Raw genomic sequence first — 130,308 nt, forward strand, 5'->3', positions numbered from 1 at the left:
CAATAATGAACTCACAGAAAGGGAGACTAAGAAAACAATCTCCTTTATAATTGTATCAAAAATACCAGAAATAAATTGAATCAAGGGGTAAAAGACCTGTACTCAGAAAATTCTAAGGCATTGTGAAGAGGAAGAAGACATGGACCAGGTTCCTTACCGTACACATAATACCTGGCTGTGCTGCTGCCACTTCTCTTTTAGGGGGAGAAGAGGGGAGCCAGGGAGAGCCATGGGGGCCTGTGAAGTTCAGGAATTTCTTTTGCAATTAGGTTTCTTCTTGCCTCTGCTGGCAGTTTGGCCAGAGACCGCAGTCATGTCTCCAGTAACCAAGGAAAATGGATAAAGATATGCCAAGATTTACATAGAGGGATTATCATCTTAGCTTTCTTTTTAAAACTGATAAATTGAAATCAAAACAAATGCACCCAAATAGGAAATCTTAGAAAGATAGAGATTAACAGCTGAAGGAGATGGCCACAGACAATAGATTCCTGGAATTCTCCAGAAGACTGCCTAAGGTCACAATAGATCAACATCTGACATCATCATAAACAGATCCAGAAAGAAAAATAGCTGTCTCCTAACATAGAGGTTCACATCACAAAGTCAGGAAATCAAGACAGATCAATTTAAGAAGCAGAAGCAAAAAACAAGAGACTCACAAATAATGGGAAGACAGAGAAACACCCCTCACAAGAAGGGAAAGGAGGAATCTCCAGAAAGAGAACTAAATGAAATAGAGGCAAGTAAACTGTCAGATATTGAGTTCAAAACAATGACTCTAAGGAAGCTCAATGAGCTCAGTGAGCTCGGAGAGGATTACCAAAAACTACAGGGAAACTACAAGGAACTTACTGTAAACTCTATCAGGATGAAAAAGGACATAAAAACTATCAATAAGAGACAAGAGGAAATGAAGACAAGAGGAAAATACAATTTCTGAATTGAAGAACACAGTAGAAGGAGTCAAAAGCAGGCTAGATGAAGCAGAGGAATGAATCAGCGAGCTGGAGGACAAGGTAGAAAGAAGCTCCCAGAAAGAGCAAGAAAATGAAAAAAACACTCAAAAAGAATGAAGAGGCATTTAGGGAAATGCAGGACAACCTAAAACATAATAATACCAATCTAATAGGGATACCAGAAGGGGAAGAGGAGGAGGAAGAGATAGAGAACCTGTTTGAAAAAGTAATGATGGAAAACTTCCCTAACTGGAGGAGAGAAAAAGTCACACAAGTCCAGGAAGCACAGAGGGTCCCACTCAAGAGGAACCCAATGAGGCCCACTCCAAGACACATCATCATTAAAATGGCAAATATCAAAGACAAACTGAGAATCCTAAAGGCAGCAAAGGAGCATACATTTGAATATTTTATACATAGAAGAGAGAGTGTACCATGCATGTTAAGTTTGACAGTAGCACAGGAATCTAGTTTTCTACTTTATTTTTGTGTTGCTTTCTGAGCTATATGACTACATCATTCATTTTAACTGAATTGGTTTTAACGGAACTAGTTTTAACTCAACTAATGGGTCAGAGCCACTTGGGTAAATAAACTGTTTCTTTAAAAATCTGTAATCTCACTCACACCTAATTTCATTACCAACTGATGTCATGTGATAGAAAAAATGTTTTGTTTTTTTTTTTTCTCATGTATCACTTACACTTCTCAGAAGGACAAGAAGCATTTGTTGCAGAATTTGAGCCCCTGGGACCACTCCCAAGTGGGACTATAAAACCTGCCTGAGCCTTCCATGCAAAGAATGATTCAAATCTCTGAGTTCCTGGCTTTGATTCAACACAACACAATTAATCCAGGGCATCAACAACTCATCTGCGTCTACTTACGCCAAAGAAGCCAGAGGCAATGACAGGGAGACTGTGGCACACTGGTGTGAGGAAGAGCTGACTAGAGATGAGGAATAAATATTAAAGTACTGTGGATTCTTCAGACTTGGCTGTGCTGCAAACAGACTGAAAACAGGCAGCAGAAGATGGCAATATGGTCCCTCTGAACATAAACTGGAGGCTCCTAGGACTTCCTCATGCAGACAGGTAAATCAGTGTAGCCTTGCCACATGGAACAAACCACTTGTAAGTTTAGATCAGGATGCTCTTCAGGTTTTCATTAACCATCGTTTAGAATTTTTAGTGTACTGTCAATTGGTACCACTTTGGAAAAGGAAGTATATGCAGGTATGCCCTCTGAAGTTAAGAATAATTCATTTAGAAATAAAATACTTAGGACTTGATATCAACTGAGATGTTAAAATAGAAAGAGTTCAGGATTATTTTATGGATTTGCTATAGATTGTGTTAATCTGGAAAACCACATTTATAAAACAGTAAATAAGAACATATGTCCTTATCACTCGTAAGTGACCTATGAGAATCATTCATGACAAGATATGTGAAAAACATTGACATTTGTTTTCTCCTTACTTTGATTACATATTGTATAGGAACAAAAATGAAGTTTTGGAGTGAACCAGGGTGTTACTTTCTTCTGGCACATGCTGATAGTGTGACTTCGGAGGAGTATTTAGCTTAAGAAAAGTGTAAGTTTCTTCGTTTATAAATTAAGAATAATAATGTTATATACAAATGAGCACCTGGGTACTTGCTAATGACTCAACTTTTTATGTGGTACATATTATGACACAAAAAGTAGCAACTGCTACTAATTTCAAATATTTATGATTATTTGATTGACTTAGAGCTCACCAGTCTTATTTTTAATAAAGTTCAACTATTTATTTATTTGTTTGTTTATTTTTAGAGAGGGAAAGAGAGGGATAAAGAAAGGGAGGAAGAGAAATATCAGCGTGTGGTGGCATCTCGCACACCCCTTGCTGGGAACCTGACTCACAACCCAGGCATGTGCCCTACACTGGGAATCAAACCAGTGAACCTTTGGTTCTCAGGCTGGCGCTCAATCCACTGAACCACACCAGCTAGGGCCTTCTTTCACCAAGTATATAATATATCTAAATTCTTAGTTATGGCTCCTGTACCCTAATTAATATCTCAATATATATTTGGTAGAAAGAAATATTTAACAATTATACTTTTGAGGATCTATATATTCAGAATATATCTAAATCTACATATCTATATATATAATCTGCAATATTATATATATAATATATATATTCTCTGACACATTCATCTAGAATATATATATCTCTCTCCATCCCCAAAGGAGTAAACATTAAAATAAATAAAAAAATATATATATAGCGAATTACTATGAAGACATGGACATCTTTCCAAGTCACATTTTTCCAAGGATACTAAAAAATCCAGGGAGCATAACTTTTGGGTGTGTCAGTAGTTTTGCTGCTATCTTAGAGCTATTATGTGATTAGATACTGTTTCTTTTATGACCAAAAATTCAACAAGGCACACTTCAAAAAGTTTTGTAATTAAAAGTAGTGTAAATATTGAAAGCTTATTATTCCTTCATATGTTGCTTTTACCAGAAAGCATATTGCTGTGTTAGTCGTTATCATTTCTTACTTGACTATTAAGGGAAAAGAGGTCAGTTCCCCTCACTAAATAGTCAGGTATTGCATGTTTTAAAAATTCTTTCAGCACATTGTTTGAAAATCATTTATTTAGAATATACCTCATGAAAAAAGGCCCAAGTTAATAATTATTTTGGAGGGTGATAGTAGAGGGTTTTTTTTCCCATTGCCTTATTAGGATGTGAGGAACCTGTGTTATTTTTCAGGACTTTCTCTTAGCCTAGCTTTCACAGACAAAAAGAGAACATCCAGTATCAGGCTGACTACTCTGAAGGTTCTGAACCTAAGGCAGAGCAGTAAGCAGTTAGAGAAGATAGTCTCTTCTCCAAATAGTTCTTAATGAGATGAACATCTGGCAATGAAGGATGAAATGCTTCTAATTTCAGAGAAGGTCCCCAAGGGGCAATTAAAATTGAATAGACTTGCTTGATTGTATTTTACACTGCATAATTTTATATTTTTCAGAGTATATGCACTTTGATCACTCCAGGGACAGAGGAAAGAGAGCAAACATATGTCTTCATGCAGTCAGAATCACCATGCTTGATTTTAACTCCACTGCTTTCACCAATCCCAGCACCTTCATCCTGGCAGGCATACCTGGCCTAGAAGACATGCATATTTGGATATCTATCCCTTTTTGCTCAATGTATGTTGTTGCCCTCATGGGAAATATGTTCATCCTCTCTATCATCAAAACCGAGAGTGCCCTTCATGAACCCATGTTTTATTTTCTTTCCATGTTGGCCATCACAGACCTCATCTTGTCAACCTCCACTCTCCCCAAAATGTTGGGTGTATTCTGGTTCAATGATCATGAAATCAACTTCCATGCCTGCCTCACTCAGATGTTTTTCATCCACGCTTTCTCTGGGGTGGAGTCAGGGCTTCTTGTGGCTATGGCACTTGATCGGTATGTGGCAATCTGCAATCCTCTGAGACACTCATCCATTCTAACAAATTCTGTGGTGGCTCAGGTTGGCATAGTGGCACTTCTGCGGGGGTTAGTGCTAATGACACCACATCCCTTTCTGGTAAGAAGATGGCCATATTGCCGGACCAATATTGTCCCCCATACCTATTGTGAGCATATGGCTGTGGTGAAATTGGCTTGTGCTGACATTTCCATCAATAGTCTTTATAGTTTGGCAGTCATTATCTTAATTGTTGGGACTGATGTGGCATGCATCTCTTTGTCCTATGTACAGATCCTCCGTACTGTATTCAATCTCCCTTCTAAAGATGCCCGGTTGAAGACTCTCAGCACTTGTGGGTCTCACGTTTGTGTCATCCTCACTTTCTACATCCCCGCTCTTTTCTCCTTCCTCACCCACCGTTTCAGTAAGCATATACCACGCCACACCCACATCCTACTGGCCAACATGTACTTGTTGGTACCCCCTATGCTGAACCCTATTATCTATGGAGTAAGGACCAAACAGATTAGAGAGTGTGTTCTACAACTGTTCATGACTAAAATCAACTGAGAATTCTGGGCCCTACTTTTCTACTTATCCCTATCCTCCAATAACTCTTTGATATAAATTTCTTGGATTCTAGGATGAGCAAGTCTAGGAATTAGAATCTTAATTCTCAGCTTACTACCTTTGTAAATTAAAATTATGTACAATTTAACCTATTTGAACATCTATGAAAGAAAAAATTAGTACCTATAAATTAGTAATCACAACGTTCTAGTGTATTTAAGCATGTAATAAAGGGAAGATTATTTCAATATCATTCTTTCCCTGAATATATATTTGTTCAGTGTCTTCAAAGAATACTTATTAGTTTACTTTCTAAGATTAATCAAATAATTCTTCTGACTGTAGTTGTTTGTTTTTTAACTGAAGGAAATTAAAAGTATATAATCCAGATAGCAATCAAGGTTTGGTTAGTTTGTACTCTCCCTCTAACCGTGAGGAAAAGCTGGTGAGAGGTGGGCAAAGGAGAAGAATTTGTGGTAAAACATATCATTCTCACCTTGCAACTGCTGAGATGGGTGTATTTTAGGAACTCTCTCAAGAATGAATATTGATTGTAATGTGAGTTATTCACATTGCTGGTGTAAACATTAGGTATCTTTCAAACTTGTTGATCTTTGAAAGAATCAGAACTGTTTTTCCTGGGATATGTAAAATAAGATGATGGCATTGATTTTTGCACTTGTGTATTCAAGTGCAATAAATATTTAGTAAGAATCTGTTATATAACAGGCACTTACCTGGTCATAAAAGATGTGATTATAAACTAAAGAAGAAAGATTAGTTCTCTTAGTAGAGTTTGTAAATGACAAAAAAAAAAAAAAAAGGATGGTCAATAAAATAAATAGTATGGTATTTAATGCTGTAAACTTTAATTCATGTTTTAGTTGCATCCTATACCTTTTGATTGTTAATTTTCTCTGTACTTATCTAATTGGATACTGAAGAAAGAATCTTGAATTCTCCAAATATGTCTGTGGATTTGGCTGTACTTTCTTTCCGTTCCATCAGTTTTCCTTCATGTAATTTGGAGCTCTGCAGTTATGTGCATGGGAAATTTAGTATAGTTATGTCCTCTCAAAGAATTGATTCTTTCATCATTGTATAATATCCCTCTTTGTTTTTGACAATGTTCTTTATTCTGAATTCTACTATGTCTTATAGTAAAATCACTTCAGTTTCTTTTAAATACTGTTTGCATGACTAATATTTTAACTTATCTATGAATTTCTATTTAAGGTGAGTTTTTGTACACAACCTATAATTGAATATTACTCTTTTATCTGATCTCACTGTCTCCATCATGAATCAATGTGTTCACACCATTTTCATTTGATGTAGTTAGTGATATGGAAGGGAAGGAGGGAAAAATAGATATTTCAAACATAATCCTGAGATCCAGTCCTTTCTTGGTCCCTTTTTCCTTCCTCCTTCTGTCCCTCCCTCCCTTCCTTTCATTTATTGCCTGTATAACCTGCTATATCCCTGCTGTGTGCTTGCCCTCTAATCAATGGAAGGAAAGAACATAGGGGGAAATTTTTTTGAGACTCTACATGATATAAGTCATTTCTTTAAATTTTGACTCTTTGTTTCAAGTTGCCTGACTTTCTAACTTGATACGTAACTGTCTTTGCATTTTGTCCAGATTTTATTTTTAATGTGTGGGAGAGATTAGTTGTATAGACTCACTGCATTTTAGCCACAATGGACTACCTTATAAATACAAAGTTTTAAGCATAAATATAGTATAACAGTTAGAGATAAGTGCTATGGGGAAAAAAAAAAAGGAAGGGGAATGAGGCAGCTGCTCTGTATGTTGTAGGAGGCATATTTACCAGTATTGTTAAGGTTGCAGATGATGTGTGAGTGAATGTTTGAAGACATCAAAGTGTTTAACAAGGCAGTCTCTGATAAAAGAGTATTGTAGGGTGAGGAAATAAGAAGGCAAAAGCACTGAAGTTCTTACTGTTATTAAAATCTGAACAAAATGAGGAAGCCAGTATAGTTTGAGAATAATATGCAAAGGAGAAAATAGTAAGACAAAAAGTTCAAGGATATTTCAGGTATCCAACATACAGAATACCCAGGTAACACTAATAGCTTTGACTTTTATTATGAGTAAGAATGGCAGTCATTAGGGATTTTTTTATAAAAATATATGTTTTTACAACTTCATTAATGTCTGACATACAACAAAGTCAACACATTTAAATTGCACAGTTTAATATGTTTTGCCATATGTATTCAATGGTAAAACAATTGTCATAATAAAAATAATAAACATGTTTTTTATTTTCTCAAATTTCCTCATGTGCCTATGAAATACATACTTATTGTCCTTCCCTGAAACACATCCTGTTTTTCCCTAGCAATGACTGTGTTTGTTAGGTTAATTATTTTACAATTTTATATAGATGTAATCAGAACATATGTTTCTTTTCTTCTGGCATATGCTTCTTTCACCAAGCATAATTATGTAAGATCCATCCATATATGTTGTATATCATCAATTTATTTCTTTAAAGTGCTGAATTTATTATATTATGTGGATATGCCTAAATTTTTCTATAGTCATTGCTGATATATATTTGAGCTGGTTTCTGTTTTCAGATGTTATGAATAAGGCAGCTGTTAATTTTTGCATAAAAGACTTGGTGTGAACATAAAACTACCTTTATCATAAGTAAAACCTAGAAGTAATGAATAATTTTAGCAATATTACCGGATACAAGGTTAACATACAAAAGTCAATCTTTTTCTTGTACAGCAACAGCAAAAAAGTGGAATTTGAAATTAAGTGCATAATATAGTTAACAGTAGCAACTAAAAAAATAAATATCTGGGTATAAATCTTTAAAAATATGTACAGTATCAATATGGGAAAAACTACAAAAGTCTGAGAAAATATATTAAAGTAATAAGCCAATGGAGAATTATCATATGTTCATAGGTAGGAAGATAATATTGTATTGATAATATTGTATCTTTCCCAAACTAATCTATAAATTTAATACAGTCCCAATCAAAATACCAGCAAATTATTTTTGAATATTACAAACAGATTTTCAGTTTATGAGGGGAACTAAAAGATAACAAACACAATATTTAAGGAAAAGAATAAAGTTGGAGAACTGACATTGGACTTCAAGACTTGCCATAAACCTACAGTGATTCAGAGAGCATGGTATTGGTAAAAGAATCAACAAATAGATAACTGAAACAAAACAGAGAGCCCTGAAATAGACCCTTGTAATACAGTCGATAATCTTTGACAAAGGAACAAAGGCAATGCAATGAAACAAATTCTTTTCAACAAGTACTTCTGCAGCAATTGGACATCTGCATGCAAAAACCCTAAAGAACTGTGAGCCATTGAAATCTTACTTCTGCCCTGGCTGATGTGGTTCAGTGGATTGAGCGCTGACCCACAAACCAAAGAGTCACCAGTTTGATTCCCAGTCAGGGCACATGGCTGGGTTGTGGGCCAGGTCCCCAGTAGAGGGCGCTCGAGAGGCAACCATACATTGATATTTCTCTCTCTCTTTCTCCCGCCCTGCCCCTTTCTCTAAATGATAAATAAATAAAAATCTTTTTAAAAACAGAAATCTTACTTTCTATCAAACCTTACATAAGTTTTACTGCTGGCATAGAAAACATCATTGTCCCACACACATTTGATACCATCGTTACATCTTTTACTTAACCCTGCAACCTTTGATCACCTTCAATGAGAAAAAACAGTATGATCAATTGCAAGTCAAATTATCTAAAGGAGCCACTGAGTCTGAGTTTAGGAGATGCTAATAAAGGCTGAAGTAATGCCTGAGTGTTCTTTACATAGTCTCAGTTTTGCGCACCCCGAGAGATGTACAAGCTAAAGATTGGTCTGAAAGAATCTATCAGTTTTCAAATACATCTGGGTCACATATTCTTTACAAATATTCTTACAAGTCTGTCCTGATTTTGCTTAGTCCTAACCCCATAAATGACTGGATTTAAATAAGGAGGAACAACATACAGATTGGCCGGGAGTGTGTGAATGTAGCGAAGAACACTTCTACCAAACCTATGAGCCATGAAAGAGAAAAATGCCAGTGTGTAAAAAGCTAAGATGATGTAGACATGTGAACCACATGTACTAAGGGCTTTGAGTCAGGCATCCCTGAAAGGAAGACGGAAAACAGCTCATAGGATCTAAACATAGGGGAAGACAATAAAGATTAAGTCAAAGGTGAGGGCAGCAATGGTAAATAAGCCATAGGTGATGTTGACTTCCTAGATTTATCAATAAATTTAAAACAGCTTCAATCAACATTAAGAAATTTAAGCTTATCTTAAAATAACTATAGAAATACCCTAAATTTACTGGGAAAAAAAAAGAATAACAAAACTGTAGGACTTACAATAAAAGACTTCAAACTTATAAAACTATAATAATCAAGGGAGTGTGGCACTTGCACAATGATAGATAAATAGAGTATAATAGAAAAACAGAAATATACACATTTCATGTCTTCAGTTTATAAAGTGACCAATGTAGCAATCTAATGAAGATAGAAGAGTCATATATTTTTACCAATGATAGTGGGTGTAACTGAATATCATTGTGAGAAATATACTTGATTCCAACAGCACAACATATGTAAATATTAATTACATTTCTAAAAAAGAACTGAATATTTTCTTTGAAGCTCAAATTTGAACATCTACAAAATAAAGAAAGACATCTTTGCATCCCAGTGGAAAGGAATGGTTTCTTAGAACACAAAAAGCAATAACCATAAAAATGGTTTGTTATATGTTATTAATTTTTAAATTTACTGTTAAGAAGGTGAATTTAGAAGGCAAAGACTGGGAGAAAATATTCACGATCCCTTATATATAAAAAAAATTTGTTGAGAACATATAAAAAGGTTTACAACTAAAAAATAACTAAAACAACAATGGAAAAAGGAAAGAGGTCTAAACTGGTATTTTGCATGGGAAAATATGCAAATGACATTAAAGTTTTCAAAGTCATTAAGTATCAGAAATTGTACATTAAAACTATAATGACATATAACTATACCTCCCCTAGAATGACCAAAATTAAAAAGCATAAAAACACCACAGTTTGGTAAGGATATCGAACTACAGATTCTCCTAAATTATTCCCAACAATTGAACTCCTAGGTGCTTATTCAAAACTATGAAACCATAAGTCCAAACAAAGACTTGGTCAAAAAAATGTTCATAGCAGCTTTATTTGTAATTTCCCCAGTGGAAACAGCACAAATATGTTTTGGAATGTTTACATAATGAAAATCTACTCAGCAATAAAGATGGATTGACTACTTATATAGATGAATCTAAGTCATTAGACTGAGCTACTGGTTACTACTACCCAGTAAAGAGAACAAAGTACATAATTTCATTTATATAAAGTTCTAGAGCATACAAAGAAAATACATGTTGAAAATATCTACTCAGGGGGTTGAGAGAGGTCAGGAACAGACTGAGAAGGAACACATGAGAATTTTTTGAGGTGATAGAAAAATTCCACGTCTTTATAGGAATGTAAGATATAGCTAAATACATTTGTCAATGTACAGATAAGATTAGTGCATTTGAGTATATGTAAATTTTATCTTAAAAAGTCAAATTTGAGCTTTTAGAATTGAATCTTTACGGTTAAAATGAAATGGTAAGAGCATTATACATTTAGTTTGCTTATGTTTGAAATGCTCCAAAATGAAATAATATATAATATATATCTAGTCAAAATAAATGTCATCTTTGATATTTTATGATTAAAAGTATTATATCATTTGTTTTAGTAAAATATTCAATTTTGGAGTTTAAAGATAGAATAATTTTATGCAATTAATACAGAAACCTAAAAATTCTAAACTCTAACCACCATATTTCATAATCACATGCAAAGAGCATAAAATAAAATAACCAATCTATGTTAAGTTTTAAAATTTTTGTAATGATTTATGTTTTGAATGGGACTTAGATTTTATTCCTGATATTTTCTTTCTTGAAAATGATGATTAAGAGTAGTCATACACATCCACGGGCAGTAATTTGGAGGCAGAAATATCTAACAGGTTTTCAGAGACCATAACTCAGTATTAAGTAGCCCCAACTGACTTTGGGATATCTGATAATGGCAAACATCCAGAATCTGAAACTAAAAAAATATTGTTTGAATAATAGTTCTGTTTCTTTCAAACTGTCCAGCAATATTCTATAGACCTTATATTGTTAAAAAAAGAAACACATTCTCCAAATATAATATTAAAATAACAATACATATCTGAAAGTTTAGTTCAGGAATTATGAACAAATATAGAGAGCATATTAGGAAGCCAAAATAAATTAGGACATTATAATAACTGCTAAATTATTTAAATATTTTGCTGGTCAGCGTTACGTTGCTATTACAGTCTTTGTATTAACTTCTAATTACAAAAACAAAGCGTTTTATAGACATTAAATTGAGACAGATTATTGCTAAAAGATCCTGGGTATATATGGATGTTTTGAAAAGTACGGAATTGGTGTTATAAATGATAAGTCAAACCTTTAAAATATATTTTTGACAATGGCTTTGGAGATCTAAGGATTCTTAAACTGACATTTGTCGCCACACCGTTACAAGAAATTATTAAATGTGAAATATTTACCTTGGGAGCTGAAATGAGGACAGAGGGATACATAAAGTTAGATAAAATTCTACAAGATATATAATCATGACAGCTAAAAGAAGGCAAGTATGACAAGATTGAGTATTAAGACACAACCACAATAGACAAAAAAAAAAAAAAAAAAATTGAGTTGAATGACAGAGATTTAGAGAAAGCACAGAAAGTTAAAATGGTATCTACATATGCAATCCATACATCATGTATCTGAATATTTAAGGACAAGATTTAATAAAGTCTTTGTTGGAATACATACTTGGGTCTATGTAAATTATTATCTTCTTACCCTCTGGGCTCACTGATAATCTTCCATCTTCAGTTAGTTTTCTTGACATTCTTGTCACTACTTTATCTCTTATTCTTAAATCTCAATAAAATGGCTACAGCGAAATGGCTCTGGGCTCAGTGGATCCTTTCTGGCCCCAAGGCCAGGCTCATTAGCAAAGCTTTTTGAATGAGCTAGATCTGGCCCAGAATGTTTCCATTTTTTACCCATTTTTGGACTGAAAAGGAAGAATTATACAAACGTTGGTGTTCTCTTGAGAATAAAGGTGTCCAGAGGCACAGAGCTAGATGTTTCATAAAAAGCATAATATCACTGGTGATGTTTAAAAAACAAACTAAAAAGAAGCCCTGGTTTGGATGCTGATTCCCAGGCTTGGGCTGCTGAGTCATGATGAACTGGCTTATCCCCAGGCAGGAGAGGCTATGAAGAGGGTCTGCCTTCCGCTCTTTCTCCTCCCAATCATTTTCTTTCTAGATTTCCTCTCATAGGTTCCCATACACACGCGTCAAAAACAACCTGGCTCTATTTGTTTTTTATTACCGTCTTGTTTATCTTGCTCTTATCTGGTCCATTTCTCCAAAACTTACTTCCTTTCTCTCACTTCAGTCCTAAACACAATGTAACCTTACATACTACCATGGAAAATTGAAGCTGGTATCCATCCTTTCATGGAGTAGAATATTCACTAGAATTTAGATGGGAAGTTAATATAAGAAGACAAATACCAGTTGTTTCAAATACAAATCCCCTCTTCTTCCTGGTACTTATTAATAGTAAACTAAGACAGGGCTTAACTGACTGGGAAAAAGACAGATATAGGAAAAGGCACATGAAATATAGGAAATGGACTAAGTGGGTGAACTTAGAGACGGACTGAATAGGTTTCGAATCCTATCTCTGCTACTTAATGAACATACCAATTTGGGCAATAAATTTAAACTCTGTGCTTCCATTTCCTCCTCTACAACAAGCAGAATAATATCCAGTGCAAGGAACTGTTGTGAAGCTTAAGGAAACTAGTGCTTTATACACTTAAAACATTTTCCAATACAGTAAGAAATTTGTAACTCTTTGTTGATAATCCGAGCTACTTTAACAATATTCCCAAACTAGGATAGTCAACGTAAGGTCATACTGATTGGAGTTTGCCATGAAGATGTCTCCTAGAATTCACTCTTGGAGGGTTGGGGAAGTGAATAAATTACATCATCTCCTTGCCTAGATTTATTGCCAAAAGTGAACAAAATATGTGAGTCAAACAAATGAATTTCAGAACATCCGCATTATGACTAAGTAAAAGCGGAGCAGTGCTTTCTGGCTCAGCTACGCATCCGAACAGGTAAACTGGACTTTTTAACAATCGTTGCCCCTTCCACTCCCATAATTTTAACTTTGCTCAAAACGTCAGGGTTTTGCTTGCAGGAGCAGAGACCAGAAAGTGAAGGAATCCATGCATTTAGGAGCGTAGCACTGGGATCAACAATGTTAGGGTGGTTCCTCTGTGAAACCTCCGTGTTTCTTGATTCTCTATTTAGTGTGGTCAGCGTTTTAATTTATTCCTTTGGCAATTGTCTTCTTTCATATTTTCAACAGTATAGTAAAATTCTTGACGTCTCATAGAACATGTCCTGTTTCTTTTATGTTTATAAGCTCATTTCTGGTGAATTGTTTTTCTGTATACTTTTTTTTTAAGTTTTATAAAACTTTGAAATCTATGTAACCTTATTAACCAATGTCGCTGCAATCGGTTTAATTTAAAAAAATTTAGAACACTAGTAGATTACAGGAAAATGTTAATATAATACGGAGTGTCCTCACATGGCCCATGCATAATTTCCCTCATCATTAACATTTTACTTAGTATGATCATTTGTTACACTTAATGAACCAATATTAACTGAAGTGTGTGCATTACTGAAGTTTATGTCTTATTCAGATTTTCTTAGATTAACCTAATGCTCTTTATCTCCTATGAGATCTCATCCAGGGTACAAAATTACATTTACTGGTTATGTCTAATTAAGTCTCTTAGATATCTCTTGGCGCTGATAGTTCTTCAGGCTTTTTTTTTGGTTTTGTGCACTCGATGGTTTTTAGGAGTACTAGACAGATTGTTGTAAAATGTTCCTCACCTGAAATTAGTCTGCTAATTTTCCCTATGATTAGGCCAGATCTATGCTGATTTGGGGAGTTAAAATGCTATTTATATCCATTACCACATGAATTATTCTAGCAACCTCTCATGATTATCTGTAAACTTCCTCTCCAACATTAAGGAATCTCAGGAATGGTCATGTGATCCAGTTAAGTCCAATGAGATGTAATGTTAAGTTAGGGGCAATTGCTCCTTTATATTTGCTGTGAACTTTGAAGAGTGTGCCCCACTTTAGCAAGAGTATTAATTTGAAAAAAAAAATTAGGAGCCTCCTTGACTGGAACAGAAGTGAATCTCTGAGTTTTCTACAGCAATGTAGTTTCCTGGATCAATGCTGACCATTCTAAGGGGATGCTTCAAATTTCTTAATTTACAAGAGCTGCAGAGATGGGAGCTAAGTCACCGAAATATATCCTCCAGTTTCAGATTTAGTTAAAATTAGAGAAAATTTCTCAGTTATAACAGAGAAGTATTTCAGTATCAACTGGGCCTAACCAAATTTTGCACAAAATATATGAAATACAGTTTAATTGCATTTCAAATTAACTACTTAAATTCATATTCTGTATTTTGACCCATATGGAGATTTCTCATTAATTCTAGGTGGCAGTCATTGGAAAAATCTCTAACAGGCTGTAAAAATCAATCTCTTTAATCATTTTGCAGTTGTATAAAAATTTAATTTTGCCCCCCTAAAAAAGAAATCTAGCCTCCACCATGTGTAATACATTTACATAACTGTTCAATAACCGTATGCACATGTAGCTGTATTAGAATTGTTAACCTATAACCCCCATGGGAAAATTTTATCCACTAGAGTTCAGTGTTTATGTATAGTTATATTTCACCTTTAGTCCCACAGACTTGGCTCATTTCCAAAGTTACTTACATTAACACATTCTCCCCCATCCACTTTAGTGGTTTTTTTAATCCTACATTAATAATACACTGAACTTGTCACATTCTGCATTTCATTCTGGGATCCTGAACTCCTAAATGATGTTTTTAATTTGTACGCATTAAGGTCAATGTTGTAAAATTCTATGGGTTTTGTCAAATGTACAGTATCATGCAGCTGCCATTACGGTATCATACAGAATAGTTTCACCAACTTAAAAATCACCATGGGCCTCACTTATTCAACATCTCCCACTCCTCTTCCCTCTGGCAAACCTAGACATGTTTGCTGTCTCTATAGTTTTGCTTTTTCCAGCATATAATAGAATCACACAACCTGAAGCTTCTTCCGATTGGCTTTTTCTAAGCGAAATCACTGAGCAATATGCATTAAGATTCATTTACCTCTGTTCATAGCTTGATTTCTTTTATATTGTTAATGCAGAATAATAACAATTGTTTTATGTGAAATGGCTGTAGCACAACTTCAATATCCCTTTATCTGTTGAAGGACATCTTCATTGCTTCTAGTTCTTGGCAATTATGGAAAAAAAATTGTTATATATGTCACTGAATAAGTTTTTGTGTGCATGCGGTCTTCAAGCCAATTGGGTAAATTCCTTGGAGTACAATTGTTGAATCCTGTAGTAGGATTATTTTTGGCTGTGCAGGAAACTTTCACACTTGCTTCCCACCCAAAATGAATAAAAGGTTCTATTGCTTTGCATCCTCACCTATTCTTGGTGTTGTTTTGTTGGTTTATTTTTTTTAGCCATTTTTAGTGGTGGGTAGTGAAATCCTCCTGTACTTTTAAAATTTGTAGTTTCTTGTGAAATATATGTTGAGCATTTTTTCATCTGTTTGTTTTCCATCTGCATATTTTCTTTGTGAGGTGTCCAGACAAATCTCTTGCTCAAATTTTAATTGAGTTATTTTTAATATATATGTACTTAATTTTAGATTTTTATTATTTTTAAGCCAAGTTGAAGAAGTTCTCTATTTCTAGTTTGTACGTGTTTTTATTATAAACATGTGTTGTGTTTTCTTTAAAGATTTTTCTTTAACCATTCATATGGTGAATATCATTTTTCTCCTTTAGGCTGATGTTCTAGGTTATTTTTGTTGTGTGCTTTCTTAGTTTTTTAAATTTTATTTTATTTTTTGATTTAATCTTTATTGTATTTTTTTTTCCTATTACCATTTGGTCCCCTTATACCTCTTCTCTTCCCAGCAATCACCACAAGTTGCTTCTTCTTCGAATGATTTGCAAAATTTGCCTGTGAAACCGTCTGGTCCAAGACTTTTGTTAGTTAGTTTTTTGTTTTCGTTTTATTGTTGTTCAGTTACAGTTGTCCCCATTCTTCCCCCTGTTGCTCTCCCCTGTGCCATACAGTCCCCATTCCCAAAGACAATCCCCACCCCGCTGTCCCTCTCCATGAGTCCTTTGTGCATGCTCTTTGATGACTGACACTTCCCCTTCTTTTCCCATTGTCTCCCTCTCCCCTCCCATCTGGTCACTGTCAGTTTGTTCTTTATTTCCATGTCTCTAGTTCTATTTGGCTCATTTGTTTGCTTTGTTCATTAGGTTTCACTTATAGGTGAGATTATATGGTATTTGTCTTTCACTGTTTTCTTTTTTTTAACTGTTGAACTTGGCATACCAGGAATAAGCACTTGGTTGTGGTTTATAGATACTTTTATAAATTATTAACCTCACTTTGCTAATATTTTATTGAGGATTTTTGCATTCATTCATGAGAGATAATTTTGAGACATGGTCTGCTTTTCTTTTGAAGGGGGGTAATATCTTTAACTGGTTTTGGTGTTAGGCTATTTCCAGCTATATAAAATGAGGTGATTTTTTTACAGGTATTTTAGGTCCTTGTTATAAATTTTTCCTTTCAGGTTTGGTAGGATTTACCAGTTAAACCATCAAAACCTGATTTTGGAGCGAAGGTTATTAGTGATGTGATTTACTTAATAAATATAGAGACATTTAGGTATTAGGACTGTATTTTCCTTGTGTTGATTTTGTATTGTATATATACATGTATATTTATGGTCTTTATATTATAAATATATCTGAGGGGAAACTGGAATGAAAGATATTTTTGGTGCTTTTGTCACTGACATTCTTTTAGGGCATGGAAATATAAAAAAAAGTGGATGCTTAGAGACATAAAAATTATGACTATGAGTGTTACAAAATGAATATTAGGGAGACTCAGAATTTTAATAGAAAACATCATTACTTATGGATTAACAAATCTGAATCGTATCAATCAGACCAACTCAAAATATGTGTGAACTTCTCTCTAAACGAGGAACACTGAATTTAGTTTCTTGAAGATTGCTGTTGTAATCTTGTGTGGTATGGAAGGTGAAGTTCACGTTTTGGGTAGAGATTTAAAATCATTATTAATGTGAAAAATCAATCTTTACTTTATGTGTTTTATTCTTAAATATTATTAAATTTGAGACATTTATCTGCTTTTGCAGCACATCAAGTCTCAAATATTAATGGATTGTACAAAGAAGGAGGCCTTTGGAGAGGGAGAAGTGGCCCATGTAACTTAGTGTATTTAACACACACATGCACACACAGAGATACATATGAGGAAAAAAACGTATTAAACATGACCTGAAATCCCACTGGTAGAATTCTGTAGATTCAAGCCTCCTCTTATAAATGAAATTTCATTCTTTAACACATGTATTGTTTTTAGGTATTTTCACTTCTTGCTTCTCCCAAAAAGAAGGTGGTGGCACAGTGAGGGCATATAGTGCGTACAAGTCTTTCTGAAGAATAATGAAAAAGGTGCTGGCATGAAAGAGAGGAACTGAGGACATTGATTAAAACGTCTATTGATTAAAACTAAATATCCTAGTGATATTTAGATCCTTAGAGAAATTAGAGACATTTAAGTTTATAACTGAGAAACCTACCAAAACCTTCTCATTTCCCATTCAATTTTAGATCTTTTTTCAGAGGAAAAAAGGCAGTTGACATAAACTAATTATGCTCATTTGGAATACTATTCTATTTCCAAATACATAGACACAGAGCATCTTTAAAACTCCAGGGTTAAAAATGAGAAGGTTTCCAGTGTGATGTTTTCTCCTACTGTAATAGAATACTACATTAGAGGGATAAACACTCAACACCAATAAGGAGGAACCATTGGGATTTAAGACCAGAAAGCATCCTGCAAAGTTTGTTCCTTTAGGATCTGCAAGTTATTTAAATATGAGGAACATTTAAAAATGTAATCAACCTAGGGTCAAACTTAACTTCTTTCAGCTATAGTCGTACCCTCAAGATCTACATAGATAAGAGACCCTACTTTGAGGCAAAAACTCAAATCACACGCTCATGAACCTGCTGTGTCCTCACACCATAGATAATAGGGGTGAGAGCAGGTGGGATAACCACATAGAGATTGGCAATAAAGATTTGAAAATAATGGGGAATTTTTTTGCTAAATCAGTGAGAAAGGAAGGAGAAGAGAGAGGGTGTATCAAAGACACACACGACCCCAACATGTGACCCACATGTACTCAGGGATTTGTGACGAGCATCTAAGATGAAAGGTAGAAAACTGCATGGAAGATACAGGTATAAGAGATTCCAATCAATGCCACAACCAAAATAAGAAAAAAAAATCCACAAAAAGCCCATAAATGGTCTTAAGTCGAATGCTGGCGCAGGCCAATTTGGCAATATCCATGTGCTCACAGTAGGAGTGGGCAGTCACTTGAGCCTCACAGATGGACAGGCAATGAGTTAGGTAAAGAATGGGCAACATGAGCAGGATTGGACACATTCAAATGCTCACACCAATGCCCACTAGCATTGTGTACTGTCAGGATGCTTGTGTAGTGGAGCGGTGCACAGATGGCCACATAGCAGTCAAAAACCATGTGGAACAGCGGACTCCATTCCTGTGAAGGTGTGGATCAGAAACATCTGGACCACACAGGTTCCAAAGCCAATCTCATGTGCATCCAACTAAAAGATACCCAGGATTTGGGGCACTGAGGATGTGGAGGGGTCCATATCTATAGCTGATAGGATGGTTTTCTATAGATATGTTATCCTTCTCTTCTGTGCTATATTTCAGGAAAAGTGAACATTAGAGGCTTTGTTTCCCAGGATCACAGATCATCGTTTTTTAGGCAGTGCTTGTCCAATGAGGACACTAGGACAATTCTCCCTATTTCTAAATTTCCTTTACTACATCTATTCCATTGCTCCAGATTTTGCCAGAGGGCACTTCCACAGTTTCAGCTTCTAGTGGGAGACTCATTCCTGACACAGGATTAAACCACTGGTAGCTTCTATGTTTCACTGGCTAGAGTTGTTGTGGATTTTTGTAGCCTCTAATTTCTGGGAGTCCTCACTGTCAAATGCTTGCTGTTTTAGAAGTTCTATAATTTGTGTAAATAATTACCTGTATTAAAGATGCTCAGTAATAAAGACACAAGTGCTATTTCCTGGTTTAATTCTTACTAATACAGATGCTTTTCATAATAATAGAGGGCTAGTGATTTCAGTAATTTGTTCAGTTGAAGAAATGATAGAGTATTGACTTCCTAGTTATCTCTTTTCAATGATTAAAAAGGAGATAATCAAAAGACACCAGCAATCTCAACATAATAAATGTTATATACAAAAAACCCACAACTACTTAGCACTAAATGGTGAATACTGAAGGCTTTTCCTCTATGATCAGGAGTAAGACAAGAATTCCCACTTTCACTTTTTGTATTCAACAAAACACTGAAAGTTTTTGCTGAAAAAATTAGGCAAGAAATAAAAAAAGGCATTCAAATTGGAAAAGAAAATTAAAATTATCTCTGCAAGTCAAGTATAATAATCTTATTATAAATAGAAAACTATAAAGATCTCTCTCTCCCACCACTCTTTCTCTCTCTTTCTTTCTCTCTCTCTCTCTCTCTCACACACACACACACACACACACTCTACACCTAATAAACAGAGAAAAATTGCAGGATTCAAAATTAATATGCAAGAATTAGTTGTTTTCTATATACTAACCATGAGCAATCTGAAGAAATTACACAAGCAATTCTACAGACAATACTATTAAAAAGAATAAAATAGGTATAAACTTAAGTACTAAAACTGCAAAAAATCACTGAAAGAAATCAATAAAAACACAAATAATGTAAATGTATCCTGTAGGGGTTATAAGGTAAGGGTTACAAGATTTAATGTTAATATGCCAATACTACTCAAACTGATCTATAGATTTAATGCAATTTCTATGAAAGTTCCAATGACATTTTTTGCAGAAATATAAAAATCTATATGAATTCTCAAGAAACCCTCAATTATACAAAAATATATTGAAAATAAAACTAAATCAAGTGTTTTGCACTTCATGATTTCAAAGCTGTGGTAACAAAACCAGTATTGTACTAGGAAAAAGGCAGACATATAGACAAATGGAATAGAATAAAAAGTCCAAAAGTAAACTCTCACAAATATGTTCAAGTAATTTCTATTTCAAATGCTCCATGACCATTCAATGGGGAAAAGATAGTCTTTTCAAGATATGGTGTTAAAAAACCCAGATATCCACATGCAAAAGAAAAAAGTTGGACTCCTATCTTATATCATTAAAAAATACTAAAAAATGGATCAAAGACCTAAATGAAAGAAGTAAAACTATAAAATTATTAGAAAATAAAAGAAAATTTTATGACATTACGTTCAATAATGATTTCTTGGATATGACAAAAGCAACAAAAATAAAATAAGCAAGAAAAATAAAATAAATAAGCTGTACTTCAAGGCACATTAATACAGTGAAAAGGCAACCCAGAGAATCAGAGAAAATATTTGCAAGCCATAAATCTGATAATATCCACAATATATTTCCAGAAAACTCTTAAAACTTAATAATGACAAAAATGACTGGGGTGAAAAATGGGCAAAGGACTTAGACATTTGTTCAAAAAATGTTCAAATGGCCAATAGGCACATTATAAGATGCTCAATATCACTGATTATTAGGGAAATGCCCATTAAGACCACAATAGATACCACTTAATACCCATAAAGATGGCTATTACTTAAAAAATAAAAGAAAGAAAGGAAAGAACAATTATTGATGTGGATTAGAAAAAATGGAAGGAGCATTTGCCCATTTCTAGGAGGAATATAAAGTGGAACATCTGCTACAGAAAAAAGGCATGGCATTTACTCAAAAATTTAAACATAGATTTACCATTTGATCCACCAATTGCACTTCTAGATATATACACCCCAAATAGTTTTAAAAAAAAGATTCAAACAGATTATTTATATACTTATGTTCATAGCAGCATCATTCAAAATAGCTTAAAGGTGAAAACATCCTATGTCATGTAGAGATGGATGAATGGAAGAACAAAAATGAATTCACATAACTTTAGAAAAGAGAGGATTTCTAACACATGTTAAACCATGAGTGAATCTTGAAGATACTATGTTAATTGAGATAGCCAGCCACAAAAGGATAAACATTGTTATGATTCCACTTAAGTGAAGTACCTAGGGTGCCTAAATTCATAGAGACGGCAGTAGAATGGTACTGGTCAGAAGATGTAAAGAAGTGGGAATGGGAAATTAGTGTTTTATGAATATGGGGTTTCAACTGGGGAAGATTAAAAAAAGTCCTGATGTAGATGGTGATGCTGGTTGCATGAGTATATGACTATTCATTGCACTGAGGTATACAATTAAAATAAAGTGATAAATTTTGTTATGTATATTTCAACACAATTAAACACTATTGAGGTGCTCTTTATTTATATTCCATACCAATGATAAAAACATGAATGGTCATATTAGACGGATACAGATAGATAGAGAAAACAGTTATTTTCCTTCCATTATCTCTTTTACTTGCATTTATTCTTGAATCAACTCTTTCATTGATCCAACTAAAATCAAGCAACTGTGACCATTAGTATCCTAAGAACATGTTCCCGTATTTTCTTGGTTCTTACTCCATACACAATAGGGTTGAGAAAAGGGGGCACCAAAAGGTACATATTTGCAATAAAAATATGGGTATGTGCAGGCACATTTTTCCCAAAACGGTGAGTAAAAATGGAAAAACCAGCTGTGGAGTAGAAGACAAGAATAACACAGACGTGGGATCCACACGTGCCTAAAGCCTTAAGGCTAGCTTCTCGGGTTGGCAGGCGGAATACAGAGCGCAGAATGAAGGCATAGGATACAGCAATAAGAATGGCATCGCACGAGCCAATGATTGTAGCCATACTGAGGCTGTAACGCTTGGTGGCGCCTGTGTCCACACAGGCGAGCTTCACCACAGCCATGAACTCACAGTAGGTGTGGGCAATTATTCGAGTCCTGCAGTAGGGCAGCCGTTTGAGCAGGATGGGATGTGGAGAAAAGAAAGCTATACCCCGAATCACCACAATGATTCCCATTATAGTGATGTGAGCATGGGTGAGAATGGTGGTGTGGCGCAGTGGGTGACAAATGGCCACATAACGGTCAGTGGCCATGGCCAAAAAGAAGCCTGATTCCATGGCAGTAAAGCTGTGGATGAAGAACATTTGGGCCAAGCAGGCATCAAAGGCGATGTCATGGGCTCCAAGCCAGAAGAGGCAGAGCATGCGGGGCAGCGTAGACGTGGAGAGGACGAGGTCGGTGACCGACAACATGCACAGAAAGAGGAACATGGGCTCGTGGAGGCTTCGCTCTGCCCTCACCACAGCCAGGATGGTCACGTTCCCCACCACAGCCACTATGTACAAGGAGCAGAAGGGAAGCCCAATCCAGACATGCAGGTGCTCTAGTCCTGGGATGCCCATCAGCAAGAAGGTGACAGGAGAGGGACGAGAAGTATTGAGGGGAGTCATGATGATTTTTCCTTTGATGTTTGCTAGTACTTCTGAAAACAGAGTCACTGTATCAAGATGATCACAACCAGATGCTAAAAAAATGTAGAGATTTTGTTCAGAAGGGCCATTACTGATGTGTTGTTAAAAACAATTCAAATTCATAATATGGAGTATTTAAAGTCACTAGAACCAGATTAATAACATTAGTAATAATATGCCAAATATTGTTTTTAGAAATATAGGAAGATAATTCTTATATCATTTCATATTATTTCAGTACCTAAAGGTCACTTTGTCCTTTCATTTACAGGAAAAGATTCTGTCTGTAGTAGTACTTAATTCAACACATACATATTGAACAGTTATGCTTCTCTTTTGAGTTCTCATAGAATATTCTTATATGAGTGAATTTTCTATAACTGGAAGTGACCAAAGCAGAGATCTTGTGAAAATATTAAGGAATTTTTTAAAAGAATTTTAAGTGGGAAATAGAAATAAATGGTCCCTGTTCCTCTCTGCCTAGACATGATATTGAAGGTTTTGGCATAGCTTTTGAAATAAGATTAAGTCAAGATATGTTTTCAGCCTTTTATTTGTCCCTCTGCATCTGTGACTAATTTGACAAATAGAATATTCTGGTTTCTTTTTTTCCTAGTATTTCCTTCTATCATATTCTCTTCAAGTAGGCATATGTTATTTTCTTTTTGACCAATCACTTTAAATTGTCAAGGAACATGTATCTCTTAATGTTAACCCTATCACTACTTTCTCATCCCTAGTTTTTTAGACTTTGATAATTTTACTATGCAGATGAATCCTAATTGTACTGTTTCACTTTTTGATCCAGAAACCCACATTCTATACGATGCACAACAATTTATTTATTGGGCTGGTAAATTGACCTAATGATATCTGAAAAATCAGTTAGTGACTAAAACAGATTTCTCCCATACTTCTTCCCATAGTTCCAATGAACAGTCAAATCTCCATGGCAAAGATTCCCTGGGATAAAGTATTACAGGAGCATTAAGCAGGGAGTTGAAGGGTTAAAAAGAGGGGGTCTCTTAAGTCATTGCAAATGCTTCAGGTGTAGAGAAAAACTTGGTTACTAATTTCCTGTTTTTCCTATCTCCCATGAAGGCAGCACTTGGTACTTAAGTAGTACTGCCAGTAACTCTTAAGAAAATCTACTTTCTGTGTCTCAAACTAATTATAATCATTATAAAAAGGATAGGTACTAATAAGAACTTACACAAAGTTACCTCTACATATGCTTTTCAGAACCATTCAACACACTTACTTTCTCCAAATACCATTAACTGAGGAAATATTTTCTAGGTTTTTACATTTATGTTTCTGAGCTTATCATAGTGAAAAACTCCAGAACAATGAAAAGATGGCTCTTTTATTTTTAGCTTTAAATAATTAATATACTTTACTCAAGTAATTTGTGAGGCAAAATTACTTACCCCAGATGGGAAGAAAGGATGAATTATGTAAAAATGTAAGCAATCAAAATAAGGTTAATCCAAGAAAGCATTCTTGAGTCAATAACACTTAGGTTGGAATGAGAAGAATATATGACTTCAGTCCATGGAATTTGAATATAGAAGAATAGCTATTGATATATAGATAAACCTTCTGTCTATCTATATATCTATCTATCTACCATCATCATCTATCTATCTATTTTCAACACCCACATGTATGCACGTAAACATCAGGAAAGATAATTGCGACATAATGAATTAAAATCTAATATAATTGGAATTCAAAGATGACAAAGAGATACAAGTAAGATGAAATTTGATACATAAAGAAAGGTTCCCCACAGATTCATGTGAAATCACATAACCAATAGAAAACTTTGTAACCTACTCTCCAGCTTAGAGGCTGTCACTCATTAGGTGCTCAGTGAGTACATGTTGGTGGTATAAACACCATACAGAGCACTGCGAGAACAGAACTGTAAAGTGAATATGCATACATATACTAATTTCCGAAACATGCATGATATAATCTCTGTGATACCATCTCCCTAGGAATGCCAACCTGTAGTTGAGTCCAAACATCATGAGGTATCCATATTTTTGTTCCTTAATAGATTCCTACAGATGAAATATGGTCAAAATGAGAGATAATCTTTACTTCTATAGTATCCTTAAATAAGACCTTTGTTTCCTAGAATCTAAATTTTTATACATTTAATCCATAAAGAATGAGAAATGTGCATTTTCTCTGTTTCAAAGGATTATATCTTCTCCCTTGAATATAGGTAATTTGTTTTAAAAAAAAGTGTTGTTTGAAGGAGTTTTGCATCCTTTAAAATTTTCCTTAGAATACACAGACTTTCTCTACCTCACCAGCTTCATAAAAACATTAATTAGCTCACAGAGAAACTGATTCAGAGCAAAGAAGCAACCTAAAAATGGAACTTCTATATGTGGCAACTTCCACGTAGCAATCTCAGAGGCTAAACAGGAATTACACCCAACACAGACAGGTTCTTATGGAATCATTAGGAGAAGGGGCTGTATTTGTATTGCTGGTAATTAACTATCTTCCTAATTTCAAGGATAGTAATTTACCTGTGCATTCCCTTAGGTTTATAGCTAAAGATATAGCCATCCCTCACTATTTTGATGTAATTATCAGTCAGTAAAGAGTACCAGCCCTAAAGGGAACTGAAAAGACACAGAAGGCATTTTTTCCCTTAAATACACCAACTGCATTCCAATATTGGCGTATTACGTCCCCCCAACTTGGGACATAAACCTTGCAGGTCAGAAAAGAATTAAATGATAAAGTGTTGGGGGGAAAGTAAAAAACTCTATATCTGGCAAAACTACCCTTCAAAAATAAGGAAAAATAAGATATTCTCAGCTAAACAAAAGCTAAAGGAGTTTTTCACCACTAGATCTGCTCTACAAGAAACGCTATAAGGAATTTTTTATGTTGATATTAAAGGGAGCTAGAGAGTAATTCAAACCTACACAAAATAATAAAGTTCTTCAGTAAAGAGAAATATATACACCTGTACAAAACCCAGCATCATCATAATTTTCATTCATGATGCCACTTCTAATTTTCCTACAGTCTTTGAAAGACCAAAGCGCAAGCATAATTATAACTCTATGTGAATTGGTATACAATATATAAAGGTATAATTTGTCACAGTAATGAAGTGTGGAGATGGGATTGAAATTAAGTTGTTATCAGTTTTTTAAAATTTATTGATTTTTTAGAGAGACAGGAAGGGAGAACAAGACAGAAAGAGAGAGAGAGATCAATTTATTGTTTCATTTTATTTATGCATTCATTGGTTGCTACTTGTATGTCCCCTGACTAGGGATCAAACCTATAAACTTGTCATTTTGGGAGGACACTCAGCCCAACTGAGCTACTTAAAACTGTCCAGGGCCAGTTTTAAATATATTGTTATAAAACTAGGATAGGAAATGCAACCCTTGTGCCAACCACAAAGGAAATATAAAATATGGCCAAAAGGAAATGACAAGAACTTAGAAAGTGTCATTACAAAAATCAGCTAAATACAAAGGAATGAAATATGGGAGAAAATGAAGAGCAAAAAAATTATAAGACATACAGAAAATAAATCACAAAAATAGCAAAAGCAAATCCTTCCCTATGAATAACTACTTTGAATGTAAATGTTTTTAAATTCTCTGGTCAAATCAATAGAGTTGTAGAATGAATAAAACACCAGGACGTTTTAGCCAAGTGAGAACCTGGGAGTTGACACTCTGCCCTAACAACAATAAAATGTCGAACCAACTAAAAATAAACAACTCTTCTTACGTCTGTAAGATAAGAGAGATCACAGGGCAATCTGCTACTCCCAATACTGAAGAAACCAATAAGTGAAGGCAGAAAATCACAATTTAGCAGAACAAAAATTTAAATGGGAAACAGTGTCAGGACAGCACAGTGAACTGTAATTAATTAACTGCTGGAGGGTTAGTTAAACAAGCCTGAGAGATAAACTCTAGGGGGATCCAGTCAATGTTGGGTTCTACAATTTTGTGAGTTTTGCCTCCAGGAGCTCACCATGTCCTCTGAGTGATATCACAGAAAAATCCCCTAATGTTTTTGGCCTGGTTAAGGAAAGACAAACCATGTTAGAAAACACCAGATCACTCTATTCATCTTAACAAGGTCTGCCCTCAGGAAAAAATATTTATCTGGATACTACCTGCCAGATTTCATGATGGTCTAACTGAAAAATAATTTTAGCTGAAAGGAAACAGAAGAAAGAAATAATACAAGTCAAAGCAGAACTCACAGAATTGAAATCAGGGAACTGATAGAGAAAAAAAAATTACTAAGACTGTATCATGAGGACAGACTATATAAATTAATCTATAACTTGTAAGAAATTGAATCAGTGATCAAAAACTTCCCAACAAAGAAAAGCCCAGGACCTGATGGCTTTGCTGGTGAATTCTATCAAATATTTAAAGAAAGATTAACACCAGTACTAATCAAACTCTTTCAAAAAATTGAGGAAGAGTGAAACTACCAAAATCATTCTTTGAGTTTCATTCTGATATGAAAATCAGAAAATCAGCATTATTCTGATATGAAAATTAGAAAAGACATTCTGAGAAAAGAACTATAGACCAATATGCCTTATATATTCTGATGCAAAAATACTCAACATAATACTAGAAAGCCAAATTCGTTGTCGCTAAAAGGATTGTACACCATGACCTAGTGAGATTTACTCCTGGAATGCAAGAATGATTCTTTTGTTTTCTCTTTTTAAATTTAATCTTTATTGTATTTTTTTCAATTACCATGTAGCCCCTTTATACACACCTCCTCCCCCAAATCACCACACTGTTGTCCATGTCCATGTGTTCTTTTCATTTGTTTTGCTCAATCTTTCTATCCCTTCACCTCCCCCACCCTGCTAGCTGCCATCCTGCTCGCCATCTGTGAGTCTGTCCCCATTTTCCTTGTTAGTTTGGTTTGTTCATTAGATTACATATATGAATGAAATTGTATGGTATTTGTCTTTCTCTGACTGGCTTATTCCACTTATAATGTTCTCTAAATCCATCTATACTGTCTAAAAGGGAACATTTTTTCTTTTTTATGGCCAAATAGTATTCCATTGCCTAAATCAGGGGTCCCCAACCTCTGGGCCACAGACCTGTATGAGTCTTTGGTCTATTAGAAACTGGGTCACACAACAAGCAGTGAGCAGCAGGCAAGCAAAGAGAGCTTCATCTGTGTTTACAGCTGCTCCCCATCACCACCTGAGCTCCATCTCTTGTCAGATCAGCAAAGGCATTAGATTCTCATAGGAGTTGGAACCCAACTGTAGACTGTGCATGTGAGGGATCTAGGTTGTATACTCCTTATGAGAATCTATGGAAGCAGCTCAAGATAAGAATCAAATTCTTATGAGAATCTGATGATCTGAGGAGGAGCAGAGGCCATTATACTAACATTGGGTAGTGGCTACAAATACAGATTATTATTATCAGAGAGGTTTGACTGTACAGGAACAATCCCAAAACCATCCACCCTCCCTGTCCATAGAAAAATTGCCTTACATGAATCTGGTCCCTAGTACCAAAAAGGTTGATGGCTGCTGGTGTAAATGGCCCATCATAGTTGTATCCACTCATCTACTGATGGACACTTGAGCTGATTCTATATCTTGGAGACTATAAATAACACTTCAACAAATATAGAGGTACTTATGTTTTGTCAAATTAGTGTTTTGGATTTTGTCGGATATTTACAGAAGTGGAATTGCTGGGTTCTCTCTTTTCAATACAGTGCTGGAAGTCCTAGCTTCAGCAATAGATAAAAGAAGAGATAGAAGACATCCAAATTGGAAAGGAAGAAGTAATACTGTCTTTATTTGCAGATGGCATGATACTGAACATAGAAAATCCCAAAGATTTCACCACAAAACTATTGGAGCTGATAAATGAATTCACCAAAGTAGTAGGATATAAAATTAATATCCAGAAATCAGTTGCATTTTTACATGCCAATAACAAACTAACAGAAGGGAAAATTAAGAAAACAATCCCATTCACAATTACTACAAAAAGTGTAAAATACCCAGGAATAAATTTAATTAAGACGTAAAAGACTTGTACTCAGAAAATTATGACACTAAAGAAAAAAATTAAAGAAAATACAAATAAGTGGAAGCACATACGGTGTTCATGGATAAGAAGAATTAACATCGGCCCTGGCCTGTGTGGCTCAGTGGACTGAGTGCCAGCCTGAGAACCAAAGGGTTGCTGGTTCAATTCCCAGTCAAGGCACATGCCTGGGTTGTTTTCCAGGCCCCCAGTAGGGGAACCACGAGAGGCAACCATACATTGATTTTCTCTCCCTTTCTTAAAAATCAATAAATAAAATATTAAGAAAAAAGAAAGAATTAACATCAGTAAGATATCCATACTACCCAAAGAAATCTATTGATCCAATAAAATTCTTATCAAGATTCCAATAATGTAGTTCACAGAACTAGAACAAATATTTCAAAAATTTATATGGAAACACAAAAGGCCCCACATAACAACAGCAATCCCAAGAACGAACAAAGTTGGACGACTCATGTTACCTAATATCAAACTATACTATAAGTCCATAATAATCAAAACAGCATGGTACAGGCACAAAAACAGACACATAGATCAATGGAACAGAATAGAGATTCCATAAATAAGCCTAAACATTTATAGTCAATTAATATTTGACAGAGGAAGCAAGTGCATGCAATAGGCTAAAGATAATTCATTCAGTAAATGGTGTTGGGAAAATTGGACAGATAGATGTAGGAAAAAATGAAATGAAACTAGACCACCTTCTTACACCACACGCAAGATAAATTCAAAATGGATCAAAGACTTAGATATTAGACCAAAACCACAAAAATTGTAGAAGAAAAAAAACATAGAAAACTCTCAGACATTGCTTATAGCAATATTTTATTGGATATCTCTCCCTAGGCAAGAGAAACAAAAGAAAAAAAATAAACAAATAGGACTATATCAAACTAAAAAGTTTTTGCACAGCAAAGCAAATCATCAATAAAATAAAAAGACAACCACAGAATGGGAGAACATATTAGCTGGTACATCTGATAACGGGTTAATATCTAAAATATGTGAAGAACTTATAAAACTTAACACCAAAAACACAAACAACACAATTAAAAAATGTAATCAAAACAGTCTGGTGCTGGCATAAAAACAGACACATAGATCAAAGGAGTAGAATAGAGAGCCCAGAAATAAACCCATGTCTTTATGGTCAATTAATATTTGACAAAACGGAGCAAGAGCATACAATGGAGTAAAAGTAGCCTCTTCAACAAATGATGTTGCAAGATCTGGACAGCTACATGCAAAAAAATGAATCTTGACCACCAACTTATAGTATACACAAAAAAACTCAAGATGGATAAAAGACTTTTATTGTAAGTCATGACACCATAAAAGTCCTAGAGGAGAACATAGGGAGGAAAATTTCAGATATTTCATTCAGCAATATTTTCACAGATATGTCCCCTAGAGCCAGGGATAGAAAGGAAAGCATAAACAAATGGGAATATATCAAATTAAAAAGTTTCTGTATGGCTAAAGAAAACATCAGCAAATTGAAAAGGGAACAAAACGTATGGGAAAATATATTTGCCAGGGATACCTTGGACAAGGGCATGATCTCCAAAACATATACAGAACTCACACAACTCCACTCCAGGAAGACAAACAACCTAATTAAAAAATGGGCAAAGGACCTGAACAGACACTTCTCCAAGGCAGGCATACAGAGGGCCCAGAGTCCTATGAAAGGATCCTTAGTGTCACTAGCCATCAGAGAGATGCAAGTTAAAACCACAGTGAGATACCACTTCACACCAGTCAGAATGGCCATCATTAACAAGTCAACAAACAACAAGTTCTGGAGAGATTGTGAAGAAAAGGGAACCCTAGTGCACTGATGATGGGAATGCAGATTGGTGTAGCCACTGTGGAAAACAGTATGGAATTTCCTCAAAAAACTAAAAATAGAACTGCATTTTGACCCAGCAATTCCGCTGCTGGGATTATACCCTAAGAATCCTTAAACACCAATTCAAAAGAACTTATGCACCCTAATGTTCATAGCAGCACAATTTACAATATCCAAGTGCTGGAAACAGCTTAAGTGCCCATCAGTAAATGAGTGGATCAAAAAACTGGTACATTTACACAATGGAATACTAAGCAGGAGAAAGAAAGAAGGAACTCCCACCCTTCATGACAGCATGGATGGAACTAGAGAGTATTATGCTAAGTGGAATAAGCCAGGGAGTGAAAGACAAATGCCATATGCTCTCACCTAAGCAACAAAACAAACAAGCTAGCAAAATAGAACTAGAGACATGAAAATAAAGAACAAATTGACCGTGACCAGAGAGGAGGGTTAAGAGATAAAGAAGGAAAGGAGGTGAAAGGTTATGCCAAGGAACATGTATAAAAAAAACCCATGGACAAAGACAATGGGGAAAATATTTGAATGTGGGCGGTGGGCAGTGGGTGGTGGGTAGGACTGGGGAGAGTAATAGGGGAAAAACTGGGACTACTGTAATGGAAAAACAATAAAAAAATCAGCAAAGAAACTGAATAGATACTTCTCCAAAGAGGACATACAGATTGCCAATAGGCATGTGAAAAGATGCTCAATGTTACTAGTCATCAGAGAAATGCAAATTAAAACCACAATGAGATACCATTTCATACCAATCAGAATGGCTATCATGAACAAATCAACAAACAATAAGTTCTGGCCAGGGAATGGAGAAAGGAGAACACTTTTGCACTGCTGGTGTAAATGCAGACTGTTGCATCCACTGTGGAAAGCAGTATGGAGATACCTCAAAAAATGAAAAAATGTTTCAATGTATGAAAATTGATCAATGCAATACACCACAATTAGAGACTAAAAGGATAAAATAAAAATGCAGACTTCTGGCCAAGATGGAGTTGTAAGTAGATATGCTTTGCTTCCTCACACAACCAAAAGAAGGGTAACAAACAATTTAAAAACAAAAAGCAAGCAGAATGACCAGAAAATCAAACTCTGTGGAAATCTGACATCCAGGGAGTTAAAGAAGAAACATTCATCCAGATTGGTAGGAAGGGCGGTGATGGGCAGATGGGGTGAAGAGGGCAGCAAGGCAGTGGACTGGTTGGGTGAGGTGGCAGCTGGCAGATGGGATATCCCACATTCACATGTGCATAAGCCAGAAGGAACAACTGGGGATAGAAACAGACCATGCAACCCAGGGTTCCAGCATGGTGAACTAAAGCTTCAAAACCTCTGATGGTAAAAACTCTGTGGGGGTTGCGGTGACAGAAAAAACTCCCAGCCTCACAGGAGAGTCCATTGGAGAGGACCACAGTGTCCTAGAATGTACCTGGGAATCAGCAACTGAAAGGGCATAGTCCACTTGAGGAAAGTGAGGAAAGTGACAGAAAGCAGGGCAAGAGCCGAGCAAGCCACATTGTTCCCTCTCTGACCCCGCCCCTACAGACAGCACCACTATGCTGCGAGGGGGGTTGTCCCACCCTGTTGAGTACCTAAGTCCCCTCCCCTTACAAAGTAACAGGTGTGCTGAGACAAAGAAATATGGCCCAAATGAAAGAACAGATAAAAACTCCAGAAGAAGAACTAAATGATGAAGGGACAACTAACTTATCAGATGCAGAGTTCAAAACACTGGTATTCAGGATGCTCACAGAATTGAGTTTGGTCACAAAATGAAAGAAGAAATGAAGCCTATAGAAAGTGAAATAAAGGAAAATATACACAGAACCAACAGTGACATTTCCACTGGGACTCAAATCAATGATTTGGAACAAAAGGAAGAAATAAACACCCAACCAGAACAGAATGAAAAAACAATTCAAGAAAATGAGGAGAAGCTTAGGATCGGATCTCTGGGCCTACATTAAATATTCCAATATCTGAATCATAGGGGTGCCAGAAGAAGAAGACAAGAGGAAATTGAAAACTTATTTGAAAAAAAGTTCCCCAGTCTGGCAAAGTAAATAGACTTCCAGGACGTCCAGGAAGATCAGAGAGTCCCAAAGAAGTTGGACCCAAGGAGGAGCACTCCAAGACATATCATAATTAAATTAACTAAAATTAAAGACAAGGGGAGAACCTTAAAAGCAGCAAGAGAAACGGAGACAGTTACTAACAAAGGAGTTCCCATAAGACTATCAGCTGGTTTCTCAAAAGAAACATTAACAGGCAAGAAGAGTCTGGAAAGAAGTATTCAAAGTCATGGAAGGCAAGGACCTAAATCCAATATTACTCTATCCAGCAAACCTATCATTTGGAATTGAAGAGTAGATAAAATGCTTCCCAGATAGGGTAAAGGTAAAGGAGTTCATCATCATCAAGCTCGTATTATATGAAATGTTAAAAGGACTTATCTAAGAAAAAGAAGATCAAAACTATGAACAGTAAAATGACAACAAACTCACAATTATCAACAACTGAACCTAAAAAAACAAAAACTAAGCAAACAACTTGAGCAGGAACAGAATCACAGAAATGGAGATCACATGGAGGTTTATCAGCTGGTAGGTGGAGTGGGGAAAGGTTTAGGGAACAAGAAGCATAGTTGGTAGGTACAAAAGAGACAGGGGTAGATTAAAAATAGTACAGGAAATGGAGAGGTCAAAGAACTTATATAAATGACCCATGGACATGAACTAAGAGGGGGAATGGTGGAGGGAGGGGGTGCAGGGTGGAAGGGAGATAAAGGGGAGAAAAACTGGGACAATTGTAATAGCATAATCAATAAATATATTTCTAAAAATAAAAAAAAAAGTTTATCTATTGAATAGGAACAACCCATAGAATTTGGCCACAAAATATTACTTAGAGCGTGATGAAATGTATCTATCTGTATACCACATACAAACAATAATATCTGTGTGGTTTTCCTGTAAATTTGCAATTTTCTCTATATAAATTCTTATCCACATCACTTTTTCTAGGGCTTCTGTTTTTCTAAATTATAGTCTAGTAGTTTTGTGAGTAATCTCAGGGATTAAATCCCAGGGCACCATTATAGTAGAAAACTGAGTTAACTCAGATTTTGCAGTATCATAAACAGCTGCAAGCTTAACATAAAACTACTTCCCTTGGACTGTATAAAAAAAGAAAAATAGAGATTTTCTGCTTGATAGTTTAGTCATGTCTTTATTCTTATTGAAAAATGAAGCATCAGAGGTGAATTTTCTTTTGATTTAGGTATGTAGTTTAGTCAAATGAGAGATGACCAAAAGCGGCTGAGAACAACTGGGTTTGATATGATATGCATCATGTAGTCCAATTTCTGAATCTAATAGGAGGAAAAACAACCTTGCAACTTTTAAATGAAGATTTGGTATTACTAAATATATCTAGAAGATCCAAGACATTTAAAACTTATGTACAAAATGATTATATAGTTGGCTGATAAAGTATAATTTCTGCTTCTGCTACGGGTTATAGGGGAAGAAGAGGACTTTGTAAACATGCTGAAAGTCTGAGGTGAGCAGTGGCATATTATTGAGAGTTTATTTACAGAGATGAACACAAGGTAGGTATCAGGGTGTCTAAAAGGGTTGTTATTGGCTAACATCCTGCTGCTGAGCAACAGTTATTACCTAGACATTTTAATTCTTAAAAAACACAAACAGGGGAGGGATTGCAAAATACAGCTGTACCGTCTCTCTCTCTGTCATCTAATCTGAGAATAAATATAATTTATGTTTCCATCTTGATATACTTCCCACAAAAATATTAATCTATAAAAAGGATAAAAATAAGAATCTCTTCTACTTTATCCTGACGTTAAATCACTCCGCCTCAAGTTGGAGACCCAGAGAAGGTGCCTTTATTTCATTATTTGAGTTTATGAGGTCTGTGTTGCTTCTCCTTTGTTTTCCATCTATTGCCAAGTGCCCTTCTCTATTTCCTTTAAATAATTACAGAATAATCTTTTCTCTAATTGGATTTTGTTATTCCAACTAATGCTGCTCAAAAATACTGTCTCTAGCTTCATAGTTACTTGGAGTCTTTTAGGTTGTCCTCTACCCACATTTCCAGTGACTTAATGAGGCAGAAGGTAGGAACCCAGTACATGCTAGTTCTGTAGCAGTGGTAACATATTTGCAGATTTTCTCAGAGGAACTGGTATGGAGTGAAGAATGAATGAAGAAGCTTTCAAATAAGACTAAAAACCATAGCTCCCTGTTACCTGTTATGAAATGGGATGGTCTTGGGGAAAATAGAGATGTCAATGAAAATATGCAGAAGGTATATTATTATCTTTCTTTCTGGGCTCTTTAAAGTATAGAGGTATGTGCCGTGGCCTGTTTGCTCTTAAGCAGGAATTCCTGGAGTGTCTGCACTTTGTTTGTGATAACGTGTATCTGATATTTTGTTTATCTTTTTGACAGGATATTAGGCTTGATCTTGGATTTCCTCTATGTAAATAGATGATACATGAATCATTAGAGAATTTCTGCATTTTTTTATTATGGAAGTATCTTGTATATCTGTGCCTATGATTTTAATTTCTTATATAACTATTTTCTTATCAATTATGCTTGCATTTCCATGTGTGTGTGTGTATTTGATTTTTCATCTGTCTCTCTTCAGACAAAGGCTTCTCAGAAGGTACGGGGCATAATAAACTATTTCATATTTCATATCAAGTTCTATGTCTTGTAAGCTTGCTGATCAGCCTTATATGTGAAAAAAATTAGGATTAATCTCTATAAGTGCTTTAAGAATGACCCATTGAAAAATAAACATGGGTTGATTTAAAATAAAATAGAAATGCGTGACTGGGCTCTTCCAAATATCAAATCTTTTCATTTTCACTATATACTGAAGCAACTAAGCTAATCATTTTCAAAAATATCATATTCTAACTTCTTTTTTTCCTCCTAGGAGTGAGCTCCTCCTATTCTGTCATTTCGAAAGATGTTTTATAACAACAGGAGCCTTTTTCACCCAGCCACATTTTTTCTTATTGGAATCCCGGGTCTGGAAGAGGCCCATGCCTGGATCTCCCTGCCTTTCTGCTTTGTTTACCTTGTGGCTTTACTGGGCAATGCCACAATTCTGCTAGTTATCAAGGCCGAACACACACTCTGGGAGCCCATGTTCTACTTTCTGACCGCCCTTTCAACAGTTGATTTGGCCCTTTCTACAACCTCTGTGCCCCAGATGCTGGGTATCTTCAGGTTTGATGCACATGAGATTAACTTTGGAGCCTGCGTGGCCCAGATGTTTCTGATCCATGCCTTCGCTGGCATGGAATCTGAGGTCCTGGTGGCCATGGCTTTTGACCATTATGAGGCTATCTGTGCTCCACTCCGATACACGACCATCTTGACATCCTGGGTGCTCATGGGTATCAGCTTGTGCATTATAATTCGTCCAGTTCTACTTACATTTCCCATGGTCTATCTCATCTATCGCCTACCCTTTTGTCAGGCTCAGATAATAGCTCATTCCTACTGTGAGCACATGGGCATTGCAAAGCTGTCTTGTGGAAACATCTGTATCAATGCTATCTATGGGCTCTTTGTAGTCTCTCTGTTTCTTATGAACCTGGTCCTTGTTGGCATTTCCTACGTTTACATTCTCTGTGCTGTCTTCTGCCTCCCATCACAGCATGCACAGCTAAAATCCTTAAGCACTTGTGGCTCTCATGTTGCAGTTCTCTGTGTTTTCTATATTCCCTCACTCCTTCCTCACTCACCGATTTGGACATAACATACCTCGCTACATCCACATTCTTGTTGCCAACCTCTATTTGGTTCTACCACCCTCACTCAACCCCATCATTTATGGTGTGAGGACCAAACAGATTCGAGAACGAGTGCTCCATGTCTTTACTAAAAGATAGGGGCTTCTCCGTCCTTTGTTTAGCAAGCAAAATTGATATGCTATTGCCAGAAAGCCATTTCTCTAAATTTAGTTCTACTAAATTACATCCTAGGGGATTTGATCTTAGCTCTTTATTGATTCGATGGTGCGAAAAGTCTTCACAATGTTTAAAGTTCAAGGACCAACTCCTATTGTGGAAGCAAGAACTCTTTGCATTAGTTCTCATTGAGTGAGAGTGAATAGTCCAAGTAATAACGGTCTCAAAATTACATTTGTTAACATTGATTTTTTCTTCCATAAAATTGTTGTTCTACATTTTCCCTCAGTTTAAAAAGACAAGGAAGCATATAACCAATACTTTTGTTCTCACAAAACAGATGTAAAAACATATTACTATAATTTATTTATATTAAATGTTACTTTTAATCAAACACATGAGATATTTAAATTGAAATGAGTTATCACTATTATCCCAATTCAGTTCCACTATTTTTCTTATCCTCAGAGACTGACGTGACTACCACAACTGTTTTTTTCTGCCTTTCTTAGAGTTTAAACTTAAAATTTGAAATGTCAAATTTGGAAAGGAGTGGGCTGGAATTGTTCATTTTAATTAATGTGGATGGCAATGCACTATGTATTGTTCCATAGCCAACTGTTTCTTGAAATAATACATTTAAAGTTCTATCTATGGTGATATATACGGGATCTACTTATTTTCTTTTAAAATGTAAGAGGATCTTTCATTTGTATTTTATTTATCCCTTCATCTTTTGATATGTACTAGTTCAGTGTTTTCAATTCTGGATAAATGTCATGACCTCTTTAGGAATAGTTTTTGTGTATATTTCAAAAATTTCTAAAGGTTTTAGAATTAGAATTGTTAAGTAGTAACTTACTTATTAAATAAGTCATGTTCTTGCTTTTTTGTATTCTGTTTCATACTTACTATAATTTCCTTTCTCTTCCTCAAATCTCAAGCCCAGCTTCCTACAAGTCTTATTGCATAGATTTTTTCAGTATACTTAATATATTAACATTTCCCTATACAATCTTTATATTTAATACTTTATATTCATATAGTAGATTAATTTCTTAATAAAACTAACACTGATTATATTACCTATTGCACAGCCTTCTATTTCTTTTGTATTTAGGGTCTCTGCATAGCTTTATTACATGTCAACAACCTAACATTTATTTTATTGTTGCTGTATGTTTGTGAACATGTGTGTATTAGTTTTTATATTTAATTCTAATTTAACTGCAATTTATTTGTGAATAAAATATAATAAAATTAAATACTTTTCTGTTTTTATTTTTATTGTATTTTGTAATATAATTGGCTTAATAATTAAGTACTTCAGAAATGATATTTTCATTCTTTCTTAATATTAAATTTTAATTTGTACAGGAGTCGCTTTTTGTTAATATGGTCAGCTTGCCTGTTTATTCCTTCATCAGTATCATCATGCTTTGATCTTAGAGTTAAAATATATCTTAATAACTTTTAGAGCTGATTATCCTCGTATAATTTTCTCACTCATTTTTGTGCTTTACAATAATTTGTAAAAAATGCTGTCATTTTATCATAGTTTAGAATATCTAGATTAAATTTTGAGTTAATGTATTTCTTAGTTCATTAACTTTCAATCAATTAAATAATTCATGTATTTCTTTTTTTAATAAAAAAAGCTTCTTAACATAATCACATATATCTATATACAAAACATACATAAATTCACTTTATTTAAACCATGAAGGAGCAAATTTCAAATCACACTAAACATAATAAATATAGAACTTGCTTTGTTAAAAATCTACAGTATACATTCAAGTAAAGGCTAAACTCTCAATGCCAACTATATACGGGACAAAATTAAAACATTTACAACAATCAGTTTTCTAAAAGTGCTATTTTTAATAACTATAAGAGGAAACTCATTCTAGTGCTTTTGTTTCCATCCAAACATCTATACATTCCTTTATTCACAGCACCAGATGCTTTTGTTACTAAAAATACATATCCAAGCCTTTATAACCTTTTAAATAGATTTAACATTTTAGTTTTTTGGGGGAGGAACAGGGAGTCCAAACAAACAACTCGGGCCACCTTAAATTATTAGAGATGATTAACTTTGTGACACACCCTGTTTCAATTTAGATGTGAAATGTGATGAACATGTTAATGAAAAAAATCCAGTCCGCATGTCTAAGGTAAGTCATCTTTTTCTACACAAGAATTTGTGTAGGTCAAGGAGCACCCACTACAGCAACCTTCCTGTGATCCAGGTCTTGATGCCACGCTCCACTTCTGATTTGCTCATTCTCTTCCTAACCAATTTGGTTTAGTCTCTTCAGGAGTTATATTCAGCACGTTGATTGAACTGTGTTCTGATACACAGGACTGTGCCTGGCAAAAGTCAGAAGTCGAAGGAGAAGCAGGAAGAGATTTGGTAAATTTAGAGGTACAAACTGGAGACCCATTAGACACACTGTGAGGCTTTTGTCGTGGCCTTGAGTGCACTGTAAAATTGTCCTGATCAGAATGTCCTGAGAAGGCACTGAAAAATCTCACATTTTCTGAATTCTGGTGGTCAAAAGTAGTCATATTTAAGAACTGTTGCTTTAACCAACTGGCTCTTTCTTCTTCAAATGCCTTTCTCTCCAATCCTGGGTGAATGGTGGCTTCTGTAAAGCTTCGTCTTTCTCAAAATTCTTTTTTTGCTCTTTAAATAGGGACCATTCTTCTTTGAGGCGTTCCTTTTCTTCCAACAAGTAACAGTCTTGTAGCAGTGAAGTGGTGTCATCATCACAGGCAGTAGAGAGCTGCTGTAAAAGCTGTTGTTGCATTTTAATCATTTCCTTACACTGCTGAATTTCTAACTCAAGTTTTTCAGTTTCTTCCTCATGATCTTGTCGTGAGATTACATCTTCACCTTTGAAACCTTCTAGGTGCACCTTTGAAACTTGGTTATCAAGTTTTTCTACGTGACTTTTCAAAATTCTCCACTGTTTCCTGTTGCTGTTTGTAAGCTGCTCTCTCACAGTTTCACAAGAAAGGTCCCACATACTCTCTCTACTCAGTTCCCCAGGATCTTCTTCAACATCAGAGATAACAGTTCCTGTGCTATCATTTGCTCTTTCTCTAGGTTTCTGCCTTTGGGGAGAAAGAAGAGAAATCATTTCCTTTTTCATTTGCTGAAGAACCTTCTTAAGTTCAGCATTTTCCATTAGGATTTGTTTCTGATGATATTCATAATAATTCAAGAGAATTTTATACATTTCATCTTCATTCCTTGCTTCACTTTTACCAGTCCTCCAGGAGCCTCTTTTTCCATCAGCTCTCCCTACATAATTTAAAACTTCCATAGCTATTTTTTTATCCTTCTTGTTCATAAAAAGTTGAAGTAGACTTTCCTTTAGTTTATTATATTCACGTTCTTTTCTCTTCATATCATGATTATATTGAGTAGCTTGACTTGCAATGATATTTTCTAATTTCTGTACCTCATCTTTCTCATTCTTCAGTAACTGATGCAACTTCCTGTTCTTGCACTGTAACTGTCCGTCTCTTTCCTGGAGCCCAATCATTTCTCTCCTGGAGGTTTCCAGTTGTTCCTTAAGTTTTGCATAGGAGTTCTGTAGATGGTCCATATCACTTCCCAGTTTCAGATTTTGTGTTTCCACATTTTCCTGAGCTAGAAGGTTCTTCTGCTAAAGTATAAGTAGCTCATTTATACAATTTAAAACAGCAACTATATTTAATTTTCTCTTTGTCTCTTTACCTTTGGATTCTTCACATAATGAAGGAAAACCAAAAGTAGTCAATTCCTGATCAAGATATGAAATACTTCGTTCAATATTCTCTTCTGTTCAGAGGACACTGAAAAACTGTGCACATTTTTTGACAAAGGTATTGAAGAACATAGCACTTGCTGTGAGTATAAACTTGACGGAGACTTCTTTGTTTCTGAGGTATATTGAGAGATATTTTTGTTTTCTGAAGACAGACCTGGATCTGTAACAGTCATCCAATCTCCCATAACAATTGCCAGAGCCAGGATACCTGAGGAACCAGTTCAGCAGTGAAACATTTAAGTCCAGCTGCTGTCACTCTTCTATGTAGGCATCTCCGTCAAGGTCCCCGGAAGCCGCGGGGAGACATTGCATGGCGTCGTACTCAGGATCGCGCAGCCCCAAGGGCCTGCACTGGCTCGCTGCACGCAGTGCCCCGGGCCGGAGGCCTGTATTTCTTTTTTTTAATTGTTGTTCAGTTACAGTTGTCTTCATTTTATCCCCTTTGTTCTCCCCAACCCTACCTACTCCCACCTCTCACATTCAATCCGCCTTCCTCAGTTGTCTTTGTCCGTAGGTTCTTTATACATGTTCCTTGATGATCCTGCCCCTTCTTTGCTCCGTTATCCCCCTCTAGCTATAGTCAGTTTGTTCTTAATTTCCATGTCTCTGCTTCTATTTTGCTAACTTGTTTCTTTTGTTAATTAGGTTCCACTTATAGGCGAGGTCATAACGGTATTTGTATTTCATTGTCTGGCTTATTTCACTTAGCACAATGCTCTTCTGTTCCATCCATGCTGTTGCAAAGGGTAGGAGTTCCTTCTTCCTTTTTGCTATGTAATATTCCACTGTAAATGTACCACAGTTTTTGATCCACTCATTTACTGATGGGCACTTAAGCTGTTTCTACCACCTGGCCATTATAAATTGTGCTGCTATGAACATTGGGGTGCATAAGTTCTTTTGAATTGGTGTTTCAGGACTCTTAGGATATATTCCCAGCAGTGGAATTGCCAAGTCAAAAGGTAGCTCCAATTTTAGTTTTTTGAGGAAATTCCACTCAGTTTTCCACAGTGGCTGCACCAGTCTGCATTCCCACCAACAGTGTACTAGGGTTCCCTTTTCTCCACAGTCTCACTAGCACTTGTTGTTTTTTGTTTTGTTTATGATGGCCACTCTGACTGGAGTGAAGTGGTTACTCATTGTGGTTTTAATTTACATCTCTCTGATGGCTAGTGTTGCTGAGGATCCTTTCATATGACTCTGGGCCCTCTGTATGTCCTCCTCGAAGAAATGTCTGTCCAGGTCTTTTGCCCATTTTTTAATTGGGTTGTTTGTCTTCCTAGTGTGGAGTCGTGGTCCTTATATATTTTGGATATCAAACCCTTGTCTGAGGTATCATTGGCCAATATATTTTCCCATACAGTTAGTTCCCTTTTCATTTTGCTGATGTTTTCTTTAGTTGTGTAGAAGCTTTTTAATTTGATGTAGTCCCATTTGTTTATTCTTTCCTTTATATCCCTTGTTCTAGGGGACATATCTGTGAAAATGTTGCTGAATATTGCTGTGGAATATCTGAACTTTTTCTGCCTATGTTCTCCTCTAGGACTTTTATTGTGTTGCAACTTATATTTAAGCCTTTTACCCATTTTCACTTTATTTTTGTGTATGATGTAAGTTGATGGCTGGGTTTCATTTTTTTGCATGTAGCTGTCCAGATCTCTCAGTACCATTTGTTGAAAAAGCTATTTTTACTCCATATTATGCTCCTTTTCCCTTTGTCAAATATTAATTGACCATAGAGACATGGGTTTATTTCTGGGCTCTCTACTCTGTTTCATAGATATATGTGTCTGTTCCTATGCCAGTACCAGACTGTTTTGATTACTGTGGCCTTGTAATATAGTTTGATGTCAGGTATTGTTGTCCCTCCTACTTTGTTCTTCTTTCTCAAAATTAGTGAGGCTATTTGGGGTCATTTACAACTCCATATGCATTTTTAAAATGTTTGTTCTATACCCGTGAAATATGTCATTGGTATTTTAATAGGGATTGCAGTGAATCTATAACTTGCTTTGGGTTGTATGTAGATTTTGATGATATTAATTCTTCCAATTCATGAACACAATATATGCTTCATTTGTTTGTGCCTTCCTTAATTTCTTTCTTCAGTGTTGTGTAGTTTTCTGAGTACAGATCTTTTACCTCCTTGGTTAGGTGTTCCTAGGCACTTTAGGTACATTAACATTGATCTAATAAATGCCAAGCAGTGAGTTCTACTTCTTTATGAGCTTTTTGTGTGTAATAAAGTAAAAAGAAAAATAAGATAATAATAAACATCAAAGTCAAAATAGTAATAGCTATAGTTGATAAGGAAGTGAGAAATAAGAGTATACACAGCATACTTCAATTTTATTTTTTGTCTTATTTGTGCTGAACATTGTGTATACAACTTTTTGTTTATGATACTTCCTTGTTTAAAATATTTTATAATGAGAATTATTAAATACAGCTATAAATAAATCTGAAATTATTTATAAACCTGGTAGATACTGAAGATTATGAAAGCTCTGATATGTTGAAAGAAGACAACAAAGAATTACTTGGTGGGACCTTACACTGCATTTGTCTATTTTTTAATTCTGTGAAGAAACATGAGCGTCTTAGTTTGAAATAAGATAAATGGGCTTTATTCACAAAGTTGGTGACATTTTCTGTTTATTATTAACATTTATAGAATACTTATTGTGTGAATTATATACTATCAGGCAACTATGTGTTATTCCTCATTTAATCTTTACATTAACCACTTGAGGTATTTGCTATTTTATTCCCCTTTTTTGGTATAAGAATATTAGATCTTAATGCGATCAAGTGGCATGCTCAACATAGCACAGGGTGTAAGCAGATGAGCCACAGTGGGGATACAAGTAATTAGAATCTACTGTATGTAGGTTCAATCACATTAGTAAACTTTCTTTGAGGAGGTCAAGGGTTCTGATGTGTGTAGTGGCCCATCTTCTAGGCAAGGAGTGCAGCTGGTTTACAAAGGCTCAGGTTATATCACTGATTCTGAAGAGTTGACTTCCTTATCCCTAGAGAAGGACAGATACCCTGGTGATGACCTCTGGGTCCTCCTGTCCTTTATAAATATGGCTCTAGGGAATTCATGAGACTTTCCTTTGGGGACCATCATATAAAGGATAAAAATTCCAGTTACTATTTGGGTGCACAGGCTCAGAATCACTTGTGGTACACAGTTTGGTAAGTCTGCTACCTCTTTTCCCAGACCATGGATAGGACGACAGCAGGGAAGAAAGGAAAAAAGATATATGTGTCATAAAGCTGTGGAGAGCAAGAGGAACTGAGGTTGGGTTCATGACATGAAAGAAGTTCTAGATTTACACATAATAGCAAAAATATCACTGATAAATCTTGTTTACATTTTTATCTTTTCAGCCATTACAAGGGTGGGTGTTTCAACTTGGGAAGATGTAGTCATTGTTTTCTATCAGGGTAAAGTACAAAAATAAAGTAAAATAAACCATGAATGTGTCCTCTCACATCCCAAGGCTAAGACAATTCTAAGGAAATGAAAAAGACGTTAAAAACAATAGAAATAGTCTAGTGCATATCTGAGCAGTTTTCATGCAGAATGCGGGTCAAAATCAACCCCATACTCAAAAATAATGTGGTGCTGTATAAACAGATTACAGCTTATGTGGACCCTAGGGGGGGAAAACTGTGCTCTGTCTCCAGAAGTCACAAGATTTTGCTAACATACTTCCATGTGTAGTGTTGTCACATATCACCTATTTTTTAGGGTCCAGGATTTTCAGAGAGTTTCATTAGCATTAAAGAGCTCACTGTCTAAAAATAAGATTAAATCAGCAGGTAAATATAATTTCAAATACTTTTGTAAAATACCATTTCAAAGATAATAGCTGTGTAGGAGAGAGATTATTCTGTCACTATTTCTTCCTGTCATTCCAAATTTGCAAGATATTTACTTTCTTCTGTCAGGCAGAATCCACTTTTGAGTCTTTTGGTATTTCTTTTCTTTCTCTCTTTTTTTAAATCATTATTAACCACTCTAAAATATATATGTGAGAGATAGGAGTTCCATTTTTACAGTTATTATTCCTCAGAGTTTAGAATAATTTAGATTCTCCTTAAAAGCCAGGGGAAAAAAAACCCTTAACAATCATTCGTGTAACAACTACTGGTATTAATTTTACCATTTTACACAGCATATATATATATATATATACACATATATATATATATATATATGAAATGGAAATGGCTCACTGTTCATAGCATCTTATAACTTTTATATAAACATCTACTTAGTTATAAAGAAGATATTTGAGATTAAATCAGAGAGTGATTTGATAAAAAACAACCTTTGGTCGTCACATCTGTGCATTTTTGTTGCCCAGTAGCAAGTATGCTTTTAGACTTCTAACCTCCTCTCTTACCATTCCATGTTATTGGCAAGAAGCTCACTTTTTGAAACCATCGGACACACTCAATGATGTTTTAAAATGAAGAAGCTGCAGTAAAATCACTCCTAACTATATAAAATATCTTACTTTCTGGTCTCTTTCTCCCTCCCTCTCTTTTTCTCTCTATTCCCCAATTAAAAAATTTCTCAAAATAACCAAGTCTTTTATATTAAGCATCTAATGCAAACCTTCCTATTGGCATGGAGAGAGATTCTTTTCCCTGGGTATTCTTGACTTTTAATTACAGGCCAATATTTATTTAATCCAACAAATTCTTTCACATCCACTTTGCCTTAATCATAATGGAATTATAAATCATGAAATATTAGATGAGAGAATATTTGCTTTACTTGGTTTTCCACTGTAATGGGTGAGTGCTATAAAGCTTGGGGACACTTAACTAGTTCCAAGAGGATTGGTCATTATGAGACCTAGAGTGTTCTTTACGGTCCACTGTAATTTTTGTTTTCTCTATTTTGTCTCTTCCTTAATATTTTGGTTAATTGATTAGTATGTTTGAACCACTGGTCACTAAAATGTATAAATTAAGAAATTAATATATTAACATCTTGTGTGCCATGTGAGTTTGCATGTAGCCCACTTTGGAGATCAGTACATTAAAACCTCTGAGGACTATCGTTCAAAGATGATGAATTTAAACATTTTACCTTCCAATGTGATTTTTAACAGTCTCTAGAGCTCTTTTAGCATTTTGAAAATAGAATCACAAAAGAGAAACAGTAACTTTTGTCTGTGAGTTATTTTGTTATGTGTGTTTTTGGTTAGGATTTTTAAGGCACCAGCAGGCATCAATTGTCATTAGTACATTTGTGGGGAGCACATAGAGAGTGTTAGTAAGTACTAAGGAATGTCATGGTCCTGGTTAATAATCTGTTGAGTGGGAAAGAGGCAGAAACAAGTTGATAATGAGGGTAATGAATGGTGTGTGTAAAATTGTATTAATTAATTCACTCATTACCCTTTAATTATGTGTGTATATAACATATATGTTATATATACATATATATGTATAAAAGCAGATACATAAATAAATGCATACAGTAAACAATGACCTTGTATAGGGTAAATAAAATGCATTATGAAACAAAGATTTAGAGTAATAAAATTATGTTTTCCGTAACTGAATTCCAATCATAAAAGTTTTTCTAGAAAGAAGATTTCATTTATTCTGAAAACGAAGCTATTGATGAGGTTATTAATAATGAAATAAACAGTTAAGATAGCTTCCTTTTTTCCAGTACTGTTAAACATCATGGTAACAGACTGGTATCTTCCAATATGGGTCAGCACACATCTGCAGTGAACACATTCATTAAGAAATCACGAGTGAGATGTCCCTTTCTAACGACACGCAGCTCCAACCCTCCTCCTTCTTGCTTCTGGGAATCCCAGGACTGGAAAACATCCACATCTGGATTGGCTTTCCTTTTTGTGCTGTGTATCTGATTGTGCTTTTAGGAAACTTCATCATCTTGTTTGTCATCCAGACTAAGCGCAGCCTCCACCAGCCTATGTTTTACTTTCTGGCTATACTGGCTACAATTGACCTGGGTCTCTCCACAGCCACTATTCCTAAAATGCTGGGCATATTCTGGTTCAGCCTCAGGGAGATAATTTTTAATGCCTGCCTCACTCAGATGTTTTTCATTCACATCTTTACTGGCATGGAGTCGGTAGTCCTTCTTGCCATGGCTTATGACCGCTATGTAGCTATCTGTAACCCATAATACCACAATCCTTACCAATAAGATAGTGTCTCTTATTGGTTTTGGGGTGGTCGGGAGATCTTTCCTTGTTGTTTTCCCCTTTGTATTCCTCATCTTGCGATTGCCCTTCTGTGGACACCATGTCATCCCGCACATATACTGTGAGCACATGGATCTTGCTCACCTGGCCTGTGCAAGCATCAGGAATAACATCATATATCGTTTGGGGACCATTACTATCTTGGGGCTTGACATCATGGCCATCGCACTCTCATACATCTATATTCTCTGTGCTGTTTTCGGTCTTTCCTCTCGTGAGGCCAAGCTCAAGTCTCTCAGTACCTGTGGTTCCCATGTCTGTGTAACTTTGGCTTTTTATACCCCAGCTCTTTTCTCTTTTACGACACACCGTTTTGGTCAAAATGTTCCCCACTACATTCATATCCTCCTGGCTAATCTCTATGTACTTATTCCACCAATGCTCAATCCTATCATCTATGGAGTTAGGACCAAGCAAATCTGTGAACGGGCTCTCAGAATATTCATCCATCAATAAATAGTGGGTAAATACCTCCAGTTTTTGCCCACAGAATTAAATGTTAATATGTTTGCATCTAAGGAATGAGAAGAGACTTTGAAAAAGAAATGATTACTTAGTGGAAAGGATGTTGATGCTTTTTTTTTGTGCATTTCACCAATTCAGGGACCTTTAATTTTAAATATTATTAATTTAATTTAAAAATTACTTTACATAATACCTGAGCATGTATTCACTCTCTGAATAGAAATAGTCTCCTATTCAGTGATGTGGTGGTATTTTGTAGCTCTATACACTTTACTGTTAAAATATTTCATTGCAGAAATTCTGTTTACTTGACAAACACACAGTTGATTTTTGTAAGGCAAATTCTTTTACAGCCAAAATGTACAAACAAGATCAGGCAATTAAAAGGTTGTTCTTAAAATAAAGAGAGGGAGGCATTTGATATGACCAAATTGTATCCAAATGAATAGTGCTTTTTTTAATTAAAGGCTTTTTAAATAAAAGCACTATTCATTTGCCTTTAATTTTAAATAAAATAAAAGCTTTTAATTTTAAATACTATTAAGATGGATGAACAATGATTCTATATGATTATTTTGAAGAATAATGTAAGACATGGTCATGATTCTCAGAGATCTAAGTGGCCAATTTATAGAAGACATTTTTCCACTTTCATAATGGGTAACAGGTATTCCTTCTTTCACCTTCTCTCTCCGTCTATTTCTCCCTTTCTTCATCTCCCTTACCCCTTCTTTCTTACCCTTATCTCCTCCTACTTCTCTTTCTTCTGTTACTCATGTTTTTTTTCTCCCTTTCTCTCTCCTTCCAATATTTCTCTGTCAGCCGGTGTCAGCATATCTTACTATATGTGGCTTTCTCAACCTGTCCTGTCCCTCCTTTCCTACCTTTCTTCAGTACACTGTTCCATTTACTCTCAAAGTATAAACAGACTTTTTTATCATTGGTTTAATTGAGTAGTTGACTGATTGAGTTAATGGGTTACTTTAGCTAATGAAGAAACCAAATTACATCCCCAAAGTAATGAGCATGCCTCAGAGCCAGAGTGTGATGAAAGTGGGTGGACAGCATTTAAAAGTATATTGATCAAAGAGCTGCATAAGGAAGAATCAGAAACAGGGCAGTATAGTAAAGGCAGGAGGCCAGGGAACTAAGCAGAAATAAAAATTATTCTTACAGATACTAGAAATTTAATATGCTTAAAACTAAATATGTAACAATCTCATTAAAAAATTTTCTAAATGGTTGATAGAAGCACTATTCATTTGGATACAATTTGGTCATATCAAAAGTCTCTCTCTCTCTTTAAGAACAATCTTTTAATTGCTTGGTCTTGTTTGTACACTTTGGTCGTAAAAGTAATTTGCCTTACAAAAATCAACTGTGTGTTTGTCAAGAAAAAAGCATTCCTGCAATGAAATATGTTGAGAGTGAAGTATATAAAGCTACAAAAAAATACTGCCACATCACTGAATAGGAGGGGACTATTTCTAATCAGGGAATGAATACATGCTCAGATATTATGTAAAATTAACCATTGGTGTGGACTCCTAGGACTACTTTTTTTATTAGGTACACAAAGGCATTTCAAGAAGAGAAGACAACATGAGGATGATGAGAGAAATTTGATAAAATCTTATTTTTGCAGGTTCACATACAAAGTGGAGCAGTGTAGTTAATACAGAGATAGAAAAAACTAAAACCGGTAGGGTGAGATTAACATCAGATCATGTACTATCCATTTTCTATGTGAAAGGATTTGCTTTTTAACTTATAATAACTAATTCTGCAACACTAGAAGTTTTCTCATGCGTAAGCTGGAAACAAATTATATTTGTTATGAGGAAAACGGATAATCAGGACATATACCATGGACTTAAGTTGGAAAATAATATTATTTTATAGTTTCACAGAACCCCTGCTATTTTTGGACCTCATTGAACATTGTTGCTTTCACATTATTCTCAAATTTAATTGGAAATCTATTCGTGCTGTATTTTTAGTTAAAACTATAAGTAGATACTCTAATATACTCAAAGTACAATGATATATTTTGAACACTCTTGGTAATTGGATTTAATTTTATAATATATGTTATGTATTATAAGAATAAGAGAGGTATCCAAAAATTTAATTATGGGAATCAAAACATAGTATATTTAAAATCAGTATGATCTTAAATATAAAATTAATAATAAACAAATTATTCAAAATCAAAAATATTTAATGCTTCTAAAGCTCTTATTGTGTATCAAGCATAATTTTATATACTTTACATATATTATTTGATTTCATTAACACAGAAATCCTCCAGCATAGGTGCTGTTTTTATCTTCTAACAGCTGAGGAGAATGAGACATACAAACATATAGTATTGATATGTCACTTCATGTAGTAGTAACAAATGGAGCCTGGATTCCAGTTTGATTTTTACACTATGCTACAATATAATACCATACATAACCTTTAACAAATTACTTCAAGATAGTTTATTCACACTGGATTTTTTTCATCATTCAGTGTTAAGTGAAAATACGGAAGTTATAAAATGTTGTGATGAATATAAAAAGCATAATACAGAATAATGTAATTTTTATATATAAATTTATCAGATTTTAAACTGTTTCCTAGACAGCGAGATTTATTTTTTGGAAGTTTTGTTAATTGTATAAAACTTTTAATGTTGAACATCTATAATTTTTATAATCGTAAAATGTCATTAAGCTATGAAGAAATAAAAAATTGAAAGAAAGTAAAATTGAATATTTCCTATTTAACAGTTTCTTGTATTACACATTTTTCTGGTTATTTTTAAACCTAACTTATAAATATAAACTTATTATTTATTGCCAAGGTTTCTAAATAGATGTAACACTCTGTATTTCTTCTTAAATATTGATCATTACAATTCCATTTTAACATCTTAAGAAAAATAAAACATGGACTCATCCTTTACTCATCTTTTTCTTTCACAATCCACACCAAACTATCAATCAATTGCATTTACTTTGCCTTAAAATTATATGCAAAATCTGAGCATTTCTTGAGATAAATCAAAGCCCATAATCTAATTATTAAAATTCAAATTATATCATCTGTAAAAGAAATAATAGGGTAATAAAATTGAGACCTTGAGTCAGGAAAAGATTTCTTAAACAGGACACATAAAAGAAAACATCTTGGATTTTATCTCAAAATTCAAATTTATTTGGTAAGGAAACTATTAAAGATGAAAGAGCAAACCACAAACAGAGAGAAAATATTTATAGTACATAGTTCTAAAAAAGGTCATGTAAGCAGACCATATAAAGTTATTCTATAGGTCAATTATTAAGAGATGAAAATTAAACAATATAAAAGATTGGACAAAGAACTTGAACATGTACTCATAAAAATACATATATCCAATAAACACCAAAAATGCCTAGAAATTTTAATCCTAAGAAAATTATTGGTAGGTACAAAATAGGCAGAAGGATATTAAGAATAGTATAGGAAATGGAGAAGCCAAATGATTTATATGAACAACCCATGGGCATGAACTAAGGGGGGGATTGCTGGAGGAAAGGGGAGAATGGGGTAGGGGGTTAAAGGGGGGTAATTGGGACAACTGTAATAGCATAATCAATAAAATATATTTAAAAATAAAATACCTGTTAACTCTTTAATAAAATGCCTTTTTATGCTTCAATAGGTTGGCATACACACAAATAATTGACAACATGAATTGGTGACAGTACAAAAAGGGAACAACTGGAAACCTCATAAATTGATGATATGGTGAAAAATATTATATTAAATGTGCATTCTGCTACACATCTCCTATGACCTTAAAGCTCTACTTTTTAGTCACTTAGCCAAGAGAAATGGAAATATTTATGCACAGAAAAGACAATATTAAAATGTTCATGGTGACTTAATTCACAGTCCTGCTGATGGAAAAACAATCCAAATGCACTTCAGTTCTACAATTGATAAACACATTGTGCTATGTTCACAATGAAATAATACTCCATGATAAAAAGAAAAATGAAGAACTACCATCTACACTACAAAATAATAAATATAAAAACAATTTTCTGAGGGAAATAAGCTAAAAGAAAAAAGTATATATACTGTATGCTTCAATGCAACTAAAACTCAAGAACAGGTAAAACAACCCTACAGTGATAGAAATCAGAATTGTGTTTGCTTATCTTGGGAGACAAGGCAAGTTATATGAGAGAACTTTCTGGAACAATGGAAATACGCATAATCAGATTTACATGTTGGCTGCATGAGTACCTTCATTTATCAACATTTTTGAAATTGTACACAAAAGAGCTAAGCATTTTACTACATGTAAATTATTTCTCAAAAAGTAAACAAAATATACATAATAAATTCCAGAAAAAATAATAGACACTGAATAAGATGGGATATCTGTTCCTTTGAGCCAATGAGGACTAAAATATTCCACCAGAATCAAGGGCCTATAATAAATCCTATTCAAAATCCAGTATGGAAAAGGGTTAATGCAGCAGAATGAAAGCTGAAAAATAACTTCGGGGAGTAATTGTTTTTGATACAAACACTTTCACAAAGATGCACGACCATAATTCTCAGATCACACTCTCAGTCTTTGAACTCAAATAATTCAAGCACCTTCTGGTTGTTGCCTTCACCTTAGATATCTTGAAGATATCTTGAAGTTCCAACTGGAAGATTAATACTTAAACTGAGGATCACAGAAATTTTGGTAGAGAGCCATCTCAGAAGTTCTGGCCAGGAACTGATTTGTAGGTATAATGATACTGAGATTTATAGAAGATAAAATAAAGTGAGTGAATGAGACAGAAACAAGAAAAGAGACAAATTTTAAAAAGCAAGAGAAAAAGAAGATAAGGAAATATCCCACTTGAAACCTTTATAACCTATAGGATCTTGAAACCTATATAACACAGTGCATAAGAAAGTCAACCACAATACTAACAGTAAAAAACAATCAGTTTAGAAGAAATTGAAATGACTAAACCAAATTTAAGAACTATGTAAATGTTTGTATATAATTTTCAAAAACAAAACATTAAAATATTAACTTGATATTATAATAATTGAGAAAAACCAACTGAAATGGAGAATCATGTAATAATTATTACAGTCAAATTTTATAGTCATTGAATACATATTAAGTGGAAATCCTAAAAAAAAACTATAGAGAATTTCCAAATAGTACTGAATAATTTACTAAAGATACAGTATAGAAGAATAAAAAAAATAAATTTGAATTGTTGAATAATATCTACATCAATGGAGCATAGATTAAAATTTTCTGAAATATTATAAAAGTTTTAAAAGAATAAACTGGAAAATAGGGTGAAGGAGCTATATTAAAAATATTATAGATGAAAGAATTTCTAATTACAAAAACCATTATAGGCCTTGGCAGGATATCTCAGTTGGTTAAAGCATTGTCCTAATAAGCCAAGGTTGCAAGTTTGATCCCTTGGTCAAGGCATGTACAAGAAGCAACCAAATCAATGCATAAATAAATGGAATAACCAATTGATGTCTCTCTCTGAAAAATCAATTAAAAAATAATTACAAATATTCATATCAAACGTTGATTCAAAATAGTTACCAGACTGTAATGTAAAATTACATCCCACAAACTGCATTAAAATTTCAATTGATAAAGAGAAAATGAGCAAGAAATTCAGAAACAAAAAAAAAGAAGGAAAGAGAACTTGTCTAGATGTGAAGTTCTTAAAGATAAAAAAAAAAAAAAAAAAAAGCCAGTTGAGAATGAAGTAGTATTTTTACTCTTCTGAGAAGAAAAATAATTGTCAATTTCAGATTTGATTCCCAGCTAAATTATCACTTATAAGAGATAAGAAAATGTATTTTCAGATGTAAAAATACAAAAAAATTTACTTCCCTCATGTTGAGACTGAAGGGATTAACTTAATTTTAACTATTTACTTCATATAAAATATTGTATATATGTATAGCACTTCTATGTTTTATATTAGTGGAAAAGATAATAGATTAATAATAAAATGACTTTAGAACAATTAGCTTCTCATTGAGACAGAGAGATAAACACACATATACATGTAGACAAAAATCAGAGAGATAATTAGATTCATATTTCATTAGCAATTTTATTCCTAAGTAATATAGTAATGTAATCATGCTAATGCCCATATCTTAGTTTGGGTTCTCCTGAAAGTACAGCCTTGGACAAGAACTTAAGAACATCTAGGTTATTTAGGAGCTGATTCCAGGAAGCAACATAAAGGTGTGTGACCACTAAGAAAGAAAAATAAAGTACTCTAATAAAATTGGTGTGTCAGTTACCATTGTGGGCAACAGTATTGTGCTAGGGTCTCTGATGAACCAAACTCACACACAATGTACCTCAGAACTGTCCTTCTGAAAGATGAGAGACTTATATTGCTTTCACAAAAAACTAAAAACAACTTAAATATGAAATATCAGTGGTTAAATAAGCCTGTTACATATATGAAATGAATGATAAACATTAGGAAAATATTATTAATATAAATATTTCAAAACAAAATTGTGTGAAAAATGATGTTGCAAAAAGATATATTTATTATGATTTCCTTTGCACTAATTTCTCAAGAAAAACTAAGCCTTATGTTTCTCATTAAAAAAAAATGAAGCACACACGTCATTCACTCACATCAATTTCAGGATAGTGGTTATATCTAGAAACAGAAAGAATTATGAGTACAGAAATGGTCTTGATTTTGCAAGTAATTTTTATATATTTTTTCATGTTATTTGGAAGGTCCACAAGTATTCACATATTATTTTATGTCTTTTTCTGAGCTTAAAATATTTCCTAGTGATATATTTTAATAAAAATGCCAAAGATATCAGAAGGCTGTTTATGATTAAATGGAGTAGATTCTGAATTTCTGATAAAGGAAGTGAACAAAGCATCATGGGTGGAACAGGGAAGCAATGCAAGCAATGAATGAATAAATTCCTGAGACATGATTTTGGATTGTAATGCAATTTGCTTATGTGAGAAGGATAGAAAGTGGTACATTCATGATAATATATACAGAAGCAGAGAGAAAACCACAATAGTGTTATTTTATAATCATGATAACAAGTACCGTTTACTGACTTCTTGTGTTTATTCATGTTTTTATATGTATTTGTTACATGTAGAAGTAATACTTAAAATAACCCTGTGAGGTAGAAGATATAATCTCTTTTACCAAATTGCTTGAGTAGGTCCAAGCTTAAATAGGTTAAGTGGCTTTCCCAAAGACGTGTAGCTGAGGACCGGAAGAGACTGGTGTGGGACATAAGCACTAACTTCATTATGCTTAGTTTTAATCTATTGCAATAGCTTTGGTACAGGCATTATGGAAAATGCTATGGAGTTTTTTTCAATAAAATAAAATAAAAATAGAACTACGGTATGATCCATCAATCTTACTTCTTGGTATATATCCAAAATAAATGAAATCAGTAGTTCCAAGACATGTGTTCACTAAATCATTATTCAAAGTAGCCAAGAAATGGAAACAACCTGTGGCCTCAACTGATGAATCGATTAAGAAAATGTGGTTATTTCCTTTTTGAGGAAATCTGGTTTATTGGTAGCAGTTTGAATCAAGTCATTAGCAACTACAGTACGACGTTCCTTCTCTTCTGGTAGGACAAGCCACAGCCATGGAACGAATTTTGCCATGACACATTTCAGGCCAAGATCCTTCTTCAAAATCTCAGTCATGATAGTCTTTGGAATCCTCAGATCAGCTTCTAGTTCTCGCACTGTCAGTCACTGATCTTTGTTGATTTCAGCCTGTACACGTTCAACATTCTCAAGTGCTCTGCTTGTTGCAGTCCTTCCAGAACGTGGATCATTTTCTCGACCATCTTTGAAGGTTTGTGCCACACTTCTATTGGCACTGCACTCATTGCATCATTCCCAAAAGCCTTCTGAATCATCCAATTAGTTTCCACAGAGGAATGTTCAAGCTTAACGCAAAATTTGAGGCAGATCATTGCTCTGCTCACTCAGTCATTTTGAATATGACTACCACACAGCACACATGCTAACTCAATGGCATCTACCGCTCCCACTGACTAGTAAAGTCATTATTGTTCATGTATTGACATTCCAGTCCACTCTCCTTGGCTGCCAGTGTACACCAATATTGCACAAGCCATTCTTATTATATTATCAATGCCTGGACTTTTTTTGGACAGACCTTGTATAGTCATATCAAATATTTTTTTCTATAAAATAATGATAAAATTTTTCAGAAAAAATATTTTGTGTTCCATGTAGCAAGGGAACACCTTCATCCTAACAATTATTTTTAAAATTTAAATGGCTGATTTGTATAACTGTTTCATCTACTAAAACTTTAAGTTCAATCATGAAAGGAATCTTCTTTAACTCAAACTTACAGTCATTCTTTGTATAGAACTTGGCACATATATGGTAGATAGTCAGTGTTGAACTAACAGAATTTAATTAAATGGATCTGGTGAAATCTTGTGGCCACATTTTACCATTAAATTTTATATACTTTCAGGCCTCTATGATGTAGCAATATTCATAGATATGATAGAAGTTTCACTGACTTTTTTATTTTCTCTATCTACTAAAAAAAAAAAAAAAAAAGATGAGAACTTCAGTGAACGAGAGGCACTTGGTCTATGACATATTTCACTATAAAAGGTCCCAGAAGGAAGGCTTCACTTAATACCACGCCGTTTCTTCTCTGCTCTTTCCTCCTTCTGGGGCTCCCTGGGCTGGGACATATGCATATCTGTATTGGCTTCCCTTTCTTTGTTGTGTACTTGATAGTTGTTCTTGGGAATATGTGCATTTTCTCTGTGATTTGGAATCAGATAAGCCTCCATCAGAGTGTCCTACTTCCTGGCCATTCTGTCTTCTGTTGACTCAGACCACCATTCCCAAGATTCTTGGCATTTTTCTGGTTCAACTTGATAGAAATATCCTTTGAGGGAGGTCTCATTCAAGTGGTTTTCATCCACTTTATACACTGGCATGGAATTAGCTGTGCTTGTGGCCACAAACTATGATTGCTGTGTAGCCATCTGTAATTCTCTGTGCTACACATTGGTGTTGACAAGCAAGGTGGTATTTATCATCGTTTTGGTAATCTTACTGAGACCTTTGTCTTTTGCTATACCCTTTGTTCTACTCAGCCTATGGTTACCATATAATTGACACCAAATTATCCTTCACACTTACTGTGAGTATATAGGCATTGCCCACCTGGGCTGTGCCAGGTTCAGAGTCAGTATCATTTATGACTCATGCACTATTTCTATTCTAGTGTTAGACATTATAGTCATTGTCATTTTCTATGTCCATATCTTTGGTGCTGTCTTTTGACTCCCTTCCCATGATACCGAGCTGAAAGCACTTAGCACCTGTGGCTCTCATGTGTGTCATGTTGGTTTTTCTACATCCCTGAATTTTTTTCATTCATGAACTATAGATTTGGCCAGAATATACCACACTACATCCACATCCTCCTGGACAATTTCTATGTAATCATTCCACCTGCTCTCAACCCTGTAATCTATGGTGTCAGAACTAAACAAAGTAGGAAACAAGTGCTGAGCATATTTTCTTGGAAAAAAAAATAGCGTTGGTAAAAATTCAAATGTAAGAAGGGAGTGGTAGTAATTCTCTATGCTCATAATGGAAAGAGAACATTTGGAAGTTATTCAGGCCTATCTTAGGGGAGTTCTGTCAGCCTGCTTCTCAAACCCAGAAATTGAAAATAAAGCTATGTCCAGCGCATGAATAAAAGGTTTTTTTGTAATTTTATTGTTTGGAAATATTCTGATCCCTCATGTGGAAGAAAACAAACATTTTGCTCTGCTTTCATTATAGCTGAGCACATCACATTCCACAGTTACAATTAGTTTAAAGCAAAATTATTCCTATAAAAATCACCACAAAGAAAAAAACAAACAAAAACTATGAAGCCCTTCATATCCTGATTTAAACCAAATAGTGTATCTCTTTGACTAGTGCTTGTCCCCAAAATAATAGATGCTACAGCACTTTCCATGTGCCTGGATTTTCTATCAAAAAGAAAGTTATTCTTGACTTTGTCAAGTTAATGTTAGGAGATATAAAATTGATACTGTATGTGATGTGAAAAAAGTGGGGATTTTACAAAATGAACAGAATCAGAGAAACAGGATGATCTTGATAAATATGTAATCTTTTTTGTTTTAAAGTTGGGTTGTGCTGCTTATTTGATGAACAAGTACTTATAAAGTCTGGCTTATTAATCCACTTTTTAAACAATTATTTTTCAGTTTTTTCCCTGTGTATTTTGCCACTCCATAGAGGAGTTTCACTTTTATGGAATGTTGAAAGTCTTAGAGATATTCCAAGCCTAATATTGCCCAAGTGTGTGTGTGTGTGTGCGCGCGCGCGTGCACGCACGCACTTGTGTGTGTTTTAAGATGGAACTCTAGTGCTATGTGATATCGTTCAGTGTTCTTTAGTTCTGTGTAACAGTATTAACATAATGTAAAGAAAGAATTAAAAAAAGAACATGCTTCTAAATCTTGGTCAGTAGAACAAAATATTTATCCATATTTTATTTCAGAATTTCTCAGAGCTTTTAATGAAAAAAATACTCACTTGAAACATTAAGAGGCTACTGATAATAAAAACATTCCTTAGACCATTACATGATACTCATATTCTGTAGAACACACCTTAGAAAGAAATCCTATTTCTTTTATTGCAATAAAATGTGTCATAAATCCTTAGAAGGATTTTGGATTAAATATCATCACACCCTAATCTTGCAATGCTTTGAAAATAATTAGTTATGCTCTGTAGTTTTTGGTACAAGTGGCTTTTCATGGAACCCTGTTGTGACACTGAACTCTTCTCTATCCATTTATTCTAGTTATGAAATAACCTCTAATTTGCACGGCCCTGGTTGCATCTTGAATGATTTGGAAAGTGTTTGTTCTCTTTATATGTTTTGGGTAATTTGTGAAGAATTAGTATTTAGTGTTGTTTAAAAGTTGGTAGACTTCACCGGTGCAGTCATCTAGGCCTTAAGTTCTCTGTGTTAGAAGATTGCCAGCAACTTCTTTAAAAGAAAAAGAAGCATTCAGCCCATCCATTTCTTCCTACAGTTGCTGTGAATAGCATCGGTGAATGCGTCACAGGATCCACATTCCTCTACCTTTGCCTTGTGTTTCAGGTGTGGGCTGATGAGTCAGAATGTTTTCCTCAGTTTCACCCCCATATCAGTTTTAAATCTTCCCTTTGTTCCTAGACAACAGGTAAGACCATTCTCCATATTTTCCACCCTCCCTCAGGAGTGTAACACTGTTACTTGTCACTTAAACCCAGCCAGTCTGGTAGTGGGAGCTGGGAGACATTGCATTACCAATTGTGTCAGTTTGGTCTCAGTCTTAGGCAGGTGCTATGTATCTGTGTCTTCAAAGTGGAGACTTCTCAGTGGTTCTGTCCCTTCTCTAGCGCTGTAGGAGGCTTCTGATGAACCTGCCTCAGCATGGGGCTATAAAGTTTGTTTCTTAGCCTTTTACCCAGCAGCAGTGGGTCTTCACTTGTCCTCTCCCTCCATGGGCTAAAGGCTTTTGTTCCTTAGGGAGAGAAACTGGGTGAGGGGTAGTGCCCATCCTACAATGGCTGCTATTCTTTGCTAGGTCTGTTTCATAATGAAGGCCTTCTTGAACCTCTCCTTTTGCTCTCAGATTCTCTGGTGAGTACCTGATTAAGACCGGGGTAGAAAACCTGCGTGGGTGTGAATTTCCCTTTGTGTCATAAACACATGACTCCCATCCATTCTATATTTTCACATAGGTCACCCTCAGCTTTGAGGAGTTGTTTATAAATTTGAACGAGTTTGGTATGCAGAAGCTTTTTAGTTTGATACAGTCCCATTCATTTATTTTTGCTTTCACTTTCCTTTGCCTTTGGGGTCAAATTCATAAAATCCAATGTCTGTAAGTTTAGTACTTATGTTCTCTTCCATGTAATTTATTGTTTCTGACTTTATATTTAGATCTTTGATCCGTTTTGAGTAAATTTTTGTATATGGGGACAAATAGCAGTCTAGCACAAAGAGGCAACTGCCGGGTCGGGGGACAGAGCGCACCGCGGGGAATGCGGCTCTCCCAGAATCTGACGGATACCATGGGGCCCGCTGAGGTGGGAGCAGGGCTCTGAAGCCCGCAGAGCCCATCCCGGGGTTGTCACGGATGAGAGGAATAAACACGAGTCATTGCAAACACTTCTCTGTTTGCCAGGAGAGAGGACGACATCCCTCCGGTGGGGAAGGTCGCGAGTCCCTTTGTTCAAAGGTTTTTATTGAAAAGGTTATCAGTGGGGCTAGATGAACAGGAATGCACAGGTTATCTCATTATATCAGTATGTTAATATTCACAGAGAATGGGTGATGTTTTGAAGAAAACAAATGGAGAAACACACCAGATTTACAAGGGTTCAGGAGGAGACTAGTAAACAAGAGAGACGACTAAACGAGAGAGCGTTTGTAGTAAGCATAAGCATGCCTAAGGGTATAGGGTTAGGGTCTGTAAACAATGTAAATTTCCTTCCCAGCACGAGCTGCCTAGAGCTTTTGAGGGAAGAACAAAGCACACTTTTAAAGAATTTGCTTTTAGGCCTGAATTCCCTGGAACCACCAAATCTGGTTTAGGATTGCTTCTGGTATTGTTTCCAGCCTGAGCCAGGCTGGGGTGGGCGGCGGGGGGGGGGGGGTCGGAGGCCGGGGGGGGGGGCGGCGAGGCCGGGGGGGGGGGGGCGGGGGGCGGCTGGCGTGGGGAGGGAGCCGCCAAGAGACAAGGAGACTTCTTTCGGATAGAATGAGGACTCCGGCCACATCCAAGCCAAGCCGAGGGGTGAGGGCCTTTTTGACCTTTCCCCGTGTCCCTCAATTTCTTGCCTGCTGCCAAAATTCGATCTGCATCTGTCTTAGGTGGTATACCTCAGCTCGAGGCAACTTACCCGTCTTTGATAACCAATCATCCATGGCAAAGCAGAGAGGCAGGAGCTACACCCCTGCCAGGGGGGACAGGTTATGTTTCCTCAGGAGCCTGGTTCTCCAAGGCCTCCTGATTATTTCCAGCCTTGGGGCCCTCCAGCCTGTTGGCAGGAGTTACAGTTCCTGAAACCAGGCAGGGTGTTTCCCAACAACAAGAGTTTAATATCAAAATATATAAAGAACTCATATAACTTAACAACAAAAAAACAAACAATCCAATTGACAAATAGGTAGAACTTCTCATAAGAAGACACATAAATTGTCAACAGATATATGGAAAGGTGATCAACTTCACTAGCTATTAGGGAAATGCAAATTAAAACTACAATGAGATACCACTTTAAACCTGTTAGGATAGCTATTATTGACAAGAAAAGCAATAACAAGTGTTGGAGAGGTTGTGGGGAAAAAAGGAACCTTCATTCACTGCAGGTGGGAATGTAATGTGGTACAGCCACTATGGAAAATGATATGGTGATTCCTCAGAAAATTAAGAGTAGTTACCATTTGATTCAGCAAACCTTCTTCTGGGTATCTTCTGCAAAACTGTGAAAACATTTTTTTTGCAAAGCTGTATGCAACCTTATGTTCATTGCAGCATTATTCACGGTGGCCAAGATGTGGAAACAACTGAAGTGTCCCTAGATAGACAATTGGATAAGGAAGATGTGGTACACATGTATATACAATGGAATAGTACTCAGCATAAAAAAAGATGAAATACTGCCATGTGTGAGCACATGGATGGGCCTTGAGAATGTCATTCTAAGCTAAATAAGGCAGGAAAAGTCAAGAACCATATGATTTCTCTCATATGTTGGAAATAAAACTGAAAGCAACAAATGAACAAAAAAGAAAATAAAAAACTAGACACAGACAACAGCATGGTGGTTACCAGAGCGAAGGGGAATGGGGGTAGTAAAGGGTAAATGGGATCAAATATATAATGATGGGAGATCTTGCTTTTGGTGATGGGGACACATACAATACACAGATCATGTGCCATGGAATTGTCCACTTGAGATGTATATAATTTAATTAACTAATGTTACCCAAAATTTTAATAAAAAGCCTTTATTAATTAAAAAATGTATTTGGACAAATTATTTTGACTGGCTTGTATGGAGTCTGGCATATGCCCCTGTTAGCATGGGATCATGTTCCACCTTTCTTTAGGAAGATAGGAAAGAAAGTTGCCTATCTTTCCTTAGATTTTGAGTTCAATTGCTCTGTGATTTCAAATATCTGAAGGTTCAAGAAAATTGTGGTTTTTGATCTAGCATGTTTTTGTTGGTTGTAAAGTTTTGAGTAACACTCTTTCAAATTTCTATATTCTAAGTGAAAGCTACAAGTCCTGGTAGACATTTTAAATTATGTTGTAGTATCTGAGTGGAAGGACATTTATGTGTCCATTGTTATCTTCCCACAACTGTATTTCTCAAAGCATGGACTGTGGGCCACCGAATCATAAATATCCAAGACAACTGATGAGAAGAAAATGGGATTTCATTTATGAAATGTACCACAGGAGTTTTTGAATCAGATAATCTTAGAGTGGGCCTAAGCAATCTGTATTTTTAAGAGGCTTCATACCTACAAAATTTGGGGAATTATCATTCTAGAAAGTTGAGATTTGATTATTAATCAAGTTGGTGGATGGAGAAAATGGGATAATTTTGGGGAAGTGAGATGTTTGAATGCAGAAATGGCTAACTCAAAGCTGGACAATCCCCCCCCCCCCCACACACACACACACACACACACACACACACCCCCTACCTGATTAACCTGGTCTTCAGAGAACTTTCTTTAATTATGTACCTTATGTTCTTGATGTCCTATCTTCTGGAACTGTTATTTGACTTTCTAAACTCTATAACTTAACTAATTATCTATTTTCTACTTCTGTCATAGCATTTGTCACATCTATATAATGTAATGTAACTAAATATAGTGTAGTGGTTTAGAATGTAAATCTGCTGCCAAACTTCCTAGATTCAGTCTTAGCTCTACTTTTAATCATTTCTGTGACCATGTGAAAGTTAACTCATTTCTATATTCTTAAGTTTTCTTATTTTTAAAAAGAAGATATAAATGCTACAAATTTTGCCTACTTTATTTGAGAATTTACTGGATTAATATATGTAAAGAATTCATAAGGGACTTTGAGAATGTAAGCCCTATATAAGGGTTAGACATTATTACACTGAAAAAGTGTTTGTATGTCTCAACCAACTTTATCAGACCACTAGAGCAAAATGTTTTCACCCTACTCTTAATGTTCATGTATTGTAAAGCCCACTTTTTACCCTTGTTACTATATGCTAGAAAAAAACTGTAATAGATTTTAAAATCTGGTAAGAATAAACTAAGTAATTTTAAACTGAGTAAACTTAATTAAGACTTCCTCCTTCTGACCTTCTCCACGCACTTTTAGTGAGGCTTTCTAAAAAGTCACATGTTCTCTGTTTTTCTTCCATGTGGTAAATCTTCCTATTTTTATCAGGAATATATTTTTAACTCTGAGGTTTAGTTACAGTGCACACTGGCTCTCAAGCTAGACTAAGTCCTCCAGAATAGACTTCATCATTAAGAAAGATGATATTTTGTATTTGCAAAATATCAGCTTCTCTCTAGCATATAGTGATAAGGGTATACAAAAAAGTGGGCTTTATACTACATGAACATCTGTTACACTTTTTCTATTTTCAATCTTTTTATGACTCACATGAGAAAGAAAGGATATGTTTATTGTGTGTATCTCTAAGGCTCTGAAACAGATTACAAACCTTACATTAGGCATCTCTGTATGCCTCATGAAAGCTGGTCAATAATTAAATGTTGACTAGATGAATCCAAGCTGAGGATGGTTATGGAGGATAGAATGAACAGCAGCAACAATTCTGGCACCTGAGACTCTGACACTTGAGATCCCCATTCAGTGAGATTTGGCTGTATATGGGATCATTCTGAGATTATGGGAAAATGATGGTTTTAGAGCTAGACAGACTTCAAATCCTAGCTCCTCTACTCACTAGTCGATTAAATATGAGCTTGTTAAACTATTTATCTATGGGTATCTATGACAATTAACTCTAAAATATTGCAAAGGTTTAATGATTATATATACAAATCGGAATAAAGAGCTTGGAAACTAGTAAATCCTTAAATGTTGATTCTTTTCACATTTTGAGCTTGAGAGAGAATGAAGTACATTAACCAAAATATTTTCCCAATGTCAACTAATTTCTCTGTGTCTCAGTTTAAACAGCAGCAACTCAATTTTAGCTGCATCTAAGAATCACATAGGATATGTGCCTAAACACTACCCCTGTTATAGTTATGCCTTCTTTAGAGTTTCATTTAAATTGAATCATACATTATGTAGTCTTTTGTGTCTGATTTTTATCAGTTAGTTTAATGCCTGGGAGATTTATCCATGTGAAACCACAGAACACCAAAATAAGCAGTAGGATTTAATGACAGAAAAAAAATATAATTGCCAAAAAGATTATGATAATTTGGAAAACAGCAGACTCTTTCAAAGTAATAATGATTCCAGAAGACTCAGGATAATTATTTCAAAAGAGTAAGAAAATATAATAACTGAAGAATGGAATTGTGTAGCTAGAAAAGTATAAAAAAGTGAGGGTGAAATAAAGAAAACTTTAGGTGAATGGGTAACAGAAATTAGCATGAGGTGACTTCCTAAGAAAGTTTTGAAGTATATATTTGTTAAAGAAAGTAATTTAGTCAAGAAGGAAGGACTAGGGTGAAAAAAAATGGAAACTTCTAAATCTTGTAGTAGGTCTGAAATGGTAAGTCAAAGATATGTGATATATCCTATTGATTTTAAATATCTCTTGTGTTTAGCCTCAGATGATTCCCCATAGTTTTTGTTTGTTTGTTTTGTTTTGTTTTTTAGAAAACAATGTTTTAATATTGTGATAAAAAGATCCTAACTGGAAATATATCTGCCTTAATGTGATGGTTGTTAAAACATAGAATATATTTTTAGATGAGTTACTTTCCACAAAAAATCACTAGCTTTCTGACTATTAAAAGAGGATCTTGATGAAGAAACCATACATTTTGAGCTAGGTAGTATAATGTTTATTCAGTTATTACTCACCAAGAAAAATCACTTAGTGCAGAGGCTTTGAAAAACTGAAAAATTTAAGGAACCTGTCTCGTATCTTCTTGGTCCTTACCCCATAGATAATGGGGTTGACCATGGGTGGAACCAGAAGATAGATGTTGGCCACAAATATGTGGACATGGGGAGACACACGGTGCCCAAACCTGTGGGTGAGAAACGAGAAGAAGGCTGGAGTATAGGACACTAAGATTACACAGATATGAGAGCCACAGGTGCCCAAGGTCTTGAGTCGGGCATCCTTAGATGGAAGTTGGAAGACAGTGTGCAATATGAGGATATAAGAACAAATAATCAATATGAAGTCTATTCCTCCTGTAAGGAAGGCAACAGTGAGGCTGTAGGCTCTGCGGATTCTTGTCTCAGCACAGGCAATCTTGATGAGGGCCATGAACTCACAGTATGTGTGGGAAATGATATTGGTTTTGCAATAGGGAAGCCAACGTAGCAGGAAAGGGTGAGGACTGAGAAGTACCGTTCCCCGGAGGACAATGGCTAGACCAATCACCCCAATTACAGAATGTGTCAGAATAGCTGAGTGTCTTAATGGATTACAAATGGCTACATAACGGTCAAAAGCCATGGCCAGAAAGAAGCCAGACTCCATGGTGGAGCAAGAGTGAATTAGGAATACCTGAGTCAGGCAAGCTTCAAAGCGAATCTCTCCATCATGGAACCAGAAGAGGCTAAGGAGTTTGGGCACAGCTGTAGTACACACAATAACATCAGCCACAGCCAGCATGCAGAGGAAGAGGTACATTGGCTCATGGAGGCTGGAGTCTGTCTTGATGATAAACAGAAGAGAGCAGTTTCCCACTAAGGCCAAAAGGTAGAAGGTACAAAAGGGGATGGAGATCCACATGTGGTCAGCTTCCAACCCAGGAATGCCAATAAGAATAAAGGTTGATGGATGGACATTGGTCTTATTGTATGCTGACATAATCTGAGTCAGACGTCAAAGTTTTTCTTCATGGATTTTTCTCTAAAGGAAATAAATCATAAGTTAAATATTTTGAAACCACTTATGAGTTCAGAAGTAAACCAAAATGCAGGGATTGCAAATCATGGAGAAATTATTTCATCATCTGAGTATCAAATGTTATTTTGGGGTTGTAATATGCAGTGTGGCTTATCTATTATGATAAATGAGGAAAAAATGCCTAGGTACCAAAATTCAGAGTTATATGTATGAAAATCCAAAATCATCTATCTATTGAGAGGAAATGGTTTTAGATGAGTTAGTAAGAAAAGTGAAATTGTAAGACACAAAATGCAGTTGAGACAAAAGGGATATTTTGAATAGAAAATAGGTTCTTTTTAGAAAATAATTTTAGTAATAACAGTTTCGTGACATACTAAGTTACAGGGAGTAGCTTTGAGACTGAAATACCAAAATTTAGAGAATGTGTTGAGTATTGGAGAATGACCAAAAAGAGGTTCATTCACACTAACATGTTATTCATTCAGGATGAGAAGAGTGGGCCGAATGACAGTGTATCAGGAAATAAACAGCTCATTGCATTTGTCATGACTTTCCAACAGCTCAGGAATTTACTCCTGACCATAACAGGGAAAAATTACAATATGATTATAACCTATATTCTGAGCTTCCTTCACTTTCCTATATGTATCTAATTAGTCAAACAACTTGCTTTTCATTAAGTGTACTCTATAGGCAGTCTACTTCATCCAAGTTTCCCTTCATAATTTTTCTTTTGTTCTGCATACTTCTTCTGTACTAGCTGATCTGTACCTCAACCCCCATGCAATGATTTGCTGATTAAACTTGCTTCAATATAATCAATATGCCTAACTGACATACTTTGGGGTAGCATATTCTGTTCCCCTTCATTTTCCAAATAATAGTCTAATAGTTTCACTAAGAAACAAGATTTTCATTTTGGTATATTATTTCAAATTATTGTTATTTGAGAAGTAGCCAATGTAAAAAGAGTGTTCTGACCCTGCTTTATCTCTCTGAAAGCAGGAAATAAATCCACATGAGGTATCTTCCTGTACCAGGAGTGTAGAAGTCATCATTATCACCAGCAAGAGGGAATTTAGGCTAAGAAGTCTGTGTAAATAAGGCTTGTTACTTCTTTATTAATGTACTACCCCAAGCCCAGACTCCCTTATCTTGTCAATTATTCACAAATTTATTGTATCCTTGTCTAAGAGGTATAAAAAACTTCCTGCTTTGGTTACTTCTTTGAATCTTATATTTTTATGGGCCTTTGCATGAAATTAAATTTTTTTTTCTTGTTAACCTGTGTTATGTCAATTTAGTTATACACCAGACACAAAACTTAAAAAGAAAAAAGGAAAACATTTTCCATCCCCACAAAAATAGTATGGCTCCCCCAATATTTTGTTTTTTCTATTTTTTTATTTGAAACACAATTGATACTGCTCCTGAGACATTCTTTTTACTTTAACCATTATTATAGATACTTGTAGATTATGGAGTCTTTTGTGATCAGGAACAAATAATTCTCAATCACTGTCTACTGAAGTGGGGATCAGAATATAAATAGTAGACTGGGCATCAATGCTGAATTATAATAATGACATGTTATTATCTCTTAATCTGTTGAAATTTCATCCCAAAGTTTTTGCTTTTGGCTATTTGGCCTCCAAGTTTCCTAAGGATGGATATTCTTTTTTGACCAATGGAAATATGGGTCAATGAGCTCTGAAAATTCTATGCAATGGCATTTCTGGATTATGTTGTAAATTGAGACATGAGGAATACAGGGAAACCAGATTATTGGGAGTTTACATAATAAAGTAACAGTTAAACATTTTTAAATGCTTAATGTGAGTCCATTGTTTTCCTGAGAACAATTCATGTTTTAACTCATAATTTTTTATCTTCATTTTGAAATGAGGAGAATTTAAGAAACTTCTATAAGTTTAAACAGTTGGTACATGATGAACCATATTTTTAGCCCCTCTTAACTGTACTTACTCTTAACTGGAGTGATAAATTGTCCTAATGATGTGACAGTCTATTTGCATTTGTGCAGACAAGTAAAAGAATGGTGATTGTTCTGTATCTAAAATGAGAAAATACAAATATCATTTATTTGATTATGAATAATTATTGAAATTCCCCCGCTTTTATGTATTATTGTTTTTTAATCCTCACATGAGGATATTTGCCTCCTGGAGGTGCCCTAACCGGGGATCAAAACTGTGAACTATATGGACGACATTCCAACCAACTGAGCCACTCTTCCAGGGCAAAGCCTCCCTGTTTTCAAAGTCCATAAAGGAACCGGTCCAAGTCTAAGCCTTTCTCTTCCTAATTAACCCTCTTTCAATGCACTTCATCTCAAAAGATGAGAGTTATTACCTACACATACCTCAGAGGGAAAATTAACATTCATCACTAGATAAAATCTTTCTGAGTCTTACACCGTTTTACCTTTAGGTTTATGAGTATATACAGTGAACTAATACATTTTTTCATGCTTTCCCTTTTTTTTGGTCCTAAAATAAACCTATATATCCTTCTATTTAAATTTGTGATTATATCAGCATTCTCATATTTCACCTGAACTATATAACTTTTACTCTTTTTTTCTGCACAATTTCATTATACAATTTAAATATATTTTACCAATGGAAAAATATGTGGGCAAATTATGTAAGGAAAACACTCACACTGAAATAAATGTAAATGTACAGTTACATAAAATAAACCTTATCCTTACTTGTAATCAGGAAATTAAAAATGAATATAATACAATTCATACATTATATTTATAATCAACAGATTATCAAGATTATGACATAAGCGTTAGTAAAGTCTGGGTTAAAGAGTGACTCTTGGGTACAACTGATTGGAGAAAATTGACCCAACACTTAGAGAAAGATTGTTTAGTAACCATTATTATTAAAGGCAAAATACTCGGCAAAACAATTTAGCTACTTGCCATCCTAGGGAATAATGCTCACATATACACATGGAAGTATATACAGTGATTCTTACTGTAAAAGTGGCTGTAATAAAATAGTAATGAAAACATTCAAAATGTTTATTAATAAAGTAATATTAAATTTAAAAATCTGAAGCCCTGGCTGGCGTAGCTCAGTGGATTGAGTGTCAGCCTGCCAAAGGGTCACTGGTTCGATTCCCAGTCAGGGCACATGCCTGGGTTGCAGGCCAGGTCCCCCGTAGGGGGCACGCGAGAGGCAACCACACATTGATGTTTCTCTCCCTCTTTTTCTCCCTCCCTTCCCATCTCTAAAAAAAATAATAATAATAATAAAAGATAAATAAATAGATCAACAAACAACAGGTGCTGGCGAGGCTGTGGAGAAAAGGGAACACTACTAGTACACTGCTGGTGGGAATGCAGACTGGTGCAGCCACTGTGGAAAGCAGTGTGGAATTTCCTCAAAAAGCTGAAAATGGAACTGCCTTTTGATCTAGTGATTCTCCTGCTGGGTCTATACTCTAACAACCCCCAAACGCCAATTCAAAAGAACCTATGCACCCCAATGTTCATAGCAGCACAATTTACAATAGCCAAGTGTTGGAAGCAACCTAAATGCCCATCAGTAGATGACTGGATCAAAAAATATGGTCCATTTACACAATGGAATACTACGCAGCAGAAAGAAAAGAAAAAAAGAACTAAACTTCGTGACAGCATGGATGGAACTAGAGAGCATTATGCTAAGTGAAATTAGCCAGGAGGCGAAAGACAAATACCATATGATCTCACCTATAAGTGGAACCTAACCAACAATAGAAAGATGCAAAGAAAATAAGACCAGCAACACTGAAAGGAAAAGAAACCAACAGAGACAAGAGGGAAGGAGGGAGGGGGGCGGGGGAAAAGGAAGGGAAGGAGAAAGTCAAGGAACATATAGCAAGGGCTCATGGACAAAACCAAAAGGGAAGAGTTGAGGGTGGGAGGGAGGGGGCAAGGCAAAGTGGTGGGGGGAAGGCAGAGACAAATGTATTTGAAAAACTAAATAAAATAAAAAAATACATAAATACAGTAAAAAATAAATAAATAAAAGAAACACCAAAAAAAAATCTGTGGTAATTTTTATTATGGACTTTTCATAAGCACTTAGAATAAAGTATATTTATATAAACTGACAAAGAAAAACATCTAAATAAAAAATAAAACAGAAATTTGATTTTATTAACATTGAAACACATGAAACATTAAATGTTTGCATATGTGTATGCATATATATGTTTCAAAATGTGGTTATATAAATATATATTTTAATAATGATATGTATTATATAATTATGCATATTATTAAATAATGATTTTACATATACGTATATAGAATATATGTAATCACATATACATCTATAAAACCACACTTATAAATACAGAAACAATCTAAAAGGACACATACCCAACTTAGGAGAAGTCTAAAATGTGGGATGGATGGAAAAGAACAGGCAGCAGAATTTAGCTATATCACTGTGGTTTGACAATTTTGCCAGTGCCAATGCATTCCACATAGTTACATGTTACCTGTAAAGTTTAATGTAAGAAAATAAATAATGCAGAGTTATAATTGTATTCATCAGAAAAATATATAAACCAAGAAATTGCAAATAATATTTGGCCTTCTACATCTTCTAAAATATTGGGAATTTTTCTAACCTCTTGAAATACTTTCTCCCATAAATCTTTGCATAGAGAACTAGTCACTTATTTAATTCACTAAAGTGATGACATATTTTTGTCCTTCATGATATTTCTTCAAACACAAAACCCCTCAGTAACTTGGTTAGAACTAAAGACTCTATTCACTTACCAGTTCCTATGAGATAAGTTTCTAGCAACTTTTAACCATCAATCACATCCCTCTTTATTTTCTCTATGGTCTGTGCACTTACCTGTCTTCTAACTCTTGTCACATTGTCTTTTATATTGCTGCATATCTTTTTCTTTATTACATTGCAAATTCTTACTTGTCATGGGACATGTATTTTCATACATTTGTTGTTCCAATGAATGAATAAAGAAAAAGAAAAAAGAAAAATATAAGAAATTGCCATTCATTTTCTGGTGAATAATTTTAATATAAGTAAAAAAAACAATATAATCCCTATGAATTTATTATAGTTCACACTGTCTCTAAACACTGTAGTACATTAATAGTTTCCTTGATTATAATATTAAATCTTTCAGACTGACCCAGGGATCAATCTCCAACAAAATTGAACCCTGTCTGCATTTTGTTCCTTGTTTGACAACAGAATGGAGAAAAAAAGAATGGAATTAAGGAAACTCACATCTGCTTTTGGGGAGGAATAAAGTAAACTATAATATCTCTGCTAAATTCTACGTCTCCATCCATCTCTTAACAAAAGTAAAGTAAATCTACATGAATTTTTTTATATTAGGTACTACATTATTCATTGATGACTTAGCCTATTTAATCTTGAAGGGAGTTAGTAGGTAGATAATCATACTAATAACCCAGTTATAAATAAGCTAAGAATGTTGACTTAAGTTTCCTAAAAATATTTTCCTATAAATTCAAGGATTAGAAATTTGATCCCAAGTATAATTACAATGTTTGTAATCTTTACATTAACCCTTAAGCGATGAGTACTCCATAGGATTTTACATATATAAAATGACATAACACATATAAGACTGCTTTGACCAGTATGAAACATTGCTCAAATATCATAGATTTTCTCAAAATCTAGAATAGCTGCATCTATACTTCCATCCTTGTTTCATCAGTTTTCTTCTGATGTACCCCTCATACACTTCTGATGATGGGAAACCCATGCACAGATTTATTCTCAATGAGAGTTTCAGCCTAATCTCAATCCATAGCAGAGTGAAACAGAGGCAGTTTATTTCAGGGGTCACAAACCTAAATGGGTTCAGTTTCCCCAAGAAATCTTACACAAGTCTGTTTTTCAGAACCTGCTGATTAAAGTCCTGAGAGCAAGACAGATGAAAATGCCTGCACATTGCCTTACTTCACCAGGGGTTCTGTGGGGATCAGAGTGAGTACCTACCTGATCTGAGGAAGCAGTCAGTTCTTGCAAGACTTACAGCTTTTCCCAATGAGCTCAGTTATAGATATGTCCCTTAATTTCTGAGACTCCCATGGGCATGGCCTCCCCATGGTGTCAAGAAAAGAAAGCATTGAGAATTGGAGATTTGAGTTCAGAATTCAGATTCTAAGTTTTAGAGTTAAAGTTAACATCTATTATCTTGAAATATTTTTAATTTTTTCAGTTATTATTGACATATATATTATTGATATATTAGTTTCAGGTATACAATCCAATGATTAGACATTTTACAACTTACTAACTGCATTTTATAATTTACTAACTGATCATCCTACTAAATCTAGTGCCCATCTGACACAATACATAGTTATTAGAATATTATCAACTTTTCTCCTTATGCTGTACCTTAAATCCTGTGACTCTTTCATAGCTACTAATTTGTACTTATTTGTTTCACCTTTTTCACCCACTCCCCTGCATCTGGCAACTGTCTAAATATTTTCCATGACTGTGGGTCTATTCTGTTCAGCTTTTTCATTTATTTTGATTTTTTAGATTCAGTTGTTGAAAGATATGTATTTATTGCCATTTTATTGTTCATATTTTTTTTTATCTTTTTTTGTCTTAAAGAAGCCCCTTTAACATGTTATGTAATAGTGATTTGGTGGTAATGAACTGCTGCAGCTTTTTCTTGTCTGGGAATCTCTTTATCTGTCTTTTGATTCTAAATGATAGCTTTGCTGTGTAGAGTAACCTTGATTGTAGGTTTCTGCTTATCATCACTTTGAATATTTCTTGCCAATCTCTTGTGGTCTGCAAAGTTTCTGTTGAGAAATCAGCTGACAGTCTTATGAGAGATCCCTTGTAGGTAACTAATTGCTTTCTCTTACTGCTTTTAAAATTCTCTGTTTGTCTTTTACCTTTAGCATTTTAATTATGACATGTCTTTATGTGGGTTTCTTTGGGTTCATTTTGTTTAGGACTTCCCACACTTCCTTGACATGTATGTCTATTTCCTTCACCAGGTTAGGGAAGTTATCCTTCATTATTTTTTCACATAGATTTTCAATCCCTTGCTCTCTCTTCTCTTTCCAGTACTGCCATGATGGTAATGTTGGTAAAATTGAAGTTGTCCCAGAGTCACTTTATGCTATCCTTATCTTTTTTGGATTCTTTTTTTCTTTTTGCTGTTCTGATTGGGTATTTTCTGCTTCCCTACCTTCCAGATCTCTGATTTGATCCTCTACTTCATCTACTTCCTTGTCAATTTCCTGGTTCTTTTTTATGTTTTCTAGTTCCGTTTTTAAAAATGTTTCCTAACTCTTTGTTGAAGTTCTCACTCATTTCATCTACTCTTTCCCTAAGTTCATTGAACATCTTTATAGCCAGTTTTTTCCTTAATTTTTTACTTTTTTAATCCTCATCTGAGGACATTTTTGCTATTGCTTTTTAAAAGAGAGGGAGAGAGAGAGAAATATTGATGTGAGAGAGAAACATCAATTGGTTGCCTCCTCTACATGTCCCAAACAGGAATTGAGCTTGCAACCTAGGCATGTGTCCTGACTGATGATTTAACCTGCAACCCTTCAGTTTATGGGATGACATGCCAACCAACTTAGCCACACTTACCAGGGCTATCACCAGGGTTTTGAACTGCCCATCTGGTAGATTGCTTGTCTCCATTTTGTTTAGTTATTTTTCTGGAGTTTTATTTTGTTCTTTCATTTGGAATATGTTTCTTTGTCTCCTCGTTTGGAAGCCTCCCTGTGTTTGTTTCTTTGTATTAGGTACATCTGCCACATCTTCTGGGCTTGGCAGAGTGGTCTTATGCAGCACATATTCTTTAGGGTCCAGTGGCACAGCCTCCATTTTAACCCAAGCTGGACATTCCAGGTGCACCCCCTGTGAGGGCTGTTTACATCCTCCATTATAGTTGAGCCTGGATTACTGTTGGCATACCAATGGGAGGAATTTAATGCCAGGCTGATTGCCTGCAAAGACTGGCTTGACTACCATGGAGAATCAGCTGTGCAGAAGCCCACCCTACAGAGTAGGACTTACTTCAGTGAGACTCTGGTGCCCACTGAGTCTGCCCCTTAGAAGTGTTGCTTGTGGAGATGGATAGTGCTTTGATGTGGTTGAAGTTGTCTCCCTAGTATGTTGGCTTCAGGGCCTTTAGGGAGTTGCAGGTTGTAGGGTACGTGGAGGTAGTCTGGCTCCCTCACCTAGATGCGTGGGTAACTGGAGGGAGCATCTCCTCACAACCTTGAAGGAGTCTGATAAAGAAGTGTTCCAACAGGCTTTCACCCGGGTCTCATGGCCTTGAGCCCCAGGTGCGATAAACTGCCCAGTAGTCTTGAGTAGGATCGCATGTGCAGCTCATGATAGTTACTTCACCATTATGGCCTGATTGCCTGCTTTGTTTGGGGCTAGTATTTAAGGGAGAGGAGCTTTAGGGGAGAGTGGGAAGTCAGGGCACTGACTTGGACATGGGCTTTGTGACCTATGTGACTTCCTCCACATTGGTTCATGGCCTGTGTGTGTTGCAGATACAGGCTTTGTGTGCTGTGTGATTTCCCCGGACCAGGCTTGTGCCTGTGTGACTCTCCAAAATAAAGACATATCAAGCATCCCCAAAGCTCCACACGTCTTCTTCCATCTACCTGAGCCTCAGTCAGACCTGTCTAGCCTAAAGAGGCTGCAACACACTGGCCAAGAGCAGACACTACTTAGCCACATGAGATACAAAGTGATCTGTAGATTGTTATTGTGGCTGAATTTGAAGGTGTCCAAGAGAGGACAGGATTGAACCAAGTTTGGCTGCTGCTAGTGCCAGACCTGGGGCCACTTAGCTAAAGGTACACAGCATGCCAAGACCAGATTATGCTTGCTTGAGAGATTTTTAGGAAAGTCTGGAGCATGAACCAAGACCTTGACAGGATGTTCTTATGGAAAAGCCACTGGAAACAGCTTGGGTGGGTCTCCAAGTTGGGTGGGATGGGGTTTCGGGGAATCAACAAATGGGAGAAAGAGTGTTATCCCTGTTGATGGAGACTCAGATATAATGCCAGTCTGCTGGCTCTTTGGGGGATTGTGCTCAACCAAGAAACAATGGCCTCTGCCAGTACTTCTGTTTGGGAGAAAACTGCCCCTCCAGCTCTCGCCCTGATGCCAGACAGTTCAGTCCCTCCCCATACCTCTTTGGTTCCTTTCTAGCTTTTGCCCCAGCACCAGAACTCAGAACAAGTGATTCCTACTAAGTCTATGCACATGCTCATTAAGAAAAATGCCTAGGTCTCCAAAGTCTCTATCTCACTTAGCTGCAATCCCTTCTGGTTTTCATAGCCAGAAGTTATGGGGACTTCTCTTCCTGGTACTGGAACCTGGGCTTGGAACCTGGTGTGGGTCTGGGACCCCTCTCTCCTCTGGGGAAAACTTCACAGCCAACATATCCCTCCAAATTTTCAGCTGTTACACGTGTGTGGGACCAACCTATTCTCCATTCCACCTCTTCTATCCACTCTTAATCTTCTTCTTTATATCTTTAGTTGTAGGACTTCTGTTCAGCTAGATTTCAGGTGATTCTGAATGATGGTTTTCTGTAGTTGTAATTTTCATGTGGTTGTGGGGGGATTCAAATACCACGTTTATCTGCCACCTTGACTAGAGACCCCATCTAGAGTTAACGTCTTCATATCAAGAGAATTCAAGAAGTTAGGGGAGGGAAAGTAAGTCTTGAGTGTCTATGAAGTCTGCTTCTCAGAATTGTTTGTTCTTAAATAGATCATATGTATGTATCAAAAAAAGATAGTGTCTAGTCCTTCCATTTTAAATAATATCTTTTTATTTTTATTATAAGAAAATATAAATAAAAGCTAATACATAATATTAACTGTAATGTCAGTTTCATATTTCATTTAATATTATTCCTTGATTTTTGCATTTATATTATTTTGAACATTTAAATCATATTAGATTTAAAATTTTTATATCCCTGTTGTGATATATTCCTTCTTTTCATAATTCATCAGAATAAATTTTACAGAAAAATAATTATATGAAATAAAATAGAATTTTGATCAAAATTTAATTATATTAAACATTAATGTGGAAAATTTGACATCTTTAAGCATGCAATCCTTTTAGCAATCTAGAGTTTGTGTGCTTTTACATGTCCTCTAGGCGCCTTTGAAGTATCTGAAAAATATTTTAATTAAATTTTGGGGGTGACATTGATTAATAATATATGTTTTAAATGTACAATTCTATAATACCTTATCTGTGTGTTGCATTGTGTATGAACCACATGAAAGTCAAATCACCTTCTGTCACCATATATTTGACACCCTTCACCCTTTTACTACCCTTCCACACTCCTTCCTCTGTTAACCACCATACGATTGCCTGTGTCTATACATCTTTCTTTCTTTCTTTATCTTGTCTGAACAATTTTAAAATCTTTTTTTATGTCAATGTTACCAATTTTTAAATTGTAGCACTTGATGTTGTATCATTTTATTTTTACATTTAATCATATATTTCATGTATGTTTTAAGTATGTCATATAAATTACACATATACAGTGGATTCTCATTATATAAGGATTCTGTATTTGCAAATTTTCCTACACCCTAAAATTTATTTGTAAACCAAAATAAATATCTGTTGCTCTTAAACAGTCATTTGAAGAGATGCAAAGAGGTGGGAACAATTTGAGTTGCTTGACAAACAGATTCCTGGCCAATTTGAACAAGGTGAGACCTGGCTTCTCATTTTTGTCTGTAAACAAGTGTTATTTTTGTATTCTCTTCAGTGCCATGTATTTCTTATTTTAATGCTTTCTTTTTGGATGACTCCACTGTTTAAAATGGCCCCAAGCACAGCACTAAAGTGCCATAGACTGAATGTTTTTTATTTATTTATGGAGTGCACTGGAATAAATTAGTACTTTTCTAGTGATCCTAAGTGAAAGAGGGTTTTGATGTGCTTTATGGAGAAAATACCTGTGCAATATAGTTTTTTTCAAGTATGAATTATAGCAGTTTGTTGTGAGTTCAAAATTAATGAATCAAAAATAAGGTACACTCAGGCAAAGGAAGAGGAAATTGGCCTATCAGTATATAAAGTCACACTAGAATGTCCTAAAGTAGTATCTGCAGTGTGTGGTAAAGGTATGAAAAGATGGAAAAGAGGCTAAATTTGTGGGTTCATGAGATGAAAACTAATAAAACAAGTGAAGTGGACAGCTCTGTTGCAAGATCAAAGATATTCACAATTTATGTCACTATCATCGAGAACCAAAACAAAGCATGGATAGCCCATTTTAAAAGGCATCAAGGCATGAAAAATATTGCATTTATGGGTGCAGCAGGTCCTGTTTATTCTGCAGAAGAATTTTTTAAATGTCTGCTAAGTGTACAGGAAAAAGATTCTGTGGAAGAGCATGTTTTCAACACTGATGGCTTACTGTGTAAGGAGGTTGGTGAATGAACATATATAATGCAAGTAGATTCCAAAGCTCTTGGGTTTTAATCATTTAAAGACTGTACAATTAATCATTTGTAAGGACTGTGTATTAAGTGAGGTGTCTTTAAGGAGAAACACACAAAAAACAAGATTGTGTTTTCATTGACTGTCAAAAATGTGACAAGAGGTTACAGGAAGCTAATTCCTGCATTTCCCCTGGGAGTAACAGTTTCATAATATCTAATTCACTGTTCACAGTGATTTTATAGAACATTAATGAGAATAATGACTATTGACTATGTGTTTGTATGAATACATGTATGAGTATATGTGAGTATACACACACACAACACACGTGTCTGGGTGGGCTTGTTCGCTCTTCCCCCATGGGAGAATTCATGGGTTGGGAAACCTCTCTCGAGCAGAGCAGTGTTGGGCTAAAGAGGGGTGATGTGGTTAGAGTAAAACTACTTTATATCTGTACAATCTTTCCTTTCTCCTGTGCTCCACCAGGGCCCTGTAACCTTTCTTCTGAATGCTGGAACTCTTGCAAAGATATTTTCATACATTAGTGGTTGTTAACTTGGTGTTTCCATGGGAGAAGGAGTAATACCTCCTATTCTGTCATTTTACTACCCTAACCTCAGTTTTTTGCCTTCATATCCTCAGGAGACAGAGCTCCGTATGTCCCTCTCTTAATTGAGTAAGAGGCAGGTTAGACAGTAGCATCATTAGAGACTTTGTGTCCTTTACAAAACCGGCTCTAGGGGATTTTTCTATTGGAAGCTCCTCCCAGGCAAAGAGGCCTGCCCGCATAAAAAATAGGCAGGTTGAGACAAATTGGAGATAGGATTTCTGATGCTCTCTCTGGTGAGTCTTCCCCATGTCCCACTTAACAGTGTATCCTTACTTTATAGTGATGGATGAAGGGAAAGAAGAAGCATCAGAGAAGAGGAAACAAGGGATAAAGTTGGGGGAAAGAAGATGAAAGCTGAAACTTAGGAAAAGAATAGGATCACAGTTAGGCCATATTATACTAGTAAACACATAACACATTTGGATTTTAATCTGAAACCTTTTGTTGTATATTTTAGAAAAATCAATTTCCTGGTATCTGAGGAATGATGGATAACATAATACCTTTGGAATAAGTTCTAAATGTCTTAAATGAATTACCTGTTTCAAAATAAGAACTTTCTTATTTGCATTTTATAAATGAAAATGCTTGTTATTTACTTTCCTTTAATTACAGAGTAAGTCTTGAAGTTGGTTTCAACACAATCAGTCTGATGGCAGAACTCATGCTTTTAAACACTGCTGTAATAAACCCAAGGAATGGTGAGGGTTTGAAATAGGTCTATTAGAATGAAACAAATGGGATGATTTCAAAGATACTAGAGATATAGATTCAGTTGTATTTCTTCAATGTTTCGGGAGGAGAGGAGGATGCTGTTCAGATTTCTTGATCTAGCCAGTTCACTGAATAGTAATGGTGTAAGACAAACAACTACAGAAATTCACTTTTCTGTATATGTCTTCTAATTATTTCTATAGTTATTCATGTTACTGTCTCTATGCTTAATAAACAATGAAATCCCCATTTCAGAATATAACTGAGTTGAAAGATATAATTCCCTCATGATTTTATTTTTGACTGCATAATATAATACCATTTTCCCTCTAAGAACAATAACAACAATAACAATGAAAAAAACCTCACAAAAATGGAAAATAGCTTATTCTCTCCTTTTATGATGAACCTATTTGGTAGAGGAATTTTCTTATTTATTGAGAATCTATTGCATATTGGTATGAAGAAAAAAGGAAAATATTGTTTTTCTAATTATCAGAGACTATTGTCTACATTCCTGATCTTCTGAGATGTTATTTAAGAATAAAAAAAAACTTTATTTAATTAAAGAACTTGCCATTGGAACTTACCCTGATCAGTCACAGAAAATTATGCTTCCATAATTGAATCCAACTGTCACTCCTATGTTGTCCATGTCACACCTTTTTGGGGTATTTGTTACCCTATTACAAGGTCAGAACATTATAGTAGAAAGGCTTCATTCTTTTGGACATTTCACAAAGTGTTTCTCACAAATATATATTGTTCTTAGACCCTTTTCCTTTCCAATGTTTACATTTACTCTTAGGAGTTCTTTGTTTCCTCATCTACTTCGTACTTTCCTTTTACTACCTGTTTATCATGGACAGGACACTTTTCTTGGCTGTGCTTCCCATCTATCAATGTCTTCATAATACCATGATTGTCTTAGTGAAACTGTGATCATAATTAGTATTTCTCCTCTGGAATCCTCCAGTGATACAAAATGATGAAAAGACACTTTTTACTGCAAAACATTTAGACATAGTGAATGGTCAAATGATTTGAAAATATGCCTTTAACAAATTCTTTAGGTAAGGTACATGAAAATATTTAAAAACAGTGTAGGTAACATTGAAAATGATCAAATTAGTTGTTTAGAATATGCTTTTTGTCTAATCTCTTCTTCAAAATATTTGTCATGTATTGTAAACACTTAAAATTACCATTGCCTCAGACTCATAATGAAGATACTGCTATCTTATTCAGATAGAATAAGCTCCCGCTTAAAAGAGACTGCATTTGTATGAATATGTGTGAAGGAGATGGCTGTGTATATATGACATAAGTGAGACATGAATTATCTTTTTTTATTTCCATTCTCTTTCCAATTCAATTTACTTATATCCCCTCCACTTTCTACTTTCTTTTTATAGTTCTTTAATTATAAGCATTTCAAGCATTTGGCAAGTCATTTAAACTATTTGAGGTTGAGATCCATATAGAAAAATAGGGCTAAGTGTGATTTCCTATCTGTGTTTATAGTGATTAGAGATTATATTTTCCCAGGTGTTGGCAGCATTAAAAGTAGTAGGCAGTATCTCAATAAATGGTAATTGATAACACTGTTTTCATTATATTTACTTCTTATTTTGTAATAATACTGAATAAATATTAACAGATGGGTTGATTTTAATTTTTTAGTTTTTTTGTTTTATCCTTACCTGAGGACATGCTTATTGATTTCTAGAAAGAGGAAAAGGAGGGAGAAAGAAAGAAAGAGAGAGAAACCTTAATGCAAGAGAGAAACATCAGTTGGCTTCCTCTCATACATGCCTCATCCTGGGACTGAACCTGCAACCCAGGCAGGTGCCTTGACTGGGAATCAAACCAGATTTTTGGTTTATGGGATGATGCTCCAACCCACTGAGTCACACTGGCCAGGGAAAATATTTTAGGTTTATTTTTAGTATTTGAGAACATATCTTAATGAATCTGTGTATTCATCAACACTTTCTAGCCACCTTGTGTGTTAACACCTGAGTGCAATATCCAACCAAATGGAAACAATAAAAACAACTATTTATGGAGGCTGACAGAGCCCTTTGAATGTCAAAATTGAAAGTAAATTATGTTGGCGATGATGAGAGAAGGTAATTAATGAAGTAGGTATTAAGGCAAAATCTTAGCATAATACTAATGATGTGACCACTGCAAATGGGACCATTCTTCTAAAAGTTAAAAAAGGTGCCAACAAAGATGAATATATTATGTAGAATTTTTAAATTACAATCTACTGCATAATTTCTTCTAAAACTTTTTCATTGATAAGTTACTTCTACACATTGCTCTAATATATTACATTTTTAATTGTGTAAATTAACTAAGATAGAGAATATTCACAATTGTATGCTGTTATTTTTATTTAGGGTTAAAACATTGCCATTTTACTTGGTGTCTACAGATTGGCAAACATATATTTGTAAGGAACATGGACTTCCACGTTACCTATCAAGATGTCCCTTCCCAATGATACCCAGTTCCACCCCTCCTCCTTCTTGTTGCTGGGCATCCCGGGACTGGAAACACTCCATATCTGGATTGGCTTTCCCTTTTGTGCTGTGTACCTGATTGCACTCCTAGGGAACCTCACTATTCTATTTGTGATCCAGGCTGAGAGCAGCCTACACCAGCCTATGTTCTACTTTCTGGCCATGTTGGCTACCATTGACTTGGGTCTCTCCACAGCTACCATTCCTAAGATGCTTGGAATCTTCTGGTTTGGTCTTAGGGAGATAATCTTTGATGCCTGCCTCACTCAGATGTTTTTCATTCACAACTTCACTGGCATGGAATCGGCAGTCCTCTTGGCAATGGCCTATGACCGTTATGTGGCCATCTGCAACCCTCTCCGATATAGCACCATCCTCACCAACAAGGTTGTTTCTGTGATTGGTCTTGGTGTGTTAGTGAGGTCATTTATTTCTGTTATTCCATTTGTATTTCTAATTTTACGATTGCCCTTCTGTGGGAACCAAGTCATTCCTCATACCTACTGTGAACATATGGGTCTTGCTCGTCTGTCTTGTGCCAGCATCAAGATCAATATCATCTATGGTTTGGGTGCTATTTCAATCCTAGTTTTAGACATTATAGCCATTGCCCTTTCTTATGTTCAGATACTCCATGCTGTTTTCCGCCTTCCTTCCCGTGAAGCCCGACTCAAGTCTCTCAGCACATGTGGTTCTCATGTTTGTGTAATTCTTGCCTTCTATACACCAGCACTCTTTTCCTTCATGACACATCGCTTTGGCCGAAATGTCCCCCGCTATATCCACATACTTCTGGCGAATCTTTACGTTATAGTGCCACCAATGCTCAACCCTGTCATATATGGGGTCAGAACTAAGCAGATCTATGACCATGTGAAGAGAATATTATGTAAAAAAGGTCATTAAAGAAAAATAGCACCTAATATGTATGAGATGGAAATTTTAAATAGAAAAATATTTTGTTATATTAAATTAAATAAATGTGCTTGACATAAATGTTTATTTTGGCTCCCTTCTTTAAGCATACCAATGAGTTCAGGGAGTAAAAATTCAAGCTTTGTTATCCAATTTATATTACAAACAATGACTTACCAGTTTTTATATGTGGTTTTTATCACTGTTGTCAGTAGAGATAAAGTAGAATTTATAGAATGTGCCATATTTTTTTGTGTGCATTAACTACCTTGTGTTACTCTTATGGATTCTTTTTTTGATGGTTCCCACTGGCTTTTTATCTCCAGGTTTCTCTGTAACTGTTTCCCTCAACTTACTTTGCATCCTTCCTTATTGCTATCCTTTTCTTTTGTTCTCTATCATCAGAAACCAGTCAATCTTCTTTTGTTATAAGGACTGTATTATGATATCCTGTGATTTCATCATAAATATTGTAAACATCCAAAATTATGTCATAGATTAAGTATTGATTTTGTATATGGAAAGGCGATAAACTACAAGAAGATCCATTATAAATTTTGTATACAGTCTTGCAAGTACATTTATGTTTTCCTAACCAAACTATGATGTAAACATAAATAAAGGAACCACTTACAGCCTAGAGAGGTTTCTTACTTTCATCTGTTCTGTTTTCTAACTTATTTTTAGACTCCTTTTGTAGCTGTTTCTTTTGTTGCCTTTCTTCATCAGATTTTACCAGTTAAGCAAACCTTGAGTTTAGTGCTAGGTCTGTCTTTAATGTGTAAATTTCAAAGATCCTGAATTTTTTAATTTAATAATATAGTTTTATTTCAAAGATAAAGCATGATGGCTTAATTATGTAATTTCTAATAGAATATTACAGTATAGTGTTATGCATGCTGTTAAGAGTAGATACAAAAATATTTTTAGCCATTAGTATTATCATCATAATTATTTGTATTACTATGTTCTGTTTTTTATTGTTACCTTTAACAACAATGTTTTTATTGGAGATGTATGTGTTTTTTTCTTTAAATATCTCCCTCATAAAATACCATGAAGCTGAAATGATATAAAGTACAATAAGTATCGAATATAATATAAAGATTATATATAATATGTACATTATATGTATACACACAAGGTATAAACGCACAAATAAGTTGTTGAAATTTTGTAAAAACCATTATTATTGTCTTGAAATTCTGATTTAAGGGGAATTGCAAAAATGATACTTTTAAGTCCATCACAAATTTCATTCATTCATGTCTATATCATCTATATCTAATCTATATCATCGTCTATATCTATATCTATATCATCTATATCTGTATCTATCTATATCTCTCTCTATATATATGGCATTGACTCAGTCTTTAGAACAGAAATTTTAAATTTGGAAATAATTATTTTCAGAATTTATTCTCTCTTCCTGTATTTGTAATATGAGGAAAGTTACCTCCATAGCCTTTTGTCATCTGTGCTCATAATCTCTTAATCTTAATTAAATGTCCCTCTTCCATGTTTTCTGAACCCTAAATTTTTGCATCAGCTATGTCATAACCCTATCTCTGACGTACCTTTATCACAAGCCATTCTCCATCTTCCAGGCCAACTGATTTTATTTCACAATTATCTCTTAGATATTTTCCTTTCTGTCTCTGACACTATGGTTTGATTTATTATTTCTAGTGGCCAGCATATGACATTTGCTCTTTTGCTGGTTTCTTACACCAAACATCTCTCCAAAGTTCACTTTTTCTGTCCCACTCAACATGCTTCTTGGTCTTCATTTTCTAGAGATATGTCTATACCTTGATAAACAACTCTACAATCCAAGCTTACCTACTTTATGAAACTTATTGCCATTCTCTTCCTTCTCCATTCCCTAATTAATAGTGCCATACCAATTTTCTGGAATTTGTATCTTAATTTTTAAAATCTATTATTCAAACACAATTTTTTTCCTTTTTTTATTTTTGTTCAATTACAGTTGTCCCAATTTTTCTCCCATTGCTCTCCCCTGCCCCATCCCCCTGCCCCCACTCACACAGTCAATCCCAACCTCATTGTCCGTGTCCATGGCTTGCCTCTATTCATATTCCCTGGCTTGTCCCTTCCCCTTCTTTCTCTGGTATTCTCTTCTCCTCACCCTTCTGGTCACTGTCAGTTTGTTCTTTATTTCCAAGTCTCTGGTTCTATTTTTCTCATTTGTTTGTTTTGTTACATAGGTTCCACTTATAGGTGAGATCATATGGTATTTGTCTTTCACTGTTTTCTTTTTTTTAACTGTTGAACTTGGCATATTCTTTTCTTCTTTTTTCTTTTTTTCTTTCTCCATTATTTCTCTTCCTATATTCTTCTTACCCTTCTTTATTATCTTATAGTCCTGCCTTATCTTTTCCTTTTTTTCTGTAAGAAAGAATAACAGAAAGGAAGGAGAAAAGGAAAGGAGGAAGACATGGAGAGAAGGGGAAAGGAAGGGAGGGAGGGATAGTGATTACATATGCAGTGTGGTGAATCAGGAGCATGAACTTTTTTTCCATCTTGATGTTATCTGTTATTGTCATTGGCAACATGTCTTTACTTCTCTCAAATCTTCTACCTTCAACAAATCTTTTCATTGTTCCCCCTTAAAACTAACCCCCTACACACATATAAAGAAAGGTAGATTTATTGGATAGTCTGAGATAATATTTGGAACTTCGCAACCAGTAGACACTTTGGAGATTCTTAATTCAATTCCCACCTGAAATGCTAGTAATAAAGAGATGCCTTTCTTCCTGGGAGGTTATTTCCAACTCCAGCATTTTCCATTTTTGTGTAACTATTTTCATATATAAGATACAATGCAGTGTGCCTATCTTTTAGCAACTCTTTTTCTATCTGTTATACAGTACAGTATGTTAATGTGTATATGCATAAATGAATTCCATAATTCAGAAAGATGAATTAATGAAGCAAAGCTTAGCTCTAATTTTCTAAATATATGTCTTTGGAGAGTGGTGGTGGGTGGAAAATGTGGACAACTGTAGTTGAACAACAATAAAAATATCTTTAAAAATAAAATAAACTTAAAACAGACAAAAAAGAAAATATAGTATTGAACAAAACAATTTAAGAAATTCTGATGGTTTTTTTATTATCCTACATGTCTAGGTACATACACCTATATTCTTATACGTATTGTCATGTTCTTTGTGCAGGTGTCTATATAGGTGGTTCTGTGATTTTGTGTTGATATGCTTAAATAAGATGTACTTTGTCTTCAGAAAAGACTGAGATCTCAATATAAATCCCTTTATATGTTTGAAATTCATTACAAGTTTCATATTGGTTTCAATAAATGAGTATAAGGTCCAATATGTCGAGGGAGATCTGTCATAATATTAATGCTCCACACCACTTGAAGCGTGCTCAGTCTGTATCTAAATATGACTTTGGAATCAAGTTTTAAAATGAGCTTTTCTAATAAGAAAAGTATAGATCAACAAACAACAAATGCTGGTGAAGCTGTTGAGAAAAGGGAAAATAGTACACTGTTGGTGGAAATGCAGACTGGTGCAGCCACTGTGGAAAACAGTATGGAATTTTTTTAAAAAACTAAAAGCAGAATGGCCTTTTGACGTGGCAATTCCACTGCTGGAATTATAACCTAAGAATCCTGAAACACCAATTCAAAACAACCTATGCACCCCAGTGTTCATAGCAGTGCAGTTTATAATAGCCAAGAATTGGAAACAACCTAAATGCCCATCAATAAATGAGTGGATCAAAAATTTTGGTACATTTATACAATGGAGTACTACACAGCTGAAATAAAAAAGGAATTCTTACCCTTCATGACAGCATGGATAGAACTTGAGAGCACTATGCTAAGTGAAAGAAGCCAGGCGGTGAAAGACAAATACCATATGATCTCACTTGTAAGCGGAACCTAATCAACAAAACAAACAAGCAAGCAAAATGGAACCACAGACATGAAAATAAAGAACAAACTGACAGTAACCAGAGGGGAAGGTGAAGCAGAGTAAGTGGGGAAAGAAGGGAAGGAGTCATCAAAGAACATGTATAAAAGACCCATGAACACAAGCAATGGAGGTGTGGGGAAGATTAAATGTGGGAGGTGGGGGAGAATAGGGCAGGAGAATAATAATGGGGAAAAGAGGGACGACTGTAACTCAACAACAATAAAGAAAGAGAACACTGACAACTAAAAAAAAAGTGCAAATAAAAAGTATTTGGTAAAGAAGTTTTGAGCTCTGCATTTAGAACTTTTATTTTTCTTTCTAGAGTCGGCCAACCACTTCTCTTCTGATCAGTGCCAAGATGTTCCACACCAACACCACCATTTTCCACTCAGACACCTTTTTTCTTATAGGCATACTGAAACTTGAGGATTCCTATGGCTGGATCTCCCTACCTTTTTGTTCCATTTACTTAATGGCTCTGCTGGGCAACATTACGATTTTGTTGATCATCTGGTCTGATCGTACACTGCAGGATCCCATGTTCTATTTTTTAGACATCTTATTAGCTATAGATCTGGTTCTCTCCGCTTCCTCAGTGAGCCAAATCCTGGGTATCTTTTAGTTGGATGCACATGAGATTGGCTTTGGAACCTGTGTGGTCCAGATGTTTCTGATCCACACCTTCACAGGAATGGAGTCCGCTGTTCCACATGGCTTTTGACTGCTATGTGGCCATCTGTGCACCGCTCCACTACACAAGCATCCTGACAGTACACAATGCTAGTGGGCATTGGTGTGAGCATTTGAATGTGTCCAATCCTGCTCACGTTGCCCATTCTTTACCTAACTCATTGCCTGTCCATCTGTGAGGCTCAAATGACTGCCCACTCCTACTGTGAGCACATGGATATTGCCAAATTGGCCTGCACCAGCATTCGACTTAAAACCATTTATGGGCTTTTTGTGGATTTTTTTTTCTTATTTTGGTTGTGGCATTGATTGGAATCTCCTATGCCTGTATCTTCCATGCAGTTTTCTACCTTTCATCTTAGATGCTCGTCACAAATCCCTGAGTAAATGTGGGTCACGTGTTGGGGTCATGTGTGTCTTTGATACACCTTCTCTCTTCTCCTTCCTTTCTCACTGATTTGGCAAAAAAATTCCCCATTATCTTCAAATCTTTGTTGCCAATCTCTATGTGGTTATCCCACCTGCTCTCATCCCTATTATCTATGGTGTGAGGACACAGCAGGTTCGTGAGCATGTGATTTGAGTTTTCGCCTCAAAGTAGGGCCTCTTATCTTGAGGGTGTGGCTATAGCTGAAAGAAGTTAAGTTTGACCCTAGGTTGATTATATTTTTAAATGTTCCTCATATTTAAATAACTTGCAGATCCTAAAGGAACAAACTTTGCAGGATGCTTTCTGGTCTTAAATCCCAATGTTTCCTCCTTATTGATGTTGAGTGTTTATCCCTCTAATGTAGTATTCTATTACAGTAGGAGAAAACATCACACTGGAAACCTTCTCATTTTTAACCATGGAGTTTTAGAGATGCGCTATACCTATGTATTTGGAAATAGAATAGTATTTCAAATGAGCATAATTAGTTTATGTCAACTGCCTTGTTTCCTCTGAAAAAAGAACCAAAATTGAATGGGAAATGAGAAGGTTTTGGTAGGTTTCTCAGTTATAAACTTAAATGTCTCTAATTTCTCTAAGGACATCACTAGGATATTTAATGACGTTTTAATCAATGTCCTCAGTTCCTCTCTTTCATACCAGCACCTTTTTCATTATTCTTCAGAAAGACTTGTACGCACTATGTGCCCTCACTGTGCCACCACTTCCTTTTCGGGAGAAGCATGAAGTGAAAGCACCTAAAAACAATGCATGTGTTAAAGAATGAAAATTTCATTTATAAGAGGAGGCTTGAATCTACAGAATTCTACCAGTGGGATTTCAGGTCATGTTTAATACTTTTTTTTCCTGATATGTGTCTCTGTGTGTGCATGTGTGTGTTAAATACACTAAGGAAATCTATTTACATGGGCCACTTCTCCCTCTCCAAAGGCCTCTTTATTTGTAGACTGCATTAATATTTCAGACTTGATGTGTTGCAAAGGCAGATAAATCACTCAAATTTAATAATATTTAAGAATAAAACACATAAAATAAAGATTGATTTTTCACATTAATGATGATTTTAAATCTCTACTCAAAACATGACCTTCACCTTCCATACCACACAAGATTACAACACCAATCTTCAAGAAACTAAATTCACAGTGTTCCTTCTTTAGAGAGAAGTTCATACATATTTTGAGTTGGTCTGATTGATAATATTCAGATTTGTTAATCCATAAGTAATGATGTTTTCTATTAAAATTCTGAGGTCTCCGTAATATTCATTTTGTAACACTTTCATAGTCATAATTTTTATGTCTCTAAGCATCCATTTTTCTTTATATTTCCATGCCCTAAAAGACAAGTTTAGTGACAAAAGCACTAAAAATCCCTTTCATTCCAGTTTCTCCTGAGATATATTTATAATATAAAGCCCATAAATATACATGTACACATAAAATACAAAGTCAACAGAAGGAAATTAGAGTCCTAATACTTAAATATCTCTATATTTATTTAGTGAATCACATTACTAATTAATAACCTTCTCTCCAAAATCAGGTTTTGATGGTTTAACTGGTAAATCCTACCAAACCTGAAAGGAAAAATTTATAACAAGGACCTAAAATAACCTGTAAAAAAATCACTTCGTTTTATACAGCTGGAAATAGCCTAACACCAAAGCCAGTTAAAGATAATACCCTGCTCCTCAAAAAAAGCGGACCATGTCTCAAAATTATCTCTCTTGAATGAATGCAAAAATCCTCAATAAAATATTAGCAAAGTGAGATTAATAATTTATAAAAGTAACTATAAGCCATGACCAAGTGTTTATTCCTGTTATGCAAAGTTCAAAAGTTAAAGAAAACAGTGAAAGACAAATACCATATGATCTCACCTATAAGTGAAACCTAATGAACAAAGCAAACAAATGAGCCAAATAGAACTAGAGACATGGAAATAAAGAACAAACTGACAGTGACCAGATGGGAGGGGAGAGGGAGACAATGGGAAAAGAAGGGGAAGTGTCAGTCATCAAAGAACATGCACAAAGGACTCATGGAGAGGGACAGCGGGGTGGGGATTGTCTTTGGGAATGGGGACTGTATGGCACAGGGGAGAGCAACAGGGGGGAAGAATGGGGACAACTGTAACTGAACAACAATAAAACGAAAACAAAAAACTAACTAACAAAAGTCTTGGACCAGACGGTTTCACAGGCAAATTTTGCAAATCATTCGAAGAAGAAGCAACTTGTGGTGATTGCTGGGAAGAGAAGAGGTATAAGGGGACCAAATGGTAATAGGAAAAAAAATACAATAAAGATTAAATCAAAAAATAAAATAAAATTTAAAAAACTAAGAAAGCACACAACAAAAATAACCTAGAACATCAGCCTAAAGGAGAAAAATGATATTCACCATATGAATGGTTAAAGAAAAATCTTTAAAGAAAACACAACACATGTTTATAATAAAAACACGTGCAAACTAGAAATAGAGAACTTCTTCAACTTGGCTTAAAAATAATAAAAATCTAAAATTAAGTACATATATATTAAAAATAACTCAATTAAAATTTGAGCAAAAGATTTGTCTGGACACCTCACAAAGAAAATATGCAGATGGAAAACAAACAGATGAAAAAATGCTCAACATATATTCTACAAGAAACTATAAATTTTAAAAGTACAGGAGGATTTCACTACCCACCACTAAAAATGGCTAAAAAAAATAAACCAACAAAACAACACCAAGAATAGGTGAGGATGCAAAGCAATAGAACCTTTTATTCATTTTGGGTGGGAAGCAAGTGTGAAAGTTTCCTGCACAGCCAAAAATAATCCTACTACAGGATTCAACAATTGTACTCCAAGGAATTTACCCAATTGGCTTGAAGACCGCATGCACACAAAAAACTTATTCAGTGACATATATAACAATTTTTTTTCCATAATTGCCAAGAACTAGAAGCAATGACGATGTCCTTCAACAGATAAAGGGATATTGAAGTTGTGCTACAGCCATTTCACATAAAACAATTGTTATTATTCTGCATTAACAATATAAAAGAAATCAAGCTATGAACAGAGGTAAATGAATCTTAATGCATATTGCTCAGTGATTTCGCTTAGAAAAAGCCAATCGGAAGAAGCTTCAGGTTGTGTGATTCTATTATATGCTGGAAAAAGCAAAACTATAGAGACAGCAAACATGTCTAGGTTTGCCAGAGGGAAGAGGAGTGGGAGATGTTGAATAAGTGAGGCCCATGGTGATTTTTAAGTTGGTGAAACTATTCTGTATGATACCATAATGGCAGCTGCATGATACTGTACATTTGACAAAACCCATAGAATTTTACAACATTGACCTTAATGCGTACAAATTAAAAACATCATTTAGGAGTTCAGGATCCCAGAATGAAATGCAGAATGTGACAAGTTCAGTGTATTATTAATGTAGGATTAAACAAACCACTAAAGTGGATGGGGGAGAATGTGTTAATGTAAGTAACTTTGGAAATGAGCCAAGTCTGTGGGAGTAAAGGTGAAATATAACTATACATAAACACTGAACTCTAGTGGATAAAATTTTCCCATGGGGGTTATAGGTTAACAATTCTAATACAGCTACATGTGCATACGGTTATTGAACAGTTATGTAAATGTATTACACATGGTGGAGGCTAGATTTCTTTTTTAGGGGGGCAAAATTAAATTTTTATACAACTGCAAAATGATTAAAGAGATTGATTTTTACAGCTTATTAGAGGTTTTCAGATGACTGCCATCTAGAATTAATGAGAAATCTCCATATGGGTCAAAATACAGAATATGATTTAAGTAGTTAATTTGAAATGTATTTAAACTGTATTCCATAGATTTTGTGCAAAATTTGGTTAGGCCCAGTTGATACTGAAATACTTCTCTGTTATAACTGAGAAATTTTCTCTAATTTTAACTAAATCTGAAACTGGAGGATATATTTCGGTGACTTAGCTCCCATCTCTGCAGCACTTGTAAATTAAGAAATTTGAAGCATCCCCTTAGAATGGTCAGCATTGATTCCAGGAAACTACATTGCTGTAGAAAACTCAGAGATTCACTTCTGTTCCAGTCAAGGAGGCTCCTAGTTATTTTTTCAAATTAATACTCTTGCTAAAGTGGGGCACACTATTCACAGTTTATAGCAAATATAAAGGAGCAATTGCCCCTAACTTAACATTACATCTCATTGGACTTAACTGGATCACATGACCTTTCCTGAGATTCCTTAATGTTGGAGAGGAAGTTTACAGATAATCATGAGAGGTTGCTAGAATAATTCATGTGGTAATGGATATAAATAGTATTTTAACTCTCCAAATCAGCATAGATCTAGCCTAATCATAGGGAAAATTAGCAGACTAATTTCAGTTGAGGAACATTTTACAAATATCTGTCTAGTACTCCTAAAAACCATCGAGTGCACAAAACCAAAAAAAAAGCCTGAAGAACTATCAGCGCCAAGAGATCACTAAGAGACTTAATTAGACATAACCAGTAAATGTAATTTTGTACCCTGGATGAGATCTCATAGGAGATAAAGAGCATTAGGTTAATCTAAGAAAATCTGAATAAGACATAAACTTCAGTAATGCACACACTTCAGTTAATATTGGTTCATTAAGTGTAACAAATGATCATACTAAGTAAAATGTTAATGATGAGGGAAATTATGTATGGGCCATGTGAGGACACTCCATATTATATTAACATTTTCCTGTAATCTACTAGTGTTCTAAATTTTTTTAAATTAAACCGATTGCAGTGACATTGGTTAATAAGGTTACATAGATTTCAAAGTTGTATAAAACTTAATAAAAAAAGTATACAGAAAAACAATTCACCAGAAATGAGCTTATAAACATAAAAGAAACAGGACATGTTCTATGAGATGTCAAGAATTTTACTATACTGTTGAAAATATGAAAGAAGACAATTGACAAAGGAATAAATTAAAACGGTGACTACACTAAATAGAGAATCAAGAAACATGGGGTTTCACAGAGGAACCACGCTAACATTGTTGATCCCAGTGCTACTCTACTAAATGCATGGATTCCTTCACTTTCTGGTCTCTGCTCCTGCAAGCAAAACCCTGACGATTTGAGCTAAGTTAAAATTATGGGAGTGGAAGGGGCAACGATTGTTAAAAAGTCCAGTTTACCTGTTCGGATGTGTAGCTGAGCCAGAAAGCACTGCTCCACTTTTACTTAGTCATAATGCGGATGTTCTGAAATTCATTTGTTTGACTCACATATTTTGTTCACTTTTGGCAATAAATCTAGGCAAGGAGATGATGTAAATTTATTCACTTCCCCAACCCTCCAAGAGTGAATTCTAGGAGACATCTTCATGGCAAACTCCAATCAGTATGACCTTACATTGACTATCCTAGCTTGGGAATATTGTTAAAGTAGCTCGGATTATCAACAAAGAGTTACAAATTTCTTACTGTATTGGAAAATGTTTTAAGTGTATAAAGCACTAGTTTCCTTAAGCTTCACAACAGTTCCTTGCACTGGATATTATTCTGCTTGTTGTAGAGGAGGAAATGGAGGCACAGAGTTTAAATTTATTGCCCAAATTGGTATGTTCATTAAGTAGCAGAGATAGGATTCGAAACCTATTCAGTCTGTCTCTAAGTTCACCCACTTAGTCCATTTCCTATATTTCATGTGCCTTTCCCTATATCTGTCTTTTTCCCAGTCAGTTAAGCCCTGTCTTAGTTTACTATTAATAAGTACCAGGAAGAAGAGGGGATTTGTATTTGAAACAACTGGTATTTGTCTTCTTACATTAACTTCCCATCTAAATTCTAGTGAATATTCTACTCCATGAAAGGATCGATACCAGCTTCAATTTTTCATGGTCGTGTGTAAGGTTACATTGTGTTTAGGACTGAAGTGAGAGAAAGGAAGTAAGTTTTGGAGAAATGGACCAGATAAGAGCAAGATAAACAAGACGGTAATAAAAAACAAATAGAGCCAGGTTGTTTTTGACGCGTGTGTATGGGAACCCATGAGAGGAAATCTAGAAAGAAAATGATTGGGAGGAGAAAGAGCGGAAGGCAGGCCCTCTTCATCGCCTCTCCTGCCTGGGGATAAGCCAGTTCATCATGACTCAGCAGCCCAAGCCTGGGAATCAGCATCCAAACCAGGGCTCCTTTTTAGTTTGTTTTTTAAACATCACCAGTGATATTATGCTTTTTATGAAACATCTAGCTCTGTGCCTCTGGACACCTTTATTCTCAAGAGAACACCAACGTTTGTATAATTCTTCCTTTTCAGTCCAAAAATGGGTAAAAAATGGAAACATTCTGGGCCAGATCTAGCTCATTCAAAAAGCTTTGCTAATAAGCCTGGCCTTGGGGCCAGAAAGGATCCACTGAGCCCGGAGCCATTTCACTGCAGTTATTTTATTGAGATTTAAGTACAAGAGATAAAGCAGTGACAAGAATGTCAAGAAAACTAACTGGAGATGGAAGATTATCAGTGAGCCCAGAGGGTAAGAAGATAATGATTTACATAGACTCAGGTATGTACTCCAACAAAGACTGTATTAAATCTTGTCCTTAAATATTCAGATATATGATGTGTGGATGTGCATATGTAGATACCATTTTAACTTTCCGTGCTGTCTTTCTCTACGTCTCTGTCATTCAACTCAATTTTTTCTTTTTTGTCTATTGTGGTTGTGTCTTAATACTCAATCTTGTCATACTTGCCTTCTTTTAGCTGTCACAATTATATATCTTGTAGAATTTTATCTAACTTTATGTATCCCTCTGTCCTCATTTCAACTCCCAAGGTAAATATTTCACAATTAATAATTTCTTGTAATGGTGTGGTGAAAAATGTCAGTTTAAGAATCCTTAGATCTCCAAAGCCATTGTCAAAAATATATTTTAAAGGTTTGACTTATCATTTATAACACCAATTCCGTACTTTTCAAAACATCCATATATACCCAGGAATTTTTAGCAATAATCTGCCTCAATTTAATTTCTATAAAATGTTTTAATTGTTTTTGTAATTAGAAGTTAATAGAAATACTGTAATAGCAACGTAACACCAACCAGAAAAATATTTAAATAATTTAGCAGTTATTATAATGTCCTAATTTATTTTGGCTTCCTAATATGCTCTCTATATTTGTTCATAATTCCTGAGTTAAACTTTCAAGATATGTATTGTTATTTTAATATTATATTTGGATAATGTGTTGCTTGTTTTCAGTCTGTTTGCAGCACAGCCAAGTCTGAGGAATCCACAGCATTAATATGTATAAAGTATAAAGTATTAATGTACTTTAATATTTATTCCTCAACTCTAGTCAGCTCTTCCTCACACCAGTGTGCCACAGTCTCACTGTCATTGCCTCTGGCTTCTTTGGCGTAAGTAGACACAGATAAATTGTTGATGCCCCTGATTAACTGTGTTGTGTTGAATCAAAGCCAGGAACTCAGAGATTTGAATCATTCTTTGCATGGAAGGCTCAGGCAGGTTTTATAGTCCCACTTGGGAATGGTCCCAGGGGCTCAAATTCTGCAACAAATGCTTCTTGTCCTTCTGAGAAGTGTAAGTGATATATGAGAAAAAACACAAAACATTTTTTCTATCACATGATATCAGTTGGTAATGAAATTTAGTGTGAGTGAGATTACAGATTTTTAAAGAAACAGTTTATTTACCCAAGTGGCTCTGACCCACTATTTCAGTTAAATCTAGTTCCGTTAAAACCAGTTCAGTTAAAATGAATGATGTAGTCATATAGGTTACTTAGCTCAGAAAGCAACACAAAAATAAACTAGAAAACTAGATTCCTGTGCTCCTGTCAAACTTAACATGCGTGGTACACTCTCTCTTCTATGTATAAAATATTCAAATGTATGCATATATACATTTTGATATGTGTAACTCTATATATACACGCATATTATACACATGTTCATGTATATGCATGTATATATACACTCACATATAGACTCATAAAATTATTGCACATATAGCAGGCACAATATTATATATTGCAATCAGATATGCACACCTATAAGTATTTGAGAATGTGTATGATTATAATAATTTGTTGTTCAATAAATACTTTTTAAATGCTTACTATGTACCTAAGTCTACTTATTAAATGCCTACTATATACCTGAGTCTATGTTAAATAGCTTGAAAAATACCCCTGGAAAAAATAAACAACTAACACCATCCATTTTTTCTTAAGAATATTATCCAGTAATGAGGTGATTCAAATAATTAACATTTAAATAATAATATCACAGAGAAATTAAATAGAATGGCATTTTAATGAATGATTGGAGTGACTTCATTAAGCTGATCAAAGACAGCCCTTTTCAGGAGGTGACTTTTGATAGAGACCTAAAGAATGAGAAGTGTATAAAAAATGATGGAAGATAAAGATTCTAATACCAATTCCAATATATGGAGATGATTTTCCCACACCAACAAGGCAATTACAGGATACCAGTGAGCAGCCTCTGCCACTCTAGTTTTCAGACGGAAAGTTGGCATTTTGTGCCTTCTGGATGCAAGAAGAATGTCTAGATTCAGCCCATGGCTGTGTTGTTGAAGCCCCCCCTGAATGCAGCCTCTCACTACAACACCAGCAGGTACACTGACACAGATGGGTTCCTAGAACACTCCACTCTCCTAGCGGGGAAGCCTATACTATAAGAGGCCTGCACTCCAGAAAATAATTTGTTTTCAGGAGGTCTCCCTCACAACAAAAACGCCTTCATGTGAGATGTTGACAGTAGGGGAGGCTGTGTATGTGAGGTCTGCGAGCATACAGAAACTCTTTGTATCTTCTCAATTTTGCTATGGGCCTAAAACTGCTTGAAAAATAAAGTTTATGTAAGTAAATAAGTGCATGTATACATACATACATATATGATAAATAAAAATTTTACAAAATGAATGTCTAGGAAATAGGCTATGTTGAATAAATTCTAATATATCTAAATCATGCAGTTTTTTTGTGTAAAATAAAAAAAAGATTGGATATTGACATTGGAGTTATCCCTAAAATTTTTTTAAATTATAAAGTAAAATTTGAGTGTGCGATGCATAAGTTCATTTAAAATATATATTAATTAGATTTCCTGAAAATTAAAAAATCACCTTCACTTTCTTGATCCTAAAATTTTCTTTCAAATATAGGAGAAGAAAATGAAAGGTAGAAAAAGGCAGAAAACTTGGTCACACGGTGAACTTGAGAGACCCTTTTGATATATAAGGAATGGAAGAGGAAAATAAAAAGTTAGGTAAGTGTCTGGTATAAAAAACATATACTGTCCACATGGCAAAATTACATAATTCATGTATCCTGAAACCATAGTATCATGAAAAGAAGACTAAAAAAATTCCCATTTTTTTGTCAGTATATGGGATTTACAGTTTTAGAAAAATTTTCTTTACCTTTTTAGTGTTTAAATCTTGCAAAAAAACATCAGTAGCATAATCAGATAAAATACTATGAATAAATTGAAATGATCTATATCATATAAAACCAACTTAATAATAGATGCTACAGGATGTGAAAGGAACTGGAGGAAGGTGATTTAAAGGTACAAATGGACAGTAAGGTAAATAAGTACTAGGGATAGAATATACAACCTGATGACTATAGTTAACATGTTGCATGGTATATTTGAAAGTTGTTACAAGAAAAGACCATAAGAAGAAATTATTTCTCATCATAAGGAGAGATTATTTTTATATTTTATTGTACTTATATAAATAGTAAATGTTAACTAAACCTTTTGTGGTAATCATTTCACAATTATGCAAATAAAACCACCATGCTATACATCTTATACAGTGACATATGTCAATTATTTCTTAATAAAACCAGAAAAATAATACTGCATTTAGATGCTGCATTTCTACTAAAATCAACCTCAATTGTCATAAAAGTGACTTTAATGAAGAATATTTGGTTAGATGTGAAAGTTAGATGTGGATTTTCATCTGACCACCACAACTTTCCATTTCTTTTTGTTTTATATATTTTATCCAAATGACAATTTTTTTAAAGATGTATGTTATTATTGAGGCAAGATGTCTTCTGAGTTCTAGCTGTGACATATATTAACTTATATAAAACCTTTACATTAGTTACCAAACTCAAAGACTTTATTATAAGCTAACATATTTTTAAATACCAAAGAATATGATAAGCCTCAAGCATAGTCCCAATTTCTTTAATATAAGAAGAAATTTAAAATTTTCAGAGACATACTTTGCCCTGATTATTCCTCTACTATGAGTTCCTAGATTATTAACTATTATGAGCAAGAAAAAAAATGCAGTCTCTTTATAAATTTGTACTGACACCTATGTATCAGTCACTCCATGTCAACATACATGTATGTGTACCTGTGCCAATAAATAATGGAATGAGCAAATGTTTGTCATTAGTGATACACACACACACACAAAGACACACACATATACTGAGTGACTAATATATCTTGAACTTGAGATACAAATTAAGAAATGACCCTATACTGAAGATAGATATATATCACAAAACAACTTTATTTCAGATATAAACCATACATTTTTAAGTAAATATGATCCAATGTTCACCTGGAAAGCTTCTGTCTTCTTAGGTAATATAGATTTACTTGAGTATAAGCTAGACCATAGTTCCATGGTTTCACCCATATTGCTGGTTAATTTAAAAATCTGACAAACTCAAAAACATGTATTTGTGAAGACTTTAAGAAAGCTCTCCCGGATAAGTTTGGTTTTCACACCATATATAATAGGGTTCATCATAGGAGGAATCAGAAGATAAATGTTGGCTATGAAGATGTGGATGTGTGGAGCGATGTTATGACCTAATCTGTGGGTGATAAAGGAGAAAAAAACAGGCATATCAAACACTAAAATGACCCAAACGTGAGAGCCACAAGGTCTTGAGCCTGGCCTCCTTTGATGGGAGACGAAACACGGCATGGAGAATGAGAAGACAAGAGCAGATTATCAATATGAAATCCATCCCACCAGTAAGGAAGGCAAGAAGTAAGCCATAGAATCTGTGGATCCTGGTATTAGCACATGCCAGCTTGATCAGGGCCATAAATTCACAGTAGGTGTGGGCAATGATGTTGGTTTGCAGTAGGAAAGCCTCATCAGTAAGAAAGGATGAGTAGTCAGCAGGATAATTCCACGTAGGACAATGGCTGAACTCAAAGCCACGATCACACCATGTGTCAAGATGGTGGAGTGCCTCAAAGGGTTGTAGATGGCCACATATCGGTCAAAGGCCATGGCCAACAGGAATCCTGACTCCATGGTAGACAGAGAGTGAATGAAAAATATCTGGGCGAGGCAAGCATTAAAGTTGATTTCTCTGTCATTGAACCAGAAGAGGCTGAGGATCTTGGGAAGGGCAGTGGTGCAAAGCATCAGGTCATTCACAGAGAGCATGCAGAGGAAGAGATACATGGGCTCGTGAAGACTGGGGTGTGTCTTGATGATGAACACAAGGGCACAGTTCCCCATCACAGACAGTAGATAGACCAGGCAAAAAGGGATGGAGATCCAGACATGAGCAGCCTCCAGACCTGGGATTCCAAGGAGGTAGAAAGTAGTTGGGTGGACATTGGTTCTATTTGGAACTAACATTTTCAGAGTCACTAAACCTGCCCTAGCCTAAGTGTTGTCAAATTACTTTCAGTAGATCAAGCATAAAATACACTCTCTATTTACACCTAAAATAGGTAACACCATGTTTTGTGACAATCAGTGGTAGGAAATTTTGTTCCTGATTCAGGTAGTAGAAGGGGTGGATATGTGGAATTAGTCAGTAATATTTTTTTAATCTAAAAATTCAAAAGGGAAAAACAAGGGTGGACTCTACCCTATGGGGAAAAGAAAGAACAGGCCCTAAAGTTGGGATGTTTTACCCTATGTCTCACTGATGCTGTACTATATAAACACCACCTACTAAGTGCTAGAAATACAGCATGTGCTTATTTTGCTTATATTTTCATTAAACATATAAATGATTAAGAACAAAAGAGGCTTATTTTCAAGTGAGAATTAGAAACTTACTCTTCTGATTATGTCTCTAAAACATGCTTTCACCTATGAGGCCTATTTATTCCTCTTCATTGGAAAATTGTTCATGTGTAAACGCATTATAAAAAGCAAATTGCTATTTTTAGATTAAAAATACATTAAAACTAGAATAAGTCAATTTTCATGAATGTGATCAGATTGCTAAGTAAACACAAATCTGAATATTTAGACCATTTAACCAGAGCTTGATGATTGGTTTTACTTGATCCCTGTGTTATTATCACTTTATAAAGTGCAAACTAAGCATCCAGCCATGTCTCCCAGACACGTTCTGTGCCGGTGGCCAAATTCACACTAGCTCAGCGTATAACTGATTTCACTTATCATTATCCTATGTCTTAAATATCTTTAAATCTCCAAAATATTTTTTTAGCTGCTTAAATGAGTAAGTCCCTAAAAAATAACCATGTTTAAATAATTTTATTCTGGTTGATAAATAACCTCCATTTTGAATTCCCTAAGGTTTACGTTTCTTTTGCCCATCATAGCCTATGTTGGAGACCCTGTAAATGTGCCTACAATTTAGCCACTGAAATAATTAAGGCTGGTAGAGCAGAAGATTGTCTTGACCCTGCTTCAGCCTATGGTTGGAGTCCATTTGTTGCTCATATCCATGCCACAGAGATTGTTATATATTCTTCATTCCTCTCCCATTTTTCTCTTGAATAGAAATACTGCTGCCTCACATAGTCCTTCTATCTCTTCAGCTGGCTGGTGTTTTGGCCTGGATTGCACTCATCTCTCAGGAAGCTGTAAGACAAACCAGCTGCCTCCCACTTCTTCCTCTTGTGCCTGTGGGTCTTTCAAGAGAATTAAACAAAATGAATGCCTAGTAGGAATCGCTGTTGATGATCATAAAGAGGAATACCTTTCTTTGTTCCTCTAAGGGGTTCTTATTGATTGGGCAGATGACATCCTTTCAGAATTTTGCAGTCACTAGGGGACTACCCTCAGGAACCAATCATTAAAGGGTCTGTGGGCAGGCATTAGAGTCATATGATGATTTCTTAATTGTACCTTGGTAAGAATAAACACATACCGATGACATAGGGAAAACATTTGACTTTACAGCGTGAAACTGATTAAACTTTCCATAATCCCACATTTTTAAAAGTAGAATGATGAGTCAGTATGGTTTAGAGCAGTGACTTTTCAACCTTTTTCATCTCATGGCACACATAAATTAATTCTAAAATTCTGTGGCACAGCAAAAACATATCACATTTTGCCAGTCTGACAAAAATAAAGATCATAGTGATTGATTTACAAAAATATCAATAGTAGTTACCTCCCTTTTTTGCTGTGAAGTGACTTTTTAAATTTTTATTTATTTTATTTTATTTACTTTTACTGTTTATTCTATTATATTTGTTCCCACTCTTTCTCCCTTTCCCCACTACCACCCTACCTCACCCTCTCACTTCCTTAAGATATCTCCATATTATTGTCCATGTGCATGGGTTGTGCATAAATGTTCTTTGGTTAATCCCTTCACAATCTTTCATTGCTTCCTGCCCCTAACCTTTCTGGCAGCTGTCAGTCTGTTTCATGTATCTAAGCTTCTGTTACTGCTTTGTTTGTTAGCTAATTGTGTTCATTAGATTCCACCTATAAGTGAGATCGAGTGGTGTCTCTCTTTCACTGACTGGCTTAATTCACTTAGCATAATTTTCTCCAGCTCCATCCATGCTGTTGCAGAATGCAAGAGTTTCTTTTTTCTTACTGCTGTGTAGTATTCCATTGTGTCTATGTACCACAGCTTTTTTATCCACTCATCTACCGATGGGCACTTCAACTGTTCCCAAATCTTGGCTATTGTAAATAATGCATTGAACAAAAGGCTGCTTATATTCTTTTGAATCCGTGTTTTATGTTTCTTCAGATAAATTGCCAGAAGTAGAATCACTGAGTCATAAACAGTGCTATTTTAAATTTTTTGTGGTACTCCATATTGCTTTCCACAATGGCTGTACTAACCTTCACTCTTACCAATAGCGCAAAAGGGTTCCCTTTACTCCACATCCTTGCCAAGTGACTTTTTAAAAAACTCAGGTGCCTATTCTTGTATATAGGGATTTCTAACACCAAGAATTAACCAATCAGATGCAACCTTATTATGCAACATGACCAATAAGACACAGCTATGTTATAAGACCTATATATTTATGGTTCAAGACAGGGCCATTCACACCAAACTATTGCTATGTTGGCTGTTGTTATAAATATCTCACAATGTAACAGAAGAGAGGTCAGTGCCCCTGACCAAATAGTCAGGTGTTACATGTTTTAAAAATTTTTGAGTTATACCTGTTGAAAATCTCTGGCTTAGAACAATGTTAATAAAAGTTTACTTATGTAATACCTGCCTCAAAAATCACCTGATTGATCATATTTTTCCAGATACTTTCTAAAATTTCATATTTCTAGATATTGCCTGTTATATCAGCTTATCTGATGTTATTTTCTTGTTCTTAAAGGAAGATAATAATATATACTTTTGAGAAATTTTATGGTAGTAAAAATAATAAAATATAGAATACATTTTCCCATATACTCTTTGGCAAATAAAATGTCTTTTTCTATATTTTATTTTTGGTGATGTTATTTTATTATTGCCTTTCAAATGTAAGCTTAAGATTTCCATTTCAAAATGGACATGAAGAATGAACAAGAATGTCAAGCAGTGTAATTAAATCTTCTATAATTCTTTAATTGGAAGCCTTGAAAAGAATTACGAAAGTAGCACTGACAGTCAGTGATGATACCAAGGAGGGAGATGTACTAGATGTGAGTGAAACAGAAAGTATAATAAATCATTTATTCCCCCCTTTTTTTTTACCACATATGTTATCATTAGTCTTTTCTGACCAATCTCCAGTTATAGACTTGCCTGAACCTTGAACAGAATCATTTATTTTCCATATAATGTTTACATTAACCTACCCAGATATCTTCACTAATGCTCACAAATTAAGTGATTTGCCCACATAAAACAAAGAGGAATTGAGGATGTCTCAAAAGAATACATTTAGAGCTGAGGGATGTAACGTTAACTTGAATGGCAGAAAAAAAGTCTGCAATAGTACATAATATATTTCAATATAGGAACTGAGTTCTCCTTCTTAAAACAAATATCTCTGTTTCCTTTTTCTCAGTATAACTTAAAGGACCTTATCTAATATGGAAAGTATAAGTAAAGCATAGTCTCATCAATGCCAGGGGTCTATTTCATAGAAAGTCAAATTATAAGAAAAATGTGTTAAATATCAGGAATTCCATACCCTATTACTTTCTTTAAAAAATATAAATAAATAGATAGGTATAGATATGTTAATATGTAGATAAATGGATATGTGAACATATATATATAAATATACATATATATATAAATATACATATATATATAGCTGACATTATTAAAATAACCTAGAATGCCTTAAATGAAAGGCTCTTAGTTTCTGTTGCCATGGGGAACTAAATGGCTAAAGCTTCTAAATGGAAAGACTTCCTTTTGCTGTGAACTTCAACATTAGCTTCCTTAGTTTATGATGAACCTTATGCTGTGGAGCAACACCTGGTTTCAGGCTTGGCTCTGCCACTTACTGACAGTGTTTTTAATACATTTTAATCTTGCATTTCCTAAACTGCAAAATATGGATACTAGTAGTGCATTTATCATAATTTTGATTTGAAAATTAAATACATTCATATTATTATAGTGTTAATTAAAATAAATAATGTAATAACCTCATTAGTGACAGTGGTAGTGGTGACTGCTGCTGATGGGAGTTGGGTGCTAACACCTTTTGCTTTTGTGGGAGATGACTTGACTGTCATGCTTTATTCATTAACATGAAAATTAGAGCAATATAAGTGAGTTTTTGTTGTTTTTTGCTTGTTTTTAGATTTTTTTGGTTCTACTTTTAGTGGAGGGAAACGTAGTATTTCTAAACAGAATGCTATGAGGGTTGTCCTCACTGCATCTGTGTGAGATTTAAAGATTTCTTCATGTAAATGAAAATCTTCCCCTAAACCCTGGAGACAGCTGCCTTCAGGAGGCTATAAGCCTGCCAGCTCTTGTGCTAAATAATAAAAAGAAATGCAATAACATAAACAAGGCCTTAGAGTCTTGTTGGATACCAAGAAAAATACTAACAAATCTATAAAGGAAATCCTAGGACGAGAGGCGAGACATTTAAAAAATGGCTGAAATTTTTCCAAAATTGATAGAAAATTTCAATCTCCATATACAAGAAGGAAAACCCTAAGTAGAAGGAAAAGTAGACATCCTTATCTAGGACATTATAGTCAAACTTTTGAAAGCAAAACACAAAGGGGAATCTTGAAAACAGCAAGAAAAAAGTGATTAATGCAATGGATTCATAATGAGATTAAAAGTTAATATCTTCTCAAACTATAATGACAAGAAGGCAGGAGACAACATTTTAAAACAATGAAAGATGAAATTGTCAACCAAGAGTTCTATATCCAGTAAAAGAATTAAAGGTTGCTCAAAAAACTAAAAACAAAACTACCAAAAAACTTAAAACAAAATCTACCTGTTCCACTTTTGGCTACATATTCAAAGGAAATGAAATGCTAATTAAAATAAATCTGCTAAATACATAATTTTGTATAAGAAATTATAGTTTTACATTATGATTTTAAGCAAAATTTTGCCACACTCATCAATCTATTCTACCCAAGTTTCTAGTAAGATATACCACATTTTGTTTATCCTTTCATCATAGAGAAGTTGCTTCCATATCTTAGCTGTAGTGAATAATGCTGCAATGAACATACAAGTGTAGATCTATTATGTTGAGATTGCTGGTGACTTTTGATTATTCCCTTTCTAATATTTGAAAAGAAATAAGTAGGAGGTCAATACTCTATCATTTCTTCAACTGAACAAGTTACTGAAATCACTAGCCCTCTATTATTTTGAACGGCTTCTGTATTAGTCAGAATTAAACCAGGAAATAGCACTTGTGTCTTTATTACTGAGCATCTTTAATACAGGTAATTATTTACACAAATTATAGAACTTCTAAGAAGGCCAACATTTGACAGTGAGGACTCCCAGAAATTAGAAGCCACAAAAGTCCACACCAACTCTTGCCAGCAAAACATAGAGGCTTCCAGTAGTTTAATCCTGTGTAAGGAATGAATCTCCCACTAGAAGCTGAAACTGTGGAAGTGCCCTCTGGCAAAACCTAGAGCCATGGAATAGATGCAGTTGAAGAAATTTAGAAATAGAACGAATTGTCCTAGTGTCCCCATTGAACAAGCCCTGCTTAAAGAAAGATGATCTGTGATCCTGGGAAACAAAGCCTCTAATGTTCACTGTTCCTGAAATATAAGAGCAGAAGAGAAGGGTAAGAAGGAACATATCTATAGCAAAACATATCTAATCATTACATAGCATCCCAACCAGAGAATGCTCCCATACATAGGGATAATACTTGCCCTGAACTTGATCAAATGCGTACATTTCAAGGGAATGCAAGGTAGGAACATGACTAGATCATGTCCTAGAGCTTTAGTTGATTTTCAGAACTAAAACTGGTTCAGGTGAATTACTTTAGAATATTTAGAAACATGTCACGATATTAATATAATCATCCTGATTATTCATAAACTTGTTGCCTCACAATATCTTCCACTCCTAGCTCTCATCACACATGTTTTGAGAAAGAATTGCGTGCCTAAGCCCAAAGATACAATAAATATCTCACAAAGTCTGAATATCAAGCACCATCTGCTATTGATTTCTAAGATATGAACTTAGATGGAATGGACACCACGTAACCGAGTCCTTCCAAGAGACCAAATTTTGCCTGTGGGGACTTGGGAAGATTAGTGAGACTGCCAACAGTCAGACAGCATTCTCATTAGAGGCTATATGCATGACATTCCTTGTGGGCCTCTGGTCCCCTAAGGTAAGAAGTGCAATGACACCTGTTGTAAATAGAATCAATATTATGCTGAGCTTCAGGATGAGCAGTGAGACTGCCTAGTTGCAGAGGCAAGATAACCAGGTAACAGACAGAAGAGTTGTGGTTAAGGTGGGAAGGGGGATTTTAGTGCTTCCATGAGAAGGGAATGGTGGAGGCTAGACTGAAGTTCCTAGGTCCTGGCACAAGACTGAAGACTTAGTCTTTGTGGTTGTCTGAAAGATGGTTCAAATCTTGACTTGACAAAAATAATGTAGAAGAAGAGCAATGTAACATTTAAGCCGAGATGTACATGATCATCATTTTTGTTACCCTAGCCTTAGAATTTGGTCCTTAACTACCTTGTTTTTATTAAACTTTATTTGGACTAATAGAGACTAATAGGATGCCTCACATTGCTATGATATATTGATATTTGAACCAAGTATTCATTTACCAATTTAAAATTTAGGATTGTTAGGATAACTTGCCCAAAAGAATTGTTCACACATTCCGAGACACACTTTGGTACTGATATCTTGAGCCAAGAGTTGCATATAAAAGTTTACATGGGAAGCAAAAATCAGCCTAAGTGTATTGTGTAACTGAAGAATATACTATATACCTTCTGGAAGAATTTAATCGATAACTTTAAAAACAGGACAAATATCTAGTAATGTGAATACTTGTGTTTTCCACTTAGTCATTTTCTGTATCAGATTTTTTTTTATTATTTCCCAAGTCTCCTTTCTTCATAAAAGTTCTATTTTTGGAAGAGGGGTAAAAAGGAGTAAATATACAAATGGCTGATCTCATTTAAGATGATTAGGCTTTTACTTTTTTGACTATTTCAGATGGTAAAAAAATATAACTGGGTATATCAACTACAACCTCTATAATACTGCATACTATTGCTAAAATGTATTTAGTGAACTGAATGATACTTTCTGGAAAAAAAAAAAAGGTAAAGCAGGACAGAGTGTGAGAGAGAAGAATTCCTTTCTACTTTTTTTCTTACAAAAAGAAAAGTACAGTAGTATGCATTTGATACATTGAGATAATTTGTTATCAAAGAAATTATTCAATAGTCAGTTCCATATGATTGGATGTTAGCATCTCTTCCAACCCGTAACAATAGAAAAATTGTCCTTATGTATTTAAAATCTTTGTGATGTTTAATTTGGACAGGATCATGGAATATCCATTTTTGGAATAATGGTAGATTATAACAGGACCAGTCTTCAACCTGCCATCTTTCTACTGCTTGGCATTCCAGGATTGGAGACTGCTCATACATGGATCTCCATTCCTTTCTTCCTGATTTACTTACTGTCACTGACAGGAAATGCTGCCCTTTTAGTAATTGTCAAGACAGACCACAAACTTCATGAACCTATGTACTTCTTTCTATGCATGCTTTCAGTGGCTGATCTGATGCTCACTTCTTCTACACTTCCCAAGATACTCAGTCTCTTCTGGTTCAATGACAGAGAGATCTACTTTGAAGCCTGCCTCACTCAAATGTATCTTATACATTCTCTGTCTACTATGGAATCTGGATTTATCTTGGCTATGGCTTTTGACCGTTATGTAGCCATTTGCCACCCATTAAGACATTCCACTATCTTAACACCTGCAGTGATTGTGGGCTTGGGTGTGTTCATTGTCTTCAGAGGAGCTATACTCCTAAGTCCACACCCCTTCCTACTGAGGTGGCTTTCCTACTGCAAAACTAATGTCATTTCCCACACTTATTGTGAGTTTATGGCCCTGATTAAGCTGGTTTGCACTAAGACGAAGATTCGTAGAGCATACAGTCTAATTGTGGCATTCTTGACAGGGGGACTGGACTTCATATTGATCATCTGTTCCTATGTGTTTATTCTTTTCACTGTCTTCCATCTCCCATCCAAGGCTGCCCGCTTCAAGACCTTAAGTACCTGTGTCTCCCATGTATGGGTCATCTTAGTGTTTTATACACCAGCCTTTTTCTCTTTTCTCACTCATAGATTTGGTCACCACATTGCTCCACATATCCACATTTTTATAGCCAATATATACCTTCTCATTCCGCCCATGGTGAATCCTATTATTTATGGTGTTAAAACCAAAAGAATCAGGGAAGGATTCTTTAAATTGTTAACAACCAAATGTGTTTGACTTGGCAAGGTTTGTGACTCCCCAGATTATGAACAAAGATGAGAGATTTCTTAAACAGGAAATGTTAAAAATGAATCAACATTACCTTGAAGTGGGAAAATTTTCATGTAAATGTTGGATTCATATTGGATAGTAATGCTTGTTAAGTTTATTGACTCAGTGACTGATAGTAAATATAGAAGATGCAGAAGTAGAAAAAATTAAAGCAAAATTTTTATCATTATCTATCTTCCCAAACTTAGTATTTAGTACAGTCTCTGGGAATTATTAAGCTATAAGTAACTTTATGTTTAAATTATTTTAATTTTAATGATACCTATCTTTTCTTTTACAGATAATTTTTGTGTCATATCTAAAAAATGTATTGCCTAACTTTGGGTTATGAAATATTTCTCCTATAAAGTTTTTGAAAACTTAATATTGTCTCAGATACGAGATTTAAATTAAAGTTCATATATAATATAGGGATAATAATCCATAAACCATGGTTGTGAATTTGAGTCATAAATAAAATAATATATAAATATTTCTGAATACAGTAAAATATAATTTCCCCTTTATGTAACAAAGTTTTCAAATGTCTATTTTACCCTCTTGAATCAAATATAGTAAGTTTAAAAAAATAATACCCAAATAGTAATATAAAAATAAAAATAACAATATATAAAAGGTCTGTCCAGAAAAAGTCCAGACATTGTTACTAGAACGAGAACATTTTGTGCAACATCAATGTAACTTGGTAGCCGAGGATAGTGGACTGGAATGAGCATGCGTGAACAATGATGATTTCTGTGTACTAGTCAGTGGGGGCTGTAGATGCAGTTGAGTGACCATGGGTACTCTGTGGCCATGACATTCAAAATGACTGAGTGAGTAGAGAAATGAATTTTGCATTAAGCTTGAACATTTCTCAGCAGAAACTGTTTGGATGATTCAGAAGGTTTTTGGGAACAATGGAATGAGTGCAGCTCAAATAAAAGTGTGGCACAAATGTTTCAAAAATGGTTGAGAATCTGCAGAAAGTGATTCACATTCTGGAAGGTCTGCAACAAGCAGAACACATGAGAATGTTGAACGTGTAAGTGCTGCAGTCAACAAAGATCAGTGACTGACAGTGCGAGAACTAGAAGCTGATCTGGGGATCCCAAAAACCACTGTGTCTGAGATTTTGACCAGGGTCTTGGCATGAAATGTGTTGTGGCAAAATTCATTCTGTGGCTTTTGCTACCAGAGCAAAAGGACCATCGTGCTGCAGTTGCTAATGACTTGATTCCAATAAAGGATTTTGTGGACTGTTGTGAACAGTGGAAAAGATGCTGCGAGAGCTGTGTGGGGTCCCAAAGTACCTACTTTGAAGGTGACTGAGGCATGATTGTCCAATGTACAATGTTTCTTGTATTTTTTATCTTCATTAAATGTTAGTATTTTTCACGTTACATGGCTATATACTTTCTGGACAGACATTGTATACTTGTGCATGACAACACTAGATGACATAATAAAGCAGTCAGGTCCTTGTGCATATGCATAGAATAAATGTGAATGGGACAGTTAAAAATGACAGTTAATCATGGTGTATTTTATCGATTACACAAATGCCATGAGAAATATTATTGCATGTGGTGATGCAGTTTAAAAAGAAAAAGAAAAAATACAATTCCTATTGAAAAAAAGTTGAATAACTTTTGTTATTCATAGTCTTAACTCAATACTGTAACCCAATACAATATTCTCTTGACATACATAGTAGTTACTTTTCTAGGCTACCCAGTACATGTTTACATGTTAAAACCATGCAAAGATAATTTCTGATAACAAGCAAAGTGCACAAAGCCACACCTAGAACAACAAATACGAAGCAAGGTAAAATTATAAATTCAGAACATCGTAGTATTTTTTAACTACAAAATGTTCAGTTGCATATCTGAAATTACTCTCACACACATAATATTTTTCTCAAGGAGGGAAGTTCAGAGAAATTATTCCATGTATTGCAGTAAGACTCTCTCTGATTTGTATTTACTAAATCTAATAGAGCATCTCAAAATTGTGACAATAACAAAAACACACCAAGAAATTTCTAAAATGCTCCCTAAAATTCATCAACTTTGTTAAAAACCATTGATGCAATTATAGCACTAATCATAGTATCTGATTCATAGTAAACACATCATAAATGTTGGCTACTCTCATTGTTTTTATTATTATTGAAAATAGAGAATGTAAAGTATAATAAAAGAATGCCAGTATGTTTTGAAATAAAACATTTTCTTTTTAAATGTATGGTGATGTAGGGAATTTATGATATAATGAAAAACTCAACTGAATGAATTTGAAATGTGAGTATGAATAATTCATTTTGATCAAACCATAAAGTAAACTCATGGAATTAACTGAAGTTGTTGAAATGCCATGTTCTCTGGGTCATTAGATATTTGACTTTCCTTATCTGTGTATTTGTTTTAAGGCTACAGTGGATAACTTCTGGGATTAAGAAAAATGATTATAGTTCTCACCTTTGTACATGATTTCTGATTAGATTCCAGAACGATGCTGTTATGACATAACTGTATAGTTATGTGTATATGTGATTTGTAGGATCTTTTTTAGTCTAAGTCTGATATGCTTTACAAATAATTATACCATGAATCTTCTAGGTGCACAACAATGTCTATTTCTAATTGCAGTGTTTTGGCAAATTTTTGTTTTGACTTTATTTTTTCCCATTATGAGCCATGAAATTCAAGACGCAATTAAAAATTAGCTCTGGGGTATAAATAAAAATGTTTATATCTATTATTATAAACTGTATTCCTTATTGAAAGCATTGTGGTTTCATGGAATTGCCTTCATAAAGCTGTTTAATATTTACCAATTTTATACCTCTCATAATTAAGGTGACATAATTTGGCAACTATGTTCTAGGATAAGACTGTTGGAAATATTTACCTATAGGTATACCACAGGAAATTCTGCTATAGTAATAAACTTTGAGAAAGTCTGTAAGATTTTTTTTTATTGCTCTTACAGCTGTTCTGTTACAGCTGTCCCACCTTTTTTCCTGTCGCTCTCTTCTGTCCCACACCCCCATTCACACAGTCAATCCCCCGCCATTGTCTGTGTCCATGAGTCCTGTATTCATGTTTCTTGACTTACCCCATCCCCTTCTTCTTCTTCTTCTCTAAGATGTTTTTGAAACAACATATCTCAAGATCACCCGAACGTAAATTGGTTTTCTGTGCCTGTAAACCAGTATATTCTGCTCCAGAACACTTATTTTAAGAACATAAACAAACTGGAAAATATCCAGGAACATGAGATGACTGGGGAAAGAGACATCATTTCTTAAAAAAAAAAAAAAAAAAAAAGCATGTCTATTGACATTTATAGATGTCTTCATATATTTAAATGATAAGTAGTAAATATGCCTTTTTTGTATGGCCCCCAAAGGAAGCCAGCGTACCTTTAAGTAGATGTTAAAAGGGCAGGTTTTCAATTTTTAAAAAAAGAAAGGGAAAAAAGAAATTTAACTCTCAAATAAAATTCCAAAGTTCCCCATTATATGCTTTGCAGCATCAAATGTGAATCACAGTTGTTTCTCAGGGAAGGAAGAAAACTAGTGAGCAGGCTTAAACAACAGCAGCATCATGACTGGAGTCTTTCTGCTGCTTTTGTGTGGTCAGACTAAGTCTGCCGAGACCCTCAGCACAATGAGGTCTGTTTGTGTTAATATTTCCCATTCTATTTCAAAGGTGAAGGGATTAGGAACTACAAGTTGGCAGTTACAAAATAGTCATGGGAATGTGAAGTACAGAATAGGAAATATAGTCAATAATATTGTAATAAATATGTATGGAGCCAAGTGGGTACTACACTTACTGAGTGGATCACTTTGTAAGTTATATAAATGTCTAACCACAATGCTGTACACCTAAAACTAATAAAATATTGAATGCCAACTTTGACTTAAAAATTAAAAAAAAATTTGAGTGTCATCAGGATGGTATTTATGCCAAGTCATTTTATAAAGCCAAGTGATCCCTGATTGCTCCATCTTTCAACATTTCTATTGACTTTCAGCATTCAAACATATTCAATTTTTCTTCAGACTTTAAAATTCCCACAATTTTAATCTAAAATATGAAAACTAGAATACTATTTTTTATTATAACAGTCATCACTGACTCGTTATACTCAGAACCTTGTTTAAAAGCATGCGCATGGAACAAATGGAAACACCTAAGTGTCAGTATCAGTTCTGGCTCTGAAGCCGTTCTTCTTTACTGCACGCAAATGCTAGAGTGCCCTTGATTTTTGAATGCAGAGTTTATACAAAGATTTTTAAAAATAATCTTTTCAGTAGTCGGTATAATTAATTTGGTTTCTTGTGCTACCTTTGACCTGTTTCCCTGGATATCGCCTTTATTTCCTCCTTAATCCATACATTTTAAAAATGAGCCAGTCTAAGATGTAAGAATGGGAAGGGATTAGCTGAAGAACATATGTACATAACCCAAAGACACAGACAACAGTGTGGTGATGGTCAGAGGAAGGGGGGAGGGTCAGGGGCTGGGTGGAAGTGGGCAAGGGATTGATGGGAACATCTCTAATAGTATTGACCATAAAAATAAAGTTAAAAAATAAAAATATAATTAAAAAGAATGTCCCCCCCCAAAGATTACCAAAGACTTCTCAATCCAAAGGCCTCAAAGCAAGAAACAGGCATTCTCAGCACAGAGTGGACCACAGGGGCAAGAGTACAGAGGGGCACTCAGACCAAAACCCACAATCAGCCTCAGATCCACTGAACCAAGAGGCCTCACCTGCTCCTTAGTGAGGAGGACACATAAACCAATGTCAGGACAACTCATATTGTCTCTGCTTGTGGGGATCACAGGTAAACTGTCAAAAGATTTAGCCTCTCCCAAGAAATAGTTTGGATAGCATCCAAAAGTCTCTAGGTGAAGAAGAGCTCTTATTTCATGCATGTACCTGGGTGAGTGAATCCTGCCTGACAATTACAGTTAAGATTCTGGTGCCAAGAGAGAACAAAGCCAGAATGAAGACAACACGTTCCAGAGTCCTCAGTAGACCCAAGATGGACAGGAAAAGTGAAGAAATAAATACTTGCCATGTTAAAAGAAGTGAGCCAGTCAATAGGATTTATTCTCCCAGTGTTGATTTCTAAAAAAAGCACTGTAAATGATAATCCTTTCCTAGGAGGCAGGGTTTTCAGATTAAATGAAGATGTCAAGTTAAGTTGGAATTTCAAATATACAACAAATTTATTTCAATAATATATCATAACATATTTTGAGATACACATGCTAAAATATAAAATATTTTTAAAACTTTTTAAAAAAAATTTAAGATATACTGGATATTTGTTGTATTTGCTAAAACTGGTAACTCTATTAGAAGGAGAGTTTAGGCAATAATTCCCAAGGTAAGTATTTGCCTGCTCTTCATTATCTTATCCAGGGAACCATGGCTAGAAGTTTCACCCCAAATCTAGTTCATCAGGAGAAATAGAAAAATAAGTATTCTAGACATCCCTGAGTTATCAAAATTAGATCCTCTTCTCCCAGTTTAACAATTCAGGACTTTCAGTGGCTTAGTGATTGTTCAACTAGTGGAAAATAGAATGGAGTCCTAACCTCAACCCCAAGACTTTAACTTATTTTTCCCTGTAGTGGCAGATACTTCAGTGTCAGTTAGTAGAACCAAGTCCTAACATAATCAGGAAACATCTACCAGAAGTCACTTACCAGTTGCCTGGGTTAATTCTTTCCTAAAACCCCTCCTGCTAAATAAAAAGCTGTTCAATGAAACATAAAAACTACAATTTTCAATAATTAAAATTATGACACATTTTACTCTTTAATTAAAGACAACTAAGTGATTTTTATAGATTAAAATAAGCAATGGATGACTATTGAAAAATAAACATAATCTGTGTACAAAATTATAATAAATAAACTAATACTTTCCAAAATATTTCATAGTAATTCGGTGGAGGAATGATAAGAGGAAGCTATTGGGAAGATGGTAGAGTCAGATGATGGACTTACAGGAGAACAATACTCTTGAGTTCTTCTCTTGTCATTGATTGCACTTAAGTTTTAGAAAAACATCTTTATGAATACTTTACGGCTAAGCATTTCAAAGTTTGTTTAAAAAATTATCACATGTTTACAGCAAGCTAGACAATGGTAAAAGAAAATATTTTTCCCTTTTGAGTTCATTCAAATAATATACACAATTCATATATATTGCTCAAAACATTTTCTTACTAGAGACTTATATTTACAGCTTTCTTGAGGTCTTACTGACAAGGGTATGAACAAAGGAGAACTTTTATACACTACTGATTTGTAAACAATCATAGCCATTATGGAAAACAGTTTAGAGGCACCTCAAAAAATTAAAATACATATAACTATTATCCATCAATTCCTTTGCTAAGTATGTATCCTAGGAAAATAAAATCAGTATTTCAAAGACAAGAATTCCCACTTTCACTATTAGTATTCAATGAAGTACTGAAAGTTTTTGCCAGAGATATTAGACAAGAAGAAAAAAAGGCATTCAAATTGGAAAAGAAAAAGTAAAATTATCTCTGCAAGTAAAATAGTCTTAGAAAACTATAAAGATATCTACTCCCCTCTCTCTCTTGCTTGCGTGCGCACACACATTCTAGACAAACAAATTGAGAAAAATTGCAGGATTAAAAATTAACATGCAAGAATTAGTTGCTTTTCTATACACTAACAATGAGCAATCTGAAAAAGAAATTACACAAGCAATTTCACTGACAATACCATTAAAAAGACTAAAACAGGCACAAACTTCAGTACTAAAACTGCAAAATATTGCTGAAATAAATGGAAATGCATACTGTATTCAGGGGTTAGAAGATTTAATGTTGTTAATGTGCCAATAATATCCAAACTGATCTATAGATTTAATGCAATTCCTATCAAAGTTCCAATGACATTTGTTGCAGAAATGTAGAAATCCACATGAAATCTCAAGAAACCCCTGAGTATCCAAAAATATATTGAAAAAAAGAAAGAGCAAAATGGAAGTGAGTGTGTTAGTGTGACAGCTGACTCCTCTCTCTGGTAGGACCAGGCTCTGTTCTGATGTGCGGTTTCCATCTGGACTGCCTGTCCTGTTCACCGTGAAGTGCCCGGGCTCCATGCAGCACAAAGTACCTTCTGTGTTTGTGATGGAAGTGAAAGAGGATCTATGCACCAAAAGCAAACATCAGCCATTTAAAGTTTTGGCATCTGAAACTGTAAGTTTCGAGGCATTAGATGCAAATATATACAGTTCAGTTCCAACAGAAAAAGTGGATGGAACATTTTGTTACGTTACTTCCTACAAAGGTCAGCCATATCTGTGGGCTCAACTAGATAGAATATCTAACAAACTAACTTAGAAAAGATTTAAAATTATTCTACATTCAAAACAAAACTCCAAAGAATTTCTTTGGAATGTTGAGGAGGACTTCAAACCTCTGGCAGAGTCCTGGATACCAGAGAAGGAAATTGAACAATTAAATAGATACACAATGCCTGATGAAAATGGATACATACCTGGTTGAGTATCAGAGGGAAAAAACAACTAACAGTATTGTTGGCATTCCTCTGTAGGTAATTATGAATTTGAAATCGCCCTGGTACTGAAGCAGCCTCCTGATGATCCTGGTCTTTGGAAATTAGTACCGTACTTCTCTCAGATCTGTTAGAACAGACACTGGAACTTATAGGAACAAATATTAACGGAAACCCAAATGGGTTAGGAGGCAAGAAGCATCCATTACATTTTCTTATACCACATGGAGCACTTCAAATACAAAATCTACCTACATTGAAGTACAGTGATCTGTTGTCCTGGTTTGAAGGTTGCAGAGAGGGTAAAATTGAAGGAATGCATGACATTGCAATGATGGCTGTTTAATCAAGGTCCATTGCCACCATCTTGGTTTATGCTGGCCAATTCCAGATACTAACACGAATTCAAAACCAGTTATTATTAACATGAACATGGACAAATGTAACTATGCTTTTGATACTGTTTATTTTATCATTTTTCAAAAATAGATAATCAGAAATTTAGCAGGTTCAAAGATATATTACTTGATGTATAATATGGAAATATAATTAAAAACTAGCTTTATTGTTATATGTGAACCTTCAATATTCTGCCATTTTATTTTTTAATTTTTTTAAATCATGTTTATTCTATTATAGTTGTCTCAATTGTTCCCCCTTTGCCCTCCTCTACACATCCCCCCCCACCCTTCTCTCCTACAGCCAATTCCCACTCTGTTGTCCATGTCCATGGGTCATTCATATATGTTCTTTGTCTAGTACCTTCTCCTTCTTTCCACAACTGTCCTCCTTCTCCATCCCCTCTGGTCACTTTCAGTCTGCTCCATGTTTCTTTGCCTGTGGTTTATTTTGTTTGTTGGTTTATTTTGTTGAATAGATTTCACTTATAGGTGAAATCATATGGTATTTGTCTTTCACCGACTGGCTTATTTCACTTCGTATAATCTTCTCCATTTCCATCCATGTTGTCACAGAAGGTAGGAGTTCTTTCTTTTTTTAAAAATGCAGATTGATTTTATTTATTTATTTTTTTAATGTCAAGATCCATTATAAAGTATTAAAAAAATTAAATCCATTATAAAGTCTCAGCAATCATGATAACTGCACATAAATAATCAAATAGATCAATGAAATAAAATGAGCATTCTAGAAACAAATGTATCTATTTTTCTAACAATGTAATATATGATTAAATTGATATTTCAAATTAATGGGGAAAATAAGCCTTTTTCAACATATAAAGTGCATGGATCACTATTATTTGAAATAAAACAAATATAGAGCCCTATTTCACACATTATACAACAAATATTCAGGTGAGTTAAAAATCAGTATGTAAAATCTAAGGAGTTTTGGGTGAAAATACAAAATAATATTTTTTTTACCCTGAAGTAACATTCAAACCCAGAAGCTATAAAATAAAATATTGATAATATGACTATATTAAACATTTAAGACTATACAGTACTATTCCTGAAAAAAAGTTAAAGGATAAGTAATACAATAGGAAATTATTTGCAACACATCTAAAAAAAGGTTAATAGTTTTTTGTTTTTGTTTTTTTTGGAAAAAATTCTACAAACATTTAATAAAAAAATGGATAAAGAATACCAAAAAGTCATTTAAAGCTTTAAAAAAATAACAGAAATAGGCAAGAAATATACAAAAATAGGTTTAGTTTCAACAAATAATAAAGGAACAATTAAAATAACTCATCTTTGTCACAATCAGATTAAAAAGTATTAAAAATATTGGTAATATCAAGTATTGGTGACTGTGAAAGGAATTGGGTATTCATAGAAACTTTTTCTTCATCTTAAAACAGTCCTTTTAGCACACCTTGCAATGCTGGTTTGGTGGAGGTCTATTCTTTTAGCCTTCTTTAGTCTGAGAAGCTCCTTATTTTGCCTTCCATTTTAAATGAGAACCTTGCTTGATTGCAGACCTTTGCTTTTCATGACTTGGAGTATTACTTGCCATTCCCTTTTGGCTTGTATTGTTTTTGTTGTGAAGTCAGCTGCTGGCTGTATTGGGGCTCCCTTATATGTTACTACTTCTTTCTCCCCTTGCTTGCTTTAGGATTCTCTGTTTGTCTTTGATATTTGCTATTTTAATGATGATGTCTCTTGGAGTGGGTCTCATTGGGTTCCTCTTGAATGTGACCTTCTGTGCTTCCTGGACTTGTGTGACTTTTTCTCTCCTCCAATTAGGGAAGTTTCCCATCATCACTTTTTCAAACAGGTTTTCTATCCCTTGCTTCACATCTTCTGGTATCCCTATTAGATGGATATGATTACGTTTCATGTTGTCCTGCATTTCCCTAAATGCCTCTTCATTCTTTTTGAGTGTTTTTTTCATTTTCTTGCTCTTTCTGGGAGCTTTTTTATACCTTGTCCTCTAGCTTGCTGATTCGATCCTCTGCTTCATCTAGCCTGCCTTTGATTCCTTCTCCTGTGTTCTTCAATTCAGAAATTGGGTTCTTCATTTCCTTTTGCCTCTTATTGATAATTTATATATCCTTTTTCATGCTGCTATATTTTGCAGTAAGTTCTTCATAGTTTCCCTGTAGTTTTTGTAATTCTCTCTGAGTAACTGAGCTCATTGAGCTTCCTTAGAATCATTGTTTTGAAGTCGATATCTGATAGTTTACTTGTCTTTTTTTCATTTAGTTCTCTTTCTGGGGATTCCTCCTTTCCCTTCTACTGGGGAGTGTTTCTTTGTCTTCCCATTATATGAGAGACTCTTGTTTGCTTCTTCTTCTTAAATTGATTTGTCTTGATTTCCTGACTTTGTGGTATGAACTTCTATGATAGGAGACCGCTGTTTTTTTTTTCTTTCTGGATCTGCCTCTGATGATGTCAGATGTTGACTCTGTGTGATCTTAGGCAGTTTGTTGGAGACTTCCAGGAATCTACAGTCTGTAGCTCTCTCCTTCAGTTGTTAATCTAGTCACTCTGCATTTAGCAGGCTGTCTTAGAAACACCACAGCGCAGGGCAGAGTACCTCCTGGGGGTGGGGTTATTGGGTCCTCTCATGCTGCTGCCGCTGAGGGGAGTGGTCTGCGTGAACCAGATGGCTGCTGCCATATGGGGGAGGAGTCAGCACCGGGATCCTGCCGGTTACTCTCTCCATTCTCTCCCCAAAGCCTCCATCTCCAGTTTCTTCTCAAGTGTCTCTAGACCACTCTGCACCCCCTTTAGCCAGGGATCTACTATCTGTGGCTATCACTCTGTACTCAGCTGTCAGGTTTTAGCACTACCGTGCCTAGGCAGAGCCTCCTGGGGGCAGGGCTATTAGGTCCCTTGATGCTAGTGCTGCTCAAGGGAAGTGGCCTCTTCCTGAGCAAGATGGTTGCTGCTGCACAGGGGATGAGTCAGCACCAGGATCCTGACGGCTACTCTTTCAGTTCTCTCCCCAAAGCCTCCTTCCCCAGTCTCTCCTCAGGTGTCTCTAGCCCACTCTTCCCCTACCTTTGATGGAGACCTGGGTAAGTGGCTGCAAACAAAAATTTATGCGTTGGCCTTTTAAATGGCTCTTTCCGTCTCCAGGTGCCCATCTTTGGCAGAGAGCAACCCTGTTACTTTTCGCAGCTGGTTGTTATCTGTGTACTTTTTGGGCTCTGGTGCTATAGGCTGGAGATCCCTGCTTATGGTTTAGGCCCTGCTCTACTCAGGAGGATCCAACTGATTATTTCACTAGTGGGTGCTCCGCCCGCCTTCTCGAGTCTCTACTGTACTCCTTACCAGTTAGGTGGTGCTAAAGTTGATTCTTCTGTCTGTCCGAGGTTAAAAGGTTTCTCTCTCACTATTGTTCAGTTGTTTGTTCCAGGTGATTTCTCTACAATTTAGTTGTAATTCCAGGTTGGCCCTGGGAGGAGGTCAGTGTGACTTCCACTCACTCCTCCGCCATCTTGATTCTCTCAATATTCTGTCATGTTTAAAAGGTAAAAATATCTCAAGGTTCCTGCTTATAGTTTAGTGTCTATAGTAGCAATATGTCTTGTAGCATTTGAAGAAATGAGTTTCCCAGTTGGAAGTATCCATTTAAAGTGTTATTTAGAATCAGCAAATGAATTTTAACATTTCTAGCCTTAAAACTGTAAATAATGGTAAACTCCCCACATTGTACAAAGTGTTGAATTCTGTCTATTTGAAACTGGGTAGTAATTTAAAGACAACAATGAAACCAACAATTTTGGATCACTTACTTTCAAAGTTAAGTAGTTTAAGCTGAATTTAATGTAATTTTGCTAGACATTTAACAAAAGATATGACTCAGCCTTATATATATAGCTATATATATAAGATATGTATATATAATAGATATATATAAAATTTAAGATCTATAACACAGATATAAATAGGTAAGTGTATATAAAACCTCAATTTTAAAAGTAAAAATTTTTAAAGTTTACCCTTGTATTCTTTAAAAACTTAATCAAAACGTTATGAATGTGCCCGGCTGGCATGGCTCAGTGGATTGAGCACGGACTTGTGAACCAAAGGGTCACTGGTTCCATTCCCAGACAGGACACATGCCTGGGTTGCTGGCCAGGGCCTCAGTAAGGGGTGTGTGAGAGGCAACTACACATTGATGTTTCTCTTCCTCTCTTTCTCCCTCCCTTCCTCCCTTTCTAAAAATAAATAAAATCTTAAAAATAAAATGTAATACATGATAATAATTCATAAAAAATTACCCACTATGAATTTACAGACATCACCATAGTTCATTGCCTATTTGATAGTCATAATACTTGGAAAATCTTCAAATATATACTTTTCTAATGTTAAAAATTCCATATAATTTTATTTATTAAAAATTCAAATAAAGTAAAGGTATAAGGTATTGGAAAGTAAATCATGTAGGTCAGAGACGTGCTTGATTTCCAGATGGAATTTCAACTTATAAAATTTATAAACAGTTAAATAATTTAAAACTACAGTTATAGCTGTCTCTTAATAAATGGGGAAATTAACAGGACTTTCCTCATCCTCCTCTAACTGCTCAGAAATAGCAATAGGACTAGTTAATCGAACTGTGAATTGTTCAGAAAGTTTTTTTTAGCTTTTCTTCTAAAAGAATATTTTTTTTTCAGTTCTTCTTTGTCATTGTACCTCAGATCTTCAATTTCTTCAAAAAATGAGAGATCAAAATTTTCTAGTTCTTCAGCTTTTTTATTTCCTCCTGATAGAAACATACTGTCTTTAAAAGCCATACATAGGTATATAATACACTCTTTAGGTTTGAACTAAAGAGATATAATTATAAACATGAAAGCCAAAGTACTACGAATAGCCAAATACACTTATAAAGGCACAAGTATTTTCTTAAGATTTTGTTAATAATGTTTCATTGTGACATATAAATACTAACTTTTTAACTGTCAAATCAAATTATTTGTTCCATAAGCTATGTTCTAGTTGTTGACTAAAATTTATTAGCTCCTAAACTAGAGGGGGATTTAATCTTTTTCCAAAAGCATACTCTCAGATATTCAGCGAGACAAGCAAAAAGCGTGGCTATTCACAGCATTAAGGTTTTGGTTAAGATTCTTTGGTTTAGGCTTCATTTACATTTTATTTACAAATATGTAATTTGTAATAAATAATGGTTAACTTCATGTAAATATATTTATGATCAGGGAAACTCTAGGGCTTCTGCCTGGTTAGAGTTATGTATCTGGTAGGGAGACAATTTGAGCTTAAACAACCATTTAGAATAGCCAGGGATGACTAGGTAACTTTCATGTTCTTTTGTTCTATTTACAGAGTCTTAAAGAGATAAAGCATAGTAAATATCTTTTTTTAAGGGAAGGGAATTATTCCTGAAAGACTTTCAAAAGGAAATAGAAGATACTGTTCATGATGTGACTAAAAGCTTAATATTAAAAATGAGCTCTATATTTGTAGCAATTAAAAAATAAATTTTCTATTTAATAATAAAAAAAGAACAAAATTGTATGTTTCACACTTCATGATCTTAAAACTTGCTATAAAGCTATGGTAAAAAACACCAATATTGTACTAGGAAAAGGGCAGGCATATAAACAAATGGAGTAGAATTAAAAAGTCCAAAAATAAACTCTAACGAACATGTTCAAATAATTTCTGCAAAAGTTCCATGACCATTCAGTGGGGAAAGGGCAGTGTTTTCAACAAATGGTGTTGAAAAACCCCGATATCCACATGCAAAAGAATAAAGTTGGACTCTTGTCTTACATCATAAAAATACTAAAAATGGATCAAAGACCTAAATGGGAGAAGTAAAACTGTAAAATTAATAGAAAATAAAAGAAAATTTTATAACATTAATTTTGATAATGAATTATTGGATATGACATAGGCAACAAAAGTAAAATAAGTAAACTATTTCACCAAAATTAAAAACTCTTATGCATCAAAAAGGACCCTCTTAACACAGTGAATAGGCAACCCAGAGAATCAGAGAAAATATTTGCAAACCATATATCAGATAAACAATTAATATCCAGAATATATACATATATTTTAAAAACTCTTAAAACAATGATAACAAAAACGATAGGAGTGAAAAATGGGCAAAGGACTTAGACATTTGTTCAAAAAAAAAAATGTTCAAATGGCCAATAAGTACATTAAAAGATGCTCAATATCACTGATTATTAGGGAAATACAAATTAAAAACCCACAAAGAGATACCAGTTTATACCCATAAAGATGGCTATTATTTAAAAAATAAAAGAAATAAAGGAAAGAACAATTATTGATGTGGATGAGAAAAAAAAGGAGGAACATTTGCACATTTCTAGCAGGAATATAAAGCAGTACAAGTGCTACACAAAAAGGCAGGTCATTTACTTAAAAATTTAAGTATAGAATTACTATTTGATTCATTGATTGTACTTCTGGATATATCCTCAAAGAAAATTTTTAAAAGATTCAAACAAATTACTTATATACTTATGTTCATAGCAGCATTATTCAAAAAAGCTTAAAGGTGAAAACATCCCATGTCATGTACAGATGGATGAATGGAAGAACAAAAATGCATTCACATAACATTTAAAAAAAGGGAATTTCTAATACATGCTAAAACATGGGTGAACCTTGAAGATATTATGTTAATAGAGAGAGCCAGTCACAAAAGGATAAATATTGTTATGGTTCCACTTAAGTGAGGTACCTAGAGTGCCTAAATTCATAGAGACAGCAGTAGAATGGTACTGATAAGAAGATATTAAGAAGTGGGTTTGGGAAATTAGTGTTTTATGAATATGGGGTTTCAACTGAAGAAGATTATAAAAAGCTCTGGGTGTGGATGGTGATGCTGGTTGCATGACTATATGACTGTACTAATTCCACTGAACTATACACTTAAAAAATAGTTAAATTGATGTTTTATATTATGAATATGTCATCACAATTAAGAAAACCACTAGTGAAATGCTTTTTATTTATATTCCATCCTAGAGCTGAAAACATGAGTGGTGATATTAATAGATAGATAGATAGATGGATAGATAGATGACAGATAGAGAAAACAGTTATTTTCCTTCCATTATCTCTTTTACTTGTATTTATTCTCGAATCAACTCTTTCATTGATCCAACTAAAGTCAAGCAACTGTGACCATTAGTATCCTAAGAACATGTTCCCGTATTTTCTTGGTTCTTACTCCATACCCAATGGGGTTGAGAAAAGGGGGCACCAAAAGGTACATATTTGCAATAAAAATATGGGTATGTGCAGGCACATTTTTCCCAAAACGGTGAGTAAAAATGGAAAAACCAGCTGTGGAGTAGAAGACAAGAATAACACAGACGTGGGATCCACACGTGCCTAAAGCCTTAAGGCTAGCTTCTCGGGTTGGCAGGCGGAATACAGAGCGCAGAATGAAGGCATAGGATACAGCAATAAGAATGGCATCGCACGAGCCAATGATTGTAGCCATACTGAGGCTGTAACGCTTGGTGGCGCCTGTGTCCACACAGGCGAGCTTCACCACAGCCATGAACTCACAGTAGGTGTGGGCAATTTATTCGAGTCCTGCAGTAGGGCAGCCGTTTGAGCAGGATGGGATGTGGAGAAAAGAAAGCTATACCTCGAATCACCACAATGATTCCCATTATAGTGATGTGAGCATGGGTGAGAATGGTGGTGTGGCGCAGTGGGTGACAAATGGCCACATAACGGTCAATGGCCATGGCCAAAAAGAAGCCTGATTCCATGGCAGTAAAGCTGTGGATGAAGAACATTTGGGCCAAGCAGGCATCAAAGGCGATGTCATGGGCTCCAAGCCAGAAGAGGCAGAGCATGCGGGGCAGCGTAGACGTGGAGAGGACGAGGTCGGTGACCGACAACATGCACAGAAAGAGGAACATGGGCTCGTGGAGGCTTCGCTCTGCCCTCACCACAGCCAGGATGGTCACGTTCCCCACCACAGCCACTATGTACAAGGAGCAGAAGGGAAGCCCAATCCAGACATGCAGGTGCTCTAGTCCTGGGATGCCCATCAGCAAGAAGGTGACAGGAGAGGGACGAGAAGTATTGAAGGGAGTCATGATGATTTTTCCTTTGATGTTTGCTAGTACTTCTGAAAACAGAGTCACTATATCAAGATGATCACAACCAGATGCTAAAAAATGTAGAGATTTTGTTCAGAAGGGCCATTACTGATGTGTTGTTAAAAAAACAATTCAAATTCATAATATGGAGTATTTAAAGTCACTAGAACCAGATTAATAACATTAGTAATAATATGCCAAATTATTGTTCTTAGAAATATAGGAAGATAATTCTTATACCATTTCATATTATTTCAGTATCTAAAAGTCATTTTGTCTTTTCGTTTCCAGTAAAAGATTCTATCTGTAGTCATACTTGTACTTAAATCAATGCATATTTATTGAATAGTTATTAAACTTCTCCTTTAAGCTCTAATAGAGTACTCTCATTTGAGTGAATTTTCCGTAGCTGGAAGTGATCAAAGCAGAGGTCTTGTAAAAATTTCAAGGAGTTATTTAAAAGAAACTTAAGTGGAAAATAGAAATAAGTGGTCCCTGTTCCTCTCTGTCTGGACATGATATTGAAGGGTTTGGCATAGCTTTTGAAATAGGATTAAGTCAATAAATATCTTCAGACTTTTATTTGTCTCTCTGCATACTTGAGTAATCTGACAAAATAATCTGGTTTCTTTTTTCCTATTATTTCTTTCAACCATGTTCTCTTCAAGTAGGCACATATTATTTTCTTTTCAACCAACCACTTTATATTGTTAAGGATAATGTATTTCTTAACATTAACCCTATCACTACCTTCTCATCCTTATTTTTTTAAACTTTGATAATTTCACTGTGCAGATAAATCCTAACTGTGCTCCTTCATTTCTTGATCTACATTCTAAATCATGTATAACAATTTATTTATTCATTGGATTGGTAAACTGACCTAATGATGTCTGAAAAATCAGTTACTGACTAAAACAGATTTCTTCCCTTACTTCTTCCAATGAACAGTCAAATCTCCATGGCAGAGATTCCCTGGGATAAATTATTATAGGAGCATTAAGCGGGGAGTTGAAGGGTTAATAAAAGGGGATCTCTTAAGTCATTGCAAATGCTTCAGGTGTAGAGAAAACCTTGGTTACTAATTTCCTGTTTTTCCCATTTCCCATGAACTCAGCACTTGGTATTTAGGTAGTACTAACATTAGCTCTTAAGGATAATCTACTTTCCATTTCTCAAAATAATCATTATAAATATAATAGGTACTAATAAGAACTTACAGAGAGTTAATGCTACATATTCTTTCTAGAACCATGCCAAAACACTTTCTCCAAATATCATTAACTGAGGAAATATTTTCTAGGTTTTTTTACATTTATATTTCCAAACTCTATCAGAATGAAAAACTCTTGAACAATGCAAAGATGGTTCTTTTATCTTTTAGCTTTAAATAATTAATTATACTTTAATCAAGTAACTTATGAGGCGAAAACTTACCCCAAATGGGAGGGAAGGATGCATTATGTAGAACTGATTTAGGCAATCAAATTAAGTTTAGTCAAGGAAAGCTTTCTTGAATCAATAGCACTTAGGTTGGAATGTGAAGAATATATGACTTTAGCCCATGGAATTTGAATATAGATGAACAGTTATCGATATAGTTATACCTTATGTATCTCTGTCTATCATCTTCTACACACACATACATACACATAAACATCAGGAAAGAAAATTATGATATAATGAATTAAAATCTAATATAATTGGAATTCAAAGATAACAAAGAAATCCAAGTAAGATGAAATTCTATACTTAAAGAAAGGTTCCCCACATATTCATGTGAAATCACATAACCACATTAGGTTAGAAAACTTTGTAACCTAATCTCCAGATTAGAGGCTGTCACTCATTAGGTGATCAGTGAGTATATGTTGACAGAATAAACACCATACAGAGCACTGTGAGAACAGAACTATAATGTGAATACACATACATACACTAGTTTCCAAAACATGCATGATATAATCTCTGTAATACCATCTCCCTAGGAATGCCAACCTGTAGCTGAGTCCAAACATCATGAAGTATCCATATTTTTGTTCCTTAATAGGTTCACACAAGATAAAATGTGGTCAAAATGAGATATAATCTTTATTTCTATAATATCCTTAAATAATATCTTTGTTTCCTAGAATCTAAATTTTTATTCATTTAATCCGTAAAGAATGAGAAATGTGCATTTCCTCTGTTTCAAAAGATTGTATCTGCTCCCTTGAATCTAGGTGATTTGTAAAAAAAAAAAAATGTTGTTTGAAGGAGTTCCACATCCTTTAAAATTTTCCTTAGAACACACAGACTTTCTCTACCTCACCAGCTTCATAAAAACCTTAATTAGCTCACAGAGAAACTGATTCAGAGCAAAGAAGCAACCTAAAAATGGAACTTCTATATGTGGCAACTTCCACGTAGCAATCTCAGAGGGTAAACAGGAATTACACCCAACACAGACAGGTTCTTATGAATCATTAGGAGAAGGGGCAGTATTTGGATTGCTGGTAATTAACTATCTTCCTAGTTTCAAGGATAGTAATTTACCTGTGCATTCCCATAGGTTTATAGCTAAAGATATAGCCATCCCTCACTATTTTGATGTAATTATCAGTCAGTAAAGAGTACCAGCCCTAAAGGGAACTGAAAAGACACAGAAGGCATTTTTTCCCTTAAATACATCAACTGCATTCCAATATTGGCGTATTATGTCCCCCCAACTTGGGACATAAACCTTGCAGGTCAGAAAAGAATTAAATGATAAAGTGTTGGGGGGAAAGTAAAAAACTCTATATCTGGCAAAACTACCCTTCAAAAATAAGGAAAAATAAGATATTCTCAGCTAAACAAAAGCTAAAGGAGTTTTTCACCACTAGATCTGCTCTACAAGAAACGCTATAAGGAATTTTTTATGTTGATATTAAAGGGAGCTAGAGAGTAACTCAAACCTACACAAAATGATAAAGTTCTTCAGTAAAGAGAAATATATACACATGTACAAAACCCAGCATCATCATAATTTTCATTCATGATGCCACTTCTAATTTTCCTACACTCTTTGAAAGACCAAAGCACAAGCATAATTATAACTCTATATGAATGGGGACACAATATATAAAGGTGTAATTTGTCACAGTAATGAAGTGTGGGGAGGGTGCTCTAAAGAAGTGGAGCTTTTGAATGTGATTGAAGTTAAGCTGCTGTCAGTTTTTTTTAAATTTACTGATTTTTAGAGAGGAAGAGAGAAAGAGACAGAAAGAGAGAGAGAGATCAATTTATTATTTCATTCTATTGATGCATTCATTGGCTGCTACTTGTATGCTCCCTGACTAGGGATCAAACCTGCAAACTTGTCATTTTGGGAGGACACTCAACCCAACTGAGCTGCTCGTCCAGGGCCAGCTTTAAATATATTGTTATAAAACTAGGATAGTAAATGCAACCCTTGTGCCAACCACAAAGGAAATATAAAATATGGCCAAAAGGAAATGACAAGAACTTAGAAAGTGTCATTACAAAAATCAGCTAAATACAAAGGAATGAAATATGGGAGAAAATGAAGAGCAAAAAAGTTATAAGACATACAGAAAATAAATCACAAAAATAGCAAAAGCAAATCCTTCCCTATGAATAACTACTTTGAATGTAAATGTTTTTAAATTCTCTGGTCAAATCAATAGAGTTGTAGAATGAATAAAACACCAGGATGTTTCAGACAAGCGAGAACCTGGGAGTTGACACTCTGCCCTAACAACAATAAAATGTCGAACCAACTAAAAACAAACAACTCTTCTTATGTCTGTAAGATAAGAGAGGTCACAGGGCAATCTGCTACTCCCAATACTGAAGAAACCAATAAGTGAAGGCAGAAAATCACAATTTACCAGAACAAAAATTTAAATGGGAAACAGTGTCAGGACAGCAAAGTGAACTGTAATTAATTAACTGCTGGAGGGTTAGTTAAGCAAGCCTGAGAGATAAACTCTAGGGGGATCCAGTCAATGCTGGGTTCTACAATTTTGTGAGTTTTGCCTCCAGGAGCTCACCATGTCCTCTCAGTGATATCACAGAAAAATCCCCTTATGCTTTTGGTATGGTGAAGGAAAGATAAACCATTTTAGGAAATGCCAGAGCATTCTATTCTTCTTAACAAGGTCTCCCCTCAGGAAAAATTATTTAACGGGACATTTACCTGCTAGATTTCATGATGGTCTAACTGACCTGGGGGAAGAAAAATAATTCTAGCTGAAAGAAAACAGAAGAAAGGAATAAAACAAATTAAAGCAGAACTCAAAAAATTGAAAACAAGGAAGCAATGGAGAAAAATAAAAATTACAAAGACTGTATCATGAATAATATGCTAACGAGACTGCTTTAAGTTAAATAAAAAGAGTCTATGAATACCCAGTTCCTTTCCCAGATGCCAATACTTGATATTACCAATATTTTTTAATACGTATTAATCTGCTTGTGATAATGATGTTATTTTAATTGTTCCTTTATTATTTGTTGAAACTAAATCTGTTTTTTATATTTCTTGCCTATTTCTATTATTTTAAAAAAGTTTTAAATGACTTTTTGGTATTCTTTATCCATTGTTTGATTAAGTGTTTGTAGAATTTTTTCCCTAAAAAAACCCAAAAAACAAACCATTAACCCTTTTTTAGATGTGTGGCAAATACTTTCCTATTCTATTACTTGTCCTTTAACTTTTCTTATATGTATATTACTGTGCAGTCTTAAATGTTTAATATACTCATATTGCCAATATTTTACTTTATAGCTTCTGTGTTTGAATATTTTATTTCAGGATAAGAAAAATATTAGTTTCTATTTTCTCTTAAAACTTCTTAGATTTTACACATTGATTTTTAACTCACCTGAATATTTCTTTTATAATATGTGACCAGGGCTCTATATTTGTTTTATTTTAAGTAATAGTGGTCCATGCACCTTATGTGTTGAATAAGCCTTATTTTACCCATTGATTTGAAATATCAACTTAATCAAATATTACATTGTTAGACAGATACATACATTTGTCTCTAGAAGGCTCATTATATTTCATTGATCAACTTGATTATTTCTGTGCTGGTGTCATGTTGGTTTAATTGCTGAGACTTTGTAATGGTTTTAAATTTTTTAATATTTTATAATTAACTTTAACATTTAAAAAGATAAATAAAATCAATCTGCATTTAAGAAAGAAAGAGAGAGATGGAACTCCTATCTTTTGTGACAACATGAATGAAACTGGAGAATATTATGCTAAGTGAAATAAGCCAGTTGATGAAAGACAGATACCATATGATCTCACCTATAAGTAGAATCTATTCAACAGAATAAACTAACAAACAAAATAAACCACAGGCACGGAAACATGGAGCAGACTGAAAGTGATCAGAGGGGATGGGTAAAGAGGACAATGGTGGAAAGAAGGGGAAGGGACTAGACAAAAACATGTATGAATGACCCATGGACACGGACAACAGAGGTGGAATTGACTGGGAGTGGGGGGTGGGGTGGGTGGGTGGAGGGGGTAAAGGGGGAAAAATTGAGACAACTGTAATAAAATAAACATGATTTATAAATTAAAAATATGAAATAATGTTTCAATGTATGACAATTAATCAATGCAATACACCACAATAGCAGACTTAAAGGATAAAATAAAAATGCACATGATCATTTCAATTGATTAAGAAAAAAAGATTTTTACAATTTAAAATATTTTCATAATAAAAACACTGAAAAAACTAGAAATAGAGAAGACTACCTCAGTGTATAAAAGCTGGGGAAAACTCACAGAAAACCTCATGCACACAGGTGAAAAAAAAATCAGTTTTTCCTCTTGGCTCAAGACAAAGACAAAGATATTCATATTTACAATTTCTATTCAACATATTACTGGAAGTCCTAGCCAGATCAGTTGACATGGAAAAGAAATAAAAGGATTCCAAGTTGGAAAGGAAGAAGTAAAAGCATCCCTTCTAAGATGACATGATCTTATATGTAGAAAACCCTGAAGGTTCCCCTCAAAATAATCAGAAATAATAAAATTCAATATTGATGCAGGATATAAAATCGATGCAAACATTTTTTGTAGTTTTATATACTAATAATGAAAGTTCAAAAAAAATTAAGAAAATAATTCAATTTATAGTAAAGAAGTTATCCAAGTAATGTAATAGAGTAGATGGTGATAACAATTTGTAGATAGCATAAAAAAGAATAAAGTATTTAGGAATAAACTTTTTTAAAAAAAGATTTCACTTATTTTTAGAGAGAGGGGGAGGGAAGAAGAAAGAGAAGGATAGAAACATCAATGTGTGGTTGCCTCTCGCGCCCCTTATTGGGGATCTATCCTTCAACCCAGGCATGTTGATTCCCTGACTGGGAATTGAACCAGTGATCCTTTGGTTTGCAGACCACTGAGCCACACCAGCCAGGGCAAATAATTTTGGAATAAACTTAATTAAACAAGGAAGCAAAAGGTTTGCACACTAAAATTTATAAAACTTTGCTAAAATAAAGAAGACACCAGTAAATGAGAAGACATCCCATATGTATGGACTGGAAGAGTTGATATTGATAAGGTTTCTATATCACCCTTCTCTAAGGAAGACATGCAAATAGCATATCTTTTTATGTTCAACATCTCCAATTATTAGGTAAAAAGAAATAAAATCACAATGTGTCACATCCATTGCAAGTACCTAATATGATGGTTGTTATATAATGGATGGTTAGTATGTAGTTGATAAATAAGTTAATTAATCCTGTATTTAAAGAATGTCAATAAACTGTATTTTAAAGAAATACATGTCTGATTTGCCAAGATT

At 34.9% G+C, this 130,308-nt stretch overlaps 8 protein-coding genes and 6 pseudogenes across 8 annotated transcripts; 8 read left to right on the forward strand and 6 right to left on the reverse strand.

Moving 5' to 3' along the window:
* Positions 1–4,064: 4,064 nt before the first annotated feature.
* On the forward strand, positions 4,065–5,012 carry LOC129076471 (olfactory receptor 52E2-like). The gene has a single exon (XM_054580632.1). The coding sequence runs from the start codon at positions 4,065–4,067 to the stop codon at positions 5,010–5,012; it is 948 nt and encodes a 315-aa protein (XP_054436607.1).
* Positions 5,013–8,930: 3,918 nt separating this feature from the next.
* Positions 8,931–19,343, reverse strand: LOC129076421 (olfactory receptor 52J3-like; annotated as a pseudogene).
* Positions 19,344–21,993: 2,650 nt separating this feature from the next.
* Positions 21,994–22,938, reverse strand: LOC129076472 (olfactory receptor 52D1-like). The gene has a single exon (XM_054580633.1). It carries the CDS (start codon positions 22,936–22,938, stop codon positions 21,994–21,996), a length of 945 nt encoding a protein of 314 aa, XP_054436608.1.
* Positions 22,939–35,946: 13,008 nt separating this feature from the next.
* LOC129076473 (olfactory receptor 52J3-like) lies at positions 35,947–36,877 on the forward strand. The gene is given in 2 exon segments (XM_054580634.1): positions 35,947–36,713; positions 36,715–36,877. Coding segments are annotated over 2 exon segments (930 nt in total).
* Positions 36,878–39,070: 2,193 nt separating this feature from the next.
* Positions 39,071–40,904, reverse strand: LOC129076474 (afadin- and alpha-actinin-binding protein-like; annotated as a pseudogene).
* Positions 40,905–46,510: 5,606 nt separating this feature from the next.
* LOC129076475 (olfactory receptor 52E2-like) lies at positions 46,511–47,447 on the forward strand. The gene is given in 2 exon segments (XM_054580635.1): positions 46,511–46,908; positions 46,910–47,447. Coding segments are annotated over 2 exon segments (930 nt in total). The 5' UTR covers positions 46,511–46,516.
* An 8,697-nt stretch (positions 47,448–56,144) lies between these two features.
* LOC129076422 (olfactory receptor 52E1-like) lies at positions 56,145–57,107 on the forward strand (annotated as a pseudogene).
* Positions 57,108–64,671: 7,564 nt separating this feature from the next.
* On the reverse strand, positions 64,672–65,628 carry LOC129076476 (olfactory receptor 52D1-like). Its single transcript, XM_054580636.1, has one exon. It carries the CDS (start codon positions 65,620–65,622, stop codon positions 64,672–64,674), a length of 951 nt encoding a protein of 316 aa, XP_054436611.1. The 5' UTR covers positions 65,623–65,628.
* Positions 65,629–81,008: 15,380 nt separating this feature from the next.
* LOC129076477 (olfactory receptor 52E2-like) lies at positions 81,009–81,956 on the forward strand. Its single transcript, XM_054580638.1, has one exon. It carries the CDS (start codon positions 81,015–81,017, stop codon positions 81,954–81,956), a length of 942 nt encoding a protein of 313 aa, XP_054436613.1. The 5' UTR covers positions 81,009–81,014.
* A 4,338-nt stretch (positions 81,957–86,294) lies between these two features.
* On the forward strand, positions 86,295–87,227 carry LOC129076478 (olfactory receptor 52J3-like; annotated as a pseudogene).
* Positions 87,228–97,829: 10,602 nt separating this feature from the next.
* On the reverse strand, positions 97,830–98,765 carry LOC129076423 (olfactory receptor 52K2-like; annotated as a pseudogene).
* A 7,607-nt stretch (positions 98,766–106,372) lies between these two features.
* Positions 106,373–107,317, forward strand: LOC129076479 (olfactory receptor 52D1-like). The gene has a single exon (XM_054580639.1). The coding sequence runs from the start codon at positions 106,373–106,375 to the stop codon at positions 107,315–107,317; it is 945 nt and encodes a 314-aa protein (XP_054436614.1).
* Positions 107,318–110,964: 3,647 nt separating this feature from the next.
* Positions 110,965–115,472, forward strand: LOC129076424 (uncharacterized protein C12orf29 homolog; annotated as a pseudogene).
* A 7,057-nt stretch (positions 115,473–122,529) lies between these two features.
* LOC129076480 (olfactory receptor 52D1-like) lies at positions 122,530–123,475 on the reverse strand. Its single transcript, XM_054580640.1, is given in 2 exon segments — positions 122,530–122,949; positions 122,951–123,475. Coding segments are annotated over 2 exon segments (945 nt in total).
* Between the last annotated feature and the right edge of the window lie 6,833 nt (positions 123,476–130,308).

This window comes from Pteronotus mesoamericanus, unplaced genomic scaffold (assembly GCF_021234165.1).
Source record: "Pteronotus mesoamericanus isolate MK-2021 breed Mesoamerican mustached bat unplaced genomic scaffold, CSHL_Meso_final contig_591, whole genome shotgun sequence".
NCBI classification, from domain to species: Eukaryota; Metazoa; Chordata; class Mammalia; order Chiroptera; family Mormoopidae; genus Pteronotus; species Pteronotus mesoamericanus.

What these genes read in the sequence shown, in the direction of transcription:
- LOC129076471 (XM_054580632.1), top strand. Translation starts at nt 4,065, where the DNA reads ATGCTTGATTTTAACTCCACTGCTTTCACCAATCCCAGCACCTTCATC.
- LOC129076472 (XM_054580633.1), bottom strand. Translation starts at nt 22,938, where the DNA reads ATGACTCCCCTCAATACTTCTCGTCCCTCTCCTGTCACCTTCTTGCTG.
- LOC129076476 (XM_054580636.1), bottom strand. Translation starts at nt 65,622, where the DNA reads ATGTCAGCATACAATAAGACCAATGTCCATCCATCAACCTTTATTCTT.
- LOC129076477 (XM_054580638.1), top strand. Translation starts at nt 81,015, where the DNA reads ATGTCCCTTCCCAATGATACCCAGTTCCACCCCTCCTCCTTCTTGTTG.
- LOC129076479 (XM_054580639.1), top strand. Translation starts at nt 106,373, where the DNA reads ATGGTAGATTATAACAGGACCAGTCTTCAACCTGCCATCTTTCTACTG.